Source organism: Corythoichthys intestinalis, chromosome 1 (genome assembly GCF_030265065.1).
Source record: "Corythoichthys intestinalis isolate RoL2023-P3 chromosome 1, ASM3026506v1, whole genome shotgun sequence".
NCBI classification, from domain to species: Eukaryota; Metazoa; Chordata; class Actinopteri; order Syngnathiformes; family Syngnathidae; genus Corythoichthys; species Corythoichthys intestinalis.
In genome coordinates this window covers 19,285,472-19,393,791 of record NC_080395.1, presented here as the reverse complement: position 1 = coordinate 19,393,791, position 108,320 = coordinate 19,285,472, and the positions used below count along the sequence as shown (strand labels likewise).

At 38.4% G+C, this 108,320-nt stretch overlaps 3 protein-coding genes across 7 annotated transcripts; 2 read left to right on the top strand and 1 right to left on the bottom strand.

The window, feature by feature from the left end:
• The first annotated feature begins 11,684 nt into the window (after positions 1–11,684).
• adgrg1 (adhesion G protein-coupled receptor G1) lies at positions 11,685–51,032 on the top strand. The gene is made up of 15 exons (XM_057832708.1): positions 11,685–12,148; positions 32,119–32,182; positions 35,297–35,556; positions 36,160–36,346; positions 36,432–36,477; positions 36,614–36,704; positions 38,902–39,024; positions 39,118–39,234; positions 39,434–39,476; positions 43,210–43,316; positions 43,387–43,502; positions 43,572–43,831; positions 43,896–43,995; positions 45,757–46,031; positions 49,440–51,032. The coding sequence occupies exons 2-15, from the start codon at positions 32,128–32,130 to the stop codon at positions 49,589–49,591; spliced, it is 1,932 nt and encodes a 643-aa protein (XP_057688691.1). The 5' UTR covers positions 11,685–12,148; positions 32,119–32,127; the 3' UTR covers positions 49,592–51,032.
• A 1,407-nt stretch (positions 51,033–52,439) lies between these two features.
• slc7a6 (solute carrier family 7 member 6) lies at positions 52,440–89,007 on the top strand. Of its 5 annotated transcripts, XM_057832744.1 has the most exons (11): positions 55,388–55,493; positions 59,449–59,594; positions 65,920–66,399; positions 66,463–66,588; positions 69,406–69,550; positions 69,610–69,733; positions 71,887–71,990; positions 72,062–72,158; positions 79,850–79,999; positions 80,068–80,251; positions 88,011–89,007. In XM_057832744.1, exons 3-11 carry the CDS (start codon positions 65,943–65,945, stop codon positions 88,076–88,078), a joined length of 1,455 nt encoding a protein of 484 aa, XP_057688727.1. In that variant the 5' UTR covers positions 55,388–55,493; positions 59,449–59,594; positions 65,920–65,942; the 3' UTR covers positions 88,079–89,007. The 5 variants fall into 5 exon arrangements, with proteins under 5 accessions (XP_057688712.1, XP_057688727.1, XP_057688720.1 ...); XM_057832729.1 differs by lacking the exon at positions 59,449–59,594 and having other exon boundaries at positions 52,440–55,493; XM_057832737.1 differs by lacking the exons at positions 55,388–55,493; positions 59,449–59,594 and adding an exon at positions 55,552–55,850 and having other exon boundaries at positions 65,920–66,395.
• Positions 89,008–96,298: 7,291 nt separating this feature from the next.
• On the bottom strand, positions 96,299–105,742 carry slc7a6os (solute carrier family 7 member 6 opposite strand). Its single transcript, XM_057850161.1, has 5 exons — positions 105,477–105,742; positions 103,457–103,762; positions 103,207–103,398; positions 103,008–103,146; positions 96,299–96,712 (listed from the first exon to the last, which is right to left on the bottom strand). Exons 1-5 carry the CDS (start codon positions 105,663–105,665, stop codon positions 96,588–96,590), a joined length of 951 nt encoding a protein of 316 aa, XP_057706144.1. The 5' UTR covers positions 105,666–105,742; the 3' UTR covers positions 96,299–96,587.
• Positions 105,743–108,320: the final 2,578 nt, after the last annotated feature.

Genomic DNA, 108,320 nt, shown 5'->3' with positions numbered 1-108,320 from the left:
AAAAATTTAAAAATCAGACATTGTAAGCAGTTACTCACAAAGTTACTCATTTCGTATTATTTTCAATAAATACTTTTTTACTTGTACTTGAGTAAATTTTTGGATGACTACTTTTACTTCAGTAATATTATTTAGAGGTAACACTACTCTTACTCTAGTCAATCTTTTGGCTACTCTACCCACCTTTGAACTGGAGCCGCATGCACATTTTGAATGAGACCAGATTGCATTACCTCACAACATTGTTAACTTATTGGCCTAACCCTTTATTTAATACTGTATAAGACTGAGCCGCATCAGAGGGTTCAAAGAGCCATGGGTTGCTGACCCCTGGGAATGAGCGGATTTTAAGGGGCGGGCCAGGGAGGCCAGGCCCGCCTGGTGGCCAAAAGGTGTCATTGCATGTAATTGATTTTCCTATATATACAGGGGTGCACATATTTTTTTTGCCCAGGTTCTCAGAGGAGGACCTGGCGATGTGACTTGGTCCTCATTGAGCTTGAGAGCCGACCCGCCTGATGCGAAAAAATTATGACAAGCATTACTTAGAGCCAATTACCTTTAATTCATTATATAAACAATTAACGCTTGATTAACATCAACTGGCACAACAAAATTGCCATTACTTTGAAGTGAAAAGTAAAGAAATAAACATAAAAGCACTAATTCAAAATAAAAGGCATCCATATGCGACTCCCACATTAACTCCAAGCCTTTGTAAAAGTGGGATGTCCTCCTCATAAGAGCTCATTGAACGTGCATGTTTAGCTTTGTGAAATGCGAGCAAAAACACATTTGTCAGTTCATGGCGCTTTTCTTCAATGACTTTTTTCCGCCACTTGACCATAGGGCGAGTGGGGTCCTGTCTTCACATCGATAGTTTTCTTAATTGCCACATGCTCTGTTTTTTTCGTGCTTTTCAAAGTTTGGATGGCTAAAATTTTTTGACCCTACATAAAATGCGCTGCTCTTATTAACGACATTGGGATTCTCACGGCAAATGTTGCACCACATTTCCATGCGAGCAGCATTTGCTTCTAGCCATGGTACCTCCTGCCGCCACTTTTCAGCAAAAGTCCTTTTTTCCGGTAGCTCCGGTGACGTCTCTGTCGTCCGTCTGTCTTTTGACGGGGGTGGGGGAACACGGAAGTAATTACTCATGGGGCCTGCCTCTTTGACATTTCGAGAAGTGATTTTCTCGTGTCCGCCGCAAATACAGTGGTCAGCCATCGGTACGCAAAAGCGTATGGAAACCGTTAAGGCCCAGCGCATTTGTCTACCTCCAGTACGCATGCGCGCATGCGGACCACTTATGTGCACCCCTGTATATATATATATATATATATACATATATATATATATATATATATTTTTTTTTTTTTTTAAAGTTGTAAATCAATAAAACTGCAACAAAAATGAAAGAAATGAACAAAAATAATTTTATAATGGGTCAAAATTATTTTTCGAACAGATCATGTGACTAGCACCTTAGATGGTCATTTGCTTTGCATATAATTTTCACACACACAAAAAAATTATTTTCCAAACTTTTTTTCTTTGATTTTTTTTATTTTTTGTTATTATTATTATTATTATTTTTTTTTTTTATGAAGCAACTTTTTTTGGGATTGAATGATTTAAACATAAATGTCCTACCCATAATATGGCCCAAACACAAAAAGAATTGCTTAAATCAAAGAAAACTTTTCAATGAAAAATTGCGTTCAAATGCAAATTTTTCATTCCAAAATATTTTTTGGCATTCAAATACTTTTTCTCTTTTTTTTGAAGTGATTTTTCTTTTTGAAAATGTTTTTTTGAAGCAACGTATTTTTTGATTGAATAATAAAGACAAAAATGTCCTAGCCAAAATGTGGCCCGAACACAAATCAACATTTCTTCAATCAAAAAAGTTGCTTCAATCAACAACAACAAAAAAACTCAATCAAAGAAGCTTTCAAATGCATTTTATTTTTAGTTTTTTGAGTTTCAAATTTATTTTTGCATTCAAACACTTTTTTTTTTGAGTGAAGCGACTTTTTTTTTTGGTTGAAAATATATATTTTGATTGAAGCACCGTATTTTTCATTGAATAATAAAGAAAAATCTACCTCCATATGGCTCCGCCCAGGGGATGCAATTTTTGACTGGGGTAACTACATTGGCACGACACTGGTGGGCGTGCCATATTCAATGGATGACGATCTTGGTGAAAAGTATTGCCTAAGCAGCCTGACTTGGAATTCCCCTCAAGAATAATGGGAAACAAAAAACGCTCATTGTAAACTTATTATTATAAATATTCTCTTAAGTTAATTTTATTGCTGATACTGCGTTTCAGGGTCATCATGTTGTGCCCCCCTGCCCCAAAAGTCAAACTCCGCCTATGCCCCTGGGCTGTATTGTACTTTCCCTGTATTGGACAGATATAAAATATTGCAGTATCACACACAGTGTATCAGGATTGGCGTATTTGGCCAAATGTAGGCCTCCATCTACTAACACTAGATTTGTTTTCAGTCAATATCACCAGTAACATGTTAAGTGCCCTCCTTCTCTGTACATATGTGTGTTTCTTTGCCCAGTAACAATGAGCACACACAACCACACGCCTTTTGTCTTTTACGTCCTGAAGGTTTGTGGTTTTGAAGTGCTCACTCTCTGTGGTTGCTGGTGTAAAGACGACCTCACGACACATGCAAAGAGTAAAAAACATTGATTGTGACTTCCTCTCTGTCCATCACCATAGCAACACTATCATCTTTTGTCTTTTTAAGAGACAATTCCACACAGGATCAGTATTCTGTATCGGCAGATCCTCAAAATCAGGTGACTCTGACTCGAACTCGGGTACAACAATTTGTGATCGAGACAACTCTGATTTCTACACATTTTTTCTAGTGATGGGTGGAGTGAACTGACTCTCCAAAATGTGGGTCAAGTATGGCGCAGCCGCAAAGTGAAGCGTGGTTCGGTGACATAAGCAATTACGTTCGAACCTCCCTTAGCCACCGTACCATGTGGCTGATTCAGGAAGTGGTTCGCTCGTTTGTGTTTCACTGCGTCTGATTGGAACCAGTAAAGATTCAGCAAAACACGCGTTATTTTTTGTCGTTTTTCAATCTACTGGCGATATTTGCATTTTGCAAGTTTGGAAGTTGGAACAATGGACGGAGCCAAAAAAAAGTATTCCCTAATTTGGGTGTTTTTTGTTGTTGTTGTTTTTCTTTTTACTTCATCAGTAACAATAAGATTTGTCTTATACAGTGGGGCAAATAAGTATTTAGTCAATCACCAATTGTGCAAGTTCTCCTACTTGAAAAGATTAGAGAGGCCTGTAATTGTCAACATGGGTAAACCTTATTCATGAGAGACAGAATGTGGTTAAAAAAAAAAAGATCACACTGTTTGATTTTTAAAGAATTTATTTCCAAATTAGAGTGGAAAATAAGTATTTGGTCACCTACAAACAAGCAAGATTTCTGGCTATCGAAGAGGTCTAACTTCTTCTAACCAGGTCTAACGAGGCTCCACTCGTTACCTGTATTAATGGCACCTGTTTTACCTCATTATCGATATAAAAGACACCTGTCCATAACCTCAGTCAGTCACACTCCAAACGCCACTATGGCCAAGACCAAAGAGCTGTCGAAGGACACCAGAGACAAAATTGTAGACCTGCACCAGGCTGGGAAGACTGAATCTGCAATAGGTAAAACGCTTGGTGTATAGAAATCAACTGTGGGAGCAATTATTAGAAAATGGAAGACATACAGGACCACTAATAATCTCCCTCAATCTGGGGCTCCATGCAAGATCTCACCACGTGGCGTCAAAATGATAACAAGAACGGTGAGCAAAAATCCCAGAACCACACGGGGGGACCTAGTGAATGACCTACAGAGAGCTGGGACCACAGTAACAAAGGCTAGTGTCAGTAACACAATGCGCCACCAGGGACTCAAATCCTGCACTGCCAGACGTGTCCCCCTGCTGAAGAAAGTAAACGTCCACGCCCGTCTGTTGTTCGTTAGAGAGCATTTGGATGATCCAGAAGAGGACTGGGAGAATGTGTTATGATCAGATGAAACCAAAATAGAACTTTTTGGTAGAAACACAGGTTCTCGTGTTTGGAGGAGAAAGACTACTGAATTGCATCCGAAGAACACCATACCCACTGTGAAGCATGTGGGTGGAAACATCATGCTTTGGGGCTGTTTTTCTGCAAAGGGACCAGGACGACTGATCTGTGTAAAGGAAAGAATGAATGGGGCCATGTATCGAGAGGTTTTGAGTGAAAATCTCCTTCCATTAGCAAGGGCAGTGAAGATGAGACGTGGCTGTGTCTTTCAGCTTGACAGTGATCCCAAACACACAGCCAGGGCAACAAAGGAGTGGCTTCGTAAGAAGCATTTCAAGGTCCTGGAGTGGCCTAGCCAGTCTCCAGATCTCAACCCCATAGAAAATCTGTGGAGGGGGTTGAAAGTCCGTGTTGCCCAACGACAGCCCCAAAACATCACTACTCTAGAGGAGATCTGCATGGAGGAATGGGCCAAAATACCAGCAACAGTGTGTGATAAGCTTGTGAAGAGTTACAGAAAACGTTAAGCCTCCGTTATTGCCAACAAAAGGTACATAACAAAGTATTGAGATGAACTTTTGATATTGACCAAATACTTATTTTCCAACATGATTTGCAAATAAATTCTTAAAAATTAAAACATTGTGATTTTCTGTTTTTTTTCCTCCACATTCTGTCTGTCATGGTTAAGGTTTACCCATGTTGACAATTACAGGCCTCTCTAATATTTTCAAGTGGGAGAACTTGCACAATTAGTGGTTGACTAAATACTTATTTGCCCTACTGTAAATATCCATCATATAAATAAGATTTTGTTCATTTGACAACGGTAGAACTATACTATTGCCAAGCTATTATAGACACTCAAGAGTTGCAAAATGACACATTGTCTGCTCATGTACAGAAGACATATACTGTTTTAATTTTCCTATTTAAGGCCGTTTCAAACTAGCAGAAGCCTGATGTTAAGTGTTCAGCGGCAACCCATTCATTGTGTGTGTGGGATGGGACTTTTCGGCAAGAGGGAGCGGAAAGTCTTGAGTGAATTTTCACCAAGGGGCGGGGCCCAAAATAAATGCTTATTCTATTTTCACAGCGCCACCGCGCTGATGTCAACAACACATTCAATAGCAGAGAGGCAAGCGTACTTATAACTGCTTTCAGGTTGTTTCAGCAGATGGATATACGCAAATCACGGCCGACGAAACCTTGATCAACAGTATGGTTGATTGACAGTATGGCTGAAGGAGTTGAAACTCGTGAATTTTTCCCCCATGAAAAAAAATGAAATCGCTGGTATGGGAATACTTCGGCTCCAGAAAATTTACAGACATCCGCTTAGAAGAGGAGGGCCAACCGACATGTAAAGCATGTTTGCTGAGGGGTTTCCGAGGAGGCAATACCTCCAATATGATTTCACATTTACACAAAATTAAGGTCAGTAAACTCTGTCATCGTTTCACACAGCTATGAGAATTAACTCCAGCGTGTTTGGTGTGTCTAGCGGTGGTTAAACGTGTTTTTTTTTTTCTCTCTGGCAACTGTAAGTGTCAGTGTGTGTATAATGTGAACATGATACGAGTAATACACACGTGCTTTTTATGGAAAATCAATTATTTTTGTTCTGATGGTAAAGGGTTGAGCTGTTGCTGTGGGTTTGGGTTTAGGCTCACCTAGAGCACTGCTTTTATTTAATTTTATTTTAAATATTTTTTAAATTTTATTTTAACTTAATATTATACCCATGTTCCAATTTGACAGTGTTTTGAAAAATAAAAAATCATGTTCAATGGATTTTTTTTAATAACCCAGATATCTCAAAGTAACACATTATAGAGCTGTAATTGAAATACCGTGAAACCAGCACATGCCTAATCTATATATTTTAATACATTTTTAAGCACTTCAAATGTAATAATTATAAGTTTTAAACATGTGACTGTCCCACCGAATTATTTTTAAACAAAAATAAAGTAGAAAAATGTTTGTCTTTATTAAATGCTTCATTGAGTAAGTTCACTCAAATCTGCTCAAGCTGCTCACTTACGCACAATGAGTTGCCACAGCATCTATAACTAGCTAAACGATGATTGACACATGCGGCACTTTGAAGTTTCGGCTTCCAAGCATCTCAGGCAAGATGAAACTTTAATGTTTGTCAATCATCGTTAACCTTAATGAGCAACTCCAGTGCACTGCCTGACAAAGAAAAGCAGCAAGGGGGAGGTTAAGACTACATGATCGGATTGGGACAGTTCATCTGTATTTATTTTTTAATTGAAAAGAAATCTGCGATGGACTGAAGGCGCAAAGTTTGAAGTGCGAAGTAGCGAGGGTTCACTATATTCCCTTGGGCATGTATTTGTCTATGTCGTGGTACAAAATAAGCAATTCTATATTTTGACCTTTAGATGGCGACATAGAGTAAATAAATCGTTATGAAGCGTCCTCATATCTACCGGCGTAGGTACAAAAACTGCTTGGGTGCACAAACTGTTCGGGAGGGCTGCGCGTAACACTATTTACGTTGTCTGTTTGGGTGAGGAGTTATAATGTGCTTGCGTAAAAGTGTGTCGTGATCTTGCTCATACTAAATTACTAAAACATGTTTTTATTATTTGATTTGGGAAAAAAACACATAAGCATCTTCAACCAGGCCTTTTTCAAAAGTCCACATTTCATTCAGCTATGGTTGCTTATTTCCCTCAAATCATTAACAAATTTGGTGATAAAAACATGTATTAGCATGTTGCTACAAGATGTGTTCAAGTGGTCAGATACGTTTGCGACGCATTTTTAATCAGGCACTTTTAAAAGACGGCATTTCATTCAGCTACTGTTGCACATTTACCTCAAATTATTTTTAAAAAATGGGCAATAAAAACATGTATTAGCATGTTGCTACAAGATGTGTTTAAGTTGTCAGATACGTTTGCGACGCATTTTTAATCGGGCACTTTTAAAAGACCGCATTTCATTCAGCTATTGTTGCACATTTACCTCAAATTATTAACAAATTGGGCAATAAAAACATGTATTAGCATATTGCTACAAAATGTGTTCAAGTTGTCAGATACATTTGCGACGCATTTTTAATCAGGCACTTTTAAAAGAACGCATTTCATTTAGCTATTGTTGCACATTTAACTCATATTATTAACAAATTGAGTAATAAAAACATGTATTAGCATGTCGCTACAAGATGTGTTCAAGTTGTCAAATACGTTTGCGACGCATTTTTAATCAGGCACTTTTAAAAGACCGCATTTCATTCAGCTATTGTCGCACATTTACCTCAAATTATTAACAAATTGGGTAATAAAAACATGTATTAGCATGTTGCTACAAGATGTGTTTAAGTTGTCAGATACGTTTGCGACACATTTTTAATCAGGCACTTTTAAAAGACCGCATTTCAATCAGCTATTGTTGCACATTTACCACAAATTATTTAAAAATTAGACTATAAAAACATGTATTAGCATGTCGCTACAAGATGTGTTCAAGTGGTTAGACATGTTTGCAACACATTTTTAATCAGGCACTTTTACATGAGCACATTACGACTACTTGGCCCATCATATAGCTTGAATAGGGTGACACGCAAACCCCCGAATGGTTTGTGTACCTACACCGGCACAGTTAGTCGAAAGTGTTCATTGGGCTTCATCAGAACATCACCATTGCTATTGCTTGGCAGAGTTCAAAGGGCCTCAAGGAATCAAGGTCAAGGTGAAAAATGAGTTTGTAGTATGTGCTGTGATTTGACTGGAGATGCAGGTACGTATCAGTCATACATGGGGGTCAGGTTTCAACAAGGTCACGGCTCAGTGCAAGGAATGTGCACCTTGCTCTGTTGATAACTCATCTATTAAGGTCTGTGCCTCAGTCACCTGGATGATTACTTAAGATTAAGTTTTATTGTGCTGACTCCCCCCTGGGTCATCCTTCTGCTTTCTTCTCCACTTCCCCCTTTCTCACGCTTGCATTTACGCTTTCACAGATGAACTTGCAGTCGTTACGCCGTCTGTGTACTCACCGCTATCAGCCAGACAGCGGTTGTTAGTGGGGGGAGTGGGGGGGTGACATTGGCTGAGCCCACGCAGCCGAGATCCTGTGCGGATGAGCCCACACCTACAAAAGCACACACCAGGTGTTTCTTCATTCCTTCCTTTTTAAATTTGAAAGCCTCTTTAAGTGCAGCAACCTCACACACATCACACACTCTGACAATTGTTTGAAATAAGTAAACAAAATGAGATTTTGATGCTGTCGTGACGGATAGAACTTTGTCACACAGTGCTGCAGGGCCAACTGTAATGTTTGCCAGACGCCTTTTATTGTCTCAGTTCAAACTCCTCCAGAAAACAGCATGTGAAAACGGAAAATGTATTTTTTTTGTTTTTTTGTTCCCCTTCTCCAGACAATGAAAATCCCCATTCCTCATAAGGAAATGAAATCCAAACATTTATTTCATGATGTGGTCTGGTCGGTAAGACAATCCAAAATTCATTTTGAACTGATTTTATACATTTTAAAGCAGAGTTCGCTAGATGCTTCAATACTTTGGCAGTACTGCGAAAACAGAACTAATTACCATACCTAGGAATTTTAACAATTGCGTAAATCGAAACTGTAAATATATTACAATGATACAAAAATTTAGTTGAATCCTTCTATGCAGGAATTATGATTTGTTTTTTCACTTAAATTTTATTTGCATTCATGTTTGGACAGTGGTCACAAACCTGCGGCCCGTGGGACAATACTTTGCCGCCCCCAGTTGACATCCAATGTAATGTTAGTGCCTGCATGTATTTTGCGATACAAAAAATATATTTAAATGGTTTTAAATCAAATAATTATTTGAAGAAACCATTTTGGGGGGGAAAAAATATTTAAATAGTAATAAGTAAACAAGAATTTAAAAAAAAAAACTTTTAAAGCCTTTCAAAATAAAAATATATATAAGTAATTATAAAATGAAATTAATTAAAATAAAAATTAAAAATAAATTTTAAAAAAATAATACAAACTGAAAAAAAGAATTCAATTAAGCGTGGCCTTGATATATATTGCTTTGGCAATTTTATTGATTTTTCTTTAATATCTCTCGTAACCTTGCATCGTTTAATTCTTTGGCTGCCATTGAGCATTGATGGCAATAGACAGATGAAATTGATTGGACGTCTATTGCCGTCAATTTTTCCAATTTCCCTCTTGTTCTAACTACCACAACACATACTGTTAACTGGGCTGCCAGTGAATGAGTAAAGAAATGATAACTTTTAAATAGATGTCCACAGTAGTGACCTCTGTCCCTGAAAGGGTTAACACAATTTTTATCTCATTGTATGGCACTGCCATAAAAAATTGTTTGCATATTATTTGATTTAAATAATAAAATCAATAAAAGCAAAATTGCACCTATCCATACATATTTGACAGACTAATATCCAGTAACCATTTATTCTCCTTTCAATAAACTTCCTTGACTTCAGCGTCTACTTTCCTATTTACACAAAATGGACTTTGGTAGTCACTTAGGCCACTTCAGAATAGAGCCGATTTACAGTGCTGGCCAAAAGTATTGGCACCCCTGCAATTCTGTCAGATAATGCTCAATTTCTCCCAGAAAACTACTGCAATTACAAATGCTTTGGTAGTAATTTCTTTATTTATTTTGCTTGCAATGAAAAAACACAAAAGAGAAAAAAAAAAAAAAAAAAATCATGATCATTTTACACAAAACTCCAAAAATGGGCTGGACAAAAGTACTGGCACCCTTTGAAAAATCATGTGATGCTTCTCTAATTTGTATAATTAACAGAACCTGTTACTTACCTGTGGCAGATAACAGGTGGTGGCAATAACTAAATCACACTTGCAGCCAGTTAAAATGGATTAAAGTTGACTCAACCTTTGTCCTGTCTCCTTGTGTGTACCACATTGTGCATGGAGAAAAGAAAGAAGACCAAAGACCTGTCTGAGGACTTGCAAAGAAAAATTGTGAGTAGGCATGGGCAATCTCAAGGCTACAAGTCCATCTCCAAAGACCTGAATGTTCCTGTGTGTACCGTGCACAGTCTCATCAATAAGTGTAAAGCCCATGGCACTGTGGCAAACCTCCCTAGATGTGGCCGGAAAAGAAAAATTGATGAGAGATTTCAACAAAAGATTGTGCGGAGGGCGGATAAAGGACCTCGACTGACATCTAAACAAGTTCAATCTGTCCTGCAGTCCAAGGGTACAACAGTGTCAACCCGTACTATCCGTCGGTGTCTGAATGAAAAGGGACTGTATGGTAGGATACCCAGGAAGACCCCACTTCTGACCCAGAGACATAAAAAAGCCAGGCTGGAGTTTGCCAAAACTCACCTGAGAAAGCCCAAAACGTTTTGGAAGAATGTTCTCTGGTCAGATGAGACAAAAGCAGAGCTTTTTGGGAATTAACATAGAGTTTACAGGGAGGAAAAAACAAGGCCTTCAAAGAAAAGAACACAGTCCCCACAGTCAAACATTGTGGAGGTTCCCTGATGTTTTGGAGTTGCTTTGCTTCCTCTGGCACTTGACTGTTTGACCGTGTGCATGGCAATATGGAGTCTGAAGACTACCAACAAATTTTACTGTATAACATAGGGCCCAGTATGAGAAAGCTGGGTCTCCCTCAGAGGTCATGGGTCTTCCAGCAGGACAATGACCCAAAACACACTTCAAAAAGCACTAGAAAATGGTTTGAGATAAAGAACTGGAGACTTCTAAAGTGGCCAGCAATGAGTCCAGACCTGAATTCCATAGAACACCTGTGGAGAGATCTGAAGAAGGCACCCTTCAAATCTCAGAGACCTGGAGCAGTTGGCCAACGAAGAATGGTCTAAAATTCCAGCACAGCATTATAAGAATCTTATTGGTGGATACTGGAAGCGGTTGTTTGCAGCTATTTTGTCTGTTGGTTGTGCTACCAAGTATTAGGCTGAGGGTGCCAATACTTTTGTCCAGCCCATTCAGTTTTGTGTAAAATGATCATGATCCCCCCCTCCCCCATTGTCTTTTGTGTTTTTACATTGCAAGCAAAATAAATGAAGATATTACTACCAAAGCATTTGTAATTGCAGTCATTTTCTGGGAGAAATTGAGCATTATCTGACAGAATTGCAGGGGTGCCAATACTTTTGGCCTGCACTGTGCACCTCACCCCTTAAAAAATGAATAAACAAATATTACTCATCAATTGGTTTTCCAAAGCGATAAGAGTCAAGTCTGCAGAAAGTCCTCGGATTCAGACTTGAACCACATTACGTCTTTTGACATCCTTGCATTCATGTCTACTGCTCCTCTTACACCTTGCTTCATTGACTACAAGCCAAACCAGACAGACGTCGCTTCAAAAATAAAATGTATAAGACAACGATCTCCATTTATGATTCTGCAGTTATTTTAATCCACGCAGTCCGCACTTTTATACTCAACGTATTCGGAAACATCATGCAAATGTTGACAACAAATCCAACATACAAGAGACGAACGAACTGACAAGGCTGTCGCGTAGGTTTGTCTTTTATTGTGAAAGTCTTTACCGGAATCTCTTCTGGATGTAAACCGTACTTGACATAACGAGTGGACCCACCTTTACACCTCGCGCCCGCTTTTCACAAGATTCGCAACGACCTGGAATAAAGGCTCATTTAGCGACTCTTCTAACCAGCGTACTGCGTCTTTTTGTGAAACTTTCCTTCCAGTACCTTCTATGTAGCTACCGTACAGTGTTTTTTAAATGTTGGCGAAACGAAGCAAAACAACAGGTGGACACGAGTCGTCTCCTCTTCCCTGATTTTTCCCGAAACCTGCGCCAACTTGGTTTTGGATAGACTTTATCATCATTTGACGAGGATTGTGCCAAAATCGAATCACGTCCCTTCTTTTCTGGCAACTTTTGCTCTTCACGGCTGAACAATTTAAAACATTTTGGGAGATTTTACCCGGTTATTTATTTACCCGGGCGGTCGTACGAGTCAAAACCGTGAGGTCTACTCTGGAGGTTCGCTGCTGACTGTGGAACTGCCGCAGGTAAGATATTTGACCATGTATTGAAAGTATGGCTATTTTTGTAAATGGAGACCCAACTTATAGAGTTTCATTACATTTCTTTTTAAAATGTCTTTTTTTTTTTTTTTTTTATTAGAATATTTTATAATTGTCTGTAGTTTGGCGAATATTATTAAGATGGAAATGAATGTTGTATGTATATTTTTCAATGCAGTATTTTTTTCAACTGAGGATTTCGCGCTCAAATCGTTTGTAACATTTTTTAGAAGCACTGAATTTCTTTCACAAGAAATTAGACGTTTTATTATTTTTTCCCCAGTTGTGTTCTAAATTCATTTCAAAATGTGAGCGTTTCCCCTCTGCTCACCTTCTACTCGTCTGACTGTGACTGTAAGATTTTTTTTTTTTTGTCCAATTAGGTTTCAGCTTTTAGGTGTTGCCGTGTAAATGTAATCTGCCCACAGCCTTCAAAATGCCAAGTGCTGAATTCTGCTGTATACAAAAGGCAATAATTTAAAGTAACACTTGGTAACTTTTCAACCTTTATAAAATATTTTCATAACATTTGTGATATGTTGACTGAGAAGTTGAATGACACCTCTTTTACATGTGGAGGGGGTCTGTATCGCCTTTACTGGCACTAATTAAGTAGGGTGGCAGTGTTGTTAATCTTTAAAGTAGTGCTGCAACGATTAATCGATTAACTCGAGTATTCGATTAATAAAAAAATATTCGAATTCAATTTTGTTGCTTCGAGTATTCGTTTAATTAAAGTGGTGTTGTAATGGTTTATTTTGAAAGTGTTTGCATTTCGTTTTATTGATTAGGGTGGATACACTGCCCTTTGGTCTGCCTCATTTTACATGGCTGAATCCAACTGCTCCCTGTTAAGACCAATGTAAGCTTTAATGCAAGTTTTTGTTTGATCTAATGTTTTTTTATTGCATTCATAAATTATAGATATATTTAGCCGCTTTTTGGTGGGAATATGTGTCTGAACCATTTGTTAAGACCATTGTAAAAAAAATAAAAAAAATAAAAAGTTAGCATTTTATAGCATTTGAGCTAGCAGCTTTTTGCAATGTAATTTAGGCAATTTTTCTTTTGCTGTACATAGACCCTCATTTATTTATTTTTTAATACCGTTTGAGGCTCAGCTCAGGTATTTTAATTTTTTATGTTCCTTATCCGATTACTCGATTATTCGAACTAATTCATCGATTAATCGACTACTAAAATAATCAATAGCTGCAGCCCTACTTTAAACTAATTAATTGGTTACAAATTACTTCTCCCAAAAAGTAACTGATTTAGTAACTCAGTTACCTGAATGTAAGAGTAATTAGTTCCTTGGCAAAGTAACTGTTTTTTGTTTTTTTTCCATTCAATTTTCCATTCAAAAAAAAAACCTTGGTCACACTATGTTCAAAGGATTTTTGGGACAGTCTCCCTAGCCCAATTCTTTACCCGAAACTTAACTAGAAGCAGGGGTATTGTGGGTATTGCGATAACTAGATAGTAATCTTTGCTCTGTTTGGAAGTCATTTAATGTTGTAAATCAACCGTTAAAGTTGTTAAAATTGCTCCCATTACTGCATTAGTTCCCTTCTGTCTACTTTCTACACGTGAAAGTTTTAAAACGGTTTCATCATTTAAAGATGGATTCAAGTCAAGATTTTGCCGATTTAGGAGTATTTTAGATGAAAAGTTACTTAGGTTGGCTAGGAAGGCTCTCTACAACAGAGCCTTTCTGATAAGTCTACTGCTTGAAGGTGGCAGCTGTTTACTAACGCCGGCAAGTGTATCATTTCGCATCTCGTTCATATAAATGCGATATCTAGCGTAGCATCATGTGGGCGTACTTTGTAGGCTGTTGGCAACAGTCAGGTATTATTGGAGCCGCCTAGCATCGCGTTTGCAACGGCGTCACAACTCCCTCTTTCCCACTCCCGCTCTTCTCTCTTCGTATCTCGCAGACTTTTTTCACGTCATTCAACCAACGTAGTAATGCACGCCTTTACATCCTCAGTAACGGTAACGGCGTTGCAAAGATGAGAAAAGTAATTAATTAGATTACTCACTACTGAAAAAATGACACCGTTAGTAACGCCGTTATTAACAACACTGGTGGCAGGAACCCTGGCACACACAAAAAATTACAAATGTGCTGACTACTTTAAGGCATACGTTATTTCCCCCTTTCCCCATCCATTTTAAAGACGGAGGTCGATACAAACGCTTTCACGCGAATGCTGCAAAGAGGGCAGAGCAACAAAAGACAAAAAGTTTTGTCTGAGGAGGCTTTCACTCGCCTCAACCGAACGTCCAAACTCGTCAGTGTGGTGGTGGTGGTGGTGGGTGGGGGTGATGGGGTGTTTAGAGTTAAGCCACATGGTTGCTAACCATCATATGCTATTGTTTAGCCACATATTAGATTCCTTACCTTATTACTATTCGTCCTTCACACAGCTGCTGGAAACAGAAATGTTGGTTAATCCATCTACAGGCGACGGAGAGATTGATTTGTGATTGATTGATGATTTTACGACACTGTTTGGTGTGCGCTGGTCCTCATGGGAAACACGGTCTTCCTTAAGGCAAAATATTACCGCTTTTGTCCACTGGTGTCGCTAAAATCGACCAAAACTGAAAAGCTACCAAATGTTGCTTTAATTTATAAATATTCACCACTCTCATGCCTTGCTTTAATTCATTTCATAAATATTCACCACTCGCCTTTGCTCAGGCTCTGCGTGACATCATTTTACCGTCCTCCTTTGTGATTTTTTTTTATGGGAGGATGATGACATACTGGATTAAAAATTGATTGTCACACTGGATTTTAAAAAAAATCAAATTTCACAACATAACCCATTCAAGCTCTATTGGTGATTTGTTATTGAAATTCAAACAAGATGTTAAATTCAGCCACTGCCATTAGCTAGAGTGGTATGAAAAAGTATCTGAACCTTTTTCTCACATTTCTGCATAAAATCACCATCAAATGAGATCTGATCTCTGTGAAAATCACACAGATGAAAAAACAGGGTCTGCTTTAACTTAAACCACTCAAACATTTATGGGTTTTCATATTTTGATGAGGATTGTATGCAAACAATGACAGAAGGGAGGAAAAATAAGTAAGTGAACCATCACATTTATTATATTGTGGCAGCAATAACTTCAACCATCGTTCAGGACTAATCTTGGCCCATTCTTCTCTATAAAACTGCTGTAGTTCAGTCAGATTCCTGGGATGTCTGGCATGAATCGCTGTCTTAAGGTCATGCCACAGCATCTCAATGGTGTTCAAGTTTGGACTTTGACTTGGCCACTCCAGAACGTGCATTTTGTTCTTCTGAAATATTTCTGAAGTTGATTTACTTCCGTATTTTGGATCATTGTCTTGTTGCAGCATCCATCCTCTTTTTAGTCTCAACTGTCTGACAGATGACTTCAGGTTTTCCTGCAAAACATCCTGATAAACTTTTGAATTCATTCTTCCATTAATGATTGCAAGTTGTCCAGGCCCTGAGGTAGCAAAACACCCCCAAATCATGATGCTACCTCCACAAAATATTTTGCCAAAACTTCTGTGGCATGTGCAAGTGCCTTTTTGCGAAAATTAAACGAGCAACAATGTTTTTTTCTTTTTCTTTTTAGAGATCAGTGGGTTCCTCTGCATAGTCCTCCCATGAACACCATTCTTGGCCATAGTTTTACATATAGTTGATGTGTTAACAGAGATATTGGAATGTGCCAGGGATTTCTGTAAGTCTTTAGCAGACACTCTAGGGTTCTTTTTTACCTCTCGAGTTTTCTGCGCTGATTTTTTGGCGTCATCTTTGATAGACGGCCACTCCTTGGGAGAGAAGCAACAGTGCCAAATGCTCTCCATTTTCAGACTTCTCTGACTGTCGATTGATGAACATTCAGAATTTTAGAGATGGTTTTTGTATCCTTTCCCAGCTTTGTACAAATCAACAATCCTTGAGCGCAGGTCTTCAGACAGCTCTTTTGACCGAGCCATGATGCACATCAGACAATGCATCTCATCATGACAATTTTTTACTAGATGTGTGTTTTATAGTGGGCAGGCCAGCTTTAAACCACTCATCAGTGATTGGGAACATACCTGACTTAAATTGTTTGGTAAAAATTAGTTTCAATTGCTCTTTAAGTCTCCTTAGGCAGAGGCTTCACTTGCTTATTTTTACCCCTTCTGTCATTGTTTGCATGCTATCCGCATTAAAATATGAAAATCTATAAATGTTTGGGTGGTTTTAGTTAAAACAGAAATTGTTTTTACATCTGTGTGATTTTGACAAAGATCAGATCACATTTGATGGTGATTTTTTGCAGAAATGTTAGAAATTCCAAAAGGTTCAGATACTTTTTCATATCACTGTATATGAACTTTTTTTCTACATCATCTTGAAGACTTTACCACTCGAAAACACTTCACACTTGAATTTTTCAACTAATATTGCATTTGTACTATTACAAAAAGAGAATCGTGTAGAAGTGGGATTGAACGAATATATAGAAGCAATTAATATTGAGCCAAATTTCTCACTAAAAGTTTGAGGAAATTAAGATTTACATGGTGACAACAATAGCACCTTTTCAATTAATGTGGGTTTACATGAAAAGGAAGCACTTGACTCGATGTATGTGAACCCGTAATGTGGTTTCTTTACAGTGTCAATCAAAGGTTTTGACTCATCGCTAATGCACTTGAGGTGTGAAATTTCCACCTCTGCATGAAACTGATAAGCTTCTGCTTTTCTTTTAGCAAACTTAGCACACCCTTTCCCCCCTCGAACAAAAATAAGGATTATTGTAATACTTGAGTATAATAGCAGTGACATGCAGAAAGGCGTGCTTTAAAAATAAATACAATTGTGAAATTACACTCAAAAAGCGCCTGGAAATAAACCCTCATGAAAAACTGTTATATTGGTGCTTTCATGATCCTATACCATATGTGAAATGCAAATAATGCAACCGATGCGTGACTCACTGCCTTTCACATTGACTTAATTTTGCATAATGAGGAATAGAAAGCCCCTGGTGGCAATTTAAACTGCCTGACCCCCACCTAAGGTGACACCAGAAGGTATGTGTGTCTGTAATGAAAGCATCATAATATTCTGGCCTTTGTTCTCTTATGAGATGTCGTATTGATTTATTCTCTGCCCCTATGGAACTGTGTGTTCCACCTGCTCCTCCATTTTCTTGACCCTCATCTACACACATGGACCATCTCCATGGTGATAGCAAGAATGCAACGTACACAGGCACACGCGTAGCCTAGGGAGCATTCCAGCCATCTTTTTTAAGCCTCTTTTCGTGCTCAGTCCTGCGTTTCCTTACATGCAGACTCTTTTAAGTGTTGCGAGTCCCCGCAGGAGCTGAGCTCAGGATATGAGCTGCAAATCTACACACGACAAGGCACAGGTTACCGCTCTGCTTCTCAGATTGTGTGCGCACAAAACAAAAGCTTGCATCTTATCTTACAGTCGCACAACATTTCTGCACAGAGCACATTTCTCACAGTGCAAGTGATAAAGGAAGTTTCCACACCAACATTGCCACTCGCCTCCATGGGATCAGGAGAGTGCACAGGCATAAAGCATTAAAAGAATAACTAACTAAATGTACCATTGGAGCAATAGGAGACATTGTTTATGCAAGTGACATTTGCAAAATCAATGGGGGAGCAGCTACAATATTGACAGTGTATTGATGTGCTTTTTAAAGGACCCTGAAGGAATTACGCATCCAAGACATATTTGTCTATCTCACGTCTTAGAGTTCCATATTGAAACATTGTTTAACGTGACATTTTTTCATAGAGGTGGCCAGATGGGGCCACTTAAAATCTTGGTGGGGCCTAAACTAAAAGCCATAATTGCAGGGGTTTTATACGTTGTTGTAGGCCAGTAGAAAGATATCAGAAAGACTTAAAGACACTGATTTCTTTTGTTAAATGTACGGTTTATGCTAATGAATACATAACATAATAAACATATAGTGGGGAGAACAAGTATTTGATACACAGTCAATGGGAAAACCTATTGGCAGTGTATCAAATACTTGTTCTCCCCACTGTACTGTAATTGTTGTGAAACTCAAAATGTTGATTTGACTGTTATGGACTTTTCACATTAAACATAACAATAAACCAAAGTATATACTGACGGATTTTTGTTTAACACAATGTAAATATACTGTATCACAAAAATAATTACTACATAAGTGTTCTTTTCGTCAACGATGACGATAATGAATATGAAGGCTGCAGCTATCGAATATTTTAGTAATCGAGTAATCGACTGAAAATCCTATCGATTAATCGAGTATTCGGATAAAACATATATTTTTTAGGTAAAGAGTAATTATAAATATACACGGGAAAACAAGACATTTCATCTAATATTGAACCATTTTCAGTCAATCTGTCGTTATTTTCAATGTACAAAATTGAACTTTTTGGCCACAATGCAAAACGATATGTTTGGCGTAAAAGCAACACAGCTCATCACCCTGAACACACCATCCCCACTGTCAAACATGGTGGTGGCAGCATCATGGTTTGGGCCTGCTTTTCTTCAGCAGGGACAGGGAAGATGGTTAAAATTGACGGGAAGATGGATGCAGCCAAATACAGGAACATTCTGGAAGAAAACCTGTTGGTATCTGCACAAGACCTGAGACTGGGATGGAGATTTATCTTCCAACAGGACAATGATCCAAAACATAAAGCCAAATCTACAATGAAATGGTTAAAAAATAAACGTATCCAGTTGTGAGAATGGCCAAGTCAAAGTCCAGACCTGAATCCAATCGAGAATCTGTGGAAAGAGCTGAAGACTGCTGTTCACAAACACTCTCCTCACTGAGCTCGAGCTGTTTTGCAAGGAAGAATGGGCAAGAATGTCAGTCTCTCGATGTGCAAAACTGATAGAAACATACCCCAAGCGACTTGCAGCTGTAATTGGAGCAAAAGGTGGCGCTACAAAGTATTAACGCAAGGGGGCCGAATAATATTGCACGCCCCACTTTTCAGTTTTTTATTTGTTAAAAAAGTTTAAATTATCCAATAAATTTTGTTTCACTTCATGATTGTGTCCCACTTGTTGATTCTTGACAAAAAATTAAAATTTTATATCTTTATGTTTGAAGCCTGAAATGTGGCGAAAGGTTGCAACGTTCAAGGGGGCCGAATACTTTTGCAAGGCACTGTATATTAGGGCTGTCAAAATTATCGCGTTAACGGGCATTAATTAATTTTTTTCATTAATCACGTTAAAATACTTGACGCAATTAACGCAGATGCCCCGCTCAGACAGATTTAAATGACAGTACAGTGAAACGCTCACTTGTTGTGTTTTATGGAGTTTTGCCGCCCTCTGCTGGCACTTGGGTGCGACTGATTTGATAGGCTTCAGCACCCATGAGCATTGTGTAAGTAATTATTGACATCAACAATGGCGGGCTACTAGTTTGTTTTTTGATTGAAAATTTTACAAATTTTATTTAAACGAAAACATTAAGAAGGGTTTTAATATAAAATTACTATAACTTGTACTAACATTTTTCTTTTAAGAACTACAAGTCTTTCTATCCATGGATCGCTTCAACAGAATGTTAATAATGTTAATGCCATCTTGTTGATTTATTGTTATAATAAACAAATACAGTCCTTATGTACCGTATGTTGAATGTATATATCCATCTTGTGTCTTATCTTTCTATTCCAACAATAATTTACAGAAAAATATGGCATATTTTATTAGGGCTGCAGCTATCGAATATTTTAGTAATCGAGTAATCGACTGAAAATTCTATCGATTAATCGAGTAATCGGATAAAACAAATATATTTTTAGGTGAAGAGCAATTATAAATATACATGAGAAAACAAGACATTTCATCTAATCTTGAACCATTTTCAGCCAATAAATGTCTTTATTTTCGATGTATATTGTTGAAAACAGCCAACAATTGCATCTCAGATGTAACTAGAAAAAAAAAAGACTAATTCACTGCTTTCACACAAAAAACTTTTAGATCTTATTAAAAAAAAAAAAAAAAAAATATATATATATATATATATATATATATATATATATCTTACCTAAAAATGCCGTTACGCTTGATTACACACATCACTTAAAAGTTAGGATTTTTCCCACGTGTTTCAATTGAATTTCTATTTGTGTCAAGCCATTTTTAAGTTCGTTAAGTTTTAAGTTAGTCTAAACTGTAATTCCTGATAGGATTTTGAGTTTTTGCAGTGTTCAAAATAAATGTACGATACAGACTGTATTGGAGCACATTAGGGACCAGTGCTACTTGGTGTTTTATCCAGCAGTGACTACTGAGCTAAAATTGATAGTTAGCATTATTAAGTTTTTATTTTACACCCTCATCACTCCACAATGCTATGTTATGTTAAAGCCTGTATGTAAGACACGTTAGCTACGCATCGACAGTGGTCATAATTAATAGAAACCTAGCCCTCCGCAGGGCTAACGTTACGTGAGCTAGTAGTGACAGTAACGTTAATGTTATTTATTAGCGCTTAGCGCTCTTTATTAGCGCTTAGCGCTCTACTGCTTTAATATGGCGGCTGTTTACTAACGCTGCCCACACGCGACCGAGTTTGTCATTTTGCATCTAGTTCAACATACATGTGATCTCTATGAGACACACCAGACGCTACGTGCTATCAACGTAGCATCGTGCGGGCTAGTATTTAGTAACGTCGGCTGTCGGCTGCAGTAAGTTGTTTTTTTGTTTTTTTTTCTTCCTCTCCGCATGTGACATCAGCGCGTTGTCCCGCATTAAAAGTAGTCAGAGCAAAACGTGATGCTTAGCGCTGTCAAAATAAACGATTACTCGAGGTGAATAAAATTACTTGGATCAGTTTTTAAACTCGAGTTACTCGAGTTGCTCAAGTATTCGTTTCAGCTCTATATTTTATAGATGGTTTGAATTGCGATTAATTGCGATTCATTAATTTTTAAGCTGTAATTAACTCGATTAAAAATTTTAATCGTTTGACAGCCCTAATATATATATTTCTTACCTAAAAATGCCATTACGCTTGATAACACACATCACTTAAAAGTTAGGTGTTTTTCCCACGTGTTTCAATTGAATTTCCATTTGTGTCAAGCCATTTTTAAGTTCCAGTTAAGTTTTAAGTTAGTCTAAACTGTAAGTCCTGATAGGATTTTGAGTTTTTGCTGTGTTCAAAATAAATGTATTGTAACATATAGGGTTATAATATGGTGGGGATATTTGGATGCGTTCCTGAATGCACCGCGTGACGTGCTGGGGTGAGGGGGGTGGGGGAGAGCGAGAGACGTGCCTTCCTGTTGTTGTTGTCGTTCCACAAGTTCCCCAAAAATAAACAATTGCAATCTAACGAAGCGGCTGACTCTTTGTCAACGTTACAGTATGATACCTGCTGTATTGGAGCACATTAGGGACCAGTGCTACTTGGTGTTTTATCCAGCAGTGACTACTGCGCTAAAATTGACAGTTAGCTTTATCATATTTTCATTTTACACCCTCATCAGTCTACAACGCTATGTTTTCGCAGATTAAATACAGCCTGTATGTAAGACACGTTAGCCACGCGCAGGGCTAACATTACGCGAGCGAGTAACATTAATCTTATTTATTAGTGCTGAGAAGTGTACTGCTTTAAGATGGTGGCTGTTTACTAACACCGCTGACTCTGTAATTTCTCATCTAGTGCAACATACATGTGATATCTATGAGACGCATCAGATGCTACCTGCTACTGCCGTAGCATCATGCGGGCTAGTTTTTAGCAACGTCGGCGTAATTTGTAGCGTCTGTCGGCTGCAGAAAGTTTTTTTTATATTTTTTTATTGCTTCTTCATCTACGCACGTGACATCAGCGCGTTGTCCCGCATTAAAAGTAGTCTGGGCAAAACGTGATGCTTAGAGCTGGCAAAATTAAACAATTCCTCGAGGTGAATAAAATTACTCGGATCAGTTTTTAAACTCGAGTTACTCGAGTTGCTTGAGTATTCGTTTCAGCTCTAATGAATACATTTTGTCAACGAACATTTTGTTTAATGACGATGACGTCACGATGATGTGCTGAAAACGTGTCTTGGGAGTCTAAAATATATCGAGATAGATGCCAGTTGTCGTCTGACGACACGAGAACGAGATGAAAATTCGCCATAGTTTCCGTCATAAATTCGCAATTTGTGATATTTTCTTGTTGTATTTGTAGTTAGAACACATTTAGCAGTGTTTGGTCGTGTCACTCATGTGGCGTGCTGCACCCCCCCCCCCTCGCCCCACACAGGCTTAAGCGTGTGCCCATTCCAGGCTCCTTTTGTGAAACGTGTCAGGTGCTGCTGGGTACGTTTTGTTTTCTTATCTTGGCCATGCCATGTTGCTTTAGCTTTTAAAGGTCTGTGCTGAGTGATCATCACACACTAAAATAACTAGTAGAGTTAGCATAGCGTTCGCGTTAGCCTAGCGTTCACGTTAGCATTAGCATTTAGCGCAGTGACCCAGTGTTCGTGGTGTCCGGGTGAGTTTATTTAATTACATATAATGTGCTGTTTTCCTGTTGAGCGTGTATTTTGAGAACTGTCGAACAAAACTACACAGAATCTTGAGTTTTCGATGACTAAAATTAGACAAAGACTAACACATTTTAAAACGACTAAAATATGATAAGTATTTTTGTCTAAAAGACTAAGACGAAAATTAAAATGGCTGCCAAAAACAACACTGCTACTGAATTAACAGAATATAACAAAAGAACATCCAAAAAGGGAATTTAATGCATAAGTTGTGCTACTACTACTAACGTTACAGTGGCGAGTGGGGTGGCCAACACATTTCTAGGGCCATTTGTAGTTGCACCATTGGTATCCACATTGCAGGTTTGGCCAAATTGAGAAATAATCATGTGCATTTTCACCCATCTTAACATTTAAAACTGCATAAAAATAGTGCTTGACCTCCAGTTTCTTTGTTTTTTTTGAGACATTTTGTTGCTCATAAGGAGTATTCAAAACATCAATCATCCATTCCAAGGTCAATCTCACTATTATAATTATGAAAGCAATGTTTTTAAGACACAGTCTTGCAGAGAGCCACAAAAAAAAAAAAAAAAAAAAAAATACCTTCCCTATGATGAAGTGTGACTTAGCAGCTTCTGTATTTTTTTTCAGAGTTGCTAGGACCTAAGACATGTGTAGTACGTTTTGCATTACTGCTACAGGCTTACCCCGATTACACTGAAAAATCCATGGCAACTGTTACATTTTTGCTACTTTGCCATCACTTACCGTTCTGCAGTGGCATTACAAAATGGCAAAAGCTACTTGTAGAGTAGCGTTCATCTTTCTTAAATGGTATAAATTTGCAGTCTAACCAGATTTTCTGAACCGATCATGTCATTTTTAGAAGATCCGAATCGGCTGAAAAAGATCAGTGTTTTAAAATGTATTAATTTTGAAATATTAACTTGGCTGCGATTGACAGCGATAGACAGTGAAACATGATCACTTAATGCCAGCCTTCCCAGTTCAAAAAAGATTAACGTTTATCACTGTCAATGGCAGTGGATGTGTTAAAGCCTAAAAGCCACAAAATAATTTGAGGTATTACAATTAAGGATGTCCCTGACCCAACTGCTTCAATTATTGGAAATGGGTCCGAGCACATCATTTTTAGAACATCGGAGTCGGGTGAAAAAGATTGGGTGTTTTTGTAAAGATGTAAAGATTTTTGTAAAGGGCTACAAAGCAACAAAATAAGACGTAAAAGGATATGGTGAAGGGAAACAAAAAAAATAATGAGAACTTGTATTGAATTGATGAATAGATTAATAAATTACCTAATACCAACATATCGGATCTAGGGTCCCCCCAATTTTTTGTGAAGCTGTGGTGGTTGGCTGCATTGGGGTCAGACAGCCTTACCATGTGGTGCCACGGCTAAATTGCGTCATATCATGACAAATGAGAATTTTTTTTTTCACATTTTTTACCAAGGAGAACCATAACAAAGATCTATTTGAAGTATTACATAAACTAGGCTAATGTCGTAGCTCTCAGCTACGGTACACGTACGTTAAATGCGTAGCTATTTGGCCCTAACACGTACTATATTACCACAAAAATAATAGTGCTTCTTTTAGCAGACCCATTTCAAAGAGTAGTGGGAAATTCTAATAACTGTGTAAAGATTTTTACTAGTTTTAGTGAGAAGGTTAATAGTTTTTTTGTTGTTGTTTGTGAACTACATTTCCACACAAATGCACATCGAACCGAGGTACCATTTAGCTTAACAATGAGAGGTATGAGAGTCATTTTTTTTTTTGTCCCAGAGCTCGGGAAACTTGGGGGGGGGGGGGCATTTCGTCAGCCGTGATTGTGTATGTCCGTTGGCCGAAACAGCCTGATAGCACAGATACAAGTATGCCTGGCCCTCTGCTATTGGATGCGTTGTTGACGTTAGCGCGGTGGCGCTCTGAAAATAGAGCAAGGCTCTTTTTTTGGGCCCTGCCTCTCGGCGCAAACGTCACGGCTTCCCATTCCAGTCATCTCTAAAGGGGGCCACGCATAGTTACGGACATTACAATATATAATGAATAGGTTTCCGCTGAACCCTTCACACTAGGCTCCCACTAGTTTGAAACGGCCTTAAAAAAAGCATGTCATTTGCAAGGCATGGCAGCTTTTATTTTGATGTGGTGGTGCGCCACAATATTTTATGTGTCGGGGAAACCCTGGGATTAATACTAGGTATCTGCAGACCCTCAAAATCAGGTTACTCAAACTCTACTATGGTGCAAAAATATGTGGTCAGGACAACTCTACTATAAAAATTAGAAGTGGCTTGATGTTAGACTTCAAGTTAGTACAATAAATACAGAACGCATACTTCCAAGGCAGCTAAGTAGCTAACTAGTATAGCTAACATCAATTTGTTCACGTTATGTCTGACCTTTCTTTACAAAAGGATTAAAAGCAGAACAATAGCTACTCATTTACTGAAAATTAAGTACCAGTACTCAGAATGTTATTCTGAATTTCCTTTTTATTGCGGGAAAAACTTGTTTATTTAGTTAAATCACTTAAGCTATGAAAGGTCGCTAGCCTAATGCTAGTGTAAACTTTCAGACTTGATTTAAAACACAAAAAATAAACTAGCATTAATGTTGTTGTTGGAATAGACATGTAAGCAATCGCTATTTGAACAAAAACTGCAGAGGGAGCTGTTGGGAGAAATACAATTTTAAATCGAAGCACCAACTGTGTAATGAAAACATATTGCTGTTGTTTGCGCTCTTCCTAGCGACATAGCTAGCATGTTGTTGAAATATGAAGGGTGAGCCGTCTATGGTGTTGCGTGGGCGTCTAATCACTCCTCTCTAACAATCCGAAGTGGTCGGTGACCTTTGAGCCCCATTCACGCGAGCTGTCAACGCAGCTCAGTGGCGGCAAGACAACAAAGAACAACCATTGTGCGACCATTTACTCTTCCGTGCTCGTGTGCAGTCACACTGAAAAAACGGGTCGACATGGTCGTGCGGATGATGGATGTCTCACCGGTGCCCGTGCTTTTCATTCTCAGTTTGACGTCATGTATTTGCGCTTTACCAACCTGAGAATGAAGGCTCATGTGCAGTACTTATAATGTGGCAATGTTTTGAGGTTACAAACTGTGTCAACTAGCTTGCTACCACTCCCACCCCCCAAAATAAAGTATATATGAGAGGGATTTCCGCTTTCGTGATCAGGCCATGAAAGATTGACCATTCAACATTGAGGGAAGGCACATGTTTCACATTCAAAAACACTTTTAATCATTGTAACTATTCAATCTGTATTCATCAATAATTTTATAAATAGTTGCAAATTTATTAAAGGGACAATACGTTGCTTCACCCAGCCTCTGCTTAGTCTCCATCCATCCATCCATCCATCCATCCATCCATCCATCCATCCATCCATCCATCCATCCATCCATCCATCCATCCATCCATCCATCCATCCATCCATCCATCCATCCATCGAATACCCACCGCTTAATCCGGGGTTAGATCGCGGGGGCAGCAGCTTTAGCAGGGAAGCCCAGACTTCCCTCTCCCATAGTCTCTCCAGCATGTCCTGGGTTGTCCCCGGGGCCTCCTCCCGGTGGGACACGCCTGGAACACCTCTCCAGGGAGGCGTCCAGGAGGCATCCAAACCAGATGCCCGAGCCACCTCAGCTGGCTCCTCTCAACGCGGCTCGACCCTGAGTCCATCCTGGATGACCAAGCTTCTCACCCAATCTCTAAGGAAGAGCCCGGACACCATGTGAAGGAAACTCATTTCGGCCCCTTGTATCCGGGATCTTGTTCTTTCGGTCACGACCCAAAACTTGTGACCATAGGTGAGGGTAGGAACGTCCAGTCACTGGTAAATCGAGAGCTTCGCCTTTTGGCTCAGGTTCTTCTTCACCACAACGGACCAGTACAAAGTCATCACTGCATCACTGCAGACTGTACACCGATCTGCCTGTCGATCTCATGCTCCCTTCTACCCTCACTCGTGAACAAGACCCCTAGATACTTGTTCATCCCCAACCCGGAGAGGGCACGTCACTCTTTTCTAACTGAGGACCATGGTCTCGGATTTGCTGATCTTCATCCCAACCGCTTCCCACTCTGCTGCGTACCGCTCCAGTGAGAGTTTGAGATCACGGCTTGATGAAGCCAACGGTAACACATCATCTGCAAAAAGCAGCATCTCTGCCTAGTCTCCGCTTGGCAAAAACACTTTTCCAACCAACTTTTATAACCCTTGTTTTTATCTTTCTGGTGCTGATTTGATGGTCCAAATGCCATTCGTGCTTGTACAAGCATGCGTGACATGGTGGTGGCAGTCCCAAGTTAAAAAAAAAAAAAAAAAAGACAAACCCCCTATAGACCCTACCCACGTGACGTCACAACTCCGCCCTCCTGACTGGTGCCGCCCAATTGTCCGTCAACACATCGTGTTTACCTGTTACGGCTACGTACATTCCTCCTATTTACGGCGTGTTTTTCTGCTCGTTAACATTAATAATCAAAATGGTGAAGGTGTGTGTGGCGGTCGGTTGCAAAAACAGAGAAGATAGACGGAGAGACTTGACGTTCTACCGGATTCCGAGAGACCCGGAGAGGAGAGAGCGAGATGGGCTGCTGCAATTCGACGAGAAAACTGGGCTCCAAACGATTACCACAGATTATGTAGTAGTCATTTTATAACTGGTAAGATGCATTTAATATATATTTAGAGGGTTTTGGGCTGACAACCACAATTAAGATCATTGCTAGACTAATCGCCGACAACATACACGTATGTATGTAGTGAGAGTGCTATCGCTAAACCATATAAACATTAAAAGCCCTAGCTCCATTGACAAATGACATGAAATACATTAGACTTGACAGTGGATGTTAGCAAGAACAAAAGATTTTGCATTGAAAATTTCGTAACTCACCTTTCCAAGCACAAGATAGATTCCTGCCGAATTTTCGTGGACGAGGACCTGTTTCACCCAACCAGCAACGAAGTATTTATAAGCCTCCAAGCTCTTAAAGTTTTTCAAACTTTCGTGAGAATAGGCTGATTTTGTGTGGACAAGATAGTTGTACATGTCAGGGTAGCTAGCAGATGTCAGGCAAATACGGCGAACACAGCGGGTCGAAAAACATCGATTTAGGCATCAAATATGGATCTGGCGAATGGATAAACTGAAGCTTTTCCACATAACACCTTTTATGCAACGCGTCAAGTGAGTTTACGGCATCCGAAAGCACCAGGTCTTCCATGAAATGCATTATAAATTGCTCGATCAATTGAGACCATTGATAATACAGACACAAAATGACGGACAAGGGGGCGGAACAATACAGCGATCACGTGATTTTGTGACGTCGGTGGGTAGGGTCTATAGTCCCTTATAATTTTTTAAATCTTGTGTTTTGATAAGCATTATGTTTTCTTTTTTTTTTAACCCATCTACATGACTTGGCCTTTCTGTTTTCTTTTGGGTTTCAATATCAAATGTAGCCCTTGACCACAAATCTTTGCCCTGTTCTGAATTCTGAAGAGAATTTTAGCGTTTTGGTTTCAAATTCAAGTGGTTTGTCACCTTAAAGTGCCTCTCCTGTCTTCCTCTGCTGTTTCCCATGACACAATGCAGTTATGTCTGCCTTTGTCGCAAACCTCATCTTAGCATGCCACGGCATGACTCATCTCTGAATACAATGAGGCCATGCAAAATAGCAACAAAAATTTCCCGGAAAACACCTTCTTATGACGAGCACGGAGGTCAGTGGTGCATGTCTTCATGTTCATACTTTAACGCTGCGGTTGTCAATCATCATGGGTTTCAGAATGAATGAAAAGTGCAGACTGGGTTTGTATCTGCAGACACACATGCACTGGGAAGTGAAAGCAGAGGGGGGAATTCTATCGCTCAATGGGGCAGTGACAATAATTTGTGTGTCTTTGTCTTTTTTCCCAATGTGAGTGTCTGTGTGTAAGTCTGTGTTGTTGGCTTTGTTGTTATATAATTCTAAGTGTTGCGTTGGTGTAATATAATGTATTTGTCTTCTGTTGCCCATTGTCGCATCTTTGTTTCTTTTTTTTCGGGGTGTGTCTGTCCTCGTGTGTGCTGTGTGTGTGCAAATTGTGACACTGTCTTAATGAAGCACAAATCAAGACAATGATGGCACTTGCTATGTATAGGCGCACACTCACACCCTTCTTCCTGTGCCATGTGTGTGTGTTGAATATTGTAAGGCCCTCATATACACAGTAACGCGTTGTGTTGCCAGGACATTGCTGGCTGTGTGCTTTGGGTGGAGTGATAGTAATGGGTTCACAGCGGACACAAAGCGAACTTCCGCCTCATTTTTCTCATGGGTGTTTATATCACTGGTGGGTGATGGTTGTGTTAAAACCTACGAAGCCTGCCCAACAAATCTATTTTATTAATTTGAGTCTTTAATTATGAATTATTGAAAAAAAGTAATTATTTTGAGGGTTTTTTTGTTGTTTTTTGCCCTAGCTATAAACTAGCTATTCAATAAATTATTCCATGAGGAAGAGTTTTTCTTCTGTAAAATTATTACTTTGGATTTGGAGAGTGACAGCACAAATAGTTGTTCTTTTTGTAGCCAATTAGAAAAATACAAAATAATAAAGCCTAGAACCAGGTATGACTGCAAGCATTCCCCGGAGTTGAGCCTTCTCTGACTATGTACAAGTATTACCTCTTCTTACATTTATCAGCAGTCGCGCACACAGATCTAATAAAAGGAGATCACTATGAAAAGGCAAGTGTGGACGAGCATGGTCACAGTTGTGCAATACGGACATGATCAATAAATATTCTTTAGTCTTAGTCTTTTGGACGATAATACTTATTAGGCTTAGTCATATTTTAGTGTTCGTCTAGTTTTAGTTGACAAAATCTCATACAAATTCTGTCTAGTTTTAGTAAACAGTTACTGAAAATGTTTTCGGCTGTAAAATTCAAAAGTTTTAGTCCAAAAATAAAGGTTTCCAACAATTTCGAATGAACATTGACAGACGAGTAAATATTGTAGCGTCTACAAGGACAACGAGCACTTTGTGGTGGCCGTGGCGCAGTTGGTAGCTGGAGTTGTCCTTGGACCAAAGGGTCAGTGGTTTGATTCCCGGCCACCGTCGAAGTGCCCTTGGGCAAGGCACTGAACCCTGATTTGGGTTGACAGAGCCTTGCACGGCAGCAGCCCCATTGGTGTGTGAATGTGTGCGTGAATGGGTAAATGTGTACTAATGTAAAGCGCTTTGGGCATGGTAACTATGCAGATAAAATGCGCTATATAAGTACTGTCCATTTACCATTTTAATACAGACCCAGCAGGAAAAGGAGTACATTATTTTAAATAAAACCCACCTAGAAGCCATAAACTATATGTAAAAAATAGGGCTGTCAAAATTATCGCGTTAACGGGCGGTAATTAATTTTTTAAATTAATCACGTTAAAATATTTGACCCAATTAACGCACATGCCCCGCTCAAACAGATTAAAATGACAGTACAGTTTAATGTTCGCGTGTTACTTGTTTTTTGGTGTTTGGCGCCCTCTGCTGGCGCTTGGGTTCAACTGATTTTATGTGTTACACCATGAGTGAGCATGGTGTAATTATTGACATCAGCAATGCCAAGCTTCTAGTTTATTTTTTGATTGAAAATTTTACAAATTTTGATAAAACGAAAACATTAAGAGGGGTTTTAATATAAAATTTCTATAACTTGCACTAACATTTATCTTTTAAGAACTACAAGTCTTTCTATCCATGGATCGCTTTAACAGAATGTTAATGTTAATGCCATCTTGTCCATTTATTATTATAATAAACAAATACAGTACTTATTTACAGTATATTGAATGTATATATCCGTCTTGTGTCTTATCTTTCCATTCCAACAATAATTTACAGAAAAATATGGCATATTTTATAGATGGTTTGAATTGCGATTAATTATGATTAATTAATTTTTAAGCTGTAATTAACTCGATTAAAAATTTTAATCGTTTGACAGCCCTAGTACAAAAACAATTGTCAGAGTGTTTAAGAGGATGCTCGCCGCACTAAAGTTGATGCTAATGCTAACGCAAATGCTATGCTAATGTGACGAGTTACATTTAGTGTGTGATGATCATTCAGCATAGAACTTTAAAAGCTAAAGCAACATTGCATATTCTTTCTTGCCCAGATAAGAAAGCAAATCTTTCATTATCGTCATTGTTGAGGAATATAGCAAAAACAACCTCTCTGTGCAATATTTTCATATATTTCATTTTCTCTTTTTTTGCAACTATCTCAAGATTTCTATTTTACAGTTTGCATTTTTACTATTTGCACTGTAAAGAGCACCTAAATCTCATTGCACAATTGTGCAATGACCAATAAAGACATTTTTTTTATTAAGGAATTGGTGATGGGGACTTAAGCATATAATTAAAAAAAAAAAAAAAAAAAAACGGGCAGATTTGCACATCTGAATTTAGCTCTTTTCTTAATATAGTCTTAGTTCAAGAATAACATAATTTGACGTCTTCCGCCTTCAATGGCAGCCAGTGGGTTTGTGGCTACTTATCACCGTTTGGCAGCAGACTTGACTTCTCCACTTATCAGGTGTGCGTTTCAGGATAGGCTGAAATAAACAATGAATCTGTCTGAGTGCAGTTCCGACGTTTCCTGTTTGACGATATCAAGGAGAACAATAGTGGTTTATTTTGCCTGCGAAATATGATCACATGCGTCCTTGACAGAATGCCGGCTACACCACAGACTTTCGTGATGAAAATGTGACTTTCTGGACCGCGATCCTGTCTGTGATGAGTAACTTTGGAGGAAGTGTTTCGTGTTTTCACACGTGTGGTTGATTGCTCATATTCACATGATATTAAATGTTTTTTTTTAATGAGGAAGTGAAAACGTTTCATAAACCTTTGTAATGTTACCTCAAATTTCTGCAAATGCTCCAAAGAGCTCAGTCTATTTGTTCCGTTCTAGTTCTTTCTGAAACGGTCTGTGTCAGTGTTTTTACTCTTTTCGTAGAGGAACAAAAAACCTGCCAGCGGGTTAAAAATAAAAAGGAAATCGTTGGAGCGTGTGTGTGTTCTAGTGGAAGAGTGTTTCCATTGATAAGAGCGCAGGGTGTGTGTTTTGAGTGTGAACTCTTGTATTCCTCGATAGTCCCGTCTAGATAAAACACAGGCCCCGGGATAAGAATCATATCGTTAAAAAAGCGTTATTCTGTCAAACCTGTGTAGCCTGTAGATAAGGACGTGCTGTTTTTTTGTAGAAAGGGATTCAGATTCTTACTCTATGTTGTATGTGTGCTTTATTATGTGCTGGATTAGATTTCTCCTTTTTTGGATTACAGGTAGTACAGATGGGAGCCCCACTTGCTAAGGGACTTTCTATCGTCATCTTTCTCCTTTCGAAAGGTAAGACCACTCTTTTTCAGTGATGGAATTACAATAACCACATTACTATACTTGGGTAGATACGAGGTTCGAAATCCTTGAAAATGCTTAGATTTTACTGTCGTGTTTTCAAGAAAAATGCTTGGATTTTCCTTGAAAATGCTTGGAAGTGTTAAACGCACACTATATTTCTCAGCACTGTCTAAAATTTTAAACTATTAAATGAAGGAAAATCGAATAAATTTGCTTCATCACTGCTACACACTCTTTCTGAAGTTGCTTTATTTTAATGTCACATCATCGCTCCCAAGACTACAGTGCATTTGAACCCGTACGTGAGTAGTTTGGAGTTTAATCAAGCGAACAGTCAGAGGTGGGTAGAGTAGCCAAACATTTTACTCAAGTAAGAGTAGCGTTACTTCTAAATGATGTTACTCAAGCAGGGGTGAAAGTGGGCCAGAACGGTCAGGAACGCAGTTCTGGTATAAGATACAGGGCCAGAACGCAGTTCCGGTATAAGATTCAGGGCCAGAATGCTGTTCCGGTACACGGTGCTTTGATTCCGAAAATATGACGGCAACTGTCAAAACGCTATGTGAAGAGAAAAAAAATAAAATGCTAAGCTTCCACACATACATTTCATCTCCAAGAAGAAAACAATCTACCAACATCAGATTTATATACACAAGTGTTTCAACAAGCATAATAAAGTGCTTGTGTAGCGTAATCCGTTTCCACCAATATTTATTATTTATTCTATTCCACGAACGGCAGGGAGGTTTCCCCAGCTGCTGCAGTTTTCTGAGTCTGACGATGATGAGTCATGTCAATGTGCGAATACACGCATCAAAGCAAAACGCCTGGACTCATTTATCCGTTCAATTGGCTGTCATACTGACATGTGATCAGCAGAGATAGTTAGCTTTGATTGGTTCAAATGTGCATGTTTTCTGGAGCAGCAAAAAAAAAAAAGGTTGAATTAATGCGACAAAAAAGGGCAATGCAACATAAAATGGATCAAATCTTTAAGAGCTACGAAAGACATGAGGAGGCTTACTTATCATATTTAGTTTTATTTGTAAGTTTTAAGTTAGATAGGATTTTTGTCGTGTTCAAAATTTGATACCTGCTGTATGGAGCACATTAGGCACCGGTGCTACTTGGTGTTTTAGCCATCAATGACTACTGAGCTAAAAAAAAAAAAAAAAACAGCTTTATTATGTTTTTTTTACACCCCCATCACTCTCCAGCGCTGTGTTTTTACAGATTAAATAAAGCCTGTATGAAAGATATATTAGCCACGCATTGACACTAGTCATAATTAATTGAAACGTAGCCCTCCGCAGGGTTAACGTTACGTTAGAAAGGTACAGTAACGTTAATCTTATTTATTAAGGGTGTAACGGTACATGTATTTGTATTGAACCGTTTAGGTACGTGGTGCTCGGTTCGGAACGGAGGTGTACCGAACGAGTTTCTGACGTAATGTAACCCTTACTTTTCGAGGCTGTGAGTCGATCGGGTTACAGTTTCTTTGTGTAGATTATATTTACTCCGTCTTCTCTACTATAATGAGGACCGACACGGTACGACAGTATAATCCAGAAACGTCAACGACGCGACAATGTGGCCGCCGCGAGAACGCAGTGAAACACGGGTGTTAAAGTCAATCAGCCAATGCACACCACTCGCAGTGCGGCCGCGTGTTAGACGCGTCCCAGAAGCGGCTCAACACGACGCACGCGAAAAGAACGGCAGAGTTTATTATTTGACGTGAGACGCGACCCTCCTGCGTCAATACTATTACCGGTAGCTAGAATCGGGCAGACCGGAAGTCACTCGTATAAAAATACGGGGGATCCGTTCGATTTTCAAACTAATATGCAATCGTAACCCACTTTTTGAGTCCATCAGATCTCTTGAGTGGTAGATCGGGGCACAGTTGACTTGTCTTTGTTGATTTACTGCTGTCTTCTCTGCTATAATAATAACCAACACGGCCCCGTGTTCAATACAAAACCCTCCAACCATAACAAAACAAGTAGGAACTAATATTCACATAGGAACTTATACAACACAAAATATACAATATAAATGAATACTACATCACATTTGTAAAATAAAAACACATAATAAAATAAATAATAGCCCATTTAAATAAAATAAATTGAAATGAGCTAAAACACCTGTAATTAAATAATAATACACAGAGATCCTGCTTACACAATTAAATTTATTAATTTCTGTGTGGCGCTTTAACATGAGAAAATCCACCAATAAAGCTTTTGAAAACCGTTCATAAGAAAAAAAAAGATTCATTGAGGCATTTCATTTGTAAAATACATGTTAAAGTATTTGTCTTTGGGATTGCTTTTCTCTTTAGCACAAGACTTCTTTTTTGTTCTTTCGTTTAGAAAGAAAGCTGACCAATACGCGGGGTCTGAAAGGCAAATTGTTGTTGGATTATCTTTAAGTACCCGCTACTTTTTGAGCAGAATTCTAGCTTTGTATAGGCTAATGTTCCTATTGTTGAAAGCACAAAGGTGTGTAATAAACAACTCGCACATTTATTTTTTGCATTTTGTTTCCTTACTGTACCGAAAATGAACCGAACCATGACCTCAAAACCGAGGTATGTACCGAACCGAGATTTTTGTGTACCGTTACACCCCTATTATTTATTTACCCTACATTAACTGAATTTTACCTTGTCCTGTGTATCGCTCCTCCTCTCTCGGAGTAAACGGTGTGCCCTCGGTGGAACTGCAGCATTGAGTATTGCATAGCGCTTTTTTACAGTGAAGACATGAAGCAGTGTTCGCCCACTTTCTCTATACCTTCGTCGGCTTCTTCGTCGTTACCTCTATATTCATGCATGGTTGAAATAAAATACTGTATATCCGCCGCTTCTGTCTTCTTCCTGAACGCACGTCACGTCAGTGCATTGTGCCGCATTAAAAAAGTAGTCATGCTTAGAGCTGGCAAAATTAAACGATTCCTCGAGGCGGAGAAAATTCCTCGATCAATTTATAAAATCGAGTTACTCAAATTTTTCGCATAATCATTACAGCTCTAGTACGAACCCTTTAGATAGGTTGAGTTAACTTCTGCATTTTATATCATATGTCCATGTAGTATCGTGCGACCGAAACCTGCACTTTTGTGGCACGTGGCGGCACGGTGCATACCCGTTGAGCCTGAACTTCAACATCTCACTCGGGTGCGGTCAGATCGGGGTAGCGGCCAACGAGAGCTCCCTGACAGTCCACGGGCAGATCGCTGCGCAATGCAGGCGCTCTGGAGTGTACGTACTCAACCACCGGGGACTGAACAAGGACGGAGTGACTGACTTCTGTTTGTACTGGGAGCCACTGCAGGATCAGCTGAAGTTACAGGTGACCAGAGGGGCTGGAGATGACAGTAGGGTTGTAACGAAAACCGATACTTCGGTACCAAGTCGATACTAAGGCCGCTTTCACACTAGAACTGTTTGGTCTGTTTTAAATGGACCAGAGATCTTCTTCTCAGATAGTCCGCTTCATTATGTAAATGTGAACCCGCATTCGAACTCTAGTTCGGACCAAACAAATGAACTCTGGTCCCCTCAAAAATCGTGGGTTTCAGTGCGCTTAAGCAACATTAAGCTTCTGAAAATGTGAGGGTACTGCATTTTCTGCAATACTCGAAGTTTCGTAGGTACCGAGGTGACAGATCTGGCCGCTTGTTTTGTGTTGTTTTGTGTGTCAAACTCGGCGACACAAGTTGCCAGATAACCGGTCATTTACTTGTAAATGAGCGGTTTTATGGCAACCCAGATTGTGCTAAGGAACGAGTTTCATATGCACGAGCGCACGTGAGGCCATGACTCATTCCACTAAAGTTTTTTGGACAATTGGAGACATCGGTAGCCTGCAGAGGCATGATGAACAGAGGCAGACCTTAGCAAAAATAAGAAGTGTCGAAACGGATGTTAGCTCACTTATGTTGTTTTTGCTCAGGTGGGAAAAAGAAATCTCACCCTTTGTTGGCCCAGCGCCACGCCCAACTCCTGTTGCACGTACATGTCGTACACATCCAACGCCCCCGAGGCTGTTTATGGCATCGCAAACGGGAGGCTGGAGGGCGATGTCATCACCCGAAAAACCCTGACAGCATACAAGTTTATTGGGACCGAAGTCAAATGCGGTAAGATGCGGTCGATGTTGTGTGCTAATCATTAATAAAACCTCTAAAGTTCAACATTTTTAAGTCTTATTTTTATATTTTGTAGCCACCTTCTGTCCAGATTGGACCCATGGACATGCTCAAGTCAACATGTAATTTCTTCCCTCTGTTTCAAGTTTGTGTTACAAAGATATCAAAAATAACCTGGCTAGTAGTGACAAAATCTTTGGAAATCATAGTTCTCAGATTAAATGACAATGTTGCGTACGTATGTGTTTGTTTGCCTAGGGCTGACCGTACTCCTGGAGAGCCTCTCTGCACCCTCAGCTCGGAGGTGGAGCTCAAGGATGACTTCAATGGCGTAAATATCGACTCGAGTGTGAGTCAAACAGACAAGAAGTCAATTGACACATTGAAGAGAAGATGTACTAAGCCAGACGATATGCTCAGTCACATTGTTTGCCCTCAACCAGTTATGTACAACTCTGTCGTATGGTGCCACCTGGTGATGGAAATTATATTACAGGCTATAATTTCGCTTGCCTATTTAAAAGCAAAAGGAAAGTTGACATTTTGTTACCATCTTATGTCAAGCTTCAGGTTTAAATTGCATGTCAAAAACGAAGGCGGCGTTTAGACTGCAGGCATATCTAATTCCAATCGAATTCCTCCTCAAATTTGATTCATAGTGCTGACTGTTCTCACGATTTTTAGCATGTGTCCAAATCAGATTTGGGCCTGTTCACACTGGGCCACATTATTGACTAAAGGTGCAACAATTAAGCAACAACTAATCGATTAGCAAATTTTCAACAACTATTTTGATAACCATACATATAGCTTCTCAGTTGTAATTATTATCAGATTTCTTCATTATAATTGTGTTTGCCGGTATGAGATTCTGACGGTATGATAATCTTAGGCAAAAATATCAAGGTTACATGGTATTGCAATTACAGCTCTAAAATGTGTTACTTTGAAATATCTTAGTTGAAAAACAACTTTTTTTCCCCCATACAACAGGATTTTTATTTTTCAAAACGTACTAGCAAATTGGAACTTAATAATGTTAAGTTAAAATAAATTTTAAAAATAATGAAAAATAACTGAAATAATATAAATAAAATTAAAATAAATGCAGTCCTTGAGGTGAGTGCAAACCCACAGCCACAGCTCAACATTATCACCATCAGATCAAAGATAATTGAATTATTTTCCATAAAAAGCATGTGTGTATGACTCTGATCATGTTTACATTAAACACTCTCTTTCTCAACACAGACAGTTGCCAGAGAAAAAAACACATTTTACCACCGCTAGACACACTAAACACCCTGGAGTTAACCCTCGTAGCTGGTGGGAAACATTCATGACAGTGTTTATGTTGACTAAATTTTAATTTTGTATCAATGCAAAATCATATTGGAGGTATTGCCTCCTCAGTAGCCACCCTCCGCAAACATGTTTTACATGTCGGTTGGCCCTCCTCCTCTAAGCCGTGGCCATCTGTAACTTTTCTGTCGCCAAAGTATTCCCATACCAGCGATTCAGTTTTCTTTGATGGGAGTAAAAAGCTTAGGAGTTTCACCTCCTCTAGTCATCGTGTTGCACAGTTGACCCACTGACACTGAGCAACAACCGGTGGAGGAGGACTGAGCCTTGCAGCTGCAAGCGAGGGTTTTCTCCCTGCATTTTTGGGAGATAAAAAATAGCTAATACCATAGGGACGGTATAACGGACAATTTTTGCGGTTTTGAAACTGTGACGTTTTCATACCACGGTATAACTTGAAACCAGTGATCGGCACATGTCTACTTGCATATTTATTTAACTCATTAGCTGCCATTTATGGAGATAGATGTCCGATTAATTTTGATTGGAAGGGACCAACGACAGCAAACAACTTTAAAAAAAAATTTTTTTTTAATAATATGATTAGGGCTGTCAAAATTATCGCGTTTCCGGGCGGTAATTATTTTTTAATTAATCACGTTAAAATATTTGACGCATTTAACGCACATGCCCCGCTCAGATTAAAATGACAGCACAGTGTCATTTCCATTTGTTATTTGTGTTTTTTGGTGTTTTGTCGCCCTCTGCTGGCGCTTGGGTGCGACTGATTTTATGGGTTTCAGCACCATGAGCATTGTGTAATTATTGACATCAACAATGGAGAGCTACTAGTTGTTGTTTTTTTTTTTAATATAAAGTTTCTATAGCATATACTAACATTTATCCTTTAAGAACTACAAGTCTTTCTATCCATGGATCGCTTTAACAGAATGTTAATAATATTAGGCCATCTTGTTAATTTATTGATATAATAAACAAATACAGTACTTATGTACAGTATGTGGAATGTATATATCCGTCTTGTGTCTTATCTTTCCATTCCAACAATAATTTACAGAAAAATATGGCAGATTTTATGGATGGTTTGAATTGCGATTAATTACGGTTAATTAATTTTTAAGCTGTGATTAAGTCGATTAAAAATTTGAATCGTTTGACAGCCCTAAATATGATACAATCATACAATAGTTGGTGCTACTAATATTTGCGTATTCTTTCTCCAGAGTGTGGAAGGCGTTACGCCAGAGTCTGCCACCACCATCCACCTTCCCCCAGCTTTGAAGCAAGCTGCCAAGAACAACAGTAAAGTTGTTTACACCTTCTTCAAAAACAACTCCATGTTCCAGGTGAGACCCAGCGATAAGACATTACAATAAAACGATCACTATCAAAAATCTGAATGTAACGTGGAGTTGGTGTGGAATGTGTGTGGCTTAAAGGAGGATCTCAAGGAGGTAAAAGTTCTTGACAGTGTGGTGGAAATCTCCATTGAGAACGAAGTCATCCAGAACCTGCCAGAGCCTATCAGAATTGGCTTCCATCATGATGTCATTCCAGTGAGTTTGTTGTGGCTACACAGTATCAAACATATGTTTAAATCTGGAATTGTTTTCCTGTAAAACTATGTTGTTGTGTGTGGGTTTTTTTTTTTTTTTTTTTTGTTCTCTCACCTTGAAAACAGATGTTATTGACATATTAAGTAGAGCCTGCTTGAATGATGATAAACGCTAAAAGCTTTTCCCACTTTCATTCCAGAAAACACGTTCAAGGACATGTGTCTCGTGGGACACCAGGAAAGGTAGGAGAAAACATTGTTACCACATTTACTGTATTCCCTCAAATACCTGTATTGAATTGAGGGGGTGATCAATTAAAATACTCCCAATTTTTTTGATAAATGTTTTATTTTTAATTTTATATGTATTTTTTTGAATTGCTATTTTTATGTCATATTTTCCACAATGTAAGGCATTCCCTTTATTTCCGTTCCATCTAGTGGATGCAAACCGCAACCTCAACCACATGTACTACTATTAGTTATACAGCAGTGCGACCTATAGACCCTACTCGCGTGACGTCACAGCCACGCCCCCGCGCCATGTTGTCCGTATACTCGTCATGTTAATGCATTACCGCTTCGCAAATTCCTCCTATTATGGCGTGTTTTTCTGCTCGTTAACATTAATAATCAAAATGGTGAAGGAGTGTGTGGCGGTCAGTTGCAAAAACAGAGAAGATAGATGGAGAGACTTGGAAGTTTTACTGTATTCCGAGAGACCCGGAGAGTAGAGCGAGATGGACTGCTGCAATTCGACGAGAAAACTGGGCTCCAAACGACTACCACAGATTATGTAGTAATCATTTTATATCTGGTAAAATGCATTTAATCTATATTTAGAGGGTTTGGGGCTGACAACCACAATTAAGATCATTGCTAGGCTAATCGCCGACAACATACAGTTTCAAATTCAAGATGCTTGTTTGTTCCACCATCTTTATTTTTTGAATAATATTTAGTTGGTAACAAGTGAAAGAAGCTTGCCTCGTCTACGGATCATCGGTTAAACAGGGGTGTCCAAACTTTTTGCAAAGGGGGCCTGATTTGGTGTAGTAAAAATGTGGGGGGCTACCTGGGCTGATTTACGTAGAACAATACATTTAAAGAAATGTTAGCAAGCCCTTCTGTGTGTCACATTTGCTTTATTATTAATTTTTTTAATACATAATTTCAACAGTCTCGTCTTTGTGGCGTTCTCTTTCGACACTCGGGCTCTTGCGAAATACTGCTGCTGTGCTAGCTTCAAGTTGCTATAATTTCTCGCTGCGTATCTTTCCTGTAATGTTGTCGTACATGTCAGCGTGTCTTGTTATTATCGCGCACATCGAACTCTTTGAAAACAGCGACTGTCTCTTTGCAAATGAGGCAGACACCGTTGTTGCGTGTTTTATTGAAGAAATAGTCCAATATCCACCTATCCTTGAAGCGTCGGCCATCGCAGTCAACTTTGTTCTTTTTTTTGATTGTCACCATTTTAGAAATCACACAGGCTAATGTTGCTTAGAGTGCTGCTCTTAATGTTTTTCAAAGTTTCGTGAGAATAGGCAGAGTTTCTGTGGAAAAGATAGTTGTAGATATCAGGCTAGCAGATGTCAGGCAGAGAGGGCGAAGACAGCGGGTCGAAAAATATCGATTTAGGCATCAAATACGAATCTGGCGAATGGATAAACTGAAGCTTTTCCACGTAACGCCTTTTATGCAACGCATCCAATGAGTTTACGGCGTCAGATAACACCGGGGCTTCCATGAATTGCTGTATAACTTGCACGACTAATTGAAAACAATGAGAATAGGTCTAAAAAATAGGTACAATATGGCGGCCGGATACAGCGACACGTCATTTTGTGACGTAGGTGAGTGGGGTCTATACAGTGGTACCTCTACATACGTATTTTATTCGTACCAGGACCTGGTTTGTAAGTCGAAATGGTTTATGTTGAATTGGATTTTCCCATAAGAATACATTGTAATTCGATTATTTCGTTCCACAGCCCGAAAACCTACACTAAATCCTGAATAAATACTGTATTTTTTGGACTATAAGTCGCAGTTTTTTTCCTAGATTGGCTGGGGGTGCGACTTATACTCTGGAGCAATTTATGTGTGAAATTATTAACACATTATTATATCATTTCACATGTTATTTTGGTATTTTGGAGTGACACTGATGATTTGGTAAACTTGTTAGCATGTTCTTTATGCTATAGTTATCTGAATAACTCTTAGTACCTATGTTACATTAACATACGGCCACGTTCGCATTTCGTTGTTCATGCATCATGTAACATTATCATACTGTACACTTATTCAGCATGTTGTTCTCTATTGTATTTTTAATTTAAATTGCCTTTCAAGATGACATATCTGTTCTATGTGTTGGATTTTATCAAGTAAATTACCCCCCAAATGCGACTTATACTTCGGTGTGACTTATATATGTTTTTTTCCTCTTCGTTGGGCATTTTATGGCTGGTGCGACTTATACTCCGGTGCGACTTATAGTCCGAAAAATACGGTACTGCGGATAAAATTACACATAGCAAAACAAATAAATTATGAATACAAATCGGATAAATAATAATAATAATGTAACAAATCGGGTTCTAATGTGGAGGTTGTATTTTGCATGCTGTTCCTGAACGCACCATGTGACTGATGAGAGAGAGAAAAGGTGCATTAGAGTGGGAAGTTTTTACTTTTTTTATGTTGTTGTAGGCGTCGGCTACGGCGGACAGTAGCCGTGTTGTGTTGCACAAGTTCAGAAATAAATGATTGAAAACTTTACGAAGCTGGCGACTTCCTTGCTGATGTTCCAATGATAATAATAATAATAATAATAAATCAGAATTAAAAATGCGTTTTTATTGTCACCTACCCTGGCGAACGGAGGTCGGAGGACCTCACTCACATTCACATTCACTCACCCGCACACCACGCTCATATTTTTTTGATCATTTCCTTCTTTAATTTCATTGGTAACCTTCACCTTTTTCCTTTTTCACCACCTGCACTAACCTTCTTTGGACCCATGTTGATTTCTCTCAAAAGAAAATCCACCATGTGTCCATCTTCCAGAAAAACAATGAAACACTGTCATAAATGTTCGTATCGCATCGTATGTCGAGACAAATAACGAGTCAAATTTTACATCGTATGTCGAAAGAATTGTATGTCGATGCGATTGTACTGTATGTCGAGGTACCACTGTATATTAAAACAGTTTTAAAATAAGCCATTCATAGAAGGTGCGCCTTGTACTCCGATGTGCTTTATAGCGCATAAAATATGGTATTTTAATATCCCCCAATGATTTTTAATGTATTTGTAGTTTTTTTATGAAGTCAATATTGCAGTAGTTTTTAAATTTACCTTTTTTCTGATACAGTATTATATAAAAGCATTTTAAAATGATATCGGATAATATCAACATCGTTTTTTATTCTTGGTTTTGGGCAAAAATACTTGTTGCCTTCAAAGTGAATGAACAAGCCTACTGCCTCTGTACAAGGGCTGGTCACAGCTTAGCACAGCAGTTATGCTTATTGACCGCTAGATGTCTCCAAACTAAGATGCTTGGGATTTGTTATGTTAGCATCATCATTATTAAAGCATCCAGTGGGGCATAACAACACAATTAATCATTATTAGTCCACGACCGTAAACATTGGTATCGGTTTGATATCGGTATCAGATATTTGAAGCTGGACAATATCGCAGGGTTTCCCCAAGGATTTTTTGAAGCTGTCGTGGTGGTGGCTGCATCGGCGACAGAAAGCCCCGCCATGTCGTGCTGCGGCGAAATTGCTTCATAACATGAAAAATGGGAATTTTTAAAAAAGATTTTTTGCCCGGCTTTTATTTTTATGTGGCGGTGCGCCACAATCTGTTATCTGTATGGGAAACCCTAATATCCGGATATCAGTTAAAAAGTCAACTGCAAGTGCATTTTTTCTGCTTGCGTTTGTGCGTGTAGATCCCATGAAGGTGAAGTGGTTGAAGGAGGGCTGCAGGACGCAGCAGAAAGGAGCGAAACATACCGAATGCCTCTGCGATCACCTGACCTACTTCACAGTACTGGTGGTGAGACATGCAAATGTAGAGACCTACACGTTCTGTATATTGGAGTACTCAAGCGTTCATCTCGCAACAGCAACTGGAGCCTCGCCCTGTGCGCCACCTGGTGGCTCTGACTGCAATTACATGTCTGGGCTGCGCCGTTTCTTTCATCAGCGGCATCGCACTTATTGTCTTCCTCTGCAGGAGAAGGTTAGTTTTTAAAACAGGATGGTAAAAGTGTTTTGTAAGAAATGTTTGCGAATTCCTTTTCCTTATCAGGCGAACTAAGGATCCGGCCACACCTATCCACTTGGGTTTAGCCGTGTCTCTTACGTTTCTGCACCTGCTCTTCTTCTTCACTGGCATTCTGGCCAACGCTGGAGGACAGGATTTATGCGTCCTGGTGGGGGCTGGCCTTCATTACGCCCTACTCAGCGCCTTCTCCTGGATGGGTATTGAAGTATTTCACACATTCTGGCTGGTCTACGTGGTGTTCAGACCCGCTCCTAACATCTGCGTGTGGAACCTGCTCGGCTTCGGTGAGTGTGTCTGTTCAGTAAGATTGTTGAATAATGTTTGAAACCCTCCGTCATCGCATTTCAGTCCTGCCCGCTGTTCCCGTCATCATCCTGGCGGGGGTCGGTGACATCTACGGCCTAAGGGAGGTAGTGCCAAGTGAGGACCAAGAGAACCCCTTCAAGATGTAAGCTTTGGCGTTCCAAAATGATCATGTTTCAGCGCCATAAACATCTATTGCCATTATTGGCAGTTTATGAGTTAATTAACAAAAACATACAAAAAATAGATACTAAAAGATACAAAATTACAAGTATTATCTAATTATATAAAAGTGTTCTCAAAAGAATATAAAAATATTTCAAATGATTTTAAAATAATAAAATAAAAATACGGATGAACAATTACTAAAATTGATTTAAATATATATCACATTTGCAAATTTAAAAAATGCAAAAAATGCTGGGAATTGGATTTAAATAGAAATATTAGTACAGTGGTACCTCGACATACGATCGCTTCGACACACGATCTTTTCAACATGCGACGTAAAATTTGACTCGCCATTTGTTTCTACATCCGACGACATGACAGCACCGCAGACGAACACACGGCGGATTTTCTTGTGTGAGAAATCAACACTGGTTTCAAAAAGGTTGGTACGGGTGGCGAAACAAGAAAAAAGGAAAAATTGAAATGATGATGCAAATTATAGAAAAATATGAGCGTGGGGTGCGCATCCGTGAACTGGCTCAACAATACATCTCCACGGTCCACCGACCACCGTTCGCCATATTTATAAGTTAAGGTGACAATTATTATTGTGGTAACATCGCCCAAAAAATCACCAGCTTCGTCACGTTTTTATCATTTATTTCACAACTTATCCAACTAAAAACGCCTACCGCAGTTGACTGTGTTCTCAAGTAAACATTGAAAACGAAAGTAAACTCAAGCTCACCGCTCCCTCTCTGTCACGTCAGCCATGCTGTGCGTTCAGGCACAGCAAAAAAAACGTCCGCCACATTAGAACCTGATTTGTTACATTATTACAGGAATTATTATTATATTATTCCAATTTTTATTTATGATTTATTTGTTTTGCTATGTGCAATTTCCATTCATAATAGTACCAGCAGTATTTATGAAGGATTTATTGCAGGTTTTTGGACTGTGGAACGAATTAACAGATTTATAATGTACCGGTATTCCTATGAGAAAATCCTGCTCGACATACGACCATTTTGACTGAGAAACAAGGTCCGGAAACGAATTAACTTTGTATGTAGAGGTACCACTGAATAAGAAAAATATTGAACATCAATATAAAAATATTTGTAAAAGAAAAGAATATTTAAAAAAAAAAAAAAAAATTAAAGATTAAAAAAATGAAGATGAATGAATACTAAAATTTTAAAACATGTTACATTTGAAAATAAAAAAAGTGCAATCAAATATAAAATGAAAACAAAAAAGTTGACATAACTAAGAAATCATAAATTTGAAATACAAATGAATCAATACTGAAATATATTTTACATTTGCAATTTAAAAAAGTGTTATGGATAGAATATATCTATTGTCTATATTATTATCTCTAACAGCCTGAGATATTTAACAACAATAATGATAATGGAATAATAAAGTATCTTAAAAATAAGACATAATTTAAAAATAAAAGTGAATTAATACTAAAATTTTAGACATTTTACATTTACGATTTAAAAAAAAGTCAAATAAAATAAAATATATATCTATGAGAATCATTCCCAAAAACGTTTATCTTGGCTTTGCTACTTCAAGCAGTGTATGCAATCATTCGCCTTTTTTTGCCCAATCAGATTTCAGCATCTTTGTTGCCACAGCAATGTAATCTGCTCAAGGCCTTCAGAATCAGTCAAGATGACCTATTTAAACCCTTTAGTGATTGGTTATTTTCTTTAACCAGGTGTTGGATGAAGCTCAACCCCACGGCTTTGCTGGCTCACCACCTCACCAACACCACCGTTTTGGCAATGCTAGTGTCGGCGGGCTTGGTGATGCTCATGCTAGTCTACCGGGAGATTCGCAACCGGGACGAATGGCGAAACAACCGCGTGGCCTTCCTCAGCATCTGGGGACTCAGCTGTCTCTTCGGAACCACCTGGGGTCTCGCTTTCTTCGACTTTGGACCTTTCTCTGACTTTTTCCTCTTCCTCTCTTGCATCCTCAATTCTTTCCAAGGTATTTCACGTTATAAAAAGTCTCAAGAACTCATGTTATGAGTATTAGTTCTCCATTGTAATGACGGAAATCCGTCAGCAGGGGTCGCTGGTGGTAGGGAATGCCAGAGAGAATAGCTGCCAATGATTAATTTCCTCAAGCATTAGTGATTGTTGTTGTTAAATCTAGTCGTCATATTCTTTGTATACTGTCTTAGCGTTGCTCAGAACGAATACATCCCAAAAAACAAGCAACCCTCCCCCACCAAACCCAGAAAAAAAAATCGCCAAAAACGTAATTAAACACTTGAAAACCATGAATCCAAACATTTTTTAAAATGGAAAACGCAAAAAATACTGCACTCAAAATCAACAACAAAAAAACCACAAAAAACTGTGAAAACTGAAAAACAATTGGCAAATCTGAAAAAATACACGCATAAAAAATGACCCTCTACCAAAAAAAAAAAAAAAAAAAAAAAAAAAAAAAAAAAAAAAAAAATTGGTAATTTATTTGATATTTGGGTTTGTTTTAGTCGTAATAGGGCACACATTGGCTGCCATCGACGGTGCTAGACATCCAATTCCTTTTGACTGGGAGGGGGGCAATTGAACAAGAAAAACGCCAAACTGCGGGAAATTGGCAAAACCGTGACAAACTGCAAAAAAAAAAAAAAAAGTACAAAGTACAAAAAAACCCCTGAACATTCGGGGGGGGGGGGGGAAACAGACAAAAAATGCACCCCCCTAAAAAAAAATGCATAAAACTGCAAAAACAAAACCTCACCAAAAAAAAAAAAAAAAAATCACCCAAAAAATGGTATTTTAATTGATATTTTACTTTAAGTCATTGTAGGGCATTCATAGGGAGTGCAAAAAAATGGATTATTAGATGCATCGCGATTCGACACGAGACGATTGGATTACGATTCATAAATGTTTAAAAACAATGATTTTCCCTAATAACTTTATGACAGCCGCTCGTAGCGGAACGAAATTCAAAACACGTCTGCCGCCCAGACACCTTTAACGGACGCACACACAACGTTATGATGTAAGCTGCCGGTTGCTGAGCGAGAGATTTACTCCTTTTCAAATGACTGGAAAATAAATTTGTGTATGAGACAGGCAGTGAGTGCCAGGGGCAAGGCGATCGCTCTATATGCGCAAGTTATTTTTTAGAGCGCGAGGGGAAGAGATATGGTTCGTTGCTGCTTGTCTTTAAGTTGTCCAGCAGTAGGTTCAAGTCATGTTAATTGGAAAAAGTCCCTTGTGTTTTGCTAAGTCCTGTGTCCGTCTATCAGAGGTGAGTACACGAACCCTCTAGTACTGTTTAGTCTTTATTGGTGTTGTTTTTGAGATGTTACTAGTTAGCGTCGAGTGCTATGCTAATCAGCGATTTCATTTCCATGTCAAGTTGTGCGTTGTTTGGTAGTGTACATAAGTTATTCCAGATGCAGAACGTTTAAAACCAGGATTAAGTACAGCGGTAACACGACAAACATGCGAAATAGTACAGAAATCTGTGAAAACAAAGTATGTTGATTAAAAAAAGGCTTATTTCTAAAGACACTTTAATTCCAGAAAATGTGGAATTCATTTTACCAGTGTAAATTTTATTGTATTCTTTGGGAAAATAAGTACTGCCTTTGAAACAACTAATGTTTTTGCACCTTCTTGTCAAAAAGAGTATCTCAAGGTCAACTGTGTGTTGTATGGGCATTGGGCATGTTGAGAAATAAGTACTGCCTTTAAAATGGTTAATGTTTTTGCATTTTTTTTTTGTTTTTTTTTTGTTTTTTTTAATAAAAGAGTTTAAGGGAAGGTTTTTGTTGTATAGGCATGTTTCCATCATTCCTGTTGAATCATTAGGATATTTTAAATAAAGGACATAAATTTATTTGGCTACTTTATTAATTAGTAATGCACGATGCATAGATAATCGTGATAAACTGGATCATCGTCAATATAGTAATTAGAGATGTCCCGATCGATCGGGATGCCGATCAATCGGGTCCGATCACGTCATTTTCAAAGTATCTGAATCGGCAAAAAAATATCGGCCATGCCTTTTTTTAATATATATATATATATTTTAATTAGATTGTTTTCTAATTGTATTTAATGTTACAGACATAATATGTTACACTCATCCAGAGTCTTTAGTTTAGGCTTAAGGTAGGGTTATCAAATTTATCCCAATAACAGCGGTAATTAATTTTTTAAAAAATGTATCACGTTAAAATATTTAACTTAATGCATGCGCTGCACGACCCACTCACGCATTGTCACGCTCAATCTGTAATGGCGCCATTTTACCTATATAGAGAGATGAAAGGCAGCGTAAAATGAGTAGAGTGAATTTTGGCAGCCTTTGGAGCCTTTTCTTAATTGGCTAAAGCCTTACAATCCCTCCCCCTAAGATTAGAAATATCGTGGGAAGCAATGTGGGGAAGCAAGGTAGCAATTGATCTTTTTCTTAACACCTTATGTTATTTCCCAACGCAGAGAAGATATATCAATTGGTAGCACTACGCACAGTCATGGTTCCACTTCCCATCATGCATTTGGGCATGGCTACAGTATCATTTACTGAAAGCTCAACAAATACACTAGATGGCAATATTTAGTCACTATATACAAAGTCACAAGTCTTTCTATCCGTGGATCCCTCTCACAGAAAGAATGTTAATAATGTAAATGCCATCTTGAGTATTTATTGCCATAATAATCAAATACAGTACTTATGTACTGTATGTTGAATGTATATATTCGTCCGAGTTTTATTCATTTTTTTCTTAATGCATTGCCAAAATGTATATGATCGGGAAAAATTATCGGGAATGATTGGAATTGAATCGGGAGCAAAAAAAAAGCAATCGGATCGGGAAATATCGGGATCGGCAAATACTCAAACTAAAACGATTGGGATCGGATCGGGAGCAAAAAAAACATGATCGGAACAACCCTAATAGTAATCATTGTTCAATAATCGAATCATAGCACCCTGAATCGTAATTGAATTGAATCGGGGTGTGCCTAAGATGGCACGTCCCCATTGGCTACCATTGACGGCGCTAGACTGGGAGGGGGTCAATGAGCAACAAACATGCCAAACGCGGAAAAAATTGGGCAAAATTGGAACAACTGCAAGAAACACAAAAACCACAAAACAAAACAAAAACTAGGTATTTTGGTTCAACAAAACCACAAAAACTGCAACCCCCAAAAAACGAAATTAAAATTAAAATCTGACCCCACCAAAATCAGAAAAAACAAAAATGAAAATTTTTTTTATATTTTAGTTTTAGTCGTTGTAGGGCACTCATGTTGACTGGGAGGGCTAAAGAACAGATAAAGTTTCAGTCAAATGTTTTTGTTTTTAATTTAATAACGTGCCCTGAACCTAACATTTTTTTTTTCCTTTCAGGTTTCCTACTGATGCTGAGGTTTTTCATGCTGGACTGGATGCGCAAGCACGCAGTGAGGATGAAAGAATCCCCCGCCAAGGTTTGCCGTTTGCCCGCGTCACAGTCTACCATGAGTCAGGAACCTTTGGAGCCTCTTTGTCCAACTTCATGACTTGAACAATATACCATCGTCACTCAGGTAATGTAAGCGTCCAAGCCGGCCGGGGCCTGGAAATCTCCCTTTTGAGAGCACCTAGACTGGATCTAGTTGTATAATTTGTTGATTTTGTTCACGTTTTTTGACTGTAAGCTGGAAAAAGAAATGATTAAGCTTTATTTGCAGACAGAGAAAAGGTTATGCACTGGTGTTCTCGCTAGACTGTTTGGTTAAACATAAAAATAAATTATTAAAAAAAAAAAAAAAAAAAAAAAGCATTTCTGCTTTTGACTTTAGCAAGCTTTGATTTATTTTGAATGTTTATTGTGTACAGTTTTCAAGTAGCACTTTAGATTTTTTTTTTTTTTTTTTAATGGCACTGCTGGTTCGGGAAATATTGTCACAGGCCAATAAAGAAAAAATTTTTTGTGGTTGTTAATACTGGTTTCTGCAAAATTTCAAGTAAAATGGAGGATAACAGCGTGATTTATTAATTAATTGGCTGCCATTGAAAGCGATAGATGCCCAATCCATTTGGACTGGGATCGCTGCCAACCCTCCCGGTCCAAATGGATTGGACGTCTATCACCGTCAATTGCTCAGATGCATGAGCATTCACAGACAGTTTAGTTAATTGTCTATTGTTAACTCATTCACCGCCATCGACGGCAAACGGCATCCAATTTCTTTGAACATTTGAACACTTCAACTAATTTGAATCATTGATGACTGATATGATTGCTGTTAGTTTTTTATTTGACGTTATTTGTTTTATTACCATGTTATTACCATTTTAATACTATGTTATTACAATGTAATACGTATATTGGTTTGAAGGCGATAGAAGTCCAATCTATTTGGACTGAGAGGGTGGGCAACGATTATTCACTGCCAGTCTCTCCTAGTTCAAAATGATTGGATGTCTATTACCGTCGTCTATTACCATTATCGCTCTGATACATGTGTTTTCACTGCCAGTTTAGCAATCGGCAACCAATTCCTTTAAACATTTGAAAAGTTCAACTAATTTGGAACACTGATGACTGATGGGATTGCTGTTGTTATTGTTTCTTTAATTAGACGTTAATACAGTTTTATTACCATGTTATTACCGTTTTAATACCATGTTACTACAATGTAAAACTTGTAAATATTGGTTTGGATGTCTGCTGCTGTCAATGGCACTGAAGTATAAGCATTAGTTGTCAGCAGATGTTTTTGTTTTGTACATTTTCAAATGTTTACGATTGTACAATTGTTTTCAAGCGTTGTGCTTCAAGTCAAATCCTTTTTTTTTTTTTACATTGAAGTCAATGTGAGCCACCCCCAACCTAGTGAATTCTGAGCTACTGTGACATTTGCACTTTTTTCTCCCGTTTTCTCAGCTCTAATAAATTGAAGTTTTCCTGTCGTTAGGTGTACAGTAAACGTGTCTAAAAATAAATCATTTTCATGATGAGTGTGGATACGTCACAATTTTTTTTTTCTGGTGAAGGCTAAAAGTTGGTCTCGCTTCCTGTAATTGTGAGTAACTTTGCTGACTTCACATCAACCTGCGAGTGAACTTAAGTGTATGTTATTTTTACCTTCCACTTTATCGACACTGTCAACTGTAACGGACACGCCGTGATAAAACTAAGCACTTCTGTAAAAAAAAAAAAAAAAACAAGATGACTGGAAAGTGACCTGAAGAGTGCAAAATAGTCTTAGCTTGATAAGTGGGTGCCAACACAATCTTTCGCGCTGCCTGTGACACTTTGCACTTGGTTTATAATTACTATGGGTGTCCATTGAAGGACCACTATAATTACTTGTCTTTTCCTCACCAAAGCAACAGGGATCTGTAAGTTAACACGGTGTAGGATAATACTCTTGTACATTTGATCAAATTTGTCAATTTTTTTTTTTTAATTATAGTTTGTAACTTTTAATTAGCTTTGTAACCACCCCTCCCCCAAACTCTGAATTTTAAATTGTGTCAAAACATAATTATTTATATTTTTTAAATTTATTTTAACCATTAGATTAATATTTGCAATGTATTATAGTTTATATATTCATTGTGATATTATAGACAATATTTCTGTTGTGCAATATCAAACTTTAAGCTACTGTAATTCATCTCACTTTTATTACAGTTTAGAAAAAAATACATTAAATACTTAATAAATAATCATTTATTACTAATTTGTTATTAAAAAATGTAATCTTTTTTTTTTTTGTAACTTCAATATTTAATTGTTGCTGGGTTTTTTTCTACTCTTTTTTTTTTTCTACTATCTACTGAACTAAACAATTCTGTATTTAGGTCTTTGTAGGGGACTCATTTATCTGTGATATTGTCGGCGCTAGACGTCCAATCTATTTTGACGGGGAGAAGCTAGCATACAATGATAACTGCTAGGTGCTCCCCGTCAAAATAGATGGAACGTGTCGTCTTGTGCCGTCAAGAGAAGTGAAAGATTACACCAGTCCTCCCAATTTAAATGATTTGGGATGTCGATTGTTGTCAGTGGCAGGCAATTTTTTAAAAATGTTTTATTTAATAATATTAAAGTGGGTGAAAGAAATCAACTAGTGTTATTGGAGGGCCGTAACCAGTTCTGTTTTACTTTTAAAATTTGTAACAATTTTTAAAATTATTTTAATTTATATTGAATAATAATTTTAAAAAATAATAATAACTAGGCCTGCAAGCAGGAATGAACAGGCTCTCACGATCAGAGGCGTAGCAAGGGTCCCCGGGGGCCCCAGGCAACAAACAACATGTGGCCCTTCTGAGTCACGTGACACACATACATACTCACGCAGTATAATGAACACAAAGGTGGGGGGGGGGGGGGGCGCGAGTGCGCGCTGCGTGGACGTGCGGTCATCTTGGCCATAAAAGTGGCGAAAACTAAGCACTTTACACTGACTCATATGGATGTACTTACATTCGTTCATGGATGCACACATTTTAACAGGTTGCCGTCCTCTGCTCAAAATGCACACCTTACGCCTATTCTCGCTCCCAGAATATGCGGCGCTTGTGACGTAGGACAATAACAGGACTGGTTGCTATGGGAACGTACGCATACCCAAGGAACCTTGCTAAAAGGAGTATTAAATTTGCTAATAAAATCGTTTAGGATTATTTTAGATGCATACATGTTATATTTTTCTTCTAGAGTATCCGACGAGGAATACGATAGACCCATTAAAAGACTTTTTTTTTTTTTTTTTTTTTTTTTTTAATCACCAATTCTTTAAGTAGTCACATGAATAATGAGGTGGCCTGTGAAAATCAACGTAAAACAGCTGGGCAAGGACTTTCCAGAAAGTACTCTGTGAGTCACTCTTTTAACAATCATGTGGTGTTAATAGCTGATTGGACTTTCTTAAACATGTATAATCTACGTGACATGGTTAGTGCTGATTGGGATTGATAACAGAATCGTTAAATAATCTGCCAAATGATTCCATGGTATTGAAATGCTCCCTACACTTGTTGCTGCGACAGTGCAGTAAAGCTGCTTGTGCTAAATCTGTTGGCCCTCTGGGGGCCCCTGCTAACTGGGGGCCCTAGGCAATTGCCTGGTTTGCTCAATGGGACGCGACACCTCTGCTCACGATTTGGCGCGACTCGGACAGCACGCAGCTCAGCGTGGTGGCAGATCGTCCCCCTCACATCATCTCATGCGAAACTAACGTGCTCTGAGATGAGAAATATATTCACAAACCTAGGTGAAAAAACCCAATTGGAGAAGGTCCCACAAAAAAGGAGCCGCTACCGAGCTGTGCAGCCACGGTGTTATTCAAAACCATATTGAATCTTCTAATTGGACCAATTCGACCGAGTGTGCCAAATTTCATGGCTCTACAGTATGAGCTGCCTAAGTCCCTCAAAAAAATCACTGACCAACATGAAAGAAGCTGTAAATAAGTAAAATGAGTGACTTTCTGTTGCCACTAGTTGGCACTGCAGTGTTGATGCAAATGACCACTACAGGACCCTTCAGGGTGCGACTCTTAACAAGCACAGGAAATTTGGTGCAGATTTGTTGTAGATCTCCCAAGTTATGACTTCAAAATTTGTGGTGAGACAAATGGCGACTGTCATTTTCACATTCCTGTTTGGACCCCTCTGCTTCAACGAAAACTCGATATTTTTCATCAGGAATACAAATCATAAGGCTCGCCTGATGCAGGTTTCAGGTCAATTGATTTTTTTCCCTTTGAGCAGGAGCCTGTTTCGTAACCCCACCCAGATCAGGCCAGTGAATGAAAACTCACCATTTTGAAAACTTAAGATCTCGTGTCTCATGAACACTCCCCAATTTTGAGGAGTATCCAACTAACTCCCGCGGCACCAATGTCTCAAATCTGCACCCTGTAACTCGACTAAAATTGCATATTTTTTCCACATTCAATGCAATTTAATGCATTTCCTGTTGTGTTAGGGATATGGGTCCAAGAGACCTTTTGGTGCAGTTTTGCACAAGGTATCGACTTACAACCAATTTTCAGCGCTCTATGTTGAAAACCCTAATACAACCTCTAGCAAAAATCACCAGTCTCTGAAAAGCACTCACTGACATTTTATCATGTAGAACAAACTCAGATAGAAAGCTTGAAAAAAATAATGAATTAGTTCAAAAGTGCAACTCTTTAGCATTCAGAAACACTAAAAGAAATTAATAAAGAACATTGTGGTGGTCAGTAAATGTACTTTTATAGAGCAAGTGCAGGGAAATATATATGGAATCCATTCTGAGGGAAAAAATATGGAATGATTAGAAACAAACAAAGAAATAACAAAACGCATCTCTAGTATTTTATGACAGCTTGCAGTCTCTACGGCATCGACTTGAATAGTATTCTTCATCAATTTGGTGCCAACTCTCTTTGATTGCAGTTGCCAGATCATCCCTGCAGGTCGGAGCCTTGCTGTGGACCATTTTTTCAATTTCCACCACAGGTTTTCAATAGGGTTGAGATCTGGGCTATTTGTAGGCCATGAGATTGACTGGATGACTCTTTCTCCAAGGAATGCTTTAACAGTTTTAGCTCTGTGGCATGATGCATTGTCATCTTGGAAAATGACAAACATATTTTCAGTTGAGGGGATAAGAAAGCTGTCTAAAATTTCAATGTAAACTTGTGCATTTATTGAAGATTTAACCACAGCCATCTCCCCAGTGTCTTTGCCTGACATGCAAATCCATATCATCAAGGACTGAGGGAATTTTGATGTTTTCTTCAGGCAGTCATCTGTGTAAATCTCACTGGAACAGCACCAAACCAAAGTTCCAGTATCATCACCTTGTCCAATGCAGATTCTTGACTCTTGACAAGGTGAAGCCTTGATTTTGATATCGCCATTTCTTTTTTAAAGGCAATAAAATTGGGTTTTCTTATAATGAATTTGCACTTATGAATTTAAAATAACATCAGAATCACAATAATATTCTTTCTTACGGACTCTATCAAATGAAATCAAAATTTTAAACGAAGATCAGAGGCCAAGAAAATATTTTTCAATGGTGAACTGATCAAAATACATGCGAAAAATCATATTTCCGGATATGGTAAACCAAATGAGCATCACATGAAGCACATTTTCGGTCAATGTTATCTTTTAATATTTTACAGGTTAACGATGATCAAACGATTCTGAAAAAAAAAACTAAAAAAATAAACTTTAATCTTATTTATCAAAAAATATATATATTTCTGAGAAGAATCAAAATCCCTCAACGTCGATAAAGTGTGTGTGACGTCACACAGGACGGCGCAATGACGTCACAGAGTGGCGGCAGCCCGAGCCCAGTTGTTTCCAGGTGCTGCTGCTGCTGCTGCTGCTTCAGCACTCGTTTACTCCGGACGCCGGCTGACTGTCACGCCACTCGGTTGGAGGAGGAGGAGGTCCGCTCAGGTACCACCGCGACGCACACATGAGGGGGCAATTTTTACACAAACACTCACAATGTGTACATTTTGGGGTAATTTCAGGGATCAAGAGCTACTTTAATAGGGGACAAAAGCAGGAAGTCAGTTGCGATAGTTGTTGCGTCAAGTTAGCAGTTGTGACACACCGAGAAGAGATGATTACAAAATAAAACATTTTATCATTAGTTTTTTTAAAGTGGCATCAGCAGTGTTGGATCTATTTTGAAAGTCTTTTACGGAAGTGAAGTTTGGTTTATCGTTCGTTTTACTTTTCCTGGTTTTTAAAAGACAGACGCCGGCTTGGGTAAAGATGTCCTGTCGTTGCGGGTATTCTTATGATAACGTAAGAATAAAGTGTTTGTTTGATTATAAAAAAACAACAACTTGTGAACAGATGTTGTAGAGTCGACAATTCACGGCAAAACAGGCAGTATCTCGGGAAAAAAAACCCGAATCCTCTTTTCATGTTACCTTCCTAAATATTTATGCAAAGAAAAAATGGATGATAAACGCTTTGAAACGCCTATTCTGTGCTGTTTAATCATGTCTTTGTTAAAGATGCGGCTGTGTCTCCTCCTACAAAGGCGCTAGCCCCCCCCATAAGAGTAAATATTTGATAATACATATTCAGGAAAAAATACTTTAAAACCGTTTATGAGGGGGAGCACATGCACGGTAAAAGTATCAATTCAGTTTAAAGTGCGTATGACAGGATTAAAAAAATGTCTTAAATAGCATTATTATGCGAATTAGAATTATATTTTGAGATGATTCGACTATATACAACAATTTGGCAAAGCGCAGATGACGAGAAAGTAGTCTTTTAATCTGCCGTTTAGCCACGCCTACCATTAGAGGGCTCTTGCGTCCCCAACTGGAGGATGACATCGGCAGGGTCATGGTTTCATCTGATTTAGAATTCAGCCGATTGAGGGGGAATTATTCAGAACCATAGGCGGAGTTTGACTTTTGGGGCAGGGGGACACAACATGTTGATGACCCCGAAATGCAGTGTCAGCAATAAAATTAACTTAAAAGAATATTTATAATAAGAAGTTGAAAATGAGCGTTTTTCTTTTGTTTTGTTTGCCATCATTCTTGAGAGGAATTCCAAATTAGGCTGTTTAGGCTATACTTTTCGCCAAGATTGTCAACCATTGAATATTCAATATGTTGCCCCCACCGATGCCGTGCCAATGTAGTTACCCCAGTCAAAAATTGTATCCCCTGGGCGGAGCCACTGCGCTGCACTGATTTGCTTGATTTGCGTGTTTTGGTGATGTAGTTATCTACGAGGCTTTAAAACATGGCACATCCATTAAAAAAAAATAAAAAATTCTGTCGTATTTCGTAACATACGTACAGCATGTGAAAAAGGCAATGTTTCACTGCTTTACTCGTAGGATGACCTAACTGTTATTACTGTAATTCAAGTCCTGTATGGAGTTTCTCCAGTTTAATAAGCGTCGATGTCCAAAATATATAACTGTGTTTTTTTCTGGCCTCAATTAATTGTTTAAGTCGACGTAACTCATAACTAATGTGTGTGTGTGCGCTCCCGTGACCAGGGCACACAATTTTTGACAGGGGTAACTACATTGGCAAGACACCGGTGGTGGCTATGTTATACAATTAGCGTCTTTAGTGGGGCAAATTGAAACTCCGCTCACCATTTGACGGTGGTCTCTAGCGTTTCATGGTCCACATTTTCAATCTTTGGTTCTTGCTCAGTAGTTGTTGTCCCTTAGGTTTGAAAAAAAATATGTGTATCCATCTTGCCTCTTCGGTCCTTGGGTGGTTTTGGCCAAGCAAAGCAAATGACCATCTAAGGTGCAGTCACATGATCTGTTATATTGAAATATTTTGGGCCATTATAAAAATATCTTTTTTTTTTTTGTTCATTTCATTCATTCATTTTTGGTGTTTGTTTTATTGTTTTACAACTTTTATAGACAATATTTTACTGGAAAATTCTTAATTTTAAAATCATATACTATATAGTAAAGTAAATTACATGCAATGACACTTTTAGGCCACCAGGGAGGGCCTGCCCCCCCCCCCCCCCCCCCCGAAAATCCGCTTATGTTCAGAACAAGGAAAATGTGACGAAGAGAGCAGCAAAATGTCATTGTTTCAATCTCTCTACTCCAATATTTCTACATATTATTTTTATGCAAGTATTTTCCCCAATTGCTAAATAAATGGTATGGTCATGACAAATAACAGTCTTGTGCTAAATGGAATATGAAATATTAGAAATGCATTTATTCATTATGACATGTCAAAATTACTATAAAATGGTCAAAACTGTCCACTTCTTGCACCTCCCAAACTATATTTTATGGCACCGTACTTAGTTCGGCTTTTGTCATTTCCCTGTCCCGGCTTCGGAGAATGTAAACAAACCAAGAGGCGTGACAGCTAGCCGATATGCTAACCCGAACCGAGTGACGTCTCAAAGGTTTATTTTCGGTCGTCGGCCGAGTGCCATTCTCGGTGGACAAGGAACATTGTCATCCACAAAATGCAAGCCAACCTCCGTATTAAAACGTGGGCCAAGATCCCAGTATTTGACATAATTCAAAGCACGATGTTTACCCACTTCCTCCTAAGTCCAATGGTCTCACAGTTGTAGCACACTTGTTTTGGCCGGTCTCTGTGTGAACGGGAATTTTTTTAAACCCAAAAAGGCTCACAGGCCTCTCTCTGGTTCAGCTAGTAAAGCCTGCAGCTGTTTGGCTGGCGTGATGCAAAAAATAAAATTAACCAAATTAAGCGGTCCATTTCATTCAGGAGCATAAAACACGGCGTGAAATAAACATGCTTTTTGGTGTCATACGCACTACGTTTATTGTCCCCTAAGAAGATGAAACTTTTCTTACAGCAGGTAAGCATATAGATAACACAACAATAACTCATACACATACAATAAATAACACAGACTACAATTTAAAAATGGTATAGACAGCTTCACATCTAAGTGCAAGAATTGTGAAAATTTGGCAACCTAATCGCACTTGGTAAGAAGGAGTTCTTTGTCCTGTTGGACTTAAAATAAGGGACTCTGAAAGCTGTGGCGGCAAATGTGCTTTAAAAATAATGAGTCATTTGTGGAACTAGATTATAATTTGATTAAAAAAAAATTTTTGTTGTTCTCAAAGATGATTAATCTGTTCTGACCTGTCTTACCCAAATGTCAATCATGTACAATAATGTTCATCATTATTGTATTTTTATATTATTTTTTGTATGCACTCCTATTGCTTTCCGCCACAGACCTGCAAAAATCTGCATTGGCACACCCCAAAACGTCTATAGGTGGTTGTGGTTTTTGACCAAAAACTTTCACATTAAAGCCCATTGACTTTCAACTGGTCATGCCACTGACACCCATGTTTAACCATTCCCATGACGGCCATAAAAATGCCAATGACGCTCATGTGCATCAATACCAGGGGTCGCGTTAACAGAATATTTTCCGTCGTTGACCGTTTTTTTAAAACGGTGACGGAAAAAACTGAAGTCCGTCGGTCATTTTGACAGGTTGCAATTCACTCCCCAGACCACAGGGTGGCGAGTGAGCATATTAATTAGCTATTGTCTCTCTTAATGCATGACGTCGTTGGCTATTCTGTCAGAATATTGTAGCGTCACCGGGGTCTGGCGGCGGCACCGTGATTGACACATCAACGCGAGGTTCTTATTTGTGCACCCGGTGTGAAGGCGCGTCATCCAATTGGTGGACTAGATTGCCGCCTGTGTATAGACCCCAATCACATGACGTCACAACTCCGCCCCCCTGACTGGAGCCGCCATATTGTGTGTCAGCTCGTCGTGTTTGCACATTACCACTACGTACATGCCTCCTATTACGGCGTGTTTTTCTGCTCGTTAACATTAATAATCAAAATGGTGAAGGCGTGTGTGGCGGTTGGTTGCAGTAACAGAGAAGATAGACGGAGAGACTTGAAGTTCTACCGTATTCTGAGAGACCCGAAGAGGAGAGCGAGATGGACTGCTGTAATTCTACAAGAAATCTGGGCACCAAACGATCACCACAGACTATGTAGTAGTCATTTTATATCTGGTAAGATGCATTTAATATATATTTAGAAGATTTTGGGCTGACAACCACAATTAAGATCATTGTGTGACGTTGGTGATTGGGGTCTATATAGTTGCCTCTTTTTCTTTGGGGGCGGAGTTGTTGTTTTGTTGGTGTTGCTGGCGGTAAGCAGAGTAAAAAGAGGGAGAAATATACCACGACTTCCGTGTCTTAATTTTTCGCCGCCAAGCAAGCGTTACAATATTAATTAAAAATGAATGAAAACTAAATACTATTGAATATGTCATCATTATCATTTTAAAAATTTAAGTGACGGGTAAAAAAAGATTATGACCGGATTTTTATGACCCTGTCAGTCAAAATGACAGACAACAAAAATGTCTAGCGCAACCTCTAATCAATACCATTAACCCCTGTATACGTCAATGCCAATGACGGCCATATAACTTAATTATAAACTTAATTCCACTGATAGGAAGGAACCTGATATCAACAGGAAATGACCTTGAAAATGTCCCCAAATAAATGGAATGACCCCATATCAACAGTAAGTGACCCTGAAATGTTCCCAAATAAACACAAAGTGACCTCATATCTAAGAAGTTCACCTGAAAGGTTCCAAGATCAACAGGAAGTGACCTAAAAAATGTCCAAAATCAACAGGAAGTGACCCTGAAATACATCAAAATCCATCCCAATTTCTCCAGAAATAACATTTACCGTATTTTTCGGACTATAAGTCGCACCTGAGTATAAATCGCACTAGCCCAAAAATGCGCTATGAAGAGAAAAAAAAAAAACACAAGTCGCGCCGTAGTTTGTCGCATTTTGGGGGGAAATTTACTCGATCAAATCAAACACATAGAATAGATATGTCATCTTTAAAGGCAATTAAAATGAAAATACAATAGAGAACACCATGCTGAATGAATAAGTGTACAGTATGACAATGTTGCATGATGCATGAACAACGAAATGCGAACGTGGCCAGAATGTTAACGTAACATAGCTATTAAGAGTTATCCAGATCACTATAGCATGACGAACATGCTAACAAGTTTACCAAACCATCAGTGTCACTCCAAAACACCAAAATAACATGTGAAATGATATAATAATTTGTCAATAATTTCACAAATAAGTCGCTCCAGAGTATAAGTCGCACCCTCAGCCAAACTATGAAAAAAAAAAAAAAAACTGCGACTTAAGAGTCCGAAAAATACGGTACTAATTATAAATCAATTTATGAATTAATACAATTTTGATAAAAGCTAAATTAACAAAATGTAAATAAATAATAAGATGAATACACTCAGGTTATGGCAGCAAGTAACACTCTAAAATAAACACTTTAGGGGGGAAAAAAATCTAACTCGTTGCATACGAAGATTGGTGTGAATGCTCATCATCTAGCACTGAGAAGAGCAGCCAATGAGTTAAATGAGTGCTCTGTAAGTGTAAAAAAAAAAAAAATCTTAATTCTTGCATGAAAGGGTTAACAAACTTTGTCTCTGACACCAATTCTTTTTGTCATGTATGTGTATTTTTTTTAGGGGGAAAGAGAGAGCGTTAGACAACCACATTAGATCCCAACTAGTTACACTCTTGTGTGACAACTAAAGCGTGTAGAGTAATGAGATTCCACTTAACAATGGCATGCGCCTTTTATGGCGCAAACTGAGATGACCTCGTCTGTGGAGGTCTGTCTTATTTATAGATTGTGTAATATAGACGTGAAATGTACCGTCTCAAAAAAATCCAAAGAAAAATCTAAAGAAAATGAATTTTAGATATAAAAGTTGTATACTTCCTGTTTACAGTCGTTCTGCTCAAAATCAACACATTTGTAAAATCTTGTCTCCGAATGAATGAATGAAGGAAGAAAGTAATTCGCCTCAAGTCAGTCGACTGAATGCAGCCAAAGAGGAAATAAAACGGCAAGGAGACATACTTGCAAAACTGGATTATTGCTTGGCTACGTGCTATTTGAGTGCTGACTGCACATTTCTAACATTTACATGACATACTGGAACAGACACATGTATAGAAATATATATATATTTTTGTATTTTACATTTTCACAAAATTTTTACAATTTTAAAGGAACCATCATACTAATGGTGCAGTTGCGCTTTTTTTTTTTTTTTACTCTTTATTTTGTATTGATGCATCCCAGATATGTTCATAATTGCTTATATTCATACTTTTATCTAAACTATCCCGCAAACTCGGATCCTTAAGTTGGTGGTGGATGAAGTACTCACTTTTTTTTTTTTTTAGTTAAGTAAAAGTACAGATACCGGTGCAACAAAATTACTTAAGTAAAAGTACTAGTATCTACAAAAAAAACAAAAAAAAAAAACATTACTCAAGTACAAAAGTACTTCCTTTAAAATTTACATGTAAAAATTAGGGTTTTTTCCCAAACCAAAAATGTCAAATGAGAATATTGTACATATATATACAGTGGGGCAAATACGTATTTAGTCAACCACTAATTGTGCAAATCCTCCCACTTGAAAATATTAGAGAGGCCTGTAATTGTCAACATGGGTAAACCTCAACCATGAGAGACAGAATGTGGAAAAAAAACAGAAAATCATATTGTTTGATTTTTAAAGAATTTATTTGCAAATCATGGTGGAAAATAAGTATTTGGTCAATACCAAAAGTTCATCTCAATACTTTGTTATGTACCCTTTGTTGGCAATAACGGAGGCCAAACATTTTCTGTAACTCTTCACAAGCTTTTCACACACTGTTGCTGGTTGCTGGTATTTTGGCCCATTCCTCCATGCAGATCTCCTCTAGAGCAGTGATGTTTTGGGGCTGGCGTTGGGCAACACGGACTTTCAACTCCCTCCACAGATTTTCTATGGGGTTGAGATCTGGAGACTGGCTAGGCCACTCCAGGACCTTTAAATGCTTCTTACGAAGCCACTCCTTTGTTGCCCTGGCTGTGTGTTTGGGATCATTGTCATGCTGAAAGACCCAGCCACGTCTCATCTTCAATGCCCTTGCTGATGGAAGGAGATTTTCTTTCAAAATCTCTCGATACATGGCCCCGTTCATTCTTTCCTTTACACAGATCAGTCGTCCTGGTCCCTTTGCAGTAACACAGCCCCAAAGCATGATGTTTCCACCCCCATGCTTCACAGTGGGTATGGTGTTCTTTGGATGCAATTCAGTATTCTTTCTCCTCCAAGCACTAGAACCTGTGTTTCTACCAAAAAGTTCTATTTTGGTTTTATCTGACCATAACACATGCTCCCTGTCCTCTTCTGGATCATCCAAATGCTCTCTAGCGAACCGAGCAGACGGGCCAGGACGTGTACTTTTTTCAGCGGATTTGAGTCCCTGGTGGCGCATTGTGTTACTGATAGTAGCCTTTGTTACTGCGGTCCCAGCTCTCTGTAGGTCATTCACTAGGTGTGGTTGTGGGATTTTTGCTCACCATTCTTTTTATCATTTTGACGCCACGAGGGAGATCTTGCATGGAGCCCCAGATTGAGGGAGCTTATCAGTGCTCTTGTATGTCTTTCATTTTCTAATAATTGCTCCCACAGTTGATTTCTTTACACCAAGCGTTTTATCTATTGCAGATTCAGCCTTCCCAGCCGAGTACAGGTCTAAAATTTTGTCTCTGGTGTGCTTAGACAGCTCTTTGGTCTTGGCCATAGTGGAGTTTGGAATGTGACTGACTGAGGTTGTGGACAGGTGTCTTTTATACCGATAATGAGTTAAAACAGGTGTCATTAATACAAGTAACGAGTGGAGCCTCGTTAGGCCTCGTTAGAAGAGGTTAGACCTCTTTGACAGTCAGAAATCTTGCTTGTTTGTAGGTGACCAAATACTTATTTTTCACTCTAATTTGGATATAAATTCTTTAAAAAAAATAAAATCAAACAATGTGATTTTCTGTTTTTTTTCCACATTTTTTCTCTCATGGTTGAGGTTTACCCATGTTGACAATTGCAGGCCTCTCAAATCTTTTCAAGTAGGAGAACTTGCACAATTGGTGGTTGACTAAATTTGTCCCACTGTATATTTTAGTCATTTCAAAATGTCTTTCAAAAATATCAAAATTTCATCTAGTTTTAGCTGACGAATACTCAAAATGTTTTCGTCTGTAAAATTTAAATGTTGTAGTCCAAAAATAAATAAAGGTTTCCAGACTAGCACATATTGTAGCGTCTACAATGATAACAACAACAAACACTGCATCATTTTCAATGAATTGTACCCACCTGGACGCCATGAACTATGTGTAAATAAAGTTGTCCAATAGTTTTAGAGGATGCTCACCGTCACCACGTTAAATGCTAATGCGAACACTATGCTAACGCTACAAGTTACATTTAAAGTGTGATGATCACTCAGCACAGACCTTTAAAGGTAAAAGCAACATTAAATAGTTTCTCTTGCTAAGATAGGAAAACAAATCATACAATTATGTGTTTCAAAACAAGCAAGCCTGGACCACAGCCTAGCTTGAAAAGCATTGAGGGGAGTGAGGAAGAGTCACACAGCTACGATACAGGCTGACGTACTACACATACAATAACAAAAAGGTCACGTTTTGTGAACAGAGGACAGAAACGATGTCACACTGGCATTCGTCCCGTCATGTTTTAGTCTCCCAAGATACATTTTTAACATGTCATCATCATGAAAAAAAATTGTTCGCCGATGAAATATTTTCGTTATTGTCATCCTTGACAAAAACAACAATGGTTTTGGGGTATTTTTGGGTCACGCCCTTGTTAACTCATTGGCTGCCATTGACGGCTCTATTTTGACTGGGAGAAGGCGAATGAACGAATGTGACTGCGGACACGAGACTTAGCTGAGTACAGTCGTGCACACACCCAATCACGCAATTTACCGTATTGGCCCGAATATAAGACGGCCCTGATTATAAGACGACCCTCTCATTTTCAAGACTCAAGTTTGAAAAAGACTTTTTGAACACCAAATTAATTTTTATACAGAAAAAATTACAGTACATCTGAAACAAATGATTATAACAATATACTCGAGAGAAAAAGCATGTTATTTTGCCTCATTCAAATCTTAATATCTGAACATTTAAATTTGTAAACTAAAGTGCAATATCATTCGTAAATGAATGCCTTCTGGTTTTTGAAATGTAAATAAACCAATCTATTGTGATAAAACGACAAAATTGTAAAAACTGCATTAACCATCCAAGTGAAGTCTAACTTTAACTGTAGTCTTGAAACAAATCTGAATAAGGAAAAACATTGCAATAAAATAATGCAAACTGCTTAAACTTGAAAGTAGCTGAGATTTTCATGACAGGACATCGCTTCAAGGATGTCTGGCGCCATCTAGCGTCGTGAATGGGTATAATGTCTAGACCGCGAATATAAGACGACCCCCTTGTTTTTGTTTGTTTGTTGAGAGGGTGGTGGGAAAATCCTATTCTGCGGTTTTTCACATTTCGTTAGAGTTTCTGGTCTCTATTAACTAAAACTAAACTTTTTAAAGAATTTTGAGGTCCCCGCATTCTGGAAGACCCCATTACGGTCATAATCATGATTGGTCAGTTCTTTGGGCACCACTAGTACAGTGGTACCTCAAGATGCGAAATTAATCCGTTCTAGAGTGGCTTTCGTACATGATTTTTTCGTACAACGAATCGTGTTTTACATGTAAATCGCCTAATGCAGGCATGTCATAAAATCAATAACATCTGGCCCACACACTGACTTAAATGGATCCTCTATTTTTAAGACAAGTAATTCCTAATAGATAAATGTTAGTATGAGCTATAATAATTTGATATTAAAACCCCTCTTAATGTTTTGTTTTAAGAAAGTTTGTACAATTATTTTAAGTGATAGGTCGCCATTCTTGTTACGTCGCAGTGCGTGACGTCACCGGGCCCATTGCCGAAATTCCAGCGTGTCACTCGTTAGCTTTCCCAACATGTCGTCGGTTCTACCCTTCCTATTTGAAATCTGAATCTGAATAAGGAAAAACATTGCAATAAAATAATGCAAACTGGTTAAACTAGTAGCCGAGATCTGTCAGGACAGAACATAGCTTCAATGATATCTGGCGCCATCAAGCATCGTGAATAGGGAAAGTAGCTGAGATCTGTCATAACAGAACATCGCTTCAATGATATCTTGCGTCATCTAGCGTCTTGGATGGTTATAATGTCTAGACCGCGAATATAAAACGACCCCCTCTTTTTCAATCTTATTTCAATGCAAAAAACACCATCTTATATTCGGGCCAATACGGTACCTAGTCACCCAGTGAGCAGCCAATGAGTTAAAATAACAAAGAGTCACTGTTGCCGTCTTCATCACATCAGAAATACACCCGGCCGGTGTCGACATGTCGGACCAAGAAATTTGCGAGATTGTGCAGCCCGGCAAGCAGAGCATGCAGCTAAAGAAGGAAATCTCCCTACTAAACGGCGTCAGCCTCATCGTGGGCAACATGATCGGCTCCGGTATCTTCGTTTCTCCCAAAGGCGTGCTCTTCCACAGCGCCTCCTACGGGCTGTCGCTGGTCATCTGGGCAGCGGGCGGGCTCTTCTCAGTGGTGGGCGCCTTGTGCTATGCCGAACTGGGCACCACCATCACCAAGTCAGGGGCGTCCTACGCATATATCCTGGAGTCTTTTGGCGGTTTCCTGGCTTTCGTGCGCCTGTGGACCAGCCTGCTGATCATCGAGCCCACGAGCCAGGCCGTCATCGCCATCACCTTCGCCAACTACCTGGTGCAGCCGATCTTCCCCACCTGCGAGCCGTCTTACGCCGCATCGCGCCTCATCGCCGCCGCTTGCGTATGTGAGTATGCTTTCGCTCCCTGACCGCCTACCATTCGCATCATCTGCTCAAACATCTTCTCAGGCCTCCTCACCTTCATCAATTCGGCCTATGTGAAATGGGGCACCCAAGTGCAGGATATGTTCACCTACGCCAAGGTGGCCGCCCTGATTGTCATCATCATCACAGGCATCGTCAAGCTGTGCCAGGGTGAGACGAGCAAACTCCAGAAAAAGAGCAAATAAACACAAATCTTGGTGAAAAACTGAATTCAAAAGAAAAAATATAGGGCTTTCAAACGATTAAAATATTTAATCGGGTTAATTACAGCTTAAAAATTCATCGTAATTAATCGCAATTCAAATCATCTATAAAATATGCTATATTTTTCTGTAAATTATTGCTGGAATGGAAAGATAAGACACAAGACTGATATATACATTCAACATACTGTACATAAGTACTGTATTTGTTTGTTATAACAATAAATCAACAAGATGGCATTAACATTAACATTCTGTTAAAGCGATCCATGGATAGAAAGACTTGTAGTTCTTAAAAGATAAATGTTAGTACAAGTTATAGAAATTTTATATTAAAACCCCTCTTAATTTTTTCGTTTTGATAAAATTTGTAAAATTTTCAATCAAAATATAAACTAGTAGCTCGCCATTGTTGATGTCAATAATTACCCAATGCTCACTCATGATGCTGAAACCCATAAAATCAGTCTGACCCAAGCGCCAGCAGAGGGCGACAAAACACAAGTAACAAGTGGACATTACACTGTGCGGTCATTTTAATCTGTTTGAGGGAGGCGTGTGCGTTAAATGCGTCAAATATTTTAACATGATTAATTTAAAAAATTCATTACACCAGTTAACGCGATAATTTTGACAGCCCTAGATCAAACACCAGAAAAAGAGCAAATATACACAAATCTTGGTGAAAAACTGAATTTGAAAGAAAAAAATATACAAAATATTAGGGACAATGCCAAAATGCACAAATGTTAGTCAAATAAATAACAGGAATCGAACTGTTTTGAGGACAAAAGTAAGTGGGGAAAATGCGACAAAAAACAGAAAATTACACAAATGTCAAAAGAATACCACATATTGTACAAAAAAAAAAAAAAACACACACCTGATGTTAAAATACAACATGAAAAACATAACTTTTTGCTGGGAAATATGCAAAAAACAGTATGAAAAATATCTTTTAAAAAATACACAGGTAATGGGAAAACGCAACCAAAGTATCAAGTAATGCTAGAAAAAAAATACAATTAGAAATAGGCAGCAATAAAAGGGGGCCAACAAATATGTTTGTGATTCAAATATTAAGAAAAATAATAGTTAATAATTTGCATCAAAGAAACAAAAACATTACATGAAAACTGCGCAACTATTGGAAGAAATACTACATTGACAGACAATATAACTCCACTGCTGGCCAAAAGTATTGGTACCCCTGCAATTCTGTCAGATAATGCTCAATTTCTCCTAGAAAATGATTGCAATTATAAATTATATTTGGTAGTAATATCATCATTTATTTTGCTTGCAATGAAAAAACACAAAAGAGAAAAAAAAAAAAAAAAATCATTGTCATTGTCCTGCTGGCTTCTGAGCGAGACCCAGCTTTTCTCACACCTACATTATGCTGCAAAATTTGTTGGTAGTCTTCACATTTCATAATGCCATGCACACGGTCCAGCACTCCAGTGCCAGAGGCAGCAAAGCAACCCCAAAACATCAGGGAACCGCCGCCATGTTGGACTGTGTGGACTGTATTCTTTTCTTTGAAGGCCTCGTTTTTTTTCTCTAAACTCTTATGTTAATGCCTTTTCCCATCAAGCTGTACTTTAGTCTCATCTGACCAGAAAACATCAAAAACGTTTTTGGCTTTCTCAGTTAAGTTTTGGCAAACTCCAGCCTGGCTTTTTTATGTCTCTGGGTCAGAAGTGGGGTCTTCCTGGATATCCTACCATAGAGGCCCTTTTCATTTAGACGCCGACGAATAGTACGGTTTGACACTGTTGTACCCTCAGACTGCAGGGCGGCTTGAACTTCTCTGGATGTTAGTCGAGGTTGTTTATCCACAAGCCGCACAATCTTTCGTTGAAATGTCTCGTCAATTTTTCTTTTCCATCCACATGTAGGGAAGCTAGCCACAGTGCCATGGGCTTTACACTTACGGATGACACTGCGCATGGTAGGTCTTTGGAGATGGCCTTGTAGCCTTGAGATTGCCCATGCTTCCTCACAATTTTGTTCCTCAGACAGTACTATGGTCTTCATTCTTTCCTCCATGTTCAATGTGGTACTCACAAGGACACAGGACAGAGGTTGAGTCAACTTTAATCCATTTTAACTGGCTGCAAGCGTGATTTAATTATTGCCACCACCTGTTATATGCCACAGGTGCTGTTAATTACACATATTAGAGAATGAATCACATGATTTTTCAAAGGGTGCGAATACTTTTTTCCGGCGCATTTTTGGACAGTTGTGTAAAATGATTATTATTTAATTTTTTTCCCCATTCTCTTTTGTGTTTTTTCAAAATAAATACAAAATAAATGAATAATATTACCAAAACATTTGTAATTGCAATCATTTTCTGGGAGAAATAGAGCATTATCTGACAGAATTGCAGGGGTGCCAATACTTTTGGCCAGCAGTGTACATTAAAAAACTAATTTGCAAAAGTACAAAAACCGTATACCAAAAATAAATACGATCCAACTAATTATATTTTCATAAACACATTTTAAAAATGTGCAAAATTTCCTCTATATTTGGGAAAATAGAACAGTATTAAATTACTGAAGTATCAGAAAATATAAAATGTGTGAAATTTTAAAATACATGGTAAATTTAAAAAAAATCCTCTTACTAATACACATCGATATCACATTTTTACCTAACAACCCACTGGAATGAATAAATATCATCCACAAAACTGTAAAAAGACCCTCAAAAAATTGGATGGCAGCCAACGTTAACAGCATCTCTCGGTCAGGTTACACTAGCAACTTCGAGTCGTCCTTCTCTGGCTCCTCCACAAACCCCGGCGACATCGCTCTGGCGCTCTACTCAGCGCTGTTCTCCTACTCTGGCTGGGACACGCTCAACTTTGTCACCGAGGAGATCAAAAACCCCGAAAGGTTTGCCTTTGTTCATCCTCCAGGTCGAAAACCGGAATTAACGGGACGCCGTCTTCCAGAAACCTCCCTCTGGCCATCGCCATCTCCATGCCTGTTGTCACCATCATCTACATCCTCACCAACGTGGCTTACTACGCAGTGCTGGACATGAGCGCCATTTTAGCCAGTGACGCCGTGGCCGTGGTAAGGGAACTTCATCATTACGTTGGTACCTCAAGGTACGAAAGCTTCAGTACACGAACAATTCATTTTAGAAAAAGTGTTTTTTCAGATTTATTATGAAAAATTAGTAATGATACGAAAGATAATACCTACTGTAACAGATCATTACCGTTCGCAGCAGTGCAATATTGTGACTATGTTCGACGATAGTCGCGGTTGAAATAAGCAGTGTGTTAAAACTGCAAAATCAAGCCTGAGGAACCCACGGAATCTCCAAAAATTGATTCTGCACGACGTAGATGAGATTGTATGATTGTTCATATGCTGGTGGCAGTACTGCTGACTAGTTTATTAAGTCTGTGTGTGGGCCAGATGTTATTGATTTTATGACATGCCTGCATTAGGCAATTTACATGTAAAACGCGATTCGTTATACGAAAAAAATCATGTACGAAAGCCACTCTGGAACGGATTAATTTCGCATCTTGAGGTACCACTATACTAGTGGTGCCCAAAGAACTGACCAATCATGATTCAGACCGTAATGGGGTCTTCCAGCATTCGAAGACCTCAAAATTCTTTTTAAAAAAAGACATGTCGATTTTCTCAAAAACGCAACAGTAAGTCCTTTTTTTTCACAGTTAATAGGGACCAGAACCCCCAACGAAATGTGAAAAACCGCGGAATAGGATTTTCCCACCACCCTCTCAACAAACAAAAAATGTTAAAGATCAACGTAAACTTCTTTTATGTATTTACCGTATTGGCCCGAATATAAGGCGGTGTTTTTTGCTTTAAAATAAGACTGAAAAAGAGGGGGTCGTCTTATGTTCGCGGTCTAGACATTATACCCATTCACGACACTAGATGGCGCCAGATATCCTTGAAGCGATGTTCTGTCATGACAGATCTCAGCTACTCTAAAGTTTAACCAGTTTGCATTACTTTATTGGAATGTTTTTCCTTATTCCGATTTGTTTCAAGACTACAGTTACAGTTAGACTTCACTTTGATGGTTAATGCAGTTTTTGCAATTTTGTTGTTTTATCACAATAGATTGGTTTATTTACATTTCAAAAACCAGAAGCCATTCATTTACGAATGTGATTGCACTTTAGTTTACATATTTAAATGTTCAGATATGAAGATTTGAATGAGGCAAAATAACATGCTTTTTCTCTCAAATATATTGTTATAATCATTTGTCTCGGATGTACTGTAATTATTTTCTGTATAAGAATTAATTTGGTGTTCAAAAAGTCTTTTTTTTCAAACTTGAGTCTTGAAAAAGAGGGGGTCGTCTTATAATCAGGGCTGTCTTATATTCTTTCCAATACGGTATACTTCACATACTTTTAAGTGCATTATTTAAATCTATTTATAGTCATTAGAGTACCTTATAGACAGTGTTGGGCATATTACTTAAAAAAAGTAATTAGTTATAGTTACTCACTACTTCTTCCAAAAAGTAACTGAGTTAGTTACTTAATTACTCTATTGTAAAAGTAACTAGTTACCAGGGAAAGTAACTATTTCCGTTACTTTAAAAAGAAGTTGTTGTATGTCAAAGAATTTGAAATTTTCTGAGCCGTATTCGAGTCAGTTGAATGCAGAAGAACGGACAGGTAGTTGTGTTATAGAACCTTGTAATATTTATTGCACCTCACCAGCAACAGATTTCTCCTACACTTGAAGTGCAACAAAAATAAACAGATTTGAATTGCTTCCCACAGATGTCGACAAAAGCTTTGCCCCGGGACATAAATTACACTTTACATGCACGTTCTTTCCTTTAATTTCGACCAACTTGAAATTGTGTTTATATCTCCACCTCATAAAGGACAAATTTTCCTCTGAATGCTCTGCCATCATATCCCTCTGCATCTGTTTTGCGTGTGTTTGCTGCACGCACTGTTCCGGTTTGTGTGTGAAAACACCGGCTCCGAAGTACGTGCGCTATTAGGCTCGAGCGTTTACGTCACAGAATGGGGGATCACGGGAGATTTGACAACAACGCAGCCATATGGGAAGCAGGTCTGGCTCAAAAGAGGAAAAACTCGTTACTACGGCCAAGAACAGATATGTGATCAAACTTAAGGATGTGAACAATGTTGACCCTTACGAGCAAGCCGAAGACAAATGGAGTAAAGTACAGTATTCTCTTGTGCCTGGAGACATTTGCAGATCAGACGTTAGGCGTGATGAGTTGGATCATCCCCGTCGCCGTGGCCTTGTCCTGCTACGGTGGCCTTAACGCTTCCATCATCGCCGCATCCAGGTTGCTTCAAGAACAATACATCCAGCCATTTTCTGTGTTCTGGTGTGTTTACAGTCTGTGTATGTGCACAGGTTGTTCTTCGTGGGTTCCCGTGAAGGTCACCTCCCTGACGCGTTGTCCATGATCCACACCGAGAGATTCACGCCAATACCGGCTCTCATCTTCAACGTAAGCCCAGCGTCGACACAACATTGATGATGAAGGACGTCCAGTCCAATTCAAATGGATTGGACGTGTATCGCCGGCAGTGGTAGCCTGACGTAGGTAGAGTAGCCAGATTTTACTCAAGTAAGAGTAGCATTACTTCAAAATAATATTACTCAAGTAAATGTAGTCATACAAACAATTTACTTACCTACGAGTGAAGTATACAGTGAAAAGAATACTCAAGTAATGAGTAATATCGTGAGTAATGGTTTACATAGTGATATATTTATTTAAAACAATGCTTTTTTTCTCAGCACATCATTTATATGAACTGTTATTATTATTCTGTACTATACCGTAATTTTTGCGCTATAAAGCGCACCTGACTATAAGCCGCCACACCAAATTTGACACAAAAACACCATTTGTTCATAGATAAGCCGTACTGGACAATAAGCCGCAGCTGTCCTCACCGTATTATGAGATATTTACACCAAAAGATATCATCCGGTAACACTTTATTTGACTTTATAAGACTGTCATAAGACCAAATGAACCACCGTGAAGGTTTGAACCAATTGGCTGCAAAGTGTCATTGCTTCAAGAAGCTTGAATTTGGCCATCACTGTTCGCTTGTGGGAGACAGCCAACCTCTGCTGCCACCTGGCATCAACACTGTTGTCGTCCAACATGGCCTCCTAGCATGTATTGCAGCGCTGCAAATGTAAATAACAACTCAAAATTCATGTTCTGTGCTAGTTATTTCTTCAGTTACTGTTCTAGTTGTTTCATTCATAGCTGGTTATTGAATTTTGTTACATTTTATTTCACAGTGGCGCCATAAGACTGTTATAAGGTCATCGTAATTAGTACATGACACTACCATGAGCATGAATGAATGCTTATGACAGATGCCATTTTGTGTCATCCGGCAAATTATATCCCTTTTGAACAGATGTAAAAGATCCGAGCTGGACATAAATGGAGTTAGCGACATAATTTGCCGGATTAAACTTAATGACATCTGTCATAAGCATTCATTAATGTCCATGATAATGTCACTTCATAATTATCATGGCAGTCTTATGCAGTCTTTTGACGCCACTGTCAAATAAAGTGTTACCTATTAACCCAAATAAATCAACAGATAAGTCGCACTGGACTATAAGCCGCAGGATGAGGGAAAAAGTTTTTTCACCTTTTAGTCCGAACATTATGGTAATTTAGTACATCACCATATTAGGTAAAAGAAAAGTACAACCAAAAATCATTGAATTCGGACAAGAAAAATCTACAGAAATGAAACATCACCCGTCCAAAGAGCATGAGTTCCCGCTAGTGGAGAAAACATATTTCCTACCATGAAATAGAAAGAAGTTTTTTTTTTTCTCTGGTCTATCAGTGCCAAATAAAAACTGAAAGAGAGGTTGAAATCAGGTAATAGTGACGACAGCGCTTTTTGTGAAGTTTTTTGCAGCGCCTAAAGACGGCACTTGATTGAACAGTCCGGCGTTATAATTGGACTCCGACGGCAAGCATGTGTGTGGTTAGTGACTGTACTGTTACGTCTGTTTGGTATAATTAGGACATGTGATTATTGTTGCAAGGTCTCGTTGGTGAAACTGGTTGAACCACAGTGCTGGCAAATTAGTCAAACCTAATATGTAGAATACAGAAACTCCAGTGTAGCCTAAAGTAGTGGAATTAGTCGGGTTTATAATTAGAGATCGACCGATATGAGTTTTTCAGGACCGATACCAACTATTAGTAGTTAGAGGGCCCAATAACCGTGTAAGAGTGTAAAAATTGCCGAAAAAAAATTGAATAATGCAAATACTGAACTTCATTGAAATGCCTAAAGCATGTTTATTGATATCACAGAACTAAAAAATAATAGCTCGTTATCATCTGTCATAAAGTTGAACAAAAGGTTTTTAAAAAATAGCTCTCCGGAAAAAAAGTGTTGTGTCTCCCCCCCCCCCCCCCCCCCCCATCCCCCCCCCCCCGAAAAAAGTTTTAAACATGTTACTGCCCCATCGTGCCGCCTTCAAAGTGCGAATTATTTTTAAACAAGAATAATATAGAAAAATGCTTGTCTTTATTAAATGCTTTCTCGAGTGAGTCTAGTCAAATCTGCGCACACACACAATGAGATGCCACAGCATGCTAGGGTTTAACAAGCTAAACAATAATTGACACATTTGGCGTCGTCGAAGGTAGCGCTGCCAAGCTTCTCTGGCAAGATCAAACCTTCAACGCCTGTTAATCATCGTTACCTTTAACAAGCTCAACTTGCAGTGCACTACTGACCAAGAAAAGCAGCAGGAGGGAGAGTGAGGCTGTACGAATATGAAGCAGAAAAATATGAATATATTTTTTTTAATTAAAAACCTGATCGTTTTCACCTGTAGGCTGTATTGGGACCATGGAAAAAGTGCTTAGAAAATGGATTTCATTCCACTCAAATGGATCTACATGAACTCTGCTTTATATTTATAATATATATACGTTGCTAATTCCTGTGTTGGCCCGTATATAAGATGGCCCTGATTATAAGACTCTTTTTCAAAACTCAAGTTTGAAAAAAGACTTTTTGAACACCAAATTAATTTTTATACAGAAAATAATTACAGTACATCCGAAACAAATGATTATAACAATATATTTGAGAGAAAAAGCATGTTATTTTGCCTCATTCAAATCTTAATATCTGAATATTTAAATATGTTAACTAAAGTGCAATCACATTCGTAAATGAATGGCTTCTGGTTTTTGAAATGTAAATAAACCAATCTATTGTGATAAAACAACAAAATTGCAATAACTGCATTAACCGTCAAAGTGAAGTCTAACTGTAACTGTAGTTTTGAAACAAATCTGAATAAGGAAAAACATTGCAATAAAATAATGCAAACTGGTTAAACTTGAGAGTAGCTGAGATCTGTTTTGACAGAATATCGCTTCTATGATATCTGGCGCCATCTAGCGTGGTTGAATGGGTATAACGTCTAGACCGTGAATATAAGACGACCCCCACTTTTTCAGTCTTATTTCAATGGTGTTAAATGCAAAAAGCAACGTCTTATATTTGGGCCAATACGATAGTACCCTAAAAAAAGTTCTACATACGTTTTCCAGTCATTTTTTTCAGTAAGTTGGGTTTTTTCCGAAATTTGGCCAAAAGGCATCGAAACGATGCTTATATGCATCTCTCATCTGTCCGAGAAAAAGTGCAGGAATTTAAGCGACAACATTGGGACGCTTACAGAGCCTGCATCAGACAATGGCTTTCTACCCAGGCTCCGTTGAAGGATCTTGCTGAATATGCATTGCATCAACTTGGATTTTTAACCACATTGACATTGACTACAGGTAAGCCACACACACGCCTTTTGTTGTGAATAATAATGTGGGTTGGGGGTCTTCTGGTCAGGTCACATATTAACTTACAATGTTAATTCAGGGCTGTAACTGTGACGTCATTTCAAGAAATCACCATTATTATGCTTGATTGTTTTACTTTAGCAAAAAGTTTAGTTTGAGACTTGTATAGTATTGCCATTATATAACTCTGAGGGGGTCATTTGTAACTCTGATGGTCATTTTAAGACAGAATTATTAAGTTAGATTGTTTTACATCGAGCAAAAAGTTTAGTTTGAGACTTGTATTGCCATAAAATAACTGGGAGAGGGTCTTTTGTGTTTTGAGATGGTACAGCACATAAAAAAAGCCGCATTGACAAAAAACAATCTTTAGATTGACTAACTATAGTTCCAAAAACCTATTTCATAATTTTATTCAGGAAAAATGGCCGAAATAGACAAGCTTAGATCATTTTGATTGGACGATTAATATTACATGGATAAAACCATTCCCACATGGTTTATGTGTGTGTGCTTGTTTATCAGAACTTAAACACCCTTCACTGACAGCTGCAATTTCGTCCTTCAAAAGATTATAGTTGACCAGGAAGTGCTGCGAATGGACAAGCTACAAAAGACATTCGTGGACATAATGAAGACTCAAGAGGGTCTTGATGCTTACGAAAGACCCCCTCCCATTTATTTAATGGCAACGCTATACAAGTCTCAATTTAAAGTTTTTGCTCAATGTAAAATAATCAAACATAATAATGGTGACTTCTTAAAATAACATCACAGTTACGGCCTAGAATTCACATTGTGAGTCTTAATTTCATATGTGATCTGACCATAAGCCCCCTAACCCCCAATATTATTCTCAACAAAAGGCGTATGTGTGGCTTACCTGTAGTCAATGTCAATGTGATTAAAAATCCACGTCGAAGCAATTTTTTATCATTTTCAGCAAGATCCGTCGACGGAGCCTGGAGAGAAAGCCATTGTCTGACACAGTCTCAATAAACGCCTCACCGTTGTCATCTAAATTCATGGACTTTTTCGCCCTTGGACAGATGAGAGACGCATATAGCATCGTTTCGATGCCTTTTGGCTAAATTTGGAATGTTGCTTCCTTATTTTTTCATATTCGCTCATGTCGGAGCTGGACACGGTGGACGCCATGTTGTGTGTTATCGAAACCATGGCAACAATCCTCGTCTCCTATTGGTGCACGTGACCTAAAACAGCTTCACACACGGACTATGCTACTCCGCCGTATCAATATCACTGCGCCACAGTCAAAAAAAAGATCTATACAAAAACGCTAATTACTAAAAAAATGACTGGAAACCGTGAGTAGAATTTTTTGGGGGGTATTAATTAGCAACATATATATATTGTAAAGCAGAGTTTATGTAGATCAATTTGAGTGGAACGAACCAACACATTTTCGCTCAGCCAATACAGCCTACTGATTCCGATCCTCTGAAAAATAGCGCAATCCCTAGTCCTTATCCCCAGCATATCGGAAAGTCGGATTAAAAAAAAAAAAGGCTGATACCGATATACTTCAAATTTCCAAATATCGGCCCCATATATCATCCGGCCGATGTATCGGTCCGTCTCTTTTTATAATAATTCTACAACTAATAAAAATAATAACAATGAATTTCACTTGTCGAGCGCTTTTACAGATAATGTAGAAAAATGGCGCAATCCCTAATCCCCTATCCCTAGTTTTAAATGGACTTTTTCATATCAGACAGTCTGAGTTAAATAAAAAAAGGCTGATACCGATATACTTCAAATTTACAAATATCGGCCCCATATATCATCCGGCCGATAAATCGTTCTAGCTCTAAGAATTCTACTAATAAAAATAATAACAATAATGACATTCACTTGTCGAGTGCACATTGTCAAAGTTAACACAGTTAACACAAAGAAACCAGTAAATAAATAGTGGATGAATTACTCATCGTGTGGGTGATGTGTAGTGCCAGTGCAGGTTGTGAACAGCAGGGTTTATGTAATCTCTTAAGGGAATCTGACCTTCTAGCCAGACCGCCGGAATCGCGCCAGTTGAACCGCCGGACCCGCGCTGGCGAAGCTCTAACGACCTGGGCCGGCAGGACACCGGCAATCCGGCCAAAACGGCAAACTCGGCGCGTTCACCTTAGTCTTAACCTTTTGAACTGACTCCATTTTGAAAGATTTAAAGAAGGCCCACCGAGAACAAGTTGACAATTTATTTGGGTCAACTGCGATAGAGTCGGGCGAGGAGGCAAACTTGTTCCAAGGTCACCATATCACACGTCAACAGAAGGCTCCCGAGAAAATGACAACTCTTAGTTAAACGTCCAGTCTTATGAAGGCTCTCGCGAGGCGGGGTGGGCAGGAAGAAGGGTGTGTTTGGGATTATTGTCTGTTTGTGGATTGGACAGGAGGATTCGGGAGTTACTGTTGTCCGAGCAGCGAGGGTTGTGGATTTTGCCACCTCAGTGTCAAAGGGGCTCTTGGAGTCGTCAGTCGTGTTATTAGTTGGATATCGGGCGTTCTCCAGTGTTCCTTGTGTTGGTACAGAGCGTCCCGCCATTTGTTCTGGACTGTTCGGGAGAATTGATTGCTGGAGTTGGTGCGTCTATCTTGCTCACGACACATACTTTGGGCTTCGGTGATAAAAAGGCGTTGTGTATCTTTTATGCTCCATATTCAGTTTGTTTTCCTTAAACTATGGTATAAGTGATATTTATTTTATATTGGGTGTGTTAGAGTGATACAAACAATCAAACAGCAAATACGAGAAACGATACTATTCCCTGATTGATTATATTGAGTGTGGTAGAATAATGCAAACCGTTAGACTGTGCCTGCGAGAATAGGTACTCCTCCCTCTCCTTCACTCTATAGCAGGTTCTGGTAGGAAGGCGTGCAGCAGAATTTTGGATATATTGTAGTTTATAGAGAAGTGAATTGACAACCGTAGAGTCAACAATAGTCAAGTCTAGAGGTGATGAAGTGCAGCTGTTGAACGTGAGGGAAAAAATGACTCTTGGATGTTTTGATAGTTGTGTCCGATTTGTCACTGTTAAATTGAAAATAGTTTTCTTGCATCCAGGATTTAGTTTCACTGAGACATTTGTAAAATGTATATTGGGTGGTGTCCGAGATGGTTTTTGTGGAGATGTATGGATGTCGTTTGCATAGTAATCAAATTGTTGTTCATGTTTACGGATGATCTGACAAGGCGGAGGATGTAAAGGATGAAGAGCAGGGGGCCAAGTACTGATCCTTGGGGGACACCTTGTTGTATGGGAACAGCAGGGGATGTGCAGTTTTTGATGCTAATGAATTGTTGTCTGTCAGTGAGGTAGGGTTCTACTTTATTAATTTACCAAGGTAAGAGTAAAATGTATGTCATGTTCAGTGTTGTTAATAACGGCGTTACAATATAACGGCGTTACTAACGGTGTTATTTTTTTCAGTAGTGAGTAATCTAATTAATTACTTTTCTCATCTTGGCAACGCCGTTACCGTTACTGAGGCGGGAAAGGCGTGCGTTACTATGCGTTACTAAGTTGGTTGAATAAAAAAAGTCAGAGAGACGGACTCACGGAGACGAGAGAGCAGAGCAAGAGTGGGGAAGACGCCGTTGCAAACGCGACGCTGCGTGGCTCCAATAATACCTGACTGTAGCCTACAAACTACGCCCACATGATACGGTAGATATCACATATTATAGAACTAGATGCAAATGATAGACAAGGCTGCATTGGCAACATGTTTTAAGGAGTACATGCGTTAGTAAACATCCGCCATCTTAAAGCAGTAGACCTCTCAGGAAGGCTCTGTTGTACAGATCCTTCCTAGCGAACCTACTTTTTTTTTTTTTTAAATCTAAAATGCTCCTAAATCGGCAAAATCTTGACTTAAATCTATCTTTAAATGATGAAACAGTTTTAAAACTTAAACATGTTGAAAGTAGACAGAAGGGAACTAATGCAATAGCGGGAGCAATTTTAACAAATTTAACGGTTGATTCACAACTTTAAATGACATTGTGTGACCTTTTTTTTTTTGAGAAAAAAAAAACAAAAAAACATGAAAACTATCACTAGTTACTTTGCCAAGTAACTAATTACTCTTAAATTCAGGTAACTAAGTTACTAACGCAATTACTTTTTGGGAGAAGTAATTTGTAACTGTAATTAATTACTTTTTTAAAGTAAAATTAACAACACTGGTCATGTTAAAACTACTCGTAGACGTACGTTTTTTTCTAATCGTTACTTAAGTAAATGTCAAGCGTTGCTACATGCCTATTACTTTTAACATGAATCTGATGTGTCCAGTGCCTGATGACGTTAATCTACTTGACGGTGGAGGACGTATTCCAACTCATCAACTACTACAGCTTCAGCTACTGGTTCTTCGTGGGTTTGTCCATAGCGGGACAGATTTACCTGAGGTGGAAGGAACCGCAACGAAACCGACCGCTCAAAGTAAGGCGACGCTACTTTCGCTAAATAGCTCATACTAAATGCTAACCGGTTGTATTGCGTCTATGCAGCTGAGCCTGTTCTACCCAGTGGTGTTCTGCCTGTGCACCGTGTTCTTAGTGGCCGTGCCACTTTACAGCGATACGCTCAGCTCCCTGATCGGCATCGCCATCGCTTTGTCGGGGGTGCCCATCTACTTCTTGGGTGTTTATTTGCCGGAGTCCAAGCGACCGCCTATCATTACCAAGCTGCTGCGTGAGTCACATCTTGATCTTTGTTTTGGTTTTAGGCGTTAAATAGAAAAAATAAAATTGGGCCAGTAAAAGGATTAACATTTCACATATCTTAACGTTGAAAAAATATATATACAGGTAGTCCCCGGGTTACGAAAGAGTTTCATTCCTACAGTGTATCACAAAATTTCTGTGTAAGTCGGCATGAATCCCTTGAGATCCCCTAAATATCAATCCATCCAAAAACGTGTATTATACTTCATATTAATAAAATGAAGTAAAATATAAGATAGAAATTACTTCCCTCTGGTAACACCGATCACACCATAATTCTTCTTACAACTGACATTTATCAATTTGTCAACGTTAAACTATGAACACTATTAGAAAATGAAATACAATAATGACAAAGAGCATACAATAAAGCCATAAAGCAAATCATTACAGACATATTTGCTGACAAAAACATACCTCAATGGCTACACAATAATACCAAGGGAAATAAAGTCCAAATCTTTGGCAATTCACCAAGGAAAACAGCAGCTATTAGTGGTACCCGTCCAGTGATGAAAACGAACGCTGCTCAATAAGCTAGCGGGCTAATAGCGAGCTAATGAGGGGCACCGCCAAGTCTCTACCATTTACACTTTCTCTGCCTTCTTATAATGTTAACTGGTGTTCATCCCTGTTTTCCAACGTGAAAGCAACGCTCGAACTAACAGAAAGTAGCGCTGGCGTGATGTCAAACAAGTCGGAGTGCAACAAAGGAAAGCGGACCGCACCTATAGTATATGTAAATAGCAGATATGCATAGCAATTATTCTTTTTGGCTTTTTTTCAATTTAATTTATTCACACACACACACATCCATATTCGTTCGTTCGTTTATGTCAGGCATGACTCGCTTTGTCAAGAGAGCAAATATATACAACCATAGACTTCATAATGTAATTGACGGGACACAGGGCATGGGCCGATAAATGGGGGGGGGCCTGCGTTGCAAAGCTGACCGGTGTGGAATCACAGACAAAGATTTTTTCGTTGAAAATTCTTGTGAATAAATGCTTCAATCCCTGAATTCTTTATATAGACAAAACAGTCTCGATTCTTGGTTAAAAGCACCAAAAAAAAGTGCAGGTAGCATTTATTTTACGTAAATATGTCGAATGTGCGGCTCGTCTTTAAGTTCATTGTGGCACCGCCTTACCACAACAAAGAGCTTTTTATGTTGAAAATCTTGTGAACAAATGCTTAAATCCCTGAATTCTTTATAGATATGGATGTAAAACAATCTCAATTCTTTGTCAAAAGAGCAAAGAACCGGGCAGTTAGCATTTATTATACATAATTGCGAACTATGATGCTAATGCCGTAGCGGCTAATTTGTCCCATTGATTTTTTCCACAACGTTTCAAAATGCATGCATGGTACGAAAAATATAATAATTACCTTGGATCCTTGAACAAATCACTCCTGAGACAATCCTTCCTGTATGTATGCGTTACAGCTTTCATACTTTTATCCTAAAACTGCCGTTGAATCACTGCTTGTGTCGGTGCGAATAACTGAAGCGGACTGTGGGATGGACCCCCTGCTTGAAGGCGTTGCGCAGTGGCTGGCCGAATTTTCCCGTCAATACAATTATGAAGAACACACAGGACAAACAATTATAACTGACAACAATAGCTATACCAACAATGGTAACGGACATTACACCAGCAATGGTAGGAAACAACTAGCACACATTACAAGACAGATTATTGATGTAATTAAGACCTTATATCAGTATACTGTGACCAGTCCATAAGTTTGTATAACTGTTTAAATCTGTAGATAGTTTGACATTGCTTGTGTTGCATTTCCAGGTTATTCCAAAGTTTAACCCCACACACACACATACAAACTTTTACGAGTGTGCATATCCTCTTAAATTGTGAGTTCTCTCTTTAATTGTGAAAAACTTTTGCAAATTAATTGGCGATAATTTGTTGAATGCTTTATAGAGGATATTCACAAAGTATACATCATCTGTTGTATATTTCTGTACTGTAGATCTACCATTTATATTAGGGCTGTCAAACGATTAAAAATTTTAATCGAGTCAATCACAGCTTAAAAAATAATTAATCATAATTAATTGCAATTCAGACCATCTATAAAATATGCCATATTTATCTGTAAACTATTATTGGAATGGAAAGATAAGACACCAGACGGATATATACATTCAACATACAGTTGTGGTCAAAAGTTTACATACACTTGTGAAGAACATAATGTCATGGCTCTCTTGAGTTTCCAGTTATTTCTACAACTCAGATTTTTCTCCAATAGAGTGATTGGAACAGTTACTTCTTTGTCACAAAAAACATTAATGAAGTTTGGTTCAATTATGACTTTATTATGGCTTAACAGAAAAAGTGATCAAATCTGCTGGGTCAAAAATATACATACAGCAACACGTATTAGCAATTTCTTGTGAGTGATTATTGACTTGAACAATCATTGACTTGAACAAGTCAGGAAAGTCAGTTGGAGCCATTTCAATGCAGCTGCAGGTCCCAAGAGCAACAGTGCAAACAATTATTTGTAAGTATAATGTGCATGGCACTGTTTTGTCACTGCCACGATCAGGAAGAAAACGCGAGCTATCACCTGCTGCTGAGAGAAAATTGGTCAGGAGGGTGAAGATTCAACCGAGAATCACCATAAAGCAGATCTGCCAAGAATTAGAAGCTGCTGGAACACAGGTGTCAGTGTCCACAGTCAAGCGTGTTTTGCATCTCCATGGACTGAGAGGCTGCCGTGCAAGAAGGAAGCCCTTGCTCCAAAAGCGGCACCTTAAGGCTCGACTGAAGTTTGCTGCTGATCACATGGACAAAGATAAGACCTTCTGGAGGAATGTTCTGTAGTCAGACGAAACAAAAATCGAGCTGTTTGGCCACAATGCCCAGCAATATGTTTGGAGGAGAAAAGGTGAGGCCTTTAACCCCAAGTACACCATGCCTACCGTCAAGCACAGTGGTGGTAGTATTATGCTGTGGGGCTGTTTTGCTACCAATGGAACTGGTGCTTTACAGAGAGTAAATGGGATAATGAAGAAGGAGGATTACCTTCAAATTCTTCAAGATAACCTAACGTCATCAGCCCGAAGATTGGGTCTCGGGCGCAGTTAGGTGTTCCAACAGGACAATGACCCCAAACACACATCAAAAGTGGTAATGGAATGGCTAAACGAGGCGAGAATTAAGGTTTTCAAATGGCCTTCCCAAAACCCCATTGAGAACTTGTGGACAATGCTGAAGAAACAAGTCCATGTCAGAAAGCCATCAAATTTAACTGAACTGCACCAATTCTGTCAAGAGGAGTGGTCAAAGATTCAACCAGAAGCTTGCCAGAAGCTTGTGGATGACTACCAAAAGCGCCTAATTGAAGTGAAAATGGCCAAGGGACATGTTACCAAATATTAGCGCTGCTGTATGTATATTTTTGACCCAGCAGATTTGATCACTTTTTTCTGTTCACCCATAATAAAGTCAAAAGAACCAAACTTCATGAATGTTTTTTGTGACAATCACTCTATCAGAGAAAAATCTGAGTTGTAGAAATAACTGGAAACTCAAGAGAGCCATGACATTGTGTTCTTCAAAAGTGTATGTAAACTTTTGACCACAGCTGTACTGTACTTAAGTACTGTATTTGTTTATTATATCAATAAATTAACAAGATGGCATTAACACTATTAACATTCTGTTAAAGCGATCCATGGATAGAAAGACTTGTAGTACTTAAAAGATAAATGTTAGTACAAGTTATAGAAATGTTATATTAAAACCCCTCTTAATGTTTTCGTTTTAATAAAATTTGTAAAATTTTCAAACAAAAAATAAACTAGTAGCTCGCCATAGTTGATGTCAATTATTACACAATGCACATGGATGGTGCTGAAACCCATAAAATCAGTCACACCCAAGCGCCAGCAGAGGGCGACAAATCACAAGTAACAAATGGAAATGACACTGTCATTTTAATCTGTTTGAGCGGGGCATGTGCGTTAATTGCGTCAAATATTTTAACGTGATTAATTTAAAAAATTAATTACCACCCGTTAACGGGATAATTTTGACAGCCCTAATTTATATTAATTAGACCTAATAAATAATAAAATTAAATGACGAATAATATACTGTACTTTCCATCAGTGCTTAGAGGTGGTGGACAAGACACTGTTACGCTACTAAAAAAAAAAAAAAAAAAAAAACAGCAGACGAAAATTGTGTCGTAAAGTCAAAATCAGTCGGGTTCATCGTAACCTGGGGACTACCAGTATTTCATTTAAAAAAATGAATATTGTTTATTTAATATTTTAATTTTTGCAATCTTGGAAAATTCAATGTGTAAAAAACGTTCAGTATATTAAAATGATAGGATATTTGACATGATGTGATAATGTCTACATGATAACCATTTCGTTTTCATATGGTAATTCTCGTTTTCACATGTTCGTTTCCATGTAAAAATGTGATAATGATCAGATTTTTCCATGTAAAAATGTGATAATGATCAGATTTTTATTATCACATTTTTACATGATACTTTCATATAAGTACGGTGGCCAAGAGGTGTCAGGGCGAAAGCAAAGTCCAAACACTTTGCAAATAGAAAAAAGCAAGAACCCCATTAGCATACGCTTTGCAAAAAAAAAAAAAAAAAAGCACGAATGCAAACTGTCACAACACGATCCCCAATTCCTAAAGCACGATTGCAAATTGGCAAAAGCACAAACCCCAATTGCCACAACACGACAGCAAATAGCTCGTGGCACAAATGTAAAAGGCTCGCAAGACGAATGCAAAAACCCGCAGCGCAAGGGCAAAATCCTGCAGCACGACGGCAAGAAGATGACCCAGAACTAAAAAAAAAAAAAAAAAAAAAAATAGGACAACACTTTGTATATTGCCATATGTGCTTTGTGACCTCCATTATCTTGTCTATAAAGTCTTCGAAGCAGGCATTCGTCTTGCAAGCCTTATGCATTTGTGTTGCGAGCCATTTGCTGTCGTGTTGTGGCAATTGGGGTTCGTGCTTTTGCCAATTTGCAATCGCGCTTTAGGAATTGGGGATTGTGTTGTGGCAGTTTCCGTTCGTGCTTTTTTTTCTGCAAAGCGTCTGCAATTGGGGTTCGTGCTTTTTTTCTATTTGCAAAGTGTTTGGACTTTGCATTTCGCCTGAAACCTCTTGGCTACCGTACCGTGGTAATGATCATGCAAAATGTGATACAGGTACTGGACTTTTTTGTATGTGTAAAAAAAAAAAAAAAACATATTAAAATAGTATAAATATGATAATATATGTTTGCAATCAATAAAGGTAAAATAATTTTTTAAAAATGCGTTTGTTGTTGTAGTAATGTAGAATTCATAAAAATGTGCAGAATTAAAAACAATTTCCATGGACAGTATATGGCGGAAAACACAGACAAGAATGAAAAAGCAGTTTCTGCTCTTGCACTCCTCTTTAAAAGAAACTGCTGTATTTTAAGCTAAAAGAACTGTTGTGTTTGATAAAACAATATGTCTATATGCTGCCATAGCAGATTCATGACGCATGAAGCCCCCGAACTATTTTTAATTTGCCCGTTTTACCCTGAAAACCCCTGTTTACAGACGTCGCGGAATTGCTTTTGTTTCCACCCAGCTATAAAACGAACGTAATTAATTATATTTATGATTTAAAATGTCATTTTTAGCTTAGAATTATTAATTGATGTCTAATATTTTGTTTTAAAAAAAAAACGACTTTAAAAAATTATTCACTCGCATATTTTAAACTTCTAAACAAATGACATCACAATGAAAAAAATGGTGTCTGTAAAAAAAAGTCATGGATATTTAACTCTTAACTATCGCTTAATTGTATTTTTTTGTTTCTGTCGCATTTTTCCGATATGTTAGATGATAAATGATCGATCCAAACAAAGAAAAATTGCAAAACAAATTTAAAAAAGGTAAATATATGAAAAAGAAAATCTCGACCACTCCTTGATGTCTGCGATTTCTACATCGCGACCCTTGTTATATTACCATGTTTCATCCATAAAATCCCCCAAAAATCCAGCTGTGGCCATTCACAGCTGTGTCTTGACACTCAGTGATACATGCTACATGGAGTTTTTGGATCAAAACAAGCTAAGTACGCGAAAATATCTCGTGAAAGTAATGGCGTCTGTAATTCTGCTCTCGTGTGCTCTCACCTCCAGATAGGGTTTTGTTGTTTATTTTTTAAGTTTTTTTTTTATTTTTTAAATGCCCTCCTGTTCCTGTTTTTCGTCCCCCAGAAAATTGAGATGTTAAGCATTCCAATGATGTATCACGCGTGCATATTGGACAAATTTGAAAGTTGGCTAAATTGGGGGTCTCAGAGCGGAACTTCAATTCACCTGAGTGTTTTCCGCCATATATACTGTTAATTGAAGATAAAAATATAGACTCGAAAATAAATACAATATTTAATAGATTTACTCAATAGGTTAAACACAAATGTTTTCCATTTATATGTCACATTTCAAATAATTCATGGTTCATTATATATATATATATATTAGGGCTGTCAAACGATTAAAATTTTTAATCGAGTTAATTACAGCTTAAAAATTAATTAATCGTAATTAATCGCAATTAATCGCAATTAATCGCAATTCAAACTATCTATAAAATATGCTATATTTTTCTGTAAATTATATATATATTCTGTATAATAATTTGTTGGAATGGAAAGATAAGACACAAGATGGATATATACATTCAACATACGGTACATAAGGACTGTAGTGGGCATTTCACTCTACTGTCATTTAAATCTGTCTATGCTGTCCTCACTCCGAAGCGTCTACTTTTTCCAAAGCTAGACAGCTAGTGAACGACGCCTTAATAATTAGACGTCTTCCTTTTTCATCTGATTTATTAAAAAAATGGCCTCAAACCATTGTCCTCTTTAGACCGTCGTAAAACTACAAAATAAAAGTACACAAGCATTGCATTCGCAACAACGTTAGCTTAGCACGCTATACAGGTTCACTAAACATAAACAAAAAGCATCTCATACAAAAAATATAACATTTCGCTCACTAACATAATATGTACATTCTTTACAACAACCATACTTACGGACAAATCTTGTCCAAGGATCATATAAGCACAACATTATCAGCCAGAGACGTCGTGCAGCCATAATGAAGAAAGAAAAGAAGAAAATAATAAACCATGTCGCAAAGCGACCACAAGAGTTCGCTGTTGGACAGCGCAAAAAGCCTTGCTGTAAAACTTACCAAAAGGCAGAATACTTTCTGAGCGGGACATGTGCGTTAATTGCGTCAAATATTTTAACGTGATTAATTTAAAAAATTAATTACCGCGCGTTAACGCGATAATTTTGATAGCCCTAATATATATATATATATATATATATATATATATATATATATATATATATATATATATAATGTTGCAATTTAAATTCTTTTACAATATTATATTTGATTTATATTTGATTGACCTTTTAAATGTGCTACTGGAATCACATTGAAAATGACCTCGTTCTCTGCCACTGACAGCAATAGACGTCCGATCCTTTAGACTAGGAGGGATGGCAACGGTCATTCACTTATTCACCCACTTATTCTGTTCAGGGTTACGGGGCTGAATTCATTTATTCAAGAAAATAATTGAATCAATTTTCACAATACATTCTGCATTCAAATAACTCTGTCTTTGTGTGCGCAGGTTCTCTGACCCACATCACTCAATACACGTGCTTCTGCGTCCTAACAGATACAGACAAGAGTGACTAAAAAGTTAAGTTAAACTTAAGAAACTTTGTTAAGTTAAAAATTTTCTTTCCGGTGTTTTCTGATCCTATGTCAAAGGTCATTTCACATGACCGTCGCCTGTCCTTTATTCACGTCAATTCTAAGGTTACAGTGTTTTACCTCTTTAAAGCGATATGAACGGCCCGCAACAATTTATGATGTTTTGAAAACAACTGGAACAAATGTATTCTCTTATTCAATAATATAGTATGAACATTTTGTCATTTGTCAGTATTTATTGTGAATTGCATGTATTGCCTAAATCACTGGTTCTAATCACTGGTTGCATTAAAAAATGCAAGAAATCAAATTCTAATCATTTCTTGCATCTAAAATGTTAACTTTTTTACAGGTAGTCCCCGGGTTACGAAGTACTTGACTTACGCGATTTCGACTTTACTCGTCAGCCATTTTGTCTCCAGTCTTTTTTTTTTTTTTTGTCGCATAAATAATACCTTAATGTACATTAGTATCTTTATTTTATTGATAAAACATATTTCTGCCCTCACTAAACGTGAAGTTGTCCTACTTTACATACAGAAAACAAGGCAATTGTGCTTTTTGAAGCTTTTTACTTGCTTTACTTTTGACAATATATTGACATATGTTCAAAACGACACACATTTTAACAATATAGCACTTGACACAAAACAATTGGTGTTGAAGGAATCTGACCTTCCTGCCAGACCGCCGGAATCATGCCAGCCGAACCGTCGGAACCACGCTGCCGCAGATACAGCGAGCCGGGCCGGCGGGAACCCGGCAATCCGGCCAGAAGGCCAAACTCCGCGCGTTCACCTTAGTCTTAACTAGAGGCGGGAATCTTTGGGCACCTAGCGATTCGATTACGATTCAGAGGCTACGATTCGATTATAAATCGATTATTGATGACCCCCCCCCCCCCCCCCGCTATTAGCTGATTTTAATGTTTTGCATATTTGTTACAAAAACTGTAAAAAAAAAAAAAAAAAAAAAAAGCCTCGCAGGCTTAGATAAACGACTATTTCAATATCAAGTTAACAGTTAAAAACAATAATAATATACTCAAATCCCCATTCTGTATCAGCAGCTTTAAACTACATTCAATTAATTTAATGTTGTGAATCAACCGTTAAAGTTGTTAAAATTGCTCCCGTTATTCCATAATTTCCCTTTTGTCTACTTTCGACATGTGAAAGTTTTAAAACTATTTCAAAGATAGATTCAAGTCAATATTTTACCGATTTAGGAGTATTTAAAAAAAAAAAAGTTAATTATGTTCGCTTGGAAGGTTCGCCAACAGCCTTGCAGGGAAGTCTACTGCTTTAAGATGGCGGCCGTTTACTAACGCCCGCATCTAGCTTTTTGTACATGTGCTGTTAACGCCACCGAGTCCATAATGCATCTAGTCCTATATAAATATATCTACCGTAGCATTACGTGGACGTACTTTGTAGCAGCTGTCGGCAGCAGTCAGGTATGTTGTTGTTTTTTTATCTCGCGGCATGAGTTGAGCTAGAGCCATGAGTTGAGCATTGGCATTACCCAAGGGGCCGGGTAATGACAAGCATGATGTTTAGCTACTCTCGCTCCGTTCCTCATTGCGTCCCGAAGACTGCGCGGCACGCGGAGTGTGTTTTACTTCCGCTTTACTTGACATATTTCAATAATCGGCATTTGGATGTTTGTGAATCGTTCTCGAATCTTCCACGGCCGAATCGCAAATAATCCAAGAATCGGAAATTTCGCACACCTCTAGTCTTAACCCTTTGTACTGACTCCATTTTGAAAGGTTTAAAGAAGACTCACCGAGAACAAGTTGACAATTTATTCGGATCGATTCGGATTCGGCGATCAAACAGAAAGGCGAAACAGACACACTCAGGCGAGGAGGCAAACTCGTTCCAAGGTCACCATATCAGAAGTCAACAAAAGGTTCCCGAGAAAAAATGACAATGATTAGTCAAACATTCAGTCTTTTGAAGGCTCTCGCGGGGCGGGCGTGGGCAGGAAAAAGGGTGTGTTTGGGATTATTGATTGGACAGGAGGATTCGGGAGTTACTGATGTCGGGGCAATGAGGGTTGTGGATTTTGCCATCTCAGCGTCAAAGGGGCTCTTGGAGTCTTGTTAGTTGTGTTATCAGTTGGATATCGGGCATTCTCCGTTGTTCCTTGTGTTGGGACAGAGCCTTCTGCCATTTGTTCTGGACTGTCCGAGAGAACTGATTGCGAGAGTTGGTGCGTTAATCTTGCTCAGTTAGTTGTATGATGCACGCGCTGGGCTCCTGTGATAAGAAGATGTTGTTTATCTCGTATGCCCTATATTCCGCTTGTTTTCCTTAAACTATGGTATAAGTGCTATTTAATTTATATTGGGTGTGTTAGAGTAATACAGTCAAATAGTAAATACGAGAAAAGATACTATTCCCTGATTGATTATATTAATATTGTTAGAATAATGCAGGCAGTTAGACGGTGCCTACTAGAAAAGGTACTATCTCCTTCAGTGTTCAATCGTCCATCTAGTCTGATCAATCTGTAAATCTAGTAAAATTAAATTAGCCTAATTTGCCCAAAAGTCTGCTATCTTAAATGCTACGAATGCTAAAGTATTCACATTTCTTATAGCAAATCGCTACTGTAGCTCTAAACTTAATTGCAAATTCACACACAAACATATACATTAGCTGAAAAAACTTACAGCCCTATGTGTGCCAAACCAGAGCGCAGCTATACTTGATCCATGTCAGACGTTTGAGTCTGCTCAGTTACAGAGAAGGCAACACTCCAGACAAACCCAACGCAGTGTATCCTACGTCATTAAACAAAATACTATAGTTTTTGGACTGTTATTTTGAGATTAACGGGTACTGAAAAGGTTAATTCCGATTTACGCGGAAATTCGGGTTACGTCGCTAGCGTAAGAATGGAACTCGTTTGTAACCCGGGGACTACCTTTTTTTTTTTTAATTTAAAAAATTAAATTGGCACAATTTAAAGTTGAAAAAAACATTACATTATATACATACATATACAATTTAACCATTTAATGCCTGCAATATGAAGCAATTTTCATAGTATCTCAAAAATTGAAAAATAAGGTCTTAATGAAACCTTTTTTTCAAATGTGTAAAAAAGAAAAATATGTGTAATAGGCGCTTTAATATCTATAACCCTTGCTAAATCCTGTTTTTTTTTCTCATAGAACGTGCATGAGTTGACTTGCATCCATTATTATTTTTTTTTTTTAGGAAAGATATTTAAAAATTCTGTATTAGTCTCAAAATCATGAAATTCTAAGTGTATCAAATGTGATACATTTGGCAAGAAAGGGATATTACATTTTCAGACAATAATAACGCACCAAGTTATATTTTAGATTCCAAATCTTAATATGGAGATGTGTGGGGAATTTTTTTTTTGGTGATTGAGAGAGACATGTTTTGTTAGTCAGCAACTTTTTGTCTTCATGTATCCTTTTATCTGTTATTTTTAGGCTGAAAAATATGTTGGGGTCTGAAATGACCTGTTTTCAAGTTTAGGTATGCAAAAATCAATGATACATTTGACATTCCCAAACTTGAAAACGGGTCAACCAAATGATATACTGCAAAGGTTTAATACAAAAATGTACTCAGAGGTCAACATACCCAATGAAGCTCCAATTTTCCACTTACTTTGGTCCAAAAGTATTTTTATGATTTTTTTTTTCTTATTAATGAGCTTATAAAATAAACCTTTTTTTAAAATGAGGATTTGTTTTTATAAATGGACAAAAAAAATGATATTTGTGTAACCAGTCTGCATGGTCCAGGTCAGGACCAGGGGGGAAAGTGGCTAGAATTTCTTGCCAGAACTTCATGATATGAAGTTTGCCATGGAGCCGGATTAAATTTTTTTTTTTTTTTTTTTTTTTTGAAGGGGGAGGGGGCTTTCAAACACCCTAAAATCAGCAAAATGCAGAGATACTACTTTTGGCACAGTTACTTGTACCTATAACACAATAAAACAAAACAGGGTTTATACAAATGCTTCAGGCTACTTCATGTAATAAGGCACATATATGAGAAACTAATTTCCATTCAAAATTTTATTTTTTTCAATTTGTGCAAAGGCAGGGGTGCCAATACTTTTGGTCAGCAGTCTAAGATGTACATTAAAATTGAAAATAATGTAAATATTGACTTATTGTTTAATGTATGTTACTTACATTTTTGTAATTTAACAAAAAATAAGTAGAAATGACTCTTAAATAACGCACATTGAAATTGAATATATTTTAAAGGTAATGCAAACATCCACTTTTTTTTTTTTTTTTAAGTTAGCAATCTAACATAAATGAACAAAAATAAGTCCAATTGTGCACATTAACATGGAACATGTTCTCAACCTCCCCATCACAGCAAATAGAATAAAGTAAAATAAGATAAGCCTTATCTCACTTTCTCTTAAATATCAGATTTTCTGTTGCATTGTCTTTTTTTATGGCATTAAATCAACAAGTCCATTACCTGTCACTACAACCTTTCTGGTTTGTCCTGTTTTTCTTTTGAAACGGATGACGCTACACAAGCACTTTATTCGGCTTGCTATTAACACTTGTGTATGTAAATCTGACGTTAGTAGATTGTTTTCTTCTTGGAGATGCGTGTTGGGCAGACTGGCTGTTTTTTTTTTTTTTTTTTTTTTTTTTAAGGGATCCACGGATAGAAAGACTTGTTGTTCGTAAAAGACATATTATTACGAGTTAAAATAATTTGATACTGAAACCCCTATTGATGTTTTCGTTTTTCAATTTGTAAAATTTGTTTAACTAGTAGGTCTCTATTGTTGTTGACGCCGCAGGTTGGGGATGTCACGTGGTTACACTGTCGGGCCTCTAGAGTATGACTTTAGTGACATAAACATGTCATCTGTTCAACCCTTTCAATTTGAACCCAAGAGGAACATGAATGAGAATGACAGCGCTGTCGATATTTCACAAAATGAGAAGCAAAAGCAAAATGAACAGGAAAGACGGGATGAGATGAGACGAGAGTAGGGAAAAACAGTGTTCTATCAAAATCTGCTACACTGGCATAACGTGCTACAAGAGGCGAATTTGACACCCAAAGTACTACTGTGTGCTTTAAGCTTGTTTTGTTTAGATGCATACAGACTAGGGTTGTTCCGATCATGTTTTTTTGCTCCCGATCCGATCTCGATCGTTTTAGTTTGCGTATCTGCCGATCCCGATATTTCCCGATCTGATTTTTTTTTTTTTTTTGCTCTTGTTCAATTCCAATCAATACCGATAATTTTTCCCGATCATATACATTTTGGCAATGCATTAAGAAAAAAATGAATAAAACTCGGACGAATATATACATTCAACATACAGTACATAAGTACTGTATTTGTTTATTATGACAATAAATCCTCAAGATGGCATTTACATTATTAACGTTCTTTCTGTGAGAGGGATCCACGGATAGAAAGACTTGTAATTCTTAAAGGATAAATGTGACTTTGTATATTGTGACTAAATATTGCCATCTAGTGTATTTCTTGAGCTTTCAGTAAATGATACTGTAGCCATTTAACTGTTCTGCCCAAATGCATGGTGGGAAGTGCAACCATGACTGTGTGTAGTGGCACCAATTGATATATCTTCTCTGCGTTGGGAAGTAACACAGGGTGTTAAGGAAAAGATCAACCACTACCGTTCTTCCCCACATTGCTTCCCGCGATATTTCTAATTGTTGAGAGAGGGATTTTAAGGCTAGCCAATTAAAAAGAGGCTCCAAAGACTGCCAAAATTCTCTCTACTCAGTTTACACTGCCTGTTAGCTCTATATATAAGTAAAACGGCGCCGTTATAGATTGAACGCGACAATGCATGAGTGGGTCGTGCAGCGCATGCGTTAATTGCATTAAATATTTTAACGTGATTAATTAAAAAAAAATTAATTACCGCCATTTACGCGATAAATTTGATAGCCCTACTTTAAGCCAAAACTAAAGACTGGATGAATGTAAGGCATTTTTTCTGTAACATTAAATACAATTAGTAAACGATTTAATTAAAAAATACTTATATTAAAAAAAGGCATGTCCGATATTGTTTTGCAGATACCGATACTTTGAAAATGACGTGATCGGACCCGATCGATCGGGACATCTTTAATACAGACTGAAAATACCATAAATACCTTAAGAAAATACTTAACCAGAGTAATATCAAATAAGGGTGGTTTTAATATGCTACGTGACTAATGAGGTCAACAGATCAACAATCTGCTTTAAAGCTACCACAAGAGAAAACAATGCTTAAAAGTATGAGAGGGAAACACATGCAAAAAGTATTTTGAGGCAATGAAAAGGTAATAAAACTCAATAAAAACGAATACTAAGTACTCGCCGCGTTTGACTGATGTGCTGGACGTCTCGCCTCGTAAAAGGAATTGCAGTAACCCGGCAGTGTCCGTCTCGTGACAGTGACAATCTACGTCATCACCCCGAGCGTCCGCTGCACGCATAAAACATGGCGCCCTCCGTAGGTCAAAACATGTACTAAATATTATAGATCTTTAAGTCAATGGCAATATTTTATGTGTTTCTACCAACATATTCTAGTAAAGAGAACAATTATGGCTTATTAGAGCCTACAAGTCTTTTAAGTCCGAGGTTCCCTTTAACATGGGATTGACAGTTGCTGTCATATTTTCGGGATCAAAGCACCGTTCCGCCCCAGAATCTTTTACCGGAACGGCGTACCGGTCCATTCCGGCCCACTTTCACCTCTGGTCAGGACTCCCAACCTGCGCTGCACAGTGCTGCAGGAGAGTATGATACCTGCCAGGCTAAAAGCTAAGTCTAGCGGCTCTAGCTGACCTGTTAAAATCATCGGGAGGGAGGTTTGCAGCACCTTCAGGTTGCCAACTGTCCCTTGAGAAACGGACCCGTACCCTATTCAGAAACAACAGTACGTGTCCTGTATGGAGCTTTCAAGGAACCTTAAGTGTTAATTTATACCGTTATAAATTTATCAGGACATATGTTAATTTTATTATTCCTGTATTTTCTGTATTAAAAATACATTGTTTTTCCATGAGCTTATAACAAATATGCACCTAATCAGTTTTGAGTAAAATTACTATAATTAAAAAAATCACTTTTCACATTTAGAAAAATAAAGGGTGACTGTTATCGGGCCGACTCCACCAATGAGGTGTCCCTTTTTGCTTTCCCCAGGGAGTTGGCAACCCTAGTGCACCTGTTACATCTGGTCACCAAAAACTACATTCAGTATGAGCATTTTTTAAAAATGTTTTCTAAAACTTCATTGGAACTTTCCTCATGTTGGTATTTGTACCAATGTCATTAATGGAACGACTTATTAAAGATATTCTTTGAAGTGTCTTGTTGTACATTAGTTTGAAGTAGACATTTGCCAATTACCGGTTTCAACGCCCAAATGTCACGGTTTCAAAACCGATACATTTTCCGTCATACCGTCCCTACGGTATTAGTTATTTTTCTGTCCCAAAAATGCAGGTGCAAGGCTCAACCCTCAACCACCTGTTGTTGCTAAGTGTCAGTGAGTCAGCTGTGCTACACGATGGCTGGAGGAGGTGAAACTCCTGAACTTTTTGCCCCCATCGAAGAAAACGAAATTGCTGATACGGGAGTACTTTGGCTATAGAAAAGTTGCAAACTGCCGCGGGTTGAAGGAGGGCCAACCGACATGTAAAACACGTTTGTCGAGGGTGAATGCCAAGGAGGCAATACCTCCAATGATTTCATTCATACCAAATTAAAGGTTAGTAAACACTCATGAATTTCCAACTGTTATGAGAGTTAACTCCAGCGTGCCAAGCGGTGGTAAAACGTGTTTTCTCTGTCTAGAAACTGTTGTGTGTATAATGTAAACATGATACAAGTCATACACGTTTTTTATGAAAGATTTTTGTTCTGATTGTAATGTTGAGCTGTGTGTTGTCTCACCTAAAGGACTGCATTTATTTTTGGAACATTATGTTGCTAATGTATTGAAAAAAATCCTGTTCAATGGAAAGAAAAATTAACCCAAATATCGCTAACACATTTTATAGCTGTAATTGCAGTACCATGGAATTCTGTATCATACCAATCTCATACAGGCACATGCCTAGTTCAAACCCTCAATTTAAACATTTTACATGAATTCTAATATATGTAGAATAACACAAAGAAACATCTGAGTTCTTTTAACATTTATTTTTCAAATTTTATTAACATATTTACAAAAATAATATCCATCAAGCATCCTTTACGTTTGAACACACGCAACTTCAACAAATGGCGGGCCAAAATCCATGAACCCCAAACTGTCAATCCCATAACACGACAAGCGCACGTTTTCACAGTATACAAAACACTCTAGGACACATACGCAACTGAACACACCGCACGCTAACAGCACAAAGCGTACCCGACACACACTTACACAAATGCACGTAAAAAAATAGAAACGAGGATCAAGTTGCGGCCATCAGTCGGAGTCGTATTCGTCGGTGTCGTTGTCGGAGAGGTGGCCGAGCGATTTCAGCAGGTCTCTCTGGTAGCGTTGCCAGCTCCTGCGACAGGGAGCGTCTTCCTCGACGTCGGCCCACTCGCCTATAAAACGACACCACATGGGTCAGCGCAAAATGGAAACATCCCAGAAGCTTTAGGACAAGTTCAAACAATGGACCTGTCGCAAAACCATGCCCCTAAATCAGAAAAGTGGGACTCCACCTGGCGACTTGCGTAGGAATGTATTGTGTGGTCGTGACTTACAGTTTTTGTGTGACATTTTATGTGTAGTAATCCTACATGGTCCAGCGTTTCCCCTACACATAAAATATCGTGGCGCACCACCACACCAAAATAAAAGCCACCACACCTTACAATGAGAGATCCAAATTAATCCATTGTAATTTCTATAATTTAACATGTCTAAATGAATATATGAAGCTCATTTGTACGCACTATTTACCTTAAGTAGTCCGAAATAGCACCTCGTATACAAATTGTTCCTTTACATGCTTTATTTTGAAAAGCGCTTCAGTTCTATTGAAAGCTTGCGGCTGGTACGTCAGCTCGGCGCAGAGATGGAAATCAGGAGAAAAATCCACAGAAAGGCATATTAAGTTAATTCCTGGTTTAAGACTGTGAAAACTTGATATACTGACATTAACGTAACATTTAACTTCTTTATGGGGTGTTTTTGTCCTGAATCGTCGCGTCCTACTCCTAGCATAGCATTTGTTCGGCGCTGACGTCACTCGTTATTTCAGAAGAGTATTTTGAAGTACAGTATTTTGGAAAGAGAAAAGTTCCTGAGGATGAGGGTCCGCTAACAAAATGACCATTATTGTAGCGTCTGAGGCTAATTAAATATTTCAGAACGTAGGGCTCATGCTTCCAGATGCTCTTCAGTTTCGAGGGTATTAGCGCTCACGTTCTGAGGAGAAGAAATAACCAAATGGTAACGTTTTCAAAAACAATGAGACGAGATGGAGACGCAGATCAGGAAGGCGCACAGTCCAGGGTAGGAGAAGTAAGTAAAAAAGCAAACAGGAAGCTAGCTGCGACCCAACATGAACAAAAATAGCGAAGTTAAAGCCGTGGCTGTACCACAAAAATCAAGGTGAGTGTTTATAATCGTGCAAATTATTATTTTACCTTAAATTGTAAAGTTGAAAAAGGTTCATTGTCAATAACCTGGCATATTCCTTGTCCCAAAAAATTACAAAACAGATGGTATATTTGCATTTAAAGTATTTTTCATCTCATTGAAACACATTATATGAATTTGAACTAACAATCAGAAAAGTAACTCCCACAAAGACACTTCAGTTTGAACTGAAGTTGGATTGACTAATGTAAATGTAACATATTTGATTTAAATCCAAATGGGTAAGCCATTGAATGTGTTTCAGAATACGGACCAGGTCAGCAAGATATCAAAGATGGCATCACAGACAGATGAATGAGGAGGGCTGTACCCTTGCTTGAGCCAACTGCGTTGACAATGCCCATCTCGACAGTGAACTGTGAGATTTTTCTTCAATGAACAGAGTAAGTTTGGTCAACTTTACTTTGTACAGAACTGTATAATGTATGTTTGATATGCTTGAGTGTCTTCATTGCCTAGATCTCATTTTTTCTTTATTCCTGTGTAGGTAAAGACAGATTTAAGGAACAGGGGGACCATCTTGCAGCATTCCTCAAATTGACTATAAATGGACCACCTATTGCTGAACCCCCCCACCCCCTTTTTTTTTTTTTTAAGTCCAGGAAAATCAAGTGTTCCCAGGCAGGATGCAAACTTCACAAATATATCTTAGTTATGGTAATTGGAAACAAATGTTTTTTAAAAATCTTATTCGCCGCGTCACAACATAATGGGATTGTCTACTCCGACGCAGCCCACCACCACCACAGCTTCAAAAAAATCCTTGGGGAAACCACTTCGCTGCATACTGCAATGCTCTCTATCTGGTGCGAGACGAAATTCATTCATTTCATTTTTTTAAAAACAGGTTTATTGTTAGCTTTGGTAGTGGAAATTCAAACTCCCGCCATCATCCAATCAGTCGCTGAGAGAATTTGACAGAGCCTTGGAGTGTTAGTTTCCCAAGGGGGCGGGGCTTTGCTTCTGAAGTTTTGTTATTTTTTTTCCTACCAATATGCTTGATTATTTGCTTTAAATGTTTCGCTCTTATGATTTGGGACTACTGAATATTTGTTTAAATAGTTTGTGTTGTTACTCATCTATATTTTGGTTACACCCTCATTTTTTTTTTTTTTTTTAAACTTTTTTTTCAAATGATATTCAGTTAACTATTTTGGCATGTGATTTGGCAATTGTTTTGGTCATTGTTTTTTTTTTCTATTTGTCCAATTAAAAATTGTTATATGAACAAAATGTGTTACATTTTTGCGTTTGTACTAGGGCTGTCAAAATTACCGCGTACGGGCGGTAATTAATTTTTTATATTAATCACGTTAAAATATTTGACGCACATGCCCCCCTCAAACAGATTGAAATGACAACACAGTGCAATGCCAACTTGTTACTTGTTTTTGGAGTTTTGCTGCCCTCTGCTGGCGCTTGGGTGCGACTGATTTTATGGGCTTAAGCACCCATGAGCATTGTGTAATAGGGCTGGGCGATATGGCCTTAAACATGTATCACGATAAATTGAGCAGATTTATCTCGATAACGATAAATGACGATAAATTCGCCCAAGCATACTGTTATATAATTTGAAAATCTGAATCAATGCATGAAATACAGATTAACTGTTTCTTGTTGATTTATTTACCAGCATTCAATTTCATATACCGTATTTAACAATTGTACATGCAGTCTAAACATTAAGTTTATAAAAATGTATTGTAAGCAATAAGAGTTCAAGTATGAACATTTATAACAGCGTGTGTGACTTGAACAATGTACATTATCAAAATCAATATGCCTGTGCAAACATGTCATTGTAACACAAATGACTTGCAGCTTGAACAGTACACTTCAAAAAGACAACTTATTGTTAATGGCTGCTGTGACATAATTATTAAATACAAGTGTGTACTTTATGGTTTCAGGGTCCCCCCCCCCCCCAGTGCATTTTTTAATAAATGCACGCACAAATGAACCCCCAAACAGAGAGAGACACACACACACACACACACACACACATTAAAGCTATATTGATCTTCTTCAAATGAAACGCTTAAGATTTTATGATAGCAATAATGACACAGAAATAAGCACATACAGAAAAACAGCTGGGGCCATTTCTCGGTCATTGTAAGTTTCGCCGTTGGATTGTACTTTATGCTGAATGCTTTACCATCACAAAAGCTACCAGAGGAATCACACACAGACAGATACATAATAACGCCACATAGTAGTTGCTAGATGCTGTCCGTGCCCAATCCACTCATTACGTTCAGCCGTTTCGACAAGGTTAGAGCCGCTATCCGACTCCATCACGTTCATTTGTAGCGTTAGCCGCTAGCTAGCGTTAGCCTGGCTACCAGTAGAAAGCCACAAAAGCACCATCTCTGGAAATCGTGAGAACAAGGGAGGACAGCGGGTGAAAGCCCGTCTGGATGCCACCAAGAGTCTACTAAATGTCGGGTGAAAGTTTGGTGAACCTCCCTTAAGCCACACTCCATCACGTTTTGCTTGTAGCGTTAGCTGCTAGCGTTAGCTTACCAGGCCTTTGTTTGATTGGCTTCTTGTTGATCACGTGACTCTCTACGTAAGCCCATTGACTGCTTTCTTAAAGGGGAATGAACATAGACGAACAACACAGAATCAAAGCGGGATGAAAAGACTATATTTTCTTGTTTTATTAATTTACCGAATTTACCGACATGGTCAAAATTACGTCGGTCATCGTTAAGAATTTCGGTGACGGTAAATTTTCGGTTTACCGCCCTGCTCTATTGTGTAATTATTGACAACAATGGGCTACTAGTTAAATTTTTGATTGAAAATTTTACAAATTTTATTAAAACGAAAACATTAAGAGGGGTTTTAATATAAAATTTCTGTAACTTGTACTAAAATTTATCTTTTAAGAACTACAAGTCTTTGTATCCATGGATCGCTTTAAGAGAATGTTAATAATGTTAATGCCATCTTGTTGATTTATTATAATAAACAAATACAGTACTTATGTACCGTATGTTGAATGTATGCATCCATCTTGTGTCTTATCTTTCCATTCCAACAATAATTTACAGAAAAATATGGCATATTTATAGATGGTTTGAATTGCGATTAATTACGATTAATTCATTTTAAGCTGTAATTAACTCCATGAAAAATTTTAATCGTTTGATAGCCCTAGTTTGTACAATAACCCATGACATAACCACATTAAGCCAAAGAAATACAAAAGAAAAAAAAAATCATTGAATTCCTTTCAAGAGAAAAAAAATAAAGCATTATTCGTCAAAAGAGAATGAGTGCCCTCTAGTGGGAAAAAAAAGTTCCTAGTTTGAATAGTGAATAGTTCCTATTATCAAATTAAATGGATCATATTTCCGGTTTTCTGTGATCAATCGGCGCCAAATAAAAACTGGGAGGAAGGTTTAAATCAGCGCTTTCGAGTCATGTTGATGGCAGCGCTCCATGTCAAATACGGTGATTTAAAGACGCAACGTGATTGAACAGGCTGGCGTGATGATCAAACAGCAAACTTGCGTCTGATTGGTGTAATGGAGTCATGTTATATTGTTGCGACGTCTCATTGGTGAAATTAGTAGAGCTACTCTTGGCATTGCTGGCAAAAAATAATCTATTATGTAACAACTGTTGTGTAGCCCGAAGTAGCGGAGTAAGAGTAGTGTTTTTTTCTTCACAAATCTACTCAAGTATAAAGTACGGCTTAGTAAAACTACTCTTGGAAGTACATTTTTCTCAAAAAGTTACCTAAGCATATGTAACGGAGTACATGTTACGCGTTACTACCAACCACTGGTTATCTTCTTTGGACGAGTGGGAAAGTGAAGATAGTGATAATTTTTATATTAATATGTGTAGTGCTACAAAGATTAATCGATTAACTCGAGTAATTTGATTAGAAAAAATATTGAAATAAAAATTGCCAAAAAGCTCAATCTTGGTCTCACACAAAAATACACAGCCTGGGACCACGTGGGACCTTTTTGGCAACAAACACTCTAAGTGGGTCTGGCGTGCCACGAAAGATGCGCATGCTGAAAAGCACCTCATACCCACTGTGAAGTATGGGGGTGGGTCACTGATGCTGTGGGGCTGTTTCGCTTCCAAAGGCCCTGGGAAACTTGTGAGGGTGCATGGCATCATGAATGCTTTGAAATACCAGGACATTTTAAATTAAAATCTGTTGCCCTCTGCCCGAAAGCTGAAGATGGGTCGTCACTGGGTATTTCAGCAAGATAATGACCCTAAACATATGGCCAAATGTACACAGAAATGATTCACCAGACATAAAATCAAGCTCCTCCCATGGCCATCTCAGTCCCCAGACCTTGTTTTGTTGGCAAAAGGGGGTTGTACAAAGTATTAACACCAGGGGTGCTAATAATTATGACACACATTATTTGATGTCAAATAATTTTTTCTTTATGTGGGATTTTTTTCCCCACTGAATGAATGCACTTGTATTGAAGGTTGGATTTCTCCTCTTTTTTTCCATTAAGGCACCATATTATTTGAATTTTAAAAAAAATATTAGAAGCTAAAAAAACATCTTTTTCTTAGGAGGGCACCGTATAAAGACCAGAAAAACCTATGAACATAGCTGTCATTTCTATTGAAATATCAAATATAAAAGTATTCAGTCTAATAAGTTTTCTGTTGAATGTTGACATTTGCAAGTTGAATAACTATCATCAAGCTTCGTTCAGTAGGTTTGTTTGTCAATAGGACATCAATGTTACAAATTTTGACTAACAAATTTAGGATTTTTTTTGTCTTTAAGGGCCCAAAACCTTGATATAATTCATCAGAGTGAAGAAAAACCAAAGTTTGAACTGGAAAAGGACCCTACCAGGCCACTGCGAACAATTCATTCTTTGAAATATAAAGACATCGAACATCGCCCCTTTCTAACGTGACTTTTTTTGGTTGTTTGATTAACTTAAATGTGATCAAATGTGGTATTCTTATTTTTTTTAATTGTATTTTATAATTACGTACAAAGAAATACAATGTTAATAAAAACGAAATTAATTTCATTAAAATGAGTTGGACCAGAGCAACACTCAAGTTGATTCCCCAACTCCCTAATATTAACTCATTGCATGCCATTGACGGCACTACACATCCAATGGCAGCCAATGAGTGCCATGTAAGGGTTCAAATGTTTTTGAGATTAGGAGCAAAGATTGTGTCAGAGCCCAAACAAGATAAAGAGAGACAACGTACGTCCGTAGCGTTCCTCTCGCTCGCTGTCGTCGTCATCCTCGCTCTCTTCATCAGGATAGTCATTCCTCCAGTTGGCTTCTTCGTTCTCGTCATCTTCGTCATCGTACGTCTCCTCCTCTCTGTCTTCCTCCTCAGGGACCTGAGGACGGTAAATCGTCACTCCGGACTTGGTGGCGTGTTTGTTGCTCGCTAGCCCTACCAGTTGCGTGTAGTCCGCGTAGGCCCTGACGGACAAGATGTCGTGGATCCACCCCGGTGTGAAGGTTTCCTGGTAGTAGAGATCATACACGTAGTCGTCGTCGTTTTCGAGCGGCTGGTCTTGGATGCGGAGACGCTCTCTGAGCATCTTTGTGTTGTTGCACAGGATCACATCAGGGTTTGATGACTCAGTCTGAAAAAATGGAGAGTGTCTTGAAAACAACTCTTTCTGACTTTTTCTATACTCTCACCTTGCTGAAGGATTTGTCTTGCTCCGGTAGATCTTCGTGCAGCAGATCGACTACCTGCACTTCCTCCTCTCGCGTCTCCTCTACCTTCTCTGCCGCCGCGGAACCGTCGCCACTTGGGTGAACCGGGAGTGCAAGGCCGGCGCGGTGGCTGGAGAGGATGCGGTAGCGCTCCTCGCTCCGGATGCCCAACTTGGCGTTTCGAGAGTCGGCGAAGATGCGCTTGGAGCTGTTGGCGGAGGGCCGCAACGCGTGAGCCACGCGGGGGCGGGACAGGGCTTGGCGGACCTCCGTCTGCACTGGAGCATCCTGAAAGGGAAAGGTGACATATGACATTCATCTAGTTAATTATTATCTCACAATATGGCTATATAACAATTAGCGATAATTCAACAATATTTTACTATACAAGTAATCAACCTAAAACCAGCCAGGGTTTCCCCTACACATAAAACCTTGTGGCGCACCGCCACACCAAAATAAAAGCCATCACAACTTTCAAAAGATGTTTTTTTAAGGCCGTTTCAAACAAGCAGCAGTCTAGTGTGAAGGGTTTAGCGGCAACCTATTAATTGTGTATTGTAATGTCCGTAAATAAGCGCGGCCCCCTTATGAGACGAGCTGTGGCGTAGAAGGAAGCGAGAACGAGAACGGGCGAGGTAGCGAGAGATAGCGCTCGCATGTTGTGGCAGCCCGCTGTTATTTTGTTATTGTTTTTCTATATTATTGTTGCCACAATAAAATGGGTAGGACAGTACCGACTCCTCTCCTTCTTCCCCCCATCCGAGGCATTGCAGTATTTTGGATCTGACTTTTCGGCGAACTTGGACGGAACGGCCAGTTTGAATGAATGTGCGCTGAGAGGCAGGAGTCCTTGCTCAATTTCAGGGCGCCGCCGCGCTACCATTAACAACGCATCCAATAGCAGAAGGGCAGGCATACTTAAATCTGTGCTATCAGGCTGTTTTGGTAGACGGATACACGTAATCACGGCTGACGAAACCTTGATGAATGCGCTTTTTTTCACAAGTTTCGCGAGCTCTGGGACACTCGAAAAATGGCTCTCATACCTCTCCTTGCTAAGCTAAATGGTACCTTGATGTGCGTTTGTGTGGAAATGTAGTTCACGTACAACAACAACAAAAAAACCTATTCACCTTCTCACCGAAAAAAAAAATAAAATAAAATAAATAAATAAAAGTTTTTCTTTGTAATGCTATCGTTTTCCAAAGAAATTACAAAGGTAATTTGCCATCGAGGACTTAAAAATCTGAGAATGTACCTTTTTTTTTTTTTTTTTTTTAAATTACAAAAAACATTTTCCAAAAACAATAATATTTACTATTAAGGTGAAAAAGAGCATTTAAACCATTTTTAGGTCTAATATCTTGTTTAAAATGTATTTAACATTGTTGTTTAGCATTTGTTTTCCATTGTTTATATTATTTACAACTTTTTTGTTTTCCATTGAATATTTTATATTTGTTATAATTGTGTTTTTTTCCCTTCCTAACATTTTACATAATTTTTTAATTAAAAATTTTCCATCAAATTCTGGAGCAATATTTATTTTTCCCCCCATCTTTTCAATATTTCTTTGTTGTAGCTTTTCGAAATTCTTCAATTGAACTCATTCACTTCCATCAATTCCAAAAGGTTTTGACGTCTATCGCCGTCACTATTGTGCTTGTGACATTCATAAGTCATCATATACCTTTTAAAGAGATAGACAATCACTCGGTGGTCTAAAATCACACGAAAGCATGACAAAGACCTTATGTCACGCTGTCATGTACAATGACGTCATTTAGAGAATGACGTCGACTTCCAGGCTAAGCTAACAGCTAGCTCGCGTCAGTTTTGAAAGCTCCGGCAAATTTAGGGGATATTTTCAACCTCGCAGACGATAAGCAGATTAAACGAGTGGTATCGGAGCTTCGAGAGGTCTTCCGGTATCTCTCGTTATTTCGTGTTGGTGCGAAACGGATACGAGCTGGCTAACCGAAACCGCGGCCATCTTTACCTGTGTTGCTACCGTGGCCACGAGTTTGAACACAGACTTCTCCACGTCGGCCTCGCCGGGCTCCGGTGCCGCTTCACCGGGGGCCTGGCTGGTTTCCGGGCGGATGCGTTTACAGGCGAGCAGTAGTGCGTCCGCCGGGTCGGTGCCCCGCTTTCTCTTGACGCGCAGGATGGTGGCGTTGGGCTCCATGTTTGTTTGTCGCCCGCGTCTGTCTGGTTCTTGCTTGTCTGTGTTTGGGGTTTGCCTCCTTGACGTCACGTGATCATGAGCGCCCGGGAGCGAGCGTTCTTGCGGTGACGCACAACAGGCAAAAAGAGCTAAACATTTTTCATTCCTTTATTTAATTACGGGTGAATGACAAAAGAAAGGGGAAAAATAAAAAATGATGCATGGGTGAGGTAGAATGAAACCAGTCTTCCTATGTTAACTCTTTGGATGCCATTGACGCCAAAAGACGTCCGTTTTGACTGGATCGGGTCTCAGTCGTAAACGGATTTTTGGGGGGGGAGAGTGTCATTGCAGGTAATTGATTTTCCTATATATATATAAAAGTTGTAAAGCAATAAAACTGCAACAAAAATAAATGAGCCAAAAAAATATTTTAATAATGGGTCAAAATTATTTTTCGAACGGATCATGTGACAAGCAACGTAGATGTTCATTTGCTTTGCATATAATCCCCCCCCCCCCAAAAAAAAAAAAATTAGTGGAGGGCAATTTTATTTTTCAGATGTTTTTTTCTTTGATTGAAAAAAAAAAAAAAAAAAAAAAAAAATATATATATATATATATATATATATATATATATATATATATATATATTGAAGCAACTTTTTTTGGGGATTAAATGATTTAGACACAAATGTCCTACGGCCCAAACAAACAAACAAACAAAAAAAGGATTGCTTCAATCAAAGAAATGAAAAATTAAGTGTTCAAATGCAAAATTTTCCATCTCAATTTTTTTTTCGCATTCAAAAACATTTTCCATGATTGAAATTGGTTTTTTTTGATAGATTTTTCTTTCTGAATTTTTTTTTTTTGAAGCAATTTATTTTTTATTTTTTGATTGATTAATGAAGACAAAAATGACCAAGCCAAAATGTGGCCCAAAGAAATCAACATTACTTCAATCAAAAAAAAAAAAAAAAAAAAAAAAAAAAAAAAGGACTTCAATGCCCCCATCAAAAAAAAATCAAAGAAAAATAGCTTTCACGTACTTTTTTTGAGTTTTAAATTTATTTTTGTATTCAAACCCCCTTTTTTTTTGATTGAAGCAGTTTTTTTTTTTTTTATGATTGAAGCAACTTTTTTTGGATTGAATAATAAAGACACAAATCTACTTCCATATGGCTCCGCACAGGGGATACAATTTTTGATGGGGATAACTACATTGGCACGACACCGGTGGGCGTACCATATTCAATGGATGACGATCTTGGTGAAAAGTATAACCGTCCTGAGCAGCCTGATTTAGAATTCCCTTCAAGAATGATGGGAAACAAAAAAAAAAAAAAAAAACACTCATTGTCAACTTATTATATATATTCTATAAAGTTTAATTTTATTGCTGACACTGCGTTTCGGGGTCATCAACATGTTGTGCCCCCCCGCCCCAAAAGTCAAACTCCGCCTATGGTCTCAGTCCAAATGGATTTGACGTTTATTTCCATTTTCAATAGTAATTTCCTTTTAAAATTGATAACTAAATTGAAAAGTCCTAACGAATACAAAAACTTTAAGAATATATACAGTGATGGCCAAAAGTATTGGCACCCCCACAATTCTGTCAGAGAATGCTCTATTTCTCCCACATATGCTTTGGTAGTGATATCTTTATTTTGCTTGCAATGAAAAAACACAAAAAGAATGAATTTTTCTCTTAAAACTCCAAAAATGGGCCGGACAAAAGTATTGGCAACTTCAGCCTAATAAAACTGCTCCAGGTCTCTGAGATTTGAAGGGTGCCTTCTCCAAACTGCCATTTTCAGATCTCCCCACAGGTGTTCTATGGGATTCAGGTCTGGACTCATTGCTGGCCCCTTTAGAAGTCTCTAGTGCTTTGTCTCAAACCATTTTCTAGTACTTTTTGAAGTGTGTTTTGGGTCACTGTCCTGCTGGAAGACCCAAGACCTTTGAGGGAGACCCAGAGTTATCACACTAGGCCCTACATTATGCTGCAAAATTTGTTGGTAGTCTTCAGACTTCATAATGCCATGCACACGGTCAAGGAGTCCAGTGCCAGAGGCAGCAAAGCAACCCCAAAACATCAGAGAACCTCCGCCATGTTCCACTGTTGGGACAGTGTTCTTTTCTTTGAAGGCTATGTTTTTTTCCCTGTAAACTGTACAGTATGTTGATGCCTTTAACCAAAAAGCTCTACTTTCGTCTCATCTGACCAGAGAACATTCTTCCAAAACGTTTTTGGCTTTCTCAGTAACACGTCATATGTGGAGGAAAAATGGAACAGCTCACCAACATCAACACCTCATCCCCACCGTGAAGCATGGTGAAGGAAGCATCATGTTTTGGGTTTGTTTTGCTGCCTCAGGGCCTGGACAACATGCAATCATTAATGGAAGAATGAATTGAAAAGTTTATCAGGATGTTTTGCAGGAAAACCTGAGGCGGTCAGTGGAAGCAAAAAAAGAATGAATGCTGCAACAAGATAATGATCCAAAACACAGAAGTAAATAAACTTCAGAAGGTTTCAGAAGAACAAAATACACGTTCTGGAGTGGCCAAGTCAAAGTCCAGACTTGAACCCCATTAAGATGCTGTGGCATGACCTCAAGACAGTGATTCATACCAGACATCCCAGGAATCTGACTGAACTACAGCAGT

Coding starts and splice junctions, on each gene's coding strand:
- slc7a6os (XM_057850161.1), bottom strand. CDS start 105,665: ATGGAGCCCAACGCCACCATCCTGCGCGTCAAGAGAAAGCGGGGCACC. Junction 103,763..105,476: donor TGGCCACGGTAGCAACACAG/GTAAAGATGGCC, acceptor TTTCCCTTTCAG/GATGCTCCAGTGCAGACGGA. Junction 103,399..103,456: donor AAGACAAATCCTTCAGCAAG/GTGAGAGTATAG, acceptor CCATTTTTTCAG/ACTGAGTCATCAAACCCTGA.
- adgrg1 (XM_057832708.1), top strand. CDS start 32,128: ATGGGAGCCCCACTTGCTAAGGGACTTTCTATCGTCATCTTTCTCCTT. Junction 39,025..39,117: donor AAAACAACTCCATGTTCCAG/GTGAGACCCAGC, acceptor TGTGGCTTAAAG/GAGGATCTCAAGGAGGTAAA. Junction 43,317..43,386: donor CCTACTTCACAGTACTGGTG/GTGAGACATGCA, acceptor ATCTCGCAACAG/CAACTGGAGCCTCGCCCTGT.
- slc7a6 (XM_057832720.1), top strand. CDS start 59,285: ATGACGTCACAACTCCGCCCCCCTGACTGGAGCCGCCATATTGTGTGT. Junction 69,551..69,609: donor GAGATCAAAAACCCCGAAAG/GTTTGCCTTTGT, acceptor GCCGTCTTCCAG/AAACCTCCCTCTGGCCATCG. Junction 69,734..71,886: donor CCAGTGACGCCGTGGCCGTG/GTAAGGGAACTT, acceptor TTGTGCCTGGAG/ACATTTGCAGATCAGACGTT.